The following is a 138,563-nucleotide window of genomic DNA, read 5'->3' on the forward strand; positions in this document are numbered from 1 at the left end:
GATAACTTTGCCTCGGGCCAGCGCGGGTTGAGACCTTTTCCGGCCATCCACCTCCCCACTTCCCTCTCCTTCTGCACTGCCTGGGGTGAAGATGTGTCCGTCTCGCTGTGCTGCTCCCTGGCAGCTGCTGAGCTGCTAGAAAATGGATGCACCTGGATTGGTGGAGGTATCTGCTGGCTTACACAAAGAGAAGACCTCCTAGTCATCAATTTGAGACCAAATGCCAACCCGTTGGGGTACTGGAAGACTTGGAGTAACCTCCAGGGGAAAGAGAGAGTCCCTCTCCTGCCCGCTCTGGATGCAGTCCCTCCGGGTGGGTCGGAGGGTGGTCTGTTTTTCATGTCACTGGAATTTGTTTAGGAAAGTTGTACCACAGCAGAAGATTGTGTATATATTTAACTGGCATTCGTAATGCAAATGAGGGCACTTAGGCTGTTGGAGAGTATCTGTGATGGGAGTTTAATTTTTGATTCTGAAAAGGGATGATGTCCTACTTCAGTGGGTAGTCATTAATACTGTGCTGAAGTGGGTGCTGGAGTGCAGCAAATGCCGTTGCGACTGTTTAAATGTCAGCTAACCCTGGAGAAGATGCAAATGAAGTCTGTTCCTTAATAACTTTGAGAACGGCGTCGCCATCCAGTCTTTAGCAGAGAGAGCTGCTGCCTTTGGCTTTCCCAGCCGGGGCCTCCCTGGGACTTGGTGCTACTGGTATGTGGTAGGCAGAGCCCTGCCGTGTCCCCTAGGCACAGGTTCTCACTCAACGAGGGAACATCTCAGGTGGGTGAATGTGAACCTAGGCTGAGGCAAGGTTCAGGTTCAGGAGCTGCAGTCGGGGCACTTGGACCAGTGCTGTTGGTGCACCAGGGGATGGAGTGAGGCACCAGGCTGGTGGCCTGGGCAGCTGGGGACAGCTGAAGGAGGCATTCAAGGAGAACGTGTGGTCCTTCTTCCCTGGACATGAGAAGTGTTGGAGCACGAGCTTCTTCCCTCTTTTATCCAAAGGGAATACATGATCAAAGCGGGTGGCTGTGCTGTATCGCAGCCGCCAGCTGCTTCCAGGCGCCAGAGATCTGCTTCGAGAAAAAAGGAGACGGGTGGTGCGGAGCAGAGCAGCCTTGCAGCAAAGGACAGAGGTAGGACACCCACAGCTCTATTGCTGTCCTGACAAAACTGCTCTCCACATACTACAGGCCTAGGGCACCACCAAAGATGCCATGGGAGTATTTTGTGTCCTTGGCTGGGCTGTGGCATGCTGTCCTTCCCCATCCTGATGGGGAAGCACATGGTATCGATGCACTGTGATGGTGCAAAAAAAAAAAAACCAAACCACTTTTTTCCCCTCTCTGCAGCCCTGTTTCCTTTCAATGACATTTGGCTGCTGATTTCCCTCTTCAGTGTCCCCTAAAACCTTCAGCTGCTGACTTTTCATTACATATTTCTAATGGCTCAGTGCATATGAGCCAGTGCTGGCGTCCTCCCAGCCCCTGGTACCTCGGAGCCCTCCCTCCTGCCGAAGGGGAGATGAGGCAGCGGTGGTCGGACACCCCCACGGCACCTGAAGTGCTGGTGGCTCAAGTGGTAGAAACTAACTGGGAAAGTGCCTCTCCTGGAGCAGGAATGGTGACGTCTGCAAGGTTCTGGCCAGAAATGCGGCTCACCCGCCTTTCCATAAAATGCATCTCCATGCACATCAGCTGCTGGTTCCCTTGGTGCAGACGGGTTCTGCGTCACCTCTGCCTTGCGCGGTGCCACTCGAAGGAAGGGGAAGCTCCTTGAAATTTGGTGTAGGAATATGCCCTGACCCACTGCTGGAGAATTTCGCTGAATTTTCCAACACGCTGCCACATTCACCCAGCACCTCGCCTGACCACTGCTCCCACCCCCATGGCAGGACAGCGCCCACCTGCCCCAAGGAGATGCTGCTGCGGGCAGTGCTCTGCGCGCTCCCTGGCCCTTTATCCTCGTCCCCTGCTAGCAGCGAGGCTCTGGCTTGTCTGGAGTGCTGCTGCCCCTTTCATCTGCTCCCTGTAACCTACCTCCTGCATGCTCCTCATCCCGTTTCCCAGAGAGGAGACAAACACGAGAGAAGCAAAGCTGCGGTCGAGGTGCCCTGGGCTGCCCCACGCTGCCCTTTTGCGCCCTAATGAACCAGCTGGGTGCAGATAATTAGCGCAAGGGCTATAAATAACCCTTCGGTCCTGCCCCCTTCTTTTTGCATGCTGCTTGCAGCCTTTGCTGGCTGCAAGAAATGCTGATGCTCCAAGAAAACTGCTAGGGAGTTTTCTCCTGGGGCTGCAGGTTTTTTTTTTTGTCGCACCTTGCAGTGGTGCAGCACCCCCTGCGCGGGTCCCCGAGGTAAAGGACGGGGCGCGGAGCTGCGGCTGCCTGGGGCAGCAGGGCCGTTCGCAGCATTTCTGTGGGAATTCCTGTTAGAGGAGGGGGAAAGGAGCCCGTGTCTGCTTCTGAGACCTGGGGATGGGGGCTGGACGTTGGGCTCTTGGGTCCCTGGGGAGGGAAGGGAGCACTGAGGGTCTGGTGCAGTGAGGAGGAAGAGGAGGAGGAGGAGGAGGGGTTCAGTCCCAGCTCCTGCAGCCGGGAGGTCGAGCACTGAGGCTCTGCATGGGTTGGTGCTGATGAAGATGCAGCCGGGGGCGAGCCCAGGAGGGGTCTGGAGGATGGCAGGGTTTGAGTCCTGCAGCCCCACAAACGCAGCCAAGGCTGTGGCTGCCCCCCAGGAGCACTGGGAGACCCGAAACGCAGCGCAGCGTCACTGGGAGCTCCGTGACTGCCAGCCCAATGCTCCCCAGCCCTCGCACCCGGGGCGAGCCCCACGTGCTGCTATGGTACCCCCATGGCATCAGCCTCGGTGGGACTACACCAAGGGGCCAGATCCGTCCCCTGCTCCCCCTGGAGCAGCGCAGGGCTCCCCGGGCCAGGGCTGCATTGCAGGGGGAGGCTGCGCCTGCTCCCGCTGCTGCCTCCCCTCGCTGCAAGGGGGGTGTCCCCCAGCTCCAGGGGCTGCCCGTGCTCCAACGTGGTTTCCTTCCAGAGGGGCAAAGCTGCAAAAACAGCCTCCAGTGGGGACAGACCTCCCAGCTGGACAGACGGATGCCGGCCGGGGCTGGTGCTGGCTCCGGGTGCGTGGCCGAGCCAGCAGCGTTTGCTCCTGGGCTGCTGGCTGCTTGCCGGGGCAGGGGCTATTTCCATGTCACTGGGGGCAGCTATTTTTGAAAAAAAAAAAAAAATTAAAAACAACCAAAAACAAAACCAAATCTTTCCAGCTTTTCTAAAAATAACCACTGCCCTTTCCCCCCCCCCCCCCCCGCCGCCTTCCCAGCTCGGGCTGCCTTAGAGACAGCAATCCGCCTCGAGCCACCCGGTTATTAATACCAGTAAACAACCCGTTATCTCCGGTGGCTTGTAGGAGCGGGAACATGTGGGGGCGGCAGCACCAGGCTGCTGGGAACCCTCATCCTGCATCCTCGTGTACCCGTGTCCCCGCGTCCCTGCCCCACCGGCGGGGACCGGGTGCAGCCGCGGTGGCAGATCAGGGTCGGAGCTGGGGTATTCCTGGTGGAAAAAGTCACGCAGGTTTAAGGGGAGAGCAGGATTTTTGGAGGCTTCCTGCGCAGGGAGAAGTCCGTCAGGCACCGGGCGCTGGCTGCGTATTTCTCAGCAAAGGGTAAAAAGAGAAATATCTTTTATTACAGATAAAAGCCTCTTATGTTTCTAGAGAGCAGAACGCGGCCCCGCTCGGGACAGGCACGCAGGCGGCTGCACCGTGCTCGGTGCTGCTGTGGAGGCTTCGTCCTCCTCCTCCTCTTCCTTGTCCTCCTCTTCCTCGTCCTCCTCTTCTTTCTCCTCCTCCTCCTCCTGCCCCTCAGGGGTCAGTAGCAGTGCGCGATGGTCTCCATGTTGAGGAAGCGGACGTGCATCTTGGTCTCGATGTCGATCCCCTGCCACATCTGCAAGGGGCCGGGGGTGAGCGGGGCCGAGCTCGGGCTCCTGGCGGGGAGCTGAGCGAGGCCACCAACCTTCAGGAAGTCTTCGAAGGTGATGCCCTCGTACACCTGGTCCGGGCCCTGTGTGCAGCGAGAGAGAACGCGTTATGGATGTGCCCATGGCACCAGATTCCCTGTGGGTTGGTCCCTGGGGGCCATGGGACATGTCCCCATGGGTGCACAGCCCCATGACCAGCCCCAAAGCAGCTCCCAGCCAGCAGAGCATCGCTGGGGCTGCAGGGAGCTGCCGCTTTTGTAAGCACCGAAGCAGTGAGCATGGTGCTCTTTGGGGTGCCTCACCCCGAGGTGCTCTCACATGGGGAAAAAAACCAAAACAAACAAAAACCCCCAAAAGCTGCTGGCTGCAATAAAACCTCCTCAAGCTAAAGCCCTTTGGAGAGAGAGGGGGTGATGCTCGGGGCAGGACGGCCCCTTCCAGCCCCATTTTTTTGACACCCTCGTGGTAGACCAAGGAGCCTTCTCCCACCATTTGTCCCACGCAGATGCTGGCTGCCTCCATCATGGCCCCGTCGGCGATGGAGCGCGCCGACTCCTTCTCCAGGTGGGGGTTCCCGGACAGCAGCTCCTCCACCACCTGCGGGGCAGCGGGTGAGGAGGGCGCCGCCACCGGTGGGGTCCCGGCCGTGTGTCCCCCCCACCCTCCACGTTACATTTCGGTACTCCTGCAGCGTGATCTTCCCGTCGTGGTCCGAGTCGTACATGTGGAAGAGGACTGGCAGGGACAGGACGGGGGCGGCAGGGTCAGGCCCCCGCCGTCCCACTGCCCCACTGCCGCCCCGCGCTCGCGGCCGAGCCTCACATTTGAGTTTCTCCTTCCGGAAGCGATCCAGCTGCTCCTCGTCCATGTTCATCTCGATGGGTCTGAAGTAGGACATGATGGTCAGGAAGTCCTCGAAGTTTATCTCATCCGCCAGCCCCGACGACTCCTGCCGCAGGTTCCTGCCGAGAGCGGAGCCGCTGGGGGCGGGCAAAGCCGCAAGCCCCTTGCCCCATCCCTCCCCAAATCTTTCGGGTCCCGGAGGCCCTGGTGCTGCTCAGCCACCATATCGTGTTGCTCAGAGCTGGCACCAGCTTTTCCCCAAGACTCAGCTTCAATTTCCATAATTTCCAGCCTGGCTCCATCTCAGCCCTCAGGGACAGGGGCTTTGCAGCCTGCCCTCAGCGTCCCTCATGCAGGAGCTGGCCCCAGCCCTTCCCGCGGGGCTGGGGATGCTCTTACCGCTTGTCAAAAAAGGCATGGACGATTTTGGCCCTGATGGGGTTGAACTCCAGGTCGGGGATGCTGTCGAAGTTCTCCTTGCTGCAAAGAACAAGGCAGAGACAGCAGAGGAGGGGGGGAGCGCTGCAGCAGCCCCTGACAGGCTGGGGCAGAAGTCCCAGCCCCGTCCTTCCAAAGCAATCACAAAGAAAAGGATTTTGCATGAATTTGCCCTAGTCCAGAATGAAAGCAATTTGAAACTGGGGGGAATGCAATTGCCAAATCCACCGCGGCTGCTACTGAGCAACCTCACCCTCCCCTCCCCAAACTGATTTTAGGGCTGGGGTAAACAGGATGGTTGGCAGGGGCAATATTGCTCCCAGACCACTGCTTCACCACATCTTTTTTGTTCTTGTTTGCAATGCTGCAGCCTTCCTGGGACGGCTGGGAAGGATGGCATGGCCGGGCATCCCCCCATGGCAGCCAAAAAGCGAGGCTGGCCCCACGGCGGGGAGGGGGACGCCGTACCGGATTGTCAGCTGGTCCCGGCTCAGCTGCCTGAATCGCCGGTGCAGGTGCTCGATCTGCTCCGAGGTGACTGCCGATGGAGAAAACAGAGGTGAACGGGGCTGAGCTCCCCGGAGGACACCTGGGGACACCCAGCTCATGTCCTGCCAGGGGGCACGGCCCCACTGCCACCAGGAGACCACTGAGCACCAAAACCTGCTGCAAAGCCTGGGGACGACACCAAAGCCCCCCACAGCCCCAGCAAAAGCCAAAGAGCCTCCTGCTCCTGCTCCTGCTCCTGTTCCTGCCCCTGCCCCTGCTCCTCCTCCTGCTCCTGTCCCAGCAAACCGTCCCCGAGTACGTGCAGCCTGGGGCCGGTGCTGTTTCTTTGCCGCATGCTGGGAGGCTGATGGGACACAGAAAACAACACAAAAAGAAGAAAACCCCCAAACCAACAGCAGCCACCTGTGTATCACTGGGGAGGAGGAAAGGCTGGGCGGGGGGGAGCTGCGCTGGCACCCGAAAAGCAAAGGCAAGCATCAAACCACCGCATCCCCCAGGGCTGTCCCGCAGCCGCCCGCCTCGCTCCGCCGCGGGGTTATTTTATTTTGTTCTCCCAGCTGCTCCCTACGGGCTGGAACCAAGCCCCGCAACCCCCCGAGGCGGCACCAGGCTGGCGCTCGGCTGCAAATATTGACAGTGACAATTCCCAGGAGCCCAGGAGCCAGGGACGCGGCGCTCGGGGCTGTTTGCGGAGCCGGCACCGCCGTCGGCCTCCCCTGGCTGCGTGGAGAAAGAGAAAAAAGCATCCTGAAACACAGAGGAAAGCATCCTGAAACACAGCTGGGGGGCTGCGAGCGGTTAACTCCGGCAGCTGAAAGACAACAGGTCAATACCAAGCCCACGCTCGCTGGCTCTCTCTCTCCCGCTCTCTCTTTTATTTTGTTTAAATACCGTCCCTCGCTCCTGTTTTTTTTTTGCCGTTGTTTCGCAGCCTTGAAATAGAAGCCGTATTGATCCTGCCGAGCGTTTACAGAGCCCTATTAATGCTCTGGAAACCCACCTGCGCCTCGCGGCGGCTCCCTGCCTGCCCGCGCTGGCAGCTCTGCCTTTCCCCTCCATGGGATGTGGCTGGGGGGCCCTGAGCCCCCCACCCCAATCCCAGCTCCGCGTTGATGCGTGGGCAGCCCCATTCACCCACATGAGGTTATTTTTGTTTTTTTTTCCCTAAATCCCTCTCGTGCCTTGCTGCTGTCCACGCACATGGAAACTTTCTCTGGATTCCACTTTCCAATTTTGGCCGCGGCGCCGCGACCTTTCCCACCGCCCCGTGCCAGCACCGCCGGCGCCGTGGGAGCAGCCGGGCCACGGAGCCGCCAGCGTCGGGGCCGTGGGTGCAACCCCAAAGCTTTCATGTCCCAGAAAACGTCACCGGGACAAAAACTGGGACCGCTGGGTGGATGTTCGTGGGTCCATCCCTGTGTCTCCCCCTGCCCCAAGGCAAAGGGAGGGATTTTTCCTCCCTTTTTCCCCCAACACAGACTCCTGCGAAGGGCGAAAGCGCTGCACCTGCCCAAAGGGCAGAGCCTGTCCTGCGGGAGGACGGCCTCAAGGGCAGCAGCGGCTGCTGGCATCGCTGCGAAGCATCCTCAGCGCTCTGACACAGCGGGCCTGTGTCCAAGCCGGGGGGGAAATATATATATTAGTATTAAAAGGAAGGTTTGCTGCTTCCCAGCCTGCGGCTGTTTGTGTTGCTCAAGCTAAAGGGGACGCTCCGGGGACGCTCTGCCCTGCCCCTGCCGCCTCTCGCCACGGTCGGGAGCGGGCACGGTCCTGGAAGGGGCTCCCAGCGCCACGGGGGCACCTCCGGCCTCTGGGCCTCGAGGCACGGGGGGCACAGCCCCGTCTCTGAGTCCCCCCGGCAGCCGGACCAGTGGGTGCAAGCCCCCCATCCCCTGCCCTCTTGTTTGAACGGGACTTCTTTGGGTGCTGCCTTCTCTAAGCCCCGCTCTAGGACCGACCCGTGATGCAGGTGCCGCCCTCAGGCAGCCTGGCAGCACCCCCAGGCCGGGGCGTTCCCCAAAAACCCACCCCACAGACACCAACCCTCTGCCTGCAGGCAGGGCTGGGCTCCCCCCGGGGTCCCTGGTGGGTGCTGTGGTGCCCAGCCCTTGCTGATGGAGGAGGAAGAGGAGGAGAGGGGAGGAAGGAGCAGGAAGGGCGATGCGCCGGACCCCCGCACCCCAGCACAGCAGAGCCCCCTTGCCCCGGTCCCAGCCCGCTCTCAGCATCCTGGGGCGATGACATTCCCGGGGGGGCACACAACCGTCCCACCCTGTGCACCCACCCTGCTCGGGGCCCTCTGCACCCCCAGGTGTCCCCCCCGTGGGCCCTTCTCCCCCCCGGCCTTCTCGCCCCGCACCAGCCCCGAGAGCAACGGGACGGAGCCGGCAGCGACGGGGCCAAACGGTGGCGTGGGGACAAATCCTCGTAGTGGTGGCACGGGGCGGGGGGGGGGGGCTCAGTGCCCGGGCTGGGGGCAGCATGGGATGGGGGGGCTGTGCAGGTGCACCCCCAGGGGACACACCTGTGTCACCCCCAGTGACATGCCTCCCCCTCCTGGGTGCCATGGTCCGTCTCCCCCCCCCCCCCCCCCCCGTGTGCCATGTCCTCCCCCAGTGCCACGATGTCCCCCCTCCAGGTGACACGTCCCCATCCCCCGAGGTGCCACACAGCCCCCCCAGGTGCCATGCCCCCCCTCCCATGTGCCATGCTCCCCCCGCCAAGTTCATTCCCCCCCCCTTCCAGGTGCCATGTCCCCGTCCCCAGAGGTGCCATTCAGCCCCCCCCATGTTACATACCCCCTCCGGTGCCATGCCCTCCCCAGGTGCCATATCCCCCCCCCGTCCCATAACCCCCCCCGCAGGTGCCATGCCCCCCCCGTGCCATGATGCCCCCCCCATGTTCCATGTCCCCCCCCCATGTCCCTTACCTCCCCCCCCAGGTGCCATGTCCCCCCCAGGTGCTGTACCCCCTCCATGCCCCATGTCCCCCCCCATGCGACACGTCCCCCCCCATGTCCCACGTCCCCCCTATGCCCCCCCAGGTGCCGTATCCCATGCCCCACGCCCCCCCCCCCCGGTGCCATGCCACCCCCCGTGTCCCATACCCCCTCCATGCCCCCCTCCCATCTCCCTTGTCCCCCCCCCCGGTGCCCCGCTCCAGCAGCGGGCGGCACTCACAGCCGGTCCTGTCGGCCAGCGCCCGCATCTCCGCGGGCACCGAGTGCGCGGAGCCCATCCCGGGCCGTGCCGGGCCGAGCCGGGCCGGGAGGCGGCGCGCCGGGGGCCGCAGCACCGGGGCTCCGCCGCCGCTAAGGGCGGGCGCACGGGGAGGGAGGCGGCGGCGGCTGCGGGGCTCCCCCGGGTCCCTGAGCTCCCCGCCGCCTCGCCATCGTTAGGTTTCAGAGTTAACGGGCCCCTGCCGGGGGTGGCCGAAGGAAGGGGGGGGGTAAAAGGGGGTCCCCCCCGGCCGTGCCCAGTCGGGGCGGTGCAGCTGGGGGGAGAAAAAGGTGGGAGGGGGAGGTAAGGGTGGTATGGGGCCCCCGCCCCAAAATAAAGGGCTGAAATCCTTCCCCAGAGCTGAAGGCGGAGGCCATGAGCCCAGCCAGGGGGGTGGCAGCAGGGAGCAGGGGGGGCTTCTGGCACCCTCAGCCTCTGCCAGGCCCCACGGCTGCACCCCGACAGCCTCCCATGGGTGCAGGGGGAGAGAAAAACTCCGGAGAAGCGAGGCAGGGTGGTTAGGAGGGGGGCGGCGCAGCAAAGCAGCACACTCCAGCAGCAGGTACCAAGTGGGGATGGTTCGTTTTATTTTATCTGAAGCCACGCACAAAGAGGAAAGGAACCGCATCGCTTCCAGGCTCCGGCTGTCCCTCTCCTGCCCCACGCTGCCAGAGGGACATGCAGCTCTCCGGCCTCCCTCCGGGGCAGCAGCACAAGGAGGGACCTCTCCAGGAGGCTGCAGCCCCCAGCCCTTGCCTCTTGCCCGAGGGGCTCTGCCCCGTGACACAGGGAAGCCACAAGACCCCTGCCCTGCTCTAACCCAGCCCACGGCCACTGCCCCTCTCTCCATGCAGTTATTTTTCCTTTTCCCACGAGGCAGCTCCTGCCACTACCTGCCTCCCCCCTGCTGCCCCCTCTTCCCCCTCCACCCTCTATTATTTTTTCCTTCACCCTCCAGAAAGCCATTTTCAGGTGACAGCACCTGCCCTGCCCCAGCTTGTGGCACAGAAAGGAGAGGGAGAAGAGGGGCATCAGCTGCAGCCCCTGCCCCAGGGGAGCCAGGGGATGCTGGTGCCACCCCACACCCACCAGGCCGGGCTTTCTGTGAGCTCGGGCAGTAATTCCACCTCCTCCTGGAAGCAAAACATCCCTTTTTCCAAGTGAGCTCTGCACAGACACAACAGAGGACAGGTGGCGAGGCATGACACACATCTCTAGCACACGTACATCGCTCGTGGGGACCCAGACCCTACTCACAGACAGGAGGAACTTTTGGGATCCTCTCCCGTCTTCCTGGGGAAACGGCTGCTGCGAGGCCAGGAGGGGAGAGGGGGGACAGGGGAGCCACCGGCTGCACAGGCAAACACACACGGTGGGATCCCGGCCGCTACGGATGCCTCCCAGAGCTGCATATACTCACGGGGCAATTCCCCCTCCCTAAAAACTAGTTACGGACTGAACCCACAGCACGCAACACCGCCATCCCCCAGGCTGCAGGAGGAACACAACGAGAGGGTGGCACACCTAGCCCCCGGGAGCAAAAGGGGGGCCTTCACGTGCTCCTGCCTTGGGTTTTGTTCCAGCTCCCAAACCTGACCCCGTGCGGTGCAGGCCCCCAGGTCTCCACCAGCTGTGGCACACACCGGTCACTTGCAGCACGTCCGTGCCCAGCCGCACAGGAACGCCCCCATCATACCCTGCGCAGAAACAACCCGCTGGAAGCCTCTGGCTGCGGAATGTGTGCAGGAGCTGCAGCCAGGAGCGCTTCCCAGTGCACATCCAGGCTCACTCTGGAGTACAAACAGAGACTGGCCCCAGAGGACTGGGTAAAATGGGCTCTGCCGGCCGCTCTGGGACCCCCGCCTAAAAGCACACAGCACATTTTCATGTGGATTACAAGCACGACCAGCACCAGTTTTCAGAGAAGCTTTGGGCAGCTCCGTGTTGGTGACCGCCGCTTTTTTATGGCACGGTTCTACTTGGCATTCAGACAGAATTCACACCGAGAGTCCTAGGAGCCCGGTGCGTGGTAACTGGGTGTGCCTGCGAGGGGCAAGGTGCCCCCGGACTGGCAGAGGGACGCGCAGAGCCCCAGGAGATGCACCGACACGGACGCTGTCCCAGGGCACCCTCAGAGCCGAGGTTGGGAACAGGGAGGCCCCAGCCCTGCTCCTGTTCTCAGCCACCAGCATTGACCTCATGACCCAAGAGTCCCAATTCCTTACCTTGCATCCCTGTCAGGATGCTTTGGGATCTGTTTTCAACCCTCAGAAAGGGTTGGAGGGTCAAAGTCTACCTACTCCAACTCTCAAAACCAAGAGGGATGGATTTTAAGATATTGCCTGACGACTTCCTGCCCTGCTTTCACTTGGATCCATTCGGCTTCGGGGGAAATTCCTCCCCCCAACTCCAAATTCATTTCAGTACACACTTACTGAAAGATGCAGTGGTACCTGGAGCGCAGCACCCTCACCGCTCCTCAGCACTAGCCATGCTTTTCTTAAAGCACCGAGATTCCTGCAGACCACCACCACCGCTGCTCCGCTGGGAAAAGTGCTGGGCTGTCAGTATTTATTTCTCGTATTTAACCGGTGCTCTGTACCTCAGTAGGATGGCATGCAGGTCAAGCATCCTCTCAGGAGGAGGGGTGTGGGATTGCATGTGGTGATACTTGAAGTGCGATAATAGACTAAGAGCCTCCGCCTAACAGGGCACAGCACCTAACTCTCTGACAGAACGACGGTGTTGTAACTGCTCAGTGACAGGGCATGCTGCTGCAGCCAGCCCGCAGGCTTTGCTTCAGAAACCAGGGCTCTGCGGGCTCTGTATACGCACACACACTTGGTCATTCCGCACCCCGTAATACCTGAATGCAGAGGAAAACCACCTCTGCAGTGACTCTGTTTGGGCCTTTAAGCCGTGTGGAAATCCACGTGCGCTGAGCTGCTAAGCCTCTTCCCTTCTGGGCACTGCAGTGCGTGTCCCTGCTCCACCCCCCGCCAAAATCCGGTCTCCTTTGGCAAAAAGGAAAAAGGCCTTGAGCTGCAGGAATTAACATCTCTCTTCCACACACCGCTGGGCTGTCTCCAGGGCTGGCCCGTTTCCAGTCACGATCCCAGTGTATTGCATAAATACCTACAGCCCGGAGGCAGCGGTGGCCAGCAGCTCCCCACGGGTCGTGCAGTCGTTCCGGCAGCGACCTCCGAGCTCCCCCGAAGCAGTGCCGAGCGGCTCAGGGTCGTCCTGGGAGCACTCAGTGCTGTGCCGCGGGTCACAAGAACACACACAGTGAACAGAGCAAAGAACAAGGTGAGAACATGGGCTGGGTGGGCTTGGCAGGCGCAGGGAAGGGCTAGCAGCTCGTCTTCTGCATTAGGAGAGTCTGTGTCAGCTGCGAGGTGGCCGGCTGGACCTCTGTGTTACCGTGGTGCTTGCCACCCTGGAAGCCCTGCTGCTTCTGTTTTCGCTGCAGGGGCTCTTTCCCGGTCAGTAAGGATGCTCAGAATCGGAACGGGAGCTCTGTGAACAATCAGACTACAGAGGTGAAGCACAATCTGACCAAAGATTCAGACCGGAGGAGACACAGTCAAACGTAAGAGGCTTTAAAAACTATCACCTGCATGAGATATACATAAAAACCCAACAACAAAACCGACCGAACAAAAACCCCACAACATCGCAAGGACAAGCAACTTCTCTGCAAGTTGGAGTTTCTTCCAATATTCCACACCAGGGGTCTCACTGCGTCAACCTCCTAGGCAAGACGATCACAGAACGAGCAGTAGGGGCAAATCTTTCCGTAGGACAACGCGCTTCCTAGCACGACTGTCCCTGCAAGATCCTTATGCCTGGCCTCAGCTACTGACGTGTCCCTGTGGGCCAGAATGGGCAGGCAGGCAACGGAAAGATGCTATAGCACCGGTTATGAAGTTTAATGCAGTTTTCAATGCATTAAAGCCAAAGGATTGTCACCAAACTTGCCTTCCAGGCAAGTTTTGCAAAAGAGGGCAAAGCTACACTCCGGCTGCTTCTGTCCTCACAACGCCTTTCGCACTCACTCCTTGCCTGAACTGTAGATCTTCCGAGCTGTGGCGCGCGTCAGCTCCAAATCCTCTGGGTAGCGAATTTCTAGCTCGGTATTTGCTAGGTAGTGAACGCCGGTAAACTCTGAAAAATAGCGGCCGATGTCAGGGTGAGGAATCTCCCGAGGCTCAGAGTTGTATTCCAGGTTCTCTGTTAGGAGAGGAAACAATCAGTTATTCCCCCACGAAATGGCCTGTGAGAGGGCCATAAATCCTGCGCCTCTCTCAAGTCCTGTTGATGTCTCTGAGCTCTGCAAACGCCACCTCCTGATGCTTTCAACAACAAAAAAAACCCTAACCCAGGTAAAAAAGCAGAGAATATCCCAGTACGATCGCTTATAGAACCTATTCTCCTAGCTGATGCTGACCCCATTTACCAGTGCCATCAAAAACATTTTCGGCCTGAGACCCCCTGGCCTGACGCTAGGCTGGAGCAGCAGGATGCCGACCTGCTCTGACGCTGCGGATCGCAGGTCTTGTTTGTAAATGCAAGGGGAAGCTGCAGCACTGAGCCCTGCTCCCTCAAGTCCCGCGGGAGATCAGTTTCCAGGAGAGATCCCAACGCTCCAAGGTGAGGGTGACTGCACAAGGATGCCCTCTGCAGGTCTACCAGAGCCACCCAGTGTCCTCTAGCTCCCCTGGAAAGCCTCCCGGTGACCCCCAGTTTCCTGTAGGATGCCCTAGAGGCCTCACAGGGCAAAACCCTGAACAGAATAATATACCTAACCCTAATTAGGACCCTAAAAAACACGTACAGCGCCAGTTTCTCCCATCAAAAAGTGCTCCCAACAGAAGCCTTTGGGTACACCTCAACTCCCTTGGGGAGCCTTTACGCAACCCCACACACAACGGGACTCTCCTTCTCTCTTTCCAAACAACCCCAAATGTAACCCTAACTGGAACACTAAGCCTAACCCTAACTAGGAGCCTAAAAAACATGTACGGCGCCAGTTTCTCCCATCAAAAAGCCTCGATTGCCCTGCAGCATTAAGGCACCCGCCTGCGTTTCAACATGTTAAGTCACCAGCCTGCTTTCCAAGCATGTCTCACGCAGCAAAATTCACTTTTCTAAATCCCAGGCTCCTGAATTTAGAAGTCCCCAGACAGAGCACGTTAATTCTTTCCCAGAGCACCCCATTTCCTCCTTTGTACTAAACGCTAACCTGATGAAGCACAACAGGTAAACAAAGCACTAGCGTTAAAATGCAACGGTGACCCAAGCCGAGGGCCTGTTTGCTCCCTGATTATTTGCTTAAATCAGGCTGACGGGGAGGCAGCCCAGCAATAAATCACCTGTGCAGGTGCCCTGCAGCAGTCCCCAGATGATGTCATTTTTTTCCAGCACAGTGCCAGATACACAGGTAGGGAAAAAAAAAAAACAACAAACAACTGCCTATGTCCCAAAGTACCTTATCTGCAAGGCAAGGGGGGCAACACGTCGGGGTGCTGAGAACATTGTTCAGGAATAATCCATCTGCCTCTGAAACACATTCAGTTCACCTCAGAGAGCACATACGAGCCGTATTCATCCACGCAGGCTCTGCGAAGCAAGCTGGACTTTGGTAAGAGCTACCATATGTCCCTGCGTGCAGCCAAGAGAGCTTACTGCACCTCAGCGGGCTGGTGCGGTCCCGTGGGCTGCGAGGCCCCTTCTCGTCCCATACAGCCAGGGAGAACGATTTGCACTGCGATACGCCCTGCAGAAACGCGGCCGAGCAGTGAGCTGCGTACAAACGGACAAACACGGTGACGGAACAGAAGCTGGCAGGGGGGAGGAGAACGGGAGAAGCGGATTCGGCCCGAGGTGGGGAGCCTGAGAAACGTGCTGACGAGCAGTTTTGGAACAGCAGGTACCTGGCCCGTGCTGCCAGCAAGCAAACAAAGGGAGGACAAGCGCAGACAGGTAGACACCAAGCCTGCTGTACGAGGCAGGTGTTTTGGAATTAGCGAGAGCTCAACCTGCAGATTTACAGGAAGGACTCAAACTGAGCACACCTATAATAAGCTTGGTGTTATTTCTGGTTAAATCTACACGCAGAGATTTATCTAAGACTCAGTTAAAAAAATATTATCATTCCCTTCTTAATGTCAGGTTGATAGGTTATGAAATACTCCCTTCCCAAGCGATCTCGGTTGTATTTTAGAGGGGATACTCAACAGACAGGCAGCAAGACTTCAGCAAGCAAAGACAACCCCCCAGTTTTCTCAAGCAGTATCAAAACTCTTGGATACCACTGACGACAGTTTCAAACTACAGCCTGGCTAAAACACAAAGTGCTCAGGAATCAGCTGTAATCAGAGCTGATTATACTTGTTTATAAACAATTAGAGAAAAAGAAATGAGATGACTCAACCCCAGAAGCACTGTGGAAAATTACCAAGTTAGTTTTCACTGAGGTGCATATTTTAAAATCAATCCATGGCACAAAATAATTTTTGTTTTTTAAAGCTATTTAAGAGGTAAAGTACTGTCTAATATGAACCACAAAGTAGTGCTGCAATGTCCTGTGTCCCTACTCCATCCTTTTTTTCTGTTCTACTGAATATAATGTGACTGTCAGGAAGGTGAGAAACACCTGCACTCAAGGTGTTTCAGCCTACAGAGGTAGGAGTGTCCCCTCCTGTAAAACCACCTCTTGCTCATAGGTATGGGATCAGAACACGCTCGGGAGCACACCCTAGCAAGAGCTGAACCGCATTTTGTCCATAGTTTCCTGCTCAGCAGCTTCTGCATCTTCTCTTAACAAAATATGATGGGGCTGTGCAGCTGCCCTGCCAGCTGGATGGGATGTCTCTGTGTCACAGGGAGAAGAACACGAGGCAAAGAAACACCCAGCTTACAATGTACAGAGTTACAAACTTTTTGTTTTCTAACCCGAGTTCAATACTTCTACCTGTATCCTAACGTCATATTCTGACCATGAGATAAGAATTTTGCTCATGGCACGGTGTATAAAGAACACACGGATTTCTGCACCTCTTGGCGTTTGCGAAGAGGCGTTTGTTTTAGTCCCATTCTTACCAGAGATGGCACCAAAAGCCACGCTATCCGTGTTCTCTGGGCTCTTAGCACACAAAGTCTCTCAGTGAAAGGTGTTCAGAACCATGCCCTAACTAACAAAGTTTGTGCGTTCTCTCACTAGACCGTACTTCGAGGTCCTGCCCGAAGCATGACCATGATTTCACAAAGCAAGAGTTTCTGACAGAACTTTAAACTTCAGAAAAAGTTGAATTAGCTCTTTCAAAAGCAGTAATCATGGTTTATACCATAAAACCAATCACGTCCAACACACACTTGTTTCTAGGGCAAGAGGAGATTGTAACAAAGGGGTCCTTAATGTTCATTCCTAGCAGGACTGATTTCACAGAGAGCAAACAAAGTATGTCCCCGAATTCAAGATAATTCTCCTTCCTACCCCAACTTTAACTTACACTTTATGCCTCATACTTAAGAGCTGATCACTTAAGCATCGCCTTCTCCTACTGCACTTTTAAACAGAGAGCAAAGAGAGGAGACTCCTGCTCACCTTGAGCAGCGTATCTGCAAGAGCCATCTTCCACTAGCACGTTGTAGAAAGGCTGGTGGGGGCCATGCGGAAGGCTGTGGACGTTCATATTTCGGATCCATTCATGCCCCATCATGCAGGCGGGATCCCAGCCATAAATGACGCAGTTGTAGCCATATCTAATTAAAAAGAATAGACTATGAAAACTCCAGAGCCAGCTCTTTTCGTCAAAGCTAATATAGCGCAAACAGAACAGAAGCCTCCTGTGAGAAGGCACAAGGAGGAGAGGAGAAGAGAAGAACATCATTACAAAAAACTTGTGAGTGTACGTGTTTGTGTTCTGAGGTGGGTGGGAAATGACTAGGAGTGAACGGGTAAACAGACAGGAACAAGCAGCTGAGGACAAAGGAAAGCCAAATTTGAACAAGAAATGAGAGCGGGGAAGAGACTGGGACGTCAGAAACTGGGAGAACAGGAAACAAGAAACAGGGAGGGGAATCAACCACTCTACCGTGCTGTGCAATTACTTCTGTTCCCATCACACAGACACTGTAATCCCAATGCTAACTCTCAGAAACAAAGCCAGCATTATTTTCAGAGTACTTATGAGATTAATTGTGAGGTATCATAACTGACACGGCTGACACTCTTTTAAAATATGCTTCATATGTCTCGTTGAGTTGTTTGGAGGAATGGCCGAAGCCACACAGTGCCAGCACGTCGTTCTGGCAGGGCTGTGCAGACAGGCACACAAAGCCTCTGCGCAATGCAGGAAGAGGCAGTAATAGCAGTGCAGGGTAAGATTCATAAGCTGTCTTTGGAATCTCATCTCTTCTGAAACCAGTTCTGTTCCACAGTCCCTCATTAACCGATTACAAATGTTTCTTCGAGAGCTCTGGACTGTGGAAATTTTATCTGTGATACATGATGACTCACAGGAGGCACCTCACAAACCTCTCTGCAAACAAACAGCAGCAAAAACGCTTGCTCTCTCAAAGGAGAGACAGAGCTGCTCCCATTTTTCTAAGAGGTATGCAGCATAGATGCATGTGCCTGACATTTTCTGTTCCAGGTACCTCCTTGGCAGATAAAACCCCGTCTCATTACTGCCAGAACAAACACTTCTGCACTCGTCATTACAGCACAGCCTCCTGCTAGCGCAGGGAAGGTTTTGAAGAGCTCACCTCTTGTGTTTCATAATCAGCCCAATGGAAAAGCAGACCTCTTTGTGTTTCTCGTCCGAGCGGTGCTTCACCTCGGGTCCCACCTCCTCCTTCCGGCGCTCAATATGCTCTAGGGTATGCTGAACTAAGTACCCGACGGCCCCGTGCTGGGATGGATCCAAGGCCTGAATATGCTGCAAGATGTCCAGAACCTTCAGCAAGCAAAACAAGATGACAGATTCAGAACAAGCCTCTGCAGCAGTCAAACACAAACAGATAGACCCAGCTAATATGGCAATTTAGCTATTAATCTAAGTGCCCAGGCCTAAAGGTCTGCCACACAAAGTTTCCACACAGAACTGAGAACCTTTGCTCTAACTACACAGTTTCAAGGAGTTAACACTTGCTTATCGCGTAGAAATTGCAAACATTGCTCTCCTCTATTTGTAAAGCTCCCTACTTCCAAGGAAGGGCACTGCTGAACAAAGTAACTCCCTAAAACTAAGTCATACCAGCTAATGGCATCACATGTTTCAGCTACAGGGCATCAAAGACGCTGCTTCAAGGTTTCTGAGATGTTAGAAGAATTCCGAAGCAAGTCTGCTGAACCCCTGCTGTGAAGTGATTTCAGATGACTTCTGCTGTACTCGAGAACAAACATTTTAGCTTTAAAAAGTTCCTCAGCACAGAAGGAAATGCAAATAACCTGTACGATGCTGTACCATGAAACAGTGAACAGGAGACAGAGAACCTGCTTGACTCAGTATAACTAAAGGGCACTGACTTCAAAAGTGTTCCCAAAGCAGCAGACTCTGTAGATCCAAAGTACCAGCCTACCAACACCCTCTGGCACGCCATCGGAGCATCAGGACAGAACAGCTGCCACCAGCTTTGTTACAGGCAGGCAATGCAAGTTTTTACCCTCTTGCACCTTGTTCTTAACAAAAAATGTTGTCTAAACAGATTTGGAAAAGGCAGACACAACCATCCCAACATCAAACACCTCAAGTGCTGCCGCACTTCCAAAATCTGACACCGCTCAGCAGCTGGCAAGAGATCAAGGATTGTCTCCTTGATCACATGCTGGAAGTTTTGGTGAACCTGAATTTAGGGCGGGGCAGAAGAGGAGACCTCAGGCTACTCAGGATGAACATCAGTCAAGCACTGAAAAAAATAAACTCAAAAAAAAAAAACAGAAGAAATACAGCTCAGGCTTCTCAGCACTTTAAATTTCTGGCAGGCATCTTACTGCCTTAAGAAGGGTGTGAAAACTGAAAAATCCTACAGAAAGGGGAAGGCCTAGCACAGTGACCATAGCTGCCAGAGATTCTTGGCAACTTCATTTACTGTTATTTGCAAACATTTAGGACAACATTCTGGACAGCTTTGCTTGAGTTTTAAGATTTTGTGCCACTTTCCGTAAGTTTGGCAGACCTCTATGAAATCTGGTATGTTCTGTTCTGTCAGGCATACAGGATTCCCTGGCTAACTATAATCCTGTACAATAGCCTGGAAGGACTGGATGCATGTGAGGATGCCAAAGGAGAAGTCTGGAGCTGTACATTTTCATTGTGTCTGACAAAGTGGCGCAGAGAACTACATGCAAGAGTCAGCCACGGGGGGCATTATCTGTCCCGAGGGGCAGCAAAATGCAAGTACGTAAAGCCCACATGCTTCGTGAACACAAAGCTGAGTGCCAGAAAGGGGAAATCTTTCAGTATTTCATTTAGCTCTCCTCTATTTATGTACACTCATCATTTCAGCTCAGTGGGTCCCCCCTCACGAATTTCTTACTTTGGGCTGCTTTTTCTGTGACAACCCTAAAACTTGCTGCCCTAAGAAAGGAACAGGGAACTTAGCACCATTTGTTCTTCAAAAGGAAGGCACCTTCTCCAGCAGTCACAGGTTCCAGTTAATTTAGTGGGAAGAACTTTGCCTTCTGCTCAGCTGTCCAGCCAATCCTTCTGCCTCCTCACCCAAACCTAACGTTTGGATATGGCACAGGCAGTGCCCAAGGGAGTGAATTCCACTAAAGCACAGGCAGTTTTGACAAAGGAACCTCTCTGTGCTGTAGTGACGTGCTAAAGAAATACTTTGTTTGTTTATTGAGTTACATGCTTTCTCCCTGTGTCTTCCCCAGTTTCGGTAAAGGACACAGATGACTTGGACAACTTGCAGGTCTCTGTACTGTCCTTCCCACGCTCACAGGATTCTTCAAGGCTGAAGGTGATGTTCACAGCCCTGTCCTTGGGATTCTTTTTTAAGTTCTTTTTCACAAGAGCCACTGATTGTGTACCTAAAGTTTCAGAGAACAGCTTTGTTGTTTGCAAAAGATAATTTCCTACAAGTTTCCTGATAAGGTAATCGCTCCTTTCCTGTGACTCCAGCAAGACTTCTATCACCACCACCACAATCAAGGCATACCAAGTCCTTACCTCTTACACCTTACAGCTAGCTACAAGTCCACCGTATTGGTTTTAAGACAAATTGTCAGACTGGGGCTGTAAATCATAAATTATGACTCAGACTTGAGGCTGCTCACGAGTTTCCCCTAGAGCAAGCAAGAGTCATCCTCTTTCCTTGCTGCACGTAGTAGAAATTGATTCTCCGAAATGTGATAACTCGTTCAATTGCGTTTATTACAGAAACAACTTGTGGCAGACTGTAATGCAAGTTGATGTAGTCCAAAAATCAATAGACTAGTGTTAATAATGCTTAGCCTATCAGAAAACATATGACCGAGTGGCGAGGTACCTTTTCTGGCCAGATTCCCAGGTGGAAGTATAACCTAGCCTGGAGCATTAGATGCTGCACATTGTCCGGATACATGGCCAGGTACAGATCCAAGGAGTCTCTCAAGAGTTGGTAAGACTGATCAGTGCTTTCTCTGCCAGCAAAAAAGAAACTCAATTGTAAGGCTAGCTCTTCAATTCCTATCCCTAATACTCTGGTGTACAGGGATAGCCACCAAAAGCGATGCTGCAGGTACAGGCACGCTCACTCAATGTAAGTGGCAGTCAGCCCTGGAGTCACTCATCGCATCCAACAGCCTGCTGGAAAGGAAAAACGCTACACAATTGAAAACCGGCCTCTACCCTCCCACTTCACCGGTATTCTACTTGGTCAAATGACCGTACTCAGAGAATTCACTCTCAGAGTCACTTCCTTTTGAAATTTACTTTTGTTCCCCTTGCTTAATTAAACCTAAAGCGATCCTTTTACTCTCTGATTTCTGTCTGTTGCTACTTGGGAAAGTGATTAGCAGGGCATTTGAAAACAAAAGCAGATTGTCAACAATCCAACAGCACCGTTTACCCATTTAAGCCTATGGCTTATGCCTACCTGGTAATAACACAGGTCTCTCCTCTCAAGGGAACAGTTCCTATCTGCTTTTCGCATAGTAAAAAAAACAAAACAAAACAGCTCTCAAGTGAAAATGATCTATTCTTGCTTCCATGCAATACTGCTGCATGTGATCAAAAAACTAGACACTGCAATGTGACATATAGAGTTTTCAAGACTGCCTGGTGTGACACCTCTAAAGCACTCGCTCAAGTACTGCGAAGAGGCAGTATTGGACAGGCAGACAGCACACCGTGGGCCCTTTTTTTCCCCCACAGCCCTTACAGGCCATATAACTTCAGTTACAACTCACCGCTTGCCCAGGTTTAAGAGGTTTCCCACCATGCGCTGCAAGACCTCCTTCGAAGTCACCACCCCATAGAACTCCTCCGTCACATGGTGGCCTATAAGGTACTCGCACTCCTTCACGGTCAGCTGCTTCCCCTTCCCAAAGGCGTCAATGTAAGTGTAGTCAAAAATATCTGTGCTTCTAATAAGACATCAAGGAAACTAAGCTGTGATGATGGGCCTTGTGGTGAAGCAGGATTACCTTTTTCTGTTCTCCTAGCACTTTCAAGCTTGTTTCTAAAAACGTGTCATTCATACCTCAGCTCCCTCCCTCGTATAAAGAGATCACCTGCTACCTTCTCTCATTTTCACTCCATCGTGCCAGTTCTTTCCTTCACATATTTTCAGGTTTGCTGTATTTATTGCTAGATTACATGATGATGCTGCACTGTGAAGTGTAACAGAGCCCACACATATGGCATCTGAAGCCTACTGCCAGAAGGGGTATATATAGACAAAAAAATGGCTCTGAATTGGACTGCTGATGTCATTCACAAAACATACATTTCTGTAAATTGATCACGATCTGGTCAAAGATGTGTCCTGCACTGACTCAGAGAATTGAATGAGTGCACAGTACAACCGCAATGGCCTCTAGAAGCTGTTCTGTGTGAAAGGTTATGTGAAATCAGCACCTTTTTTCCTTTTTTTTTTTTTTCCTAATCTTATTAAACAGGAGAACAATCACCTCATACTTACTATTATTTCACACTCAGGAAATCTGTTACCTTTCACTAACAGAAGAACTGAGTCCTGGGAAAATTTCTTTAGAGGGCCGATCTTTTCCTTATAATTATGGATGGAAAATAATTGAACATTCTGGTGTAGGTCTGGAGCTGTAAATTCTTTGTGGCTTTTATAAAAAAAAAAAAAGATAAAATTTCAAAATGCAGCAGATCACTTACCCTTCTTTTCCTTGACACCATCGCAGCAGAAAATGACTAGGGAAGTTGACTGGCTCAAGTTTGACTCCCAGCTGCCTGGCAATTGTTAAATACAGCACAGACAAACTGATGGGAATTCCTGTCCTGCGGATCAAAACCTGAGGGATAAAAAAAGTGAGGGATATTAAGAAAAAAAACAACAGAAAAACTCCAAGGTTTTAATTCACAGATGAAAACACACCAACTTAACCGAATATGCACTAAAAGATGACAGGAAATTTACAGGAAATTACTCTTCAGAGACAGATTTTTTTTTGACTACATTTTGTCATAAGAAACACCACAAATAGCGTTTCAAGCCTTGCAGCCTCTGAGGTTTTGCCCAACGCGCACGTACCTGGTGAATGTATGAATTCAGGGAATTATAGTAATCCAGCTCATTTCCTTTGTATTTTAACTGCTCATACAGGACACAGTTCATAGCATCAAGTACCTGCCGCTGAAGCTCCACTTCTGGAATCAGGACCTCTCCTGAAAACACACAAAGAGCAATAAAGACAGAGAAGACAAACATACTTAACCTTCGTGCACTGAACCTCATAGCAAAATTCCTTTATGTACAAAGAACATAAAAGACATCTAGATTCAAATAGTCAAGAGATTGGCTGGAACACACAGCCCTAGCACTCCGCTCACAGTGTGGCCCGGCTCAGCGGATTGCCACGCACCTCAGCTGTGCATCAGTGCTGCCTCGCTTCCTCCTGCAGCTGCAGGAGCTGACCCTGACCACCCTGTGCCAGCACAGCGCTGTGGCTGGACAGTCTCACTGGCCAGGCATGGGAAGTGTGTTTTCACTGCTCGAGTCCCAGTTTGACCACTCCAGATATACAGACACAGACAGACCAGTCATTCCCTCTTTGAAAAGCAGCAAAGATGAGACTAATGCTTATAAAACACAAGAAGCAAGATGCTTCCTGACCTTTGGAGATGTTAAAGCATATACCTTTTCTATTGCTGCTGACTTCCCAAGACTTGCTGAGGAAAGGAGCTGTCCCACGGCTCTGCTATACGTATCAGGACTGCTTAAGACTTCAGGGACAAATGAAAAAAAACAAAACCACCACCACAAACCAATCCTTTTTGCCTAGACAGCATCAGATGGACAACCTTGGGCTATTGAGCTTCTGCGGCTGAACAAACAGCTGCTGCTGCCTGAATGATGGTTTAAGCAAATGTCAGAACATGCTTCAATGGGATGAAGGACAATAATGCTTTAAGCTGCAATAATTCAACAGCTGTTTCACCTTATCTGCCTCTATTGAGACCAGCAGAAATGGTGTGCAGTAAAGTGTATGCTTCTATACAGTACCTGCCTTGGAAGCCAAGCTGGGGTGCCTTGGATTTTTTGTCCGAAGGACTTTGCGCACTTTATCTGTGATATCATCCACCTGTGCCTGGACACCTTTTAAGCAGATGTCTGAGAGTGGGTTACAATATTGGTCAATTAAAACAGCACCTGGAAAAAACAAGCTACATAAGAAACAGGACTTCAGTTGTTTTTTTGTTTTGTTTTGGTTTGGTTTTTTGCTTATTTTTGTCTACTCTAAATTCTAAATCTATGGCATAGAGCAAGCAATTGCAGCAAAACACAATAGCTTTCTTCTCAAAATTCTCATTTGTATATTGGATTTACCACAAAATGCAGAGAACAAGCTGACAATGATAAATGCCACTTAGACTCTGTATTCCCCATCCCACCTTCCTGAAAGGGAAAGCAATAGATTTGTACATTGAGCAAGTATGCTGCTGGACAAGTCTTACTTAACCAGCCAACTCCTGTCGCACTGCATCTCCTGGCATCCTCCCAGCTCATGTTTCTTGTTCAAAGCCTCAAACAACCTCAACTTCACTTCTGCGTCAGTTCTGATTTCTTCCTGCCACATCCTCAATCGCCATCATTCTTGCTCAACGCTCCCTCTTCTGCTACATTCATCCTTCCATGCCTGCTCTCCATCTTCCTGTCAGAAACACACTATAACAGATTTTCATTTTTCTTCCACCCAATCCTCTCCTGTCAAACTTTCGCAGGAAAAAAAATAGCCCTTTCTCAGAACATCCTCCTTGTCATCCTGTCAACCGTGCTCTTTCCAAAGCCTCCATATTGCCCATCCTTTGGAATCAACTACATTCACCTGCAATCAATTCACCTGCACTGATTCACCCTGCCTGCAGCATGCTCCTTGCTCTTGTCCAAGGAGAAAGGAGACAGGTTTTCCCCCTTTCTGGGGAAAGGAGATGGCAGGGAGCTGACTTGAAATCAGATCACTTGGTCTGATAAGCCCTGTTCAGCCCCTAGGCCACAGTTAAAATGCTTCTGCAATGTCAGCTGGTTAGGATGCTGAGCTACTGCTGATCTCTTCACTGCACTGTTCAAATCCAAGTATTTTAACTTCTTTCCATTGCTTCTCTGTTTACCTGTCCATGCACAACTATCTGAGCATACAGCACAGAAGGAAGCCAGTGGAATGCTGATTTTTTGATGTAATGCTATGCAATTACCGTAATTTTTTAAGGATTGCGGGTACAGCAAAAATCCAAATTTAATTCTGAGTCGCTGTCCAAGGGCTAGTTGATATGTAAGCAAGGAAGCTTCTCTCCAAGTAAAGCAACAATGATTGAAAGCTGTCATTAAGTGCTCTGCATCAGACTTCTGCCAAGGACTTACCCTCTAAAAACGACTGCTGATCAGTGGGGCGTTGAAGATACTCCTTCAAATTTTTTAATATATTCTGTTGCCGTAGAAAGTAGAGAATTTTCTTTGCATAGTACTTCCAGGTGAGGCCTTTCCTGCACAATTAAATACAAAAAATTGTATTGCCCTAAACAAGCACTTCAGGGGTGAACATCGCATTTAACTTTTCCAGTGAAGCCATCTATATTTTAGACGCTGCTTTTCTGAACGAGGCCGATGACACCACAGTCACCAAAGAGGTAAATATTAAGAGCAAATTCATTATCACAAGAAACACAACTTGCGACGCTTACAAAATATTGGTCCTATCATCTCCAGTTTTTATCCTGTCACTAAGATAGCATTTTGTGAAAATACTGTATCACAGGAAACAACACAGATCCTGCTTAAAGTAGCTCGGGAATATCTGAATGAAATACTATATTTTATTCATAAAACATCCTCTGACTCTGTGTCCCTCCAGAATATTAAAATATCCTCTCACCAATAGAAAAAAATAATGATGAGAGATGTGAACGTATGTCCAATAATATTCAGAAAAAAAAAAAACTGCCAGAGAAAAATGTCTTTTTTACTCAAAAAAGGCTGGAAGGGACCAACAGTTGGCCTATAGATCAAATAATCCAAAACCTTACAGTTTTCATAGTAAAATCCCTTCACTTTCTATATTAAGAAGTGAAGGCAGAGTGCCCAAAGAGAAGCAGAGAGCTGGCTTGAAGAGGTCACTAGAAATATGACAGCCCAATGTAGAGGCATTCAAATCACAAGCATCTGAGCAAGCCCTGGCCTTCAGCAACGGGTTACCCATTGCTTCAGCACACACTTCTACACCAAATAGTTAGGAATGGCACCCCCCAAAAACAAAAACCAAAAAATAAAAACAAACACACGCAAACACAAGAGAGGATTCTGCTGATATCCTGGCTCTGTCCTTTCCACATTTTTAAAACAAGTCCAGCTCCTTTCTTCATAAAAAAAAAAACAACCTTTTTCCTGCTTGTCTTTCCTCTCCTCCAGATTGCAGGTCAAATCAGTCTTCTCCATCCTACCGAACAGGAGAACAATCAAACCTCATAACACTTCATCCTCTTCCAATAAATTGGGATGCTCAATAGGGACAACTGCTTTATTGGGATATCTTCCAGGGAAATGATTTAGCCTAATGCTCCTGAATAGCTAAGACTACAGCTTAATCAGGGTGTAATTAGCATCAATTCTGCTTTATTGGGAGGCATTTGGCCAGTGGGAAGGCTCAAAAGCTTTTTAACCAGTTGTCAAATGAGAGATGTTTAGTCCCGGTTCAAATAGAAAAGGTAATAAAATGGATGTGAAAAAGCAAAAATGAGATGATTGTCATTCCAGTTATGTTTTTCCAAGCTCTACTAACAGTCCCTTTAATCAAGGCTATTAGACCCCATTAAGACAAATGTATTGCTGCTTTGTATCACAGCAAAAACAGCATTGTTTATATGGTACCAACAGAAAAACGTTCACGCAAGCCAGTGAACTATTCGTCTTGCTCAGTGTTAACCATGGTAATGAGAACACCCAGGCAGACGTGAACCAAAAGTTTTATTAACCCACTTAGCATTTCACCTGCAAATTTTGCAGTGGTTCAATTAAACTCAGTTGTTTACTTGGGGACAAAAAACGTACCTATCTACTACAGCTAAGAAAGGCAACAGAAGAGATTAAAAAAAAAAAGGCTGTGGTTTTGTGGTTTCATGGTGTGGGGAGGGATTTATGGTGGCAATCCACACTCAAGCACTGCTGTTCCCTCCTGTGTTGTAGGCCCATCCTGCAAATCAGTTCAGCAACCTGATCCAGGTTCAAATAGAAACAAAAAAAAAGAACATGAAAAATCCTTAAGTCAAAACTACTGCAGAGAGGAAAGTACGCATACTGTGAGAACTGTCGTGAACTTGAAAGGAAACAAGCAAGCAACAAACAGCAACACAAAGCCAGAGGACCTCCTCCTTGTGGAACGGTTTACACAGGTTCTTCTGGGAGTATTAAACGTGTTCTGCAATTACACACACAGCAATACTTCCAGCCTCAGTAAGGCTGGGGATGTTGGTTTTTGGGATGACAGAAGGACAGAAGCTGACATCAGGCACCCACCGCAGTACCACTTGCCTCTAGCCAGTGAAAGGAGAAAATCCCTTCCACTTCTGATCCCTCTCACTCTTTCTTACCTTCCTTCCATGTTAAGGATACACATCAGCTCATCCTCAAAAAAGTGACTTGGGCATCCAAGAGTCTCAATGTCACTGAATCCATCACAGGGAACCTGTCAAAACAGACACTGAATTAGGCACAGCACAAGAGATTCTTTCCTAAAGAATGTGATTTCATAGAAAGTCTCAAAACCCTACAGTAATCTGAGATAACTACTACAGCATTTGGGGCTCCCTGCAGAGGTGTATGGACCAGTCCAAGCATATCGGATCATATGCAGGCTGGGCCCAAGCTGAAAGCAGCTTTAAGGTGGATTTAGCTTTTGCCTGTGGCTGACTAAACCTCTTCATACCCTCCCTAGTGTAGCAGATTGCTCCTGAAGGAAGGAATGAAGGAGCAGGACCTTTCATCTCAGCCTCAATCCTCATCTGTTTAAGCAATATTGACAAGGGCTAACCTGGAGCTATCAGATTGTTGATCTAAAAATTATCTGAAACAATCACTTGTGTGTCTATATTCAGAACAGTCATTTTCTTGCAAAGTTTGGAATTCTTTTTAAACTCTGGTTGAACTGTAAAAAAATCTCTTTGCTTTCAAGCTTTTCACTATAGGAGATGAACAAACAGTAAGGAAAAAAAATGCGATTCCTATTATACTGTATCTTAGTCGGCACTCCACTGGATCTAGCAGAATTGGGTTGAAAGTCTCCTCCCTGCAATTCTAAGCAGGGAATCAAGCTGCAGTTTCTAGCCCCACAGGAGGCAGTCCTAATTTTTAGGAATTTGGGTATTGCTGAGTAACGGCCTCTCAATAGTCCTTGCATACATGATTGAAATGGTACAAAGCCAGGAGCCTCTGCACTTGTTTAATGCCCTGACACACATTCCTCCACAGTAAAATGTCTAGCTGCTGCAACCACAGTGGAACAGGTCAAAAAGAAGAGCTAAGACGTATGCATCTCCTAATACTCTACTGGTCTCATGGCCTTTCTCTCTGGGGATAAAAACCTGGTTGCCAACATTTGCATAAAATCAGACAGAAGACTTCAACATGCGTCTCCCATGCCTTAGGGGATTTCTCCACTGAACCACAATGTATTTGCAAAGGAGCTAGAGAGGAGCGGCCATTTACTGGCTCTAGCATGAACTTTCTAATTCAGCTTTAGTTACGGGCAGCTTTTAAGTCTATTTCACAAAATTTCAGGTTGACCCAAACCTTACAGGTAGCCAAAACCCACAGCCACCAACTGAGCAAACAGACAATGAAACCGATGTTCCCTGCTCAAGTAAGTTTTTCAAAGATACTAAATTTTCACTTTTTACACAAGACACAAAAGTGTGGTGTCATGGTTAGAGTTTGAATAATATACTTTCCAATTCAGTGAACCTATTGCACCTCAGTCCTGCTTTCAAATTACTCCTGACAACTCTCAGAGGAGCATATCCTTGCACAAGGCCTGCAGGGAGATAAATTGATAGGCTGCGGTATGTGCAGAGAAACTACCGGTCCTTCAGAAGTTGCTGAGCTCCCAGAGCCAGGTCTGAACATGCAGCGATGAGCAAAGAGCTCATAAAGACGCAATGAGACTCTCAGCAACAGCCATATGTGGTCTGCAGAATGTGCCCTGGACTCTGTGCAGTTTGTACCTTTGGATTTTGGACCATCTCTCTCATTTTGGCTGGCAGTCTAGCATTCTCACATAAAGTGAGGCAATAGGAATTTTCTGACTGCACAGCTGAAAAATAGGTAGGGAGAGACAGGAAACTACTAGAAAGTACTAACGAAATAACTAGGCTATTGAACATATACAGGGATGACTTACGTGTTCTGAAAAGAACCTTTTGGAGAACGAAGCTACAATTCTCTGGGCTTCTAGTCCAGCATTGTGCCGTGCTTTGTATTCTTCAAGCCAGCTAACACCGTCTGTGTGGCTGTAGTATTTCAGCAGCGATGGCCACCTACACAACAAGACAGAAGCGAACAGGTTCATCAGTATTTCAACATCACTGAGGATCTCCAGAACTGTAAAAAGTTGTAACCACATGGCTTGAGGAGCCGAGCCACTGACAAGAGACAATACAACCTCAGATGTAATCGTACAAATTAACCCAGTGATTGACTCGGGCATCCAAGCATAAATCCAACTGATTTCAACTCAGTATGACTGGTTATTTTAACAGTAAGCTCTCCTGTGGCCTGTCAACAGCAAATGTTAACAGGAAACCTTCAAAAGGTTCATACTCCAGGTATTTCAATATCTATACGTGCTGAACACTTCTGAGATTTCCTCTAGAGCTTTCCAAGATAAACACAGGTATCACATCAGTAAAACAGAGTTTTATAATAAAAAAGTTTGCCATTCTGAAGATGTACCATGTTCAAGCTAACTTGTCAACTAACAATCAGAATTCATTGTCTTTTGTTCTTCCTCCTACCCTTGTGGGTCTAATTAAAAGGACGCACAAACCGGAGCTTCCTCTACTACCCTTGCTGGTGGCAGCATCTGCTGGAGGGAAACAGAGTTCTGAAGTCAAATCGTGACAGCTAGATGACTTTGCAGTTCATTTTTAATATAAGAAATATTAAAAAACAAACCCCAAACCAAACCCCTTTATTGTAAAAGAAAGCTGGATCTGCTTTACCAAGTCTAAAAGCTAACATACAATTTATAGTTTAATAAGAAGCATTTCAAGGTATGTGAACAGAAAGCCTAACTTAAAGGCAATGTTTTGGGGACTATTACCCCCGACAGCACCCTTTCTAATGAAGTCGGCACGTGCTGCTCTAACACAGCCCTACGCAATAAAATACATGCCAGTGCAGCTATACCCATGACTCTTCTGAAGGCACAAAGACCACTTGGGTATGAATGTGACGCAGAACGAGTACAGGTGGAAATATTTTGGACAGCATGGGACAGAAAGACAAGAGAAAGGCCTCTTGTAATTTGCAGGGGGGCTTTTTTTTTTTTTTTTTTCCACATTTTGAAATTCTATTGGTTAGCATCGTTTTTTACAGTATTATCTTTCTTCAACTACATGAATTGCCTTAGGTTCTTTTCAAGTTATTTATATAAATATATACAAATAGTAATTTATGTGTGTATATATATATATATTTATAGAGAAAATAATATATATATACACATAATAATTCTTATATCCCTAGCTGCATATTTACCTCCAAATATTTACATCACTACTTCCGTATAATAATTTTTAGCATCAGACCAAAAGGCACTGTTCTGTCCATCCATGCCCTGAAGATATTTTACTACCTGTTAAAAATAAAACTACACTGCCATTGCAGTTACACAATAAAGTCAAAGACTAACCAAATAGCTTCACATCACACAGTAACCTTTCTCCTGATGGATCCCCGGCCGTTCATCTATCGCTGAAATGCAGCCACGTCGTAATAACAGTTACAATCATTTATTTTAGTAGGAGAAACAATAATTTCTTGGGTTGAAATTACACTGATGATTTTCAGAAAATAAAACGTAATTACGCAAGATGGAATCCCGCCAAGACGACGAGGTCAACATGCACGCTCCTGCCAAAAGCTCTATTATCAAAGACAGAGGAGGACTGCAGCGTGTGCTAATCACCCACCACACTCAATTTCAGCTGTCGGATCTAAGGCATTTGTAAAAGTTCAGGTTCGCTTCAGAAATTAGAACCGCTGAACTGGTGAAAATACTTGGCCAGCCATCCCAAGCTCTAGCTTGCTGAACAGGGGAGGCTGTAATTGTCAGGCAGCCTTTTTTCAAGGGAGGAGAGGGAATAACCCCCTCGTTTAACTCTGCTGAATTCTCGAAGCCAAGTGGCTACTACAGAAAGGCATACTGCTGCTCTTCCCGTGCCAAAACACAGACAAAACCAGGCAGCAGACGAGCATGCCCTGCTCTAGACAGGCTGGTGGCCCCAGTGAACGTGTGGTGTTCCTACAGCCACGGAAGTATGCAATGCGGCCAATTCAACAGCTCCAGGGGTTTCGGCAGGGCTGTGCCCCTGCAAGGCACACCGTGACCACCGCAGGGCTCAATGAAACCCCAAGCAGCAAACGTCAACCCAAAGCCTCGTCCTGGGACAGGACAAGCCTCCGCAGCTGCTGGGGTGGCTGCAAGCAAGGAGAGCACACCTCAGTGGGACCGGGAGGCCAGCAGACATCCACAGTGCATGTACCCCGTCCCCCTCCCTTCTTCCTCCTCCTCCACCTCTTTTATCTTCTCTTCTTCTTCCTCCTCCTATTCCTCCTATCCCTCCTCCTTTTTCTTTTTCCTCCTATTCCTCCTTTCTCCTCTTCTTCCTCCTCTTCCACCTCCACTTCTTCCTCCTCCTCCTCCACCTCTTTTATCTTCTCTTCTTCTTCTTCCTCCTCCTCCTCCTATCCCTCCTCCTTTTTCTTCTTCCTCCTATTCCTCCTTTCTCCTCTTCTTCCTCCTCTTCTACTTCTTCCTATCCCTCCTCATCCTCCTCTTGTCGTATTCCTCCTCCTCTTCTCCTCCTCTTCCTCTTTTTCCTCTTCGTCCTCTTCCATCTCTTCCTCCTATTCCTCTTCCACCTATTCCCATTCCTCTACCTCCTTCTCCTGTTATTCCTCCTCCCCTTTCTCCTCTTTTTCCTCTTCTTCTGCCTGCTCCTCTTCTTCCTCCTCCTATTCCTCTTCTACCTCCTGCTCTTCCTCCTCCTCCTCCTCCTCCTCCTCCTCCTGTTCTACTTCCTCCCATTCCTCCTGTTCTACTTCCTCCCATTCCTCCTCCTCTCCTTCCTCCTCCCCCTTCCCCTCCTCTTCCTCCTCCTCTTCTTCCTCTTCCTCCTCCTCTTCCTCCTGCCCCCCCCCCCCCGCCCCCCGGCGCTGCCCACCTGAGGCGGAAGCACTCCCGCCACACCTTGCCGCGGGGCTGGCAGGCGTCCCGCAGGCGGCGGCAGGTGCAGGCCACCCGCCCGATGTCGGCGGCGCCCAGCACCCCGCAGCACAGGATCAGCTCCAGCAGCTCCCCGGGCAGCTCCGCCAGGCCCGGCCGCCCGCCGCCGCCGCCTCCCGCCGCCGCCGCCGCCATCTTGGGTGTTTACCTGAGCGGGTCCCCCCCCGCCCCCCGCGGGCAGGGCTTAGGGAGCGTCGCTTCCTTCCCCGGCCGGCGAGGCGGGCGCTAGGGAGCGTCTGCAAAGTCCGCGCTGGCGAGGGGCGCTGGCTGGCAGCCCTCCGAGCGGTGCGCCGTGGGGGCCGCCCGTCCCTACCCGGGGCTCAGCGGGGGTCCAGGGCTCGCAGGAGTGCTTTGGGCTGTCTGCATCGTACTAACGGGGCCGGCCGGGCAGGGGGGAGGATTGCTGGGGGTGGCGCTGCCGCCGCCGCCATGGCTGTGGGAATGGCGGTGGGAATGCCGCTGCTGTGGCTGTGGTAATATCTGAGGTAGCGCCGCCATGGCTGCGGTAATACCCGAGGGAATGCCGCTGCCGTGGCTCTGGTAATGCCTGAGGTAACACCACCTCCATGGCTCTGGTAATGCCTGAGGGAATGCCACCACCATGTCTCTGGTAAAACACTGCTACCAGCATGGCTCTGATAATACCCGAGGGAATGCTGCCAGCACATACATCGTGGTACTCGAGGTAACCCCATCTCCGTGGCTGCAGTAACGCCTGAGGGAATGCCACTGCCATGGCTTTGGTAATACCTGAGCTAACACCGCCTCCATGGCTCTGGTAATGCCTGAGGGAATGCCACTGCCATGGCTCTGGTTATACCTGAGGTAACACTGCCACCAGCATGGCCCAGATAATACCTGAGGAATTGCTGCCAGCACATGCATGGTGGTACCTGAGGTAACACCATCTCCATGGCTGCAGTAATACCTGAGGGAATGCCACCGCCATGGCTGTTGTAATCATAGAATCATTAAGGTTGGAAAAGACCCCCGAGATCATCTGGTCCAACCATCCCCCTACCACCAATATCACCCACTAAACCATGTCCCTAAAATACCGAGGGAATGCTGCCACCAGGTATGAGGTAATACCTGAGGTAGAGCCGCCTCCCATGGCTGCGGTAATACCTGAGGTGACACTGCCACTGCCATGTCCGAGGTAACTCTGCTGCTGCCGTGGTTGTGGTAACACCGCCACAGGGACGGACTGAGGTCTGCTGCTGTGGCTGGTATAACGACCTGGCGATGTCTAACACATCGTATCTGCCATCACATCTGAGGTAACACCACCGCCACGTCTGAGGCAGCACCGCGGCGGTCTCTGAAGTAACTGGTGATGTCCAAGGTAACGCTGCTGCTGCACCTGAGGTGTTGCTGCAGCACTGCCTGGGGTAAAACTGCTGAACACTCCTATCTGCCCTGCAGACAGCATGCAAACAGCCCTCCTTGCTCGGCTATGCTGTTTCCCAAGAGGACATGGTATAAGTGATGTGAAACATGTAATGCTGTGAAGTCGAACAACCTTACAAGAAAGTGTTTGTGTCTTGCAGATAAGTAGATATCGCCGATTGACGCTACCGTCCTATTTATAGTGCTCTGACATTATGCAGGTGGCGGAAAGGAGCAAGGCCAAGTTATCAGAAGAGGCCTTTGAGCATTAAAAACCCACAGATAAGAGAAGAACGAGGTCTGCTGTATTTTAGGTCACTTTTTTATTTTGACTGTAATGCAAACAGGCATAAGTATTCCATAAAATCAGAAGATCGGAACTATACAGAAAGAGGTGCATGCTTTAGAACAATGTGGATATCTTGCAAACAGAGCCAGAGTCAGTCCGAGAGAGGGGGCTGGAGTACATTGTATGAATGGCAGAGATTTTAGCAGCATTGAGAGCTCAGAGGTAGGGGAAAACCATGTTTCTGACCGCTTAAAGCACTGGTATGATCAAACACAACACCGGCTCATCCCTGCTCGCACTGTCCCCACCCCTTCACTCCTCAGAAGAAACCTACCTTAGAATCACATGAGAAGCACATTTACAAAATAAACACCCCCCTCCACAAATACCTGTCTTATGGGATGCGAAGTGAGAGTAAAGTCAGTGTGCCAGTCTTAAATCATGGCATCATTTTACAAACCAAATGAAGGCACGGTGACATGAGGAGGTGCTCAGGGGAGGGAAGAAGGAGCAGGAGTACCAGAGAGTAAAGAGAAATTGGAGTCCCATCTAACAGAGCAGAATTTACCCACATCTGAAGAGTTTAGAAAACCTCTGCAATGGAAATCTTGGGAGTTGCCTGTCCCAAAGCTCCTACCTTCACAGAGTGGTCTCCTTTCTCAGCTTGGAACCACTGCTCTTCATGAAAAAGGCCACCAGAAAACAAAAACAAAACCAAACCAAAACAAAAAACCACTAAAAACAAACAGACAAAACAAAACAAACAAACGAACCACAAACCAACCTTTGATGCTTAGGCTTTTCAAAGGTGCCTAAGGAAATCAAGGGAATAAATCCCTGTTCCTATTACAAAAATTAATTGGCACTGAATATCAAATTCCCCGGGTGGCTGGCAGAACTCATGTTTCTAACTACATGCAATCTAAAAAGCAATGAGTCCTGGCTGAAAGTCATCTCACTCTGTTCATCTACCGCCTGGGGAATTGTGTACAATCTAGAAGAACTTGGGATGTTGCTACAGACTAAGGAACCTATTCTCAAGCTCTTTTTAGTGTATAGATCCCAGGGTTTCTGAAGGCATCTCAAGGCAGCAGAGCACATTTAACCTTGGGAATTCTGGACATACACCTGTTTTGTAGAATTCTAGCAAAGCAGACATCTTGCATTGAATTTCATTGGCTTCAAAGCCATCACTTCAATGCTGGACATGGGGAGATTCTGAAACATCTTCTATTTCCGGACATCGTGTTGAGTACTGTAAAGTATATCTTCTTAAGACATGATTCCATACCATGATCACAGAAGAGAGAAATAAAAAACAGGGTTGTCAGCAAGTAGCACTAATGCCACTTGTTGGAGCTGAATATGTATTAAGGCAGTTTTGTTGCCTGTGGAAAATTACAAAATCTCCATTAGCAATTATTGTGGGGACAAAATACTCAATTTCGTCCAAAAAAAATTGATTTACATTCTTTTGCTTTCCCCACTCAAAGCCAACGTGCAAAAACAAAGCAACAAAAAGAAGCCCCAAAATCAGCTGGTCTTTTAGGTTGACTTTTTAAGTATCTCATCTTTTTATTTTTGGCGTACTAAGAATGCCCCCAGAAGAAAAATACTCTGTCCAGCATTATGCACTAGCAGATTTCTGAACCAGCCCTATGGAGAGCCGTGTCCAAATACTGCAGTCAGGCCATGCAGAAGAATACCTGCGGCTCAGCTCCGTGCTACACTCCTCAGCCTCAGAAATACTTCCGCAAGCCTTGGCTCCTGCAGGTCCCAGAGAAACCCCCGGCACCTTTCCCACTTCCCTGCCCTGGTAATGAAGAGTGGCTGCAAAGCCTTGGCCTGCCAGCTCCTGTTAAATGAGAGATGCTGAGGGCAAGGCTCACACATCCGATTTTCTTGCTTTTGAAGTGTTTCCTCCCTCCTTCCATCCTGAAATCTGGCCAGGTAGGTACATGAATGAGTAGGCAGGAAAACAGCAGCCCTCGCAGTGAGGTGCTCTCACTGGTAAACAAGCCGCGGCTGCTCAGCTATGAACTCTCAGTCTGGTTTTGTTGTTGGTGGTGGTTTTTCCCCCTATCGTTCCGATGGCTCAAAGTTCCATCACAGCCTTCACTGGCAACATCTGTAGGGGTGGAAGCCAAGACTTTCCAGTCTGCTTTATTCCTGACACAGCAGGAAAAAGGTAAGACTGCATTACAGTGCTTAAATATTTCATGAGTTGCCCTTGTAGCCATGCCAAAATCAAGCCAATTTCAACCTCTCGTAAGATCTATTTTACTTCTGGAACCAAGTGCTTTAAAGCAGCAATCTCATTAGCTTTCTCCAGCTCCCCTGAATTCCTATTAAATACACATGGCCATATGGAAGAAGCTAGAGCTCAGATCTCCCCGTCAAGGGTAGATTTCAAATGGAGTACTAGAGTCATGCATTGCAGGCAAGTGCAAGTGCAGATCGACACACGCGAAAATACTGCTGTCATGAAATTGCTGCTGCTGCTGCTGCTGCTGTGAAAGCCTTATCCTGCAAGCTGCTGGACATCCCCAGCGCCACAGAAAGCCGGTGGTTGTGGAGGGCATTTTGTACCTGGGAGGACTCAGACGCTGGGCTAACTTTGTCCAAGTTTGGGAATACAGTTTTCAAGAGCATTCAGCTCTGGCCAAATTCTGCTCCTCCCATTATAGCAGGGGAAATTGTTCTAACAAAAGACAGAGCAACAGCAAAGTTGAATGGTCCTGAAAGTGTGTCTCCATCTGTTCTGTAAAGGGACTGCGCTCCCCTCTGGAACTATCAAAGCAATTGCAAAGTTATCAGAGCAATTCTGAAGCCAAGAACTGGTCCCCGGTGAAGGCAGGAACAAAATTTAGTTTTGAGCATAAAATTTTCCTTCCAAAAATGCTAGGAACTCTCTGCAGCTTCCCGGTAGGTATAAATCAGAGGACTGTAATGGCTTCAGTGATAGCGTGCTGGGAGGCAGCAGCTTTGGCTCGGGCTTGGTGCAGGTCCCCACGGCTGCAGCACAAACACAGCCCCCCAAACAGCTTAATAAAAAGGCGGCTTCCAGCCCGTGGCAGGTTCGCAGAGCGGCGTGTCTGCAGAAGGTGGTGTCCAGTCTGCACCCACACCTAACCCCGCAACGCCTCCGAACCTCTGCAAAGCCTCAGCAGCAGCAGGTTAATTGCAGAGCACAGCTGAGCAGGGCTGTAAGCTTGCTCTCAGTTATCCCAGGGGAAATTTGCATGCTGAGAACATCACTTGTGAAATGAATTCATCTGTTCCTCTCAGCGACCAGTCTCTGTGTGCTCAGAGCAGATCTGGAGAGAGCAGGAACCAGAGGGCACCCCCAGGGTCTCTTCCCAGCACAAGGCACTGCAAGTCCATCGCCACCCCCAGGTCCTGCCCTGGCCCAGCAGCTCCCTGCACCTCTCGGGCACAAAGGCAGGGCTGAGACGGAGGAGACATCTCCAGAGGGATGTGGTGGAGGGAGCCCGGGGCAGGCGAGAGGCATCGCATGCCAACAAAGGAACCAGCAGAGCGCTCACAGCTGGACTGGACACAGGTTCATGCGGCTCCTGCCTCATCTCATCTCTTCTGCATAGGTGCAGTCATGTTTGCTCAGGACACAGCTGTGAATTTCCCAGTCCTGCACGGACACATTGGCTCAGGCTGCTCGGAGCATGGGCCATGTCCCGTGCCCACCACTGGGGACTTGCAGGCACAGGACGGGGCAGGGAGCGTGGCTGCCCAAACTCAAACCCCGTTTCTCTGGCCAGCGTGGCTGCAGCTGGCTCGGTTCCTCCAGCGCAATGAGCTCAGGTCTACCCAGCAATGATCGTGGAGGTGTTGTCTTTGCAAGTCTGTTCCTGGTGGGAGAAGTCTCATTATTTTCCCGCTGTCTCTCATAGATAGCAATAGAAAGAAGAACAGCAAACTCCCAAGCAGTCCTTCTGGGGAGATGAAACCTTTGAAGTCATCAACAACACAGGCAGCAGGTACCCTTGCACTGAATGAACAACTTATTTTCCCCTGCTAGTGGACACAGCAGGTTGGGAAAACAAAGAACTGTTTCCCACGAGTTTTCAAGTTCGTACACAGCTTTCTGTGGACATTGGAAAAAACTTACAAATTAAAATCTTTGAGAGAAAAAAAAACCTCACTTCGTAGCATCTTGAAAATCCACTCTCCTGTTTGGACAAGAGCCTCTTTGTGTTTAATCCTTGGGGAGCGAAAAGGAGCTGAGCTGCTGCAGGAGGGGCAGTGGTGGTGGACGTCGTCCAGGAGAGGGACTGGGGCACTGGGGCAGGACTGGTGTCCTTCAGGTCCTGGATTCCCTTGCTGCAGGAGCCGCATGGGGCCATGCAGGAGCCTGGGCAGGCAGCAAGCACCCATGGGTGATGGATTCACAAGCTGAGTGTGCAAGGGGCTCAATCCCTCCAGGCGTGACGCCCCCAGGCAGCTCTGGGCACCAGTCCACGGCAGAGCCCACCCCGCTCTCTGCCGTTTATGCATGCCCGAGATATTGTGGCTGCAGCCGCGCGTCAGACATGTCACACCGAGACGAGCAGAGTCTAGACAACGGGTGGACGAGCCACATTTGCGGAATGATAAAGCAGATCCGCAAGTTTATTTCCCCCTTCGCCCTGGGAGAAAATTAAGCTCGAGGGGAGTGCGAAGCCCCTGCGGGTTAGGGGGAGGAAGGGGGAGTTAAGACGTCTGAGACTGACTCAACAAAAACCAATCAAAACTCCCAGTAGCGTGGCTTGCGAGGAGCGAATGGTCCTACTGAGACAGAGGGAGCAGGGCGGCAGCTCGGAGCCCTGGGGACGTACAACCTCATGGCCCTTCGTGGCAGTGACGGTGGTCCTTCTGCAGGGCATTTCCCTCCCAAAGGGCTCTAAGGGACTCACCTACCCCACGCTGGCTGAGCTCCAGCCAGCTGTGGCCGTCTGCCCCATCGGACGTCCCACCGAAGGCAAGGCGCACAGCTGTGTGCTGCCCTGGGTTTCCACAGGCATCTCGGGTGGAAGCGGGGAGGTGGAGACGGCAGGCTTTGGGGCGCGGGAAGAGCATGCCAATTCATCTCAGGCACAGACTGCAGCAGCAAAAGGACTTCGACGTGAGATGTTACAGTAATACAGGCAGAAGGCAGGACAGGAAAAACCTAATTGCCAGCAACGCAGGATGAGCTAGAAAGAGGACGAAGACAAGGACGTTTCTTTGGGCACTCACTCTTTTTCAGGCTGCGTTGCTACTTCTACTAACAAAAGGAGCAGAGCACGACGTCTAGAGCCAGAATCATTTTTCCCAAAAGGCGGGGATGAGACATGAATTTGGTCTTCAGTTCTGTTTTTGCAGCTACAGGGCTGGGGGTTAGGGCCAGGCTTGCTGTACGTACACAAGTCCAGGGCCAGGAATTTAGTTCCCAGCAGCAGGACCTCTGCCCAAATTCACACACCCCAGCACCAAAGGGACCCAGCTCTGCCCCACTGCCTGCCCTGGGGCTGGGGCACAACCCCCAGAGGAGGTCTGGGGGGTGCCCTTTGTCCCATCCTGTCCAGCTTTCGTGTCCCCATCAGGAAGAGTCCCCAGGGGGTGACACAGACCCAGCCTTGCACCTTGCTACAGACCCAGCCCTGCCAGCTCTACGAGCTCGGCTCTGGCCACACCGTGGCAGCATTCATTCGCGTTTCGTGCCCTGCTAAGTGCTCTGCTGGGAGCAGCAAAACCGAGACCTTGATCTTGAATTCTCCAGCGCTTGGTGGCCTTTACCTCTGGGATCTTGGGCTGCAGGGAGTTGAGCACCCAGGGAGTTGAGCCTGATGAAGACGGTGACAGCACGAGGAGAAAGGGCTGAGCGTGTGACATCTGCGCTGCCAGGGGAGCCAGCGCACCTTGCACCGCAGGCTGGGGGAGCAGCAAACCTCCTGCAGCTGCTTTTTGTTCCGGATTCGTATCGGGGCAGCTAATCCTAGCCCTCTGACTGCAAAGCTCACCGCTACAGCTCCCGGACAAACCCTCTGCTGTCGCCGGTGCAGGTGCTTTGCTGCATGCCAGCGCACAGTGCAGCAGAGGGAGGACGGCAGGGGGACATCAGCTCCAAGCTCCAGCCCCGTGTCCCTGCTTCCAACAGGGGCTGCAGCCGTGCCCTGCCACCAGGACTGCCCTCGCCCTGCAGTGAAGGAGGCCAGACCTTCCTGAGGGGGAGGAAGGGAGGAGAGGGAGGAAGGACGCACAAGGTCGCGTGCGCTTTACCTTGCAGACAGCTTTCCTCTGCTAAGGGGGCTGATATCTCCCCGCGACGGTGTTAACAGATTGCTCATGGGGCCAGGCTTTTGCAGCCAGGCTGAGGTGTGAGCGTGGCGGGACCCAGAGTCACGCAGCAGCTTTGCAGCTGCTCTCACCTCCCTTCTCACACGAGACATCCCGGCAGAGACAGCTCGTGCTGCTGGGACAGAGCCTGCGAGAGGGGACCGGCTTTGCCACCGAGGTGCCACGTGTTTCTTTTGGAAGGCAGGTTGCTCCCAGCTGGCACTTTCTGCTCCCGAAGCCACGGGTGGGGTTGGGGTCTGCTGTCCCAGAACTGCTCGTGAGACTGCACTAAGGTGGAACCGATGCTCTCCAGGCTTTCAAGACCCCTCAGTCGGGCGATGGGAGCCTCTGTAGCCCTCCGAGCGCTGCCTTCCCGAGAGGTTTCATCACCGGGAGGTGCCTCCTGCACCCGGGGTTGGAGCTGCTTCTCTCCCAGCCTGGTGGCTTTCCAGTCTCACCTGGGAGAGGGTTCAAGCGTTCACAGCGTGCAAAGCTCTAGGATGCAGCCAGTCCCTGAACCTCTCCCCCCAGCGTCACGGCAGCAGGTCACGCATCTCCTGCAAAGCCTCTCAGAGGACAGCCTGGCCAAGCAGCAGTCATTGCCGTGAGTCTCTCCCCAGCACAGACATCACAGCCTGTGTGTTCGGTGCTTGCTCCTCTGCGGGAGGGCTTTCATGCCAGCAGAAGTGGGGATTGAGCAAAAGGAGAGACTGATTGGGAGCAGAGGAGGAGGCAAACATAGCACAGGGTGCATTTAGGAGGGACCATGACACATGAATCGGAGACGTCCCACCCTTTGGATCAACACAGACACGTTTGCACCCAGGCTGCTCGGGGATGAACGAAGTCCACAGGCACAAGGACATGGCACATTGACTGCCCCCAGCCTTGGGCGTGTGCCCAGGCATGGACAAGTCAAAAAAAAAAAAAAAAAGGCAAAGAAAGTGCAAGGATTCAGCCAAGGCCCAAGCTGGGGAAAGTGGGGCTGAGGGAATGACCCCAGCTCCGGTCAAGCAACAAGGCCCAGCCATCGCCCATCCCCAGCCACCTCTGCTTGCCCCCAAAACACAAAACGCAGATGGTCACAAAGGTGGTGGTTTCATGCAGCTGCAAAATGCCCTCAGGAGAGGATGGGGAAAGGGGAAGTTCTGTTAAGAGCCACTGCGGATTATAAAGCCATCATACTTCAGTGGGAGAATCCAGGGAAGGGGGTGAAAAGAAACCGCCACAGGACAAGAGAGAGAGCAAGAGAAAGAGGAAGAAAAGGCAATAAAAATCATCATCATCATCATCATCATCAGGACACAACAACAGGACGAGAGACAGAGCGCTTTCCATGGGCAGTTCCCCGCGGAAAAGGAGCCACCGTGTCCATGAAATACAAAACCCAGAGCCCTCCGGCGGGAGGGGGCAGCAGGTGCTGGGACTGCTTGGGTATCCCTTGGGGCGAAGGGTCCGGTTAGGAGCAGAAAACCCTGCAAGGGAAAGGGCAGAAAGGCCAGCCTCAGAGGGAGCGGTGAGCAGCGTCCAGCACCCCTGCTAATTAACACGGCTCTAACGAGGGGGGTGGAGGATGGGGGGAGCTGATGCAGAGCAAAGCCAGGCCGGAGCTTTGTCCTCTGCCGCGAGGAGGGCAGGGTGGGATCTTCGGGTGTGTTTTTGGGAAGCAGACTTGTGCTCTCCCGTGTACCCCCTGCAGAGCACCAGGCAATACAGCAGGGGAAAGGCAGGGGTGACCCCCGGACAGGTTACTGTTAATAGGAACACACAGGGCTGCGGTGAGCTGGCAGGTGGGTGCCCATTATCCCGACCTGGAAATGGGAAAATGAGGCTCTTCCTCCACAGTGCAACCCCCTGAGCGTGTGCTGTGTTGGAGGAAAATTCCTACTAAACCCCACAGAGGTTGGGAAATCGGCTGTGGGTCAGCCAGCACCACGGGACACAGCCAGGAGCGCGGGGACAGGGTTGCACCGCGTGCCACCAAGGGCCAGGACAAAGAGAGATCCATGCCCATCCCTCATCCTAAATAACCAAGGGAAAAATCCCCCCAGGACAGAACAGAGTACATGGCAGGACATGACGGAGCAGAAAAACCCCATTCAATATTTTTACTTCTTTTGCTTGTTTTCACAGCAGTGGACAGACAAAAGAGCCTTCGGATCATTCTCCCCTGGATGGACAGTAGCCCAGAGACCCCCCTGCTGTGGTTCCCTGCTGCCTGCATCCCCCAAGCCAACCAGGAGCCCGGCAGCCAGAAGGAGCTGGGGGCAGCCACCCCTCACCTCGGGTCCCCCAAAACCCTCCAGCCTGTCACTTGTGGGCAGGGCGGCGAAGGGTTTGGGTTCGCATCTGCATTTGGATGGGATTGTCAGGTCTGAGCACGTCACTGTGACGGGTGCAATAGCCCGGGAAGGCCAGGGGGACTTGTCCTGGTGAGGTGACAGCTATTTCAGTGAGCCTGCCGTGCAGCAGCCTCCGCTCCCCGTGCAAAAATTAAATGCCTTTTCCAGCCGCTGCTATAAGAAGGGCCAAGATGTGCAGAAGTTAAAGCTCCCTTCCCCATCCCGCAGCCCACGCACTGGGGGGACACGAGCAGGGGTTAAAATAAACATGTCAACTCACTCATCTGTATCTTTTTTGCTCTCCTCAATGAATGCAATAGACTCGGATCTAAGGCGGTTAGTCACTTCGTACGTGCGCAGGGTGACTCCAAAAATATCCTCGTGGTACCGGCTGTCATCCTGGAAGCGAGGATGGGAGAAGGATGGGGGGAAAAGCGGAGGGTTTGCAGACTGTGGTGCTCCTGTGGCACCTGCAGTGCCGTGGGCAGGTACCAAACACACACCGAGAGATGAGCTGATGGGACAGGGGGGCAGAGACAAGCTGGGAGGTGAAACAACCTTCCCAAGGTCACGCTGGGGCAGTGGTGGGGCTGCTCGGGGCGTTGGACCTCCTCGGCTGGGTAACTCTTGGGCCACGTGGCCTTCAGGGACAAATAGCTCGAGGCCAGCCCATGTGTGAGGGCTTTGGCTTGCAAAGGAGCCAAAAAAGTAGTCGTGGGCTCCCTGGGTGTGTGGTTCAGAAGGGGTAGTCCCATAGGAACTGGGCTGAGGTGTCCTCCTGGGCAGAAGGTCCCGAGCTGATCTCACTTCTGCTTCAGCTGCCTGGGGCAGCACCCAGACAGGCAACAGAGATTTTGGGAGGGGCACCCACAACCCCCCCCGCTATCTCACTGCAGTGACAGAATGGCAGTGGGGACTTGGCGAGGCAAACGAGCCCTGCCTGGGCTACCAAGGGTGCCCCCAAAAGTCCTCACCCCAGGTCTTCGCACAACCCCAGAGCTTCTGCAATGCAGGACAACTTCCACCACATCCCCAAAGCTTGGGCAGCCCTCGCCCAGGTGCGATCAGCGTGGGTGGGAGCCGCAGCCCCCCCCGGCACCCATCTCCTCGGTGCTGCCCCTCGTGCAGGAGGAGGCACCAGGTGCAGCACCCGCAGCAGGAGCGGGCACGGCCGCCACTCACCCGCAGCTTGCTGATGAAGGCGCCCGCCTCCTCCACCGACAGCTGGCCCTGCTGCCTCACGATGCGCTGAACGGTCTTGAGGACGTCCCCGGCCATGGTGACGTCCCCGCAGACGTAGATGTGGCCTCCCTGCTCCTTCAGTGCTTTGTACACGGTTTGGGCCAGCTGCTCCTGCAACACGTCCTGCACGTATTTCTGGGGGGAGGAGGAGGAGGAGGAGGAGGGAGGTGAGGTTAATTACAGCTTCGCAGCACCATCCACCTGCATGCTGTGGACAGCTTTGGGGGCACCAGCTGCCTCCAGTGACACCACCACCTCCTGGGGGGGGAAACACATTGCTGCACCACCCACAGTGATGGGAAAGACTTGGGGCCAGCAGCAAAGCTTCATTTGGCTCCTGTTTGTGCTGCTTCTGGACCACCCTGCCTGGTGACATCCTCCCAGCCCACCTGCTGCCCTCGGCACGGGGCTGAATCCCCCCAGGATCCCCCCCAGCATCCCCAGCCGGGCTCGGAGCAGCGCCCACCTTTGGTTTGTCCGGCTCCCGGGAGTAGGCTGTGTACAGCTCTCTGAAGACACCTTGGGTTTTGGCAAAAAGCGTCTCCTCTTTGTAAATGTGGTCGATCCTGGACTGTCGGCACCCAAACACCAGGACCATAGGACAAGGCTTCAGGCCTGGGGGAGAGATGGGGGGAGCTGTCAGCCCAGGACCCACCGTGCCCCCCTCCCGTCCCTGCTGGCAGCCTGTGCCAGGAGCCTATCCTGGCCAAACGGGCAGGGGGAACACCAGCAAGGAGGAGGTGCTGAGCCAGCATTTGGGTCTGGGGTCACCTGGGAGGGGCATGAGATTTTGGAGAAAAAAATAAATAAATTTACATTTTTCACTGCTCATGTAGGGAAAAAATATTTTACATAAATTTACGTAAGTTACAATTTTACATAAAATATCCTTTAAAAAAAAAAAAAAGCAACCCCAGCACTATAGTTATACCACAAAATCTTATAATTTTACAGGGAGATTTTCATGGAGTTTGGGCTGAAGATCAGCCCCTTCGAGGAGGTCTTTGCTCCCGCTGGGGCAGCCGAGAAGGAGGCTGAGCCCCCCCCCCCCCCCCCCCCCGGCACCATCCCAGGGCCCCCGGGTGCTGCTGGAGCTGAGACCCAGGAGGAGCAGCCCGGACCCACCTTTGTGCTGGATTTCAAAAAGCCGCTGCTGCCAGAAGCTCCGGAACGGGGCGATGCCGGTGCCGGGGCCGATGAGGATGCAGGGCACCTGGGGGTCCTGGGGCAGGTGGAAGCCGGGCGCGCTGCAGGTGGGGAAGACACCGGTTAAAGCCAGGCACAATGCTCCCTCCCTCGCCTCTGCCCACAGCAAGCTGAGACACCGCCCAGGGAAGCAGGGTAGAAAAAGAGGTGAAATCCCCCCAAAACAACATTTTAGCACAGAAGAGAGGACCCGAGAGGGATTCGTGTGTTCACAAAGCCAGCCTTGTTTTCTCTTCACCCTTGGTGCTGTGCAAAGAAGGACCGAGGGGAAAGGGCTCATCCTGCAAGGGGCTCTCCCCATCCTCACGGCTCACCCCTCATGGGCCACTCACCCCCTCACGAAGCAGGGCACTACTTCGTCGGTCTGTATGCGGTTGAGCCAAGAGGAGCAGACTCCGTGGTGGATCGGGCCTTCTCCATCTAGGAGGGAAGGCGAAGGTGTGTGCTTGCCATGCCAGCCAGCTCCTCCAGTTGCTCTCCTTCCTGAAACCCTGCCTGCTATATCCCCACCCGCACCCCTCACCGAGACCCGCGGTCTGCCAGCATCTCTGCCTCCATCCCTGTGATCCTGGCAGGAGTTTGGCACTTGGGTCCCTCCGTGGGGCTACCCAACCGCCCACAGCACCAGCCCTGGGGGTGCTGGGTCTCTGTGATACTTGGGAAGCCCAAGTGCTCTTCCCCTGCTCCCCAACCCAAGCCGGTCTCCAAAGCCCCCTGCATCAGCACGGTACCTCTCGTTCTGTACGAGACCACCGCCACGGTGAGGTGCACCTCGCCTGGGTACATCTCCGGGGAGGAGCTGATGGAGTAGTAGCGGGGCTGGAGCAGGGGGAGCTGCGTGAGCAGCAGCGTGGAGGGCATCTGCACCGAGGGGAACTCCTCCAGCACCTCCACAATGGTGGGGTTCTTGGACCACTTCCACTCCTCGTACTCCTGCAAGCCCTGCAGGGGGGGGAAAAAGGGGGGAGAGAGATGCAGCATCAGCCTCTTCCGAGCCGGGTGCCTCTACCAATATCCCACGGGGTCTGCGGCAAAGCTGGGGTGGCTGGCCGCGGAGGAAGGCAGGAGAAGCCCTGCTGTAACCAGTACAGACCCAGCCAAACCACAGTATGTGCAGCACGCGATGAAAATGTCCTGTTTGTCCCCAGGGTCCTGAGGAACTTGGGGCTCAGTCACAGCGTTCAGTGATAAAACGTCTGGCTTCAGCACCTGTTTCTGCTACAATTCCCTATCTGGCTTCAGGCCACTTGGTTTCAAACCCTTCACTTGTGCTGGGGAGTTGAGGTTATACCCAGAAAGTTATTTTATCTGGAGTCAAAGGACTGGGCTACTAAACAGAGTGAATGGTCTTGGGAGAAGGAGCCACGTGGAAGCGATGCTGAAGGGGAGGGTCTGCACCCGGGGGCATGCCACGAATTATTTCTGGGCTCACAAGGAGCCACTGGAGGGAATCCTGTTCTCACCTCTGGAAGGAGAATCGATGGCAATGGCCTTTCTGGTCTGCCACGTGTAAAGGAGGAGGAAAAAAAACGCCCCTACAAGTCCCTGCTAATGGCATTTAAGGCTTTACCTTGCTGAGGACCTGCAGACGTTTCTTCTCCTTGTCACTGGTGGCCAACAAAGCAAACTGCTGCAGCAGCAGGGGGGTGGGAGGTGTGGTGATGTCCAGATAGTACTTAAAGGCCTGGAAGATGGTGCACGGTGGGACACGGTTCTCATCCGTCCAGTTACTGATGACACCTGCCGGGAGGGAATCCAGCACAGCCAGGGGATCAGCTGAGTGTAAGTGCCAAAGGGGACACATCCTTGCTTCCACCCCCCCGCTGAGCTCTGAGACAGCGATGAAGAGCCAGAAGGAGATCTAAATAAGAGATCTTTATGCTACAAGTGAGATGCTGTGTGATGAGCACGTATATGGAGACTGATACTCCACCACCCTCAGCTTCGGTCACTGAGTTTAGGTGGTTTTCTACCTCCTCTCAAACCATGCATTAGGGCATTGGACTCATCCCCAAAATATAACGCTGGAATGGACCATCAAGATCCCTTAACTCCTCTCCAATCCCAGACCTTGCTCACTCCATAAGAACATAAATATCTTTAGTTTGTCTGAAGAGCAAGGAAGAGCTCAGCCTCCCAGTGCAGGTGAGCCACGGCTCTGGGCAGCAGGAGGTGAAAGGAGGTGCTCCCAGTCCAGACAACTGCACCAGTGGGATGGGGAACAATTTCTCCTGGAGGCCACTGACCCCCTTGGGAGCTACGAGGACCACTTGTAGGGTGGCCCTGCTTACCCAGAGCTGTGTTCCTCTCCTCCAGGATCTCCACCTTCACCAGCTGGTTGGCCGGGGGAGCATCTTCAAGCCTGTCGATCAGGGCATTGACCAAGCCTTCGTGGTTCCCTGGAAAGACGCCCAGGTGGTCCCCAGGCAGGTACTGCAGCTCCTGGTGCCCGTTGGTGTGCAGGCGCAGGAAAATGGTCGAGCGACTGCAGGGAGACAAAGCAGGACATGTTTTGGGGACATCCTTCAGGGAGCTGCGGAGCTCTGCTCTCGAGAGATGCTGGTGGCAAATCCAAACCCTGGTGTCCTGCTGAGCTTGTCCCCAAAGTCACAGCAGGGAGCTGGAAAGGACATGGCAGCGCCCACCTCCCCCTGCCACTGACTTACCCTCAGGGGCTTTCTAAAAGGGAGCAACAATTTAGCTTCTTGCTTCCACAACTTCATCCTTCCTGGGAATTAGCCCAATAAGTACAGCAAACCTTCCTCCCACCCTTCTGGAGGCTACACCACGGCCGAGGTCTCATGGGACAGGAAGGCAGGAAAACCCTTCGCCAGGCTCACAAGACTCTTGACATCGGCCGTGGTTTGCACAAACGTGGTATGCATGGGACATTCGGGGTCACAGACACGTGCAGCACCACGTGTACAGGTGCTTGGGTGCCCCGTGTGCGTGCTTGGCTCTGCATGCCCCAGGATGTCCACGTCTCCTACCTGGACTTGGGGCTCTGCAGGTTCTGGCGTGTGATCAGCCGGGCTGCGTAGACACGTTTTTTGTGGATGCTGTACAGTCCTGCAGAGGAGAAGCGCCCGTGAAGCAATGCAGCAGAGCGTGGCCAAGGCAAGCCTGTTGGATTGGGAGCCACAGGGGGGGAACCAAGCACGGGACCCTTCCTCTAAGGACTGAGGAGGGCTCAGAAACCACCCACAGGAGGTGCGGGGACGTGCCCTTGTGCCGCGGGGCCAAGGCAGTGCGGCAGACCGTCCGCTGCGGGAGCGGTGCCGAGGGGCCAGGTGTCGGGGGGCTGGACCTGCTGTTGCACCGCGACGCTCGGCGGAGCGGCATTTGGACAGGGCGAGCTTGGAAAGCTCCCAGGTTTCCAGCTCTCCGCTTCAAAAAAAAAAAAAAAAAGGGGTCAGGAGGAAGGGAGAGCAGCTCGGATCCCAATATCTCTGCTGCAGATACAGGCAGGGACCTGACAGAAGGGCCTGAGACCCACCCAAATTCCCCCTCGGGCATGTGGTGGGGGGCAAAGGCAAGATTGAAATGCTGGGGATTTGATACAGAAGGATGGGGAATAAGCACGGAGGTCTGGCCCCTTTCCCCCCACTGTGTCTTCTTCTCCTCCACCTGCCCCTGAGCCCTCCGGGGCGGCCCCGTCTCTGCACCTTGTGTGAGCTCCGGCGCCTCAGCCACGTAGGTCAGCCGAAATTTGCTCCTCTTCCAGCTCCGGTCGTTGCTGATGAGGGAGTTGTTGGCCTTCTCGATGTTCACGTCGTCCCCCACGCAGAAGACATCGCACGCTGCCTGCAGCACGCACCGAGCTCTCAGGCAGCTCCCCGGCTTCTGCCATGTCCCACCCAGCCCCAAAGCCCCCCTTGTCCCCTAGAAAGCCCCAGTGGCCCTGGACTGTCCCAGGGACATATCTTGGGGTGCCCTCCCCATCTAGGTTTGGGGAACCTCCTTATTGAAAGCCAAGCTGTGACCGCTGGCTTTGCGGGCTCTGGCCCCGCGCCCTCGTCCCCCTGGAGCCCGAGGGGTGCGGATCATCACCTTGAAGACCTTCTTGGCCCAGGTCCTGAAGGACTCCTCCTGGCCGCAGAGCTCATCCCCTTCTCCCATGCGGAGGATGCGCTCCCCGCCCAGCTCCTCCAGGAGGGTGTCCACCGCCCGGGCAAAGGCGCAGAAGTGGGGGTAAGCGCGTGAGCCCAGCCCAAAGACGGAGAACCTGCGGAGGGAGAGGCGATACGGCTGCGGCTGCAGGGCCGGAAGGGCCATCAGGGTCTCCCTGGGTTGCCTCCCTCCCCGTCCCGTTTACCTGACATTAGCCAGGGGCCCCGTGCTTTCGAAGTTGTCCCTGGAGTCAGGGCCGTCGCTCGAGGATTTCCGTGCGTCCGAGTAGGAGGAGACGCTGTTGAAACGGACCTTGTAGCTCCTGCAAACACAGCATCAGGTATTACAGTGGGGACCCATCAGGCTGAGTGCTCAGAGGGGACCAGAGGTCAGAGGAGACCAAACCAGAGCAGGCTCAAGCTCAGGGCTCAATATTTCATGGGCAGATAGCATGACCAGGAGCTGGAGCAGAGAAATGCTGCATCCCCCCAGCTGGACCTGGCCTGGTGCGTGTGGTCCTGTGGTCACCTCCCGGCGGGTTGACCCAACTGTTGGTCCCCACGTTGTCACCAGCTGCGCGGAGCCGACAGGGGTTTGGGCTTTACCTGTCCTTCCCTGGCTGTGCACAAGGTCGGGCACGCGTCTGAACAGATATTGTGAAGTTTCTTTTTTTTCAATTTGTAGGAAGTGAAAAAAGGGAGTGAGAGAAGAGGGGACGAGGAGGGGGAAGGGGAGCGGAGAAAAAAAAAAATCTGACAACAGCAGAAGTATTTCTGAATTGAACCATCTTCAGAAATTGCTCTACACAAGGGTTTCTAAATATACTGCCCGAGCAGCGAAGCAGTAGTGTGTGGATGAGTCACAGCAGCCCTCTGGCACCCGACACCACACGGAGGAGACAGCCCCTGAAGGAAACAACGCCGGGGTCGTAGAGCCCAGCGCTCCAGCCCTGCCCCACAGCCTCCTCCTGCCTGCCCAGACCTCTTCTGCCCTGCTCCCTGGGTCTCCTCTCTGCTCCCCTGCCTCTCTGCAGCTGGATGGAGCCACTTCTTTCTCCCCTGAGCCGTGCCCTCCCCTGGGGTTGCGTGGGGAAGGCAGGACAGCACGGCCTGCGTGGTCAGACGGGCATGAAGCCCAAATTCCCCACTTGGGTGCTGGGACTGAGCTGCTCCTTCCAGCCCCTTCCTACAGACACCAGGCTGCCGCTGCCTCTTGTCCCCAGACAGTCTCCTCCAGGCTGCCTTTTCTCATTGCAAACGTTTTTTTTTTTTTTTCTTTTTTTTTTCGTGCTTAATGTCAGCATCTCTTGCTGCCATCCAGAGCCACGACCTCTTGGCCTGTCCCGGGGGGGCCATTGGGAGTAATTTATTCCCTCCTTCTCTGCAGTCACCTTCTTCCGTATGTGAAATCTGCTACCACGCTGCATTTCTCTCTTCTCCAGAGAAAATAGCTCTCACCCTTTAATCTGTCCTCATAGGTCACCGTTTGCAGTGCTCCCACCACTTCTGCTGTCAGGTAACCAAGCCACGGGCTGCTCTGTCTCTCAGAAACTCCTGCCAGTCCCTTAAATTACATTTAGAGGTGACTGGGACGGCTGAGACCAAGCTCAGGAGCTTTTGTCCTCCCCAGATCCGCCTGGCTTGCTGCGGGTGGCACCTCCACACCCAACCCGGCGTTGCACCAACCCAGCCCCAAAGGGTGAAGAACCACAGACAAAATGCATCTTCTCCATCCGGACACCTCCAGGGCATCCCGTTTTGTCAGCCGCCCCCACTAAGGGGTGAGGCTATTAGAAAAATAGTGGGGTTTTGGCTCCCGAGCCCTGTGGGGTCACTCAGTGAGGATGTCACTCCAGGGCTGCAGCATTGCTAGTGGAGGGGTGGCACAAATTGGTGGGCAGGGGTGGAAGCATCACTGTGCCCTACGGTGCTCAGCGCTGCTCTCCAGCCCCACCAGCACTGCTCTGCGGTGCTCAAGCAGAAAGTCAGGGCTTTGGTGCCCATTTAAATCCCACTTTATCACCAACTGGGGCTAATTCTACCTTAATTAAGAAGCAACGTTCTGCCAGTCGTGAACGTCGCTGTGGTAACTCAGGAGAGGCTCCACCGCAGAGCAGTGTCCCGGTTAAGCAAAATATATTGTGGCTTAGTGGCTGAAGTAAGGGGAGGCTGCAGGAGACTGACACCTTGCCAGCCGCCCTCACTTCCCAGCCTCTGGGACAGGCACTGAGATGCTAGAGGCTCATCTTCCACCAGCGAAGGATTTCCTAAAACCCCAATTACAAGCCTGAGTCCACAGGTATGCCTGACTCGGTGCTCTTGTCCTCCCTGGGACCTTCACCTGCTCCGTCCCCTGTTCTCCAGGCAGGTCCCATCCCTTGGACCTTTGCAAACTTGCAGCTGGGATTTCTCACCCCCTTCCAAGAGGAGGCAGACAGAGAAGCAGGCTGTCCTGGCTGCGGGGCTGGCAGCTGGCAGGGGTTCGGAGTGGGAAGGGAGGGGTTTTGGGGTGCTCTTACTTCCTCTCCTCCAGGTTGGAGTTGGGGTTCTTCATCTCCATAAGCGCACAGCCAAATTTCTACAAAAGAGAAGAAGAAACAAACAAAAAAAAGGCCGTCAGCTTTGCTAGTCCCCCTGCAGGAAGTGAAGCAGCGACCCGGGCTGGGGCTCTGTCCATGGTCTGCCTGCAGTGCTGCTGCACGGGGAGGCTTTAACACGGCATTAGTTGCGTGTCTCCCCAGGGATTGCATAGATATCCCCACTCCAGATCAGTCTGGAGGCAGAGACAGGTGGAACACCAGCTATCACGCAGCACCCAGACCTTTTTGGGGCCATCTGAAGTCAGGACAATGTTTCTCCACCCAGCCCCAGCCCCATCTCCTCTGCCGTGCCCCTGCTGCAGCCCCCAGCCCCCGTGCTCTGTCCTACCTCCCCGTTCTCAGGTGGGTCTCCGTTGCCAAAGGTGCTGGTGACCACCAGGACCATGGTTTCATGCTCCAGGTGCACAATGTCGTACTCATCCATGGACATCACCTGGGAGCAACAGAGGTGTTAACAAGAGGCCCTGGGCGGGGAGATCCCCCACCAGGGACTTCCTCAGGCCACCTGGACACACACATCATCTTTCAGGGGCCAGGGGCTAGCAGATACCTTGGCATCGAAAGCGTGCTTGAAGATTTCACACAGGGTTTTTGCGTAGACCTGTGACTTCCCTGTTTCTGTGGCGTACAGGATGGTGGCTTTGACCCTCTTGGCCATGGCCTGTCCCATCAGCTTGGCTGAGAACTTCACAGCTCTACGGAGCAAGAATAAATCCTGGTAAGAGAGCCTGCTTCCTTGTTGGCACCTCTAGCCCAGGCTATTCACACCATTTTATTTAGTATTAAGTGAACAGCCTGCCCTAAAAAACGCAGCAACACTTTCGTTGCTGTTAGGTGCCAAACAGAGGCTACGGGAGAGCCTTGAAGGCTGGACGGGGGGCTTGAGCAGATTTGGAGTGTCAGGAGGGGGATGCAAAATGAGCTGGGTGGGGTTGTTCTGCAGGGACAGGGCAGCAGCAGAAGAATCAGGGGCAGCAGTGAATGAAGCAGCGAGCAGATAACCTCGAAAGGAAAAGCTGGAGAGCAGCCAGTGCCCAAGCTAGGGGAGGAGCAGTGGCTTCTCCGTCTCTTCGTGGCTTTAAACTGCCTTTCTGCAGGAGGTGTCCAGCCGAGCAGGAGCCCCCAGACCCTGCACATCACACACAAAGCCCCGAGAGGCTGAGAAGGTCAGGCGAGGCTGTCTGCAGTCCCTTTGATTTGCACCCTGCCGATGCTATGAACTTCACCCAGAGGAGCAGCCCTCCTGAGGCTGGGAGGCCGTACATCTATCTGAGCCTTTGTAGGGCTGCGTCTGTGGCTGGAGTCGTGACTGCTCCGCATTTCCCCACTGGCACCACTCCAACAGCAGGGCAGAGGGGCTTTGAGAGGCCACCGGCACCGCTGATCCTGCCCGAGGAGATGCAGCACCTGAAATATTGCCTCCTCGCTACACTGGCACTGCTGGCTGGGTCGGCAGCAGAGTGATGGTGGGCAAAGGAGGGTGTCATGGGCCAGTTTTGGGGTGCGTGGCGGGGCACCAAGGCCAGCGTGGCAAATGGGTTGTTGTAGGGCCACTCGTCATCACAGAATTTGGATGGCAGGGATAGTTTTCCCAATATCTTGCAGAATATCTTAGTTTTTTTCTAAACAGACCATCAAGTTGGTCTGTGGGGCCACCACAAAGGCAGGTTTGGATTTGGCTGGGTGCGCTGTAACAGGGAAGGGGCTGTTTTGGGGGGGCTGCTCCCCCTCCACGCTGCTATTCCCTCACTCCTCGGTGTAGTTCTGCACACTAAAGCCACTTCGCTTTCCCACCACAGCAGTGTCCCCAGGGCTTACCCCGGCCGCCGGGGCATGGTGGGGAGGGACTGCAGATTTGAGTGCTGCAATGTGGCCAGCCTGCCCTGTCTGAACAGGCATTAAAATCTCACTGCAGCCGGTGTCAAGTGCCATGCTCAGGGCTGCTGGGCTCGGGCCGCCACTTGTTCAGCTGATTAGCTCAGATCCAGGACTGGTGGTGAATTGCAAAAATATTTCTTTCCCCCCACATCAGGAACAATAGAGATTTTTTTTTTAAATTACCTGCCATGCTCACATTTTTATAAAATCATTTATCAGCTGCACACACACAAATAAAGCTTTGCTTCTCCTAACTCAATGGCTCAATTAATCTTCCTGCGCTCTCCTCCAGCCCCGGGCTGCAGCGCAGACCCAGGCACCGGTGTCAGCCTCAGGAGTATATTCATCAGCTGCTGATCATGGTTATGGATGCGCCACGGAAAAAAAAAAAAAACTTACAGAAGGTGACAGCTGAAGAGTGGGAACAAGCTGATAGTAGAGACACGGGAAACTGAAGCGTGGGGAGATGCTGTGAGCAGCACAAGGCCACCTGGCAGCCTGGCCATAGATACCGGGGCAGACCCAGCCCTCTCCAGCCTTGGTCCAGGCTCTGCTTCCTCGGAGCCCACTGCTACAACCCAAAACCCCTACTCCAACTCAGACCCCCTGCTGATGACCCCTGGGGGTGGCATTTGGGCCAGGATCAGCCAAAGCATCCAAACAACCCTTCATTTCTGCATCCCTGCTGACTCACTGCTTTGGCAGGGCAGGGGGACTCGTGTGGCCCATTGCCAGGGGTCAACCGGCCGTGAAGAGCAAATCTCAGCTTGGCCCCGGTCCCTCTGCTACCTGCAGGAAGATTCCTCAGTCCTACCACCCCCTCCTTGCAGTGAGACATCCAGAGGCTTAGATGTGCACTGGAGACAAGTAGCTAAAGAGTCAGTGGGAGAAACGGGGACACGAGTTCCATCCCACTCCTGCCTGCCTGGCCCTGAACCAGGAGGAGCGATCTCTGCCCCAGGAGGCTGTGAAAGCAGAGACAGGTAATAAAACCCCAAGACAAGAGAAAGCCATTCCTGAGCACTTAAGTATGTGAGTGAGTGAACCAGCCTGGGAGGGGAGACGACATGCAACACCCGGTATTCTCATGGCCACACAAATCTGAAGGTCTAACGGGATGTTCCAAGGGCTGCTGGTTTCTCCAGACATCCCTCTTGGCAGCTAAAGCCTTCAGCAGCCTGGGACCCAGGCTCACGACCCATCGGTTTGCACGCACCCAAACCCAGGAGCAGCCCAACGCATTGTAGGGCTTTTCGGAGCCCACCAGTACTTACTTTGCTAACTTCTTAAAGCCAATGGCCCTCTTCTTGGTGGGCGTCCCGTTGACCCCTTTCCAGACGTGGGTGTTCCAGGGGTCCGGCTAGGAGGGAGAAGAGCAGCAGCAGCTGATGGGCAGCGCTCAGGGCTTGGAGAAATGCTGTAACCCCAGCTGAATCCCTCCGGTTGTGAATGGGAGGAATGGCTGGCATCTTCCCAGCCCTTGGTCTCTTGTACAGGTCCCTGGGGACCCATGGGTTTCTCAGGGCACTTGGGCAGAAATTTGTGGTATATAATAAAACCTTTGTGGCTTCCAACAGCATCTGGTCGAACGCCCTCTCACCTCTGAGACGAGCATTAACAGGCCACGAGGAAAAAGAAGGGGAGAGGCGATGCGAGCACATCCTTCCCTCCCAGCCCACAGGTTTCTCTTTCTAAGAGGCCCTCTGGGAAGGGGAGGCAGCTGAAGCAAGAAACAAGAGCACAGAAGCTAATTCAGTGCCCTCGCAGGCGGCTGGCTGTAATCAGGGCCAGGAATCATCGGGGTTCCTGCTGGATTGGTTATAGAAATGAACAGACTGCTCCCGTTTTGTGATTGTTCCTTAAGGGCTCTTGACTAAAGGTCACATTGTGTGAAAACCACCGGAGCAGGGGCGGTTGGCTAATGAGGGTGTGTTTGCTCAGGGCCCTTTTCCCCGTGGTCTGAAGTGTTAAATACTCCAGCACCAGCATCTCAGCCTGCTGGGCAGGAACTCCCCATCAAAATCGTTGGATCCCCAGGACTGGCAAGAGCCAGCCAGGCAAATCTGTAAGCTGGGGAGAGGAGGGACGTGGTGGCTAGCAGGGCATTTCCCCATCTACAAAGCAAAGAGCAGAATTAGGCCCTTCCTGAGGGATGAGCTTTGCTTAGTCCTGTTTGACCCAAGGGTTGGGGCCCATATTTCCAAGGAGGGGCAAAAAGTCTTTGCCCTGGGAAAAAAGTGGAATATTGAGGGGGTCCTTATGCCGTGCTAGAGGAGACCCATCAATCAGACTCATTCACAGACTTAACTGCCTCGAGGGGCAGCTTGTTGAAGGCGTTGGGTGGAGGGATGGGCGCAGACGGTACCTGGTACTCGAAGGAGGGGGTGAGGCGGTAGTTGAGCATCTCCTGATGGAAAACTGGGGTGATGCTGCCCGACATTGGTGGGACGATCCACACCCAGTCGGCAGGGCAGCCCCCGCGGCACCGGTACTCGTTCTCCATGTGCTTGATGAAGGACTCGGTGGCCGAGTGGTGATCCACGATGGTCACCTTGTCGCTCTGTCGGAGGGAGAAGCAAGCCAACAGCTGCAGGTTAACACTCTCCAGGAGGTGAAAGCCAAACTGGCGGGGAGGACTCGGGCCAGGGAGCAGAGCTTGAGATGAAAATGCTCATCAAGTGCTCCACGCAATGGACATAAATGTTACCAGTGACCACTGGCCACAAGTCCAGGGCTGAAGGATGCCCGGTTTTGCTTCCCAATGATCACCTCCTTCCAAGGGCTCCCTCCCACGGCCCTACAGGACGGTCCCTTTGGAGGTGACACAGGGTGTCTCTAACCCTGGCCTTCCCAAGTAGCACAGTCATCAAGCAGTGACTGCAGGGCTGATAGGCTGCCCTTGTCCTTCCTGGGGGGGGGCATGCGAGGGGATGGGTGTTCCTCCTGTTATTTGGCACGGGCTGAGCAAGGGCCAAGAGGGCACGGATGAGATGGATCATTCCCCTGGTCAGTCCCCTGGGGAGATATTTCAGCGCCTGTAGGACTGAGGTATTAGTGTTGATCCCATTCCGGGAAGGACTCCCACTCCCCGAAGCTGGATTTCCAAGGACTCCTTTTGCTACTCAGCCTTTAAGTGCAAGTGTGGGGAGAACCTAGGCCGATTTGTGCCTCACAGGTGGGACAGAAGGGCTGGATCCTGCCCCCCAGGCACTCCCGCTGGCCCAGCAGAGCTCAGACACTGGTAGTGCCGTCTTTCCAACATCCAGGGCAGAGACATCATTAAATCTCCCTGCAGGCTCCTGGAACAGCTCAGAAGGAGGAAGGCACAGCACAATTTCAGCTGAGTGCAGCAGCAGCTGCCGTCGTCCTTGTGCAGAAGTCTCCGCCACTGTCCCACCCGGTCCCTGTGACCCAGACCCTGCAGCTCACCTACCTGGAAGCTGTACAGCACGGCGATGTTGATCTCCACCAGGGCTTGGTCCTTCCACAGCGAGGAGGTTTTCCTCATATCCAGATTCATTTTCTTGGCCACTTGCTGCAACAAAACGAGGTATGGGTAAAGACTTTTGTTGGCCAAGAACCAAGAATTGAAGATCTCTGCTTGGGGAGAGGGACCCAAAGGAGGGACCCAGGCTGGCACAAGGCACATGTAGGGCAGGGCAGCTGACATTTTGCCTTCCTCTGCAAATATGGGGCCCTGCCTTTTCCTCTCCATGGTGGGAGGACAGCCAGTCTGGCCTCCTCCCTGCGCCTCCTCCCCTGGGCACAGGAAGGTGACTCAGGGCTGCTGAAAAGGGCCACTGAAAGGAGACTGGTGGGTCCCTGGGATGGCAGGAGATGGTGGTGATCCCGGCAGGAACGGAGCCCATGGCAGACCCCTGCTGCTCCCACACTGTTCTTTCTCAGCCTGTTTTTTCTACCTGGAGTCCTTCCCCCCTCACTATTACAGACTTAATAGCAACACAAAGACACACGCTCTCACCCCTCTGGTTTGCAGGCGAGCTCTCAAACATCTGGGGCAGGATGAAGCCCCTCCAGAATGCAGCGTGCTCCTTGGGAGGGTGAAGGAACCACCCCAATGGATGTGAGCCCTCGACCTCCTGCACCCGCAGCTCCCCTCGTAGTGCTGCTTTCCCAACGCTTTGAGAAGTCTCAGGGGTGCTAAATAGGCACCACGCTGGCTTGTTAGCTACCTGCTGGCCCCTTAGCACCCAAAAAACCCTTGCCAGCCCACCACACCCTTGGCTGTGTGGCTCCAGGACAACGTAGCTGCTATCTGTAAGGGAGACCTGGGCGTCCCACACTCCCCCCATCGCTGTCCTCAAGTCCTGCCCTGCTCCCCAGCACCTTCACTCACTGCCCGCCTCGAGGATGGGGATTTACCTCCAGAATGTTGTAGCGAGAGTTGTCACAGTAGTCCCGGACCCCGATCTCTGTGCCCATGTACCAGCCGCTGAAGGGGCAGGCAGAGAACTCCAAGCCACCGATCTCGAGGAGCATGTTGGACACAGCTGGCAAACCGTACCACTTCAGGCCCAGCTCCTTAAACCATTCGAACCTGCCAGGATACAACTGGGTCAGCCAATCTGCCAGCCCCCCCCAGACCACCTACAGGGCAGGTAACTTTGCTGCTGGCCACCAGGACAAAGGACATGCAAGAAGATTTCCTGAAGACATTATCTCATTTGGGATCTGCTTATGGGGAGAGGGTGCTGCATAGGAATGTTACAGAGAAAAGTCCTGGGAGATTTCAAGCAAAGGGAAACCAGCCCAGGGACAAGAACACAAGTTGATTTCCATCCCAGGGGAAGGAAGATCTGGAAGTGGGAGGGTAAAGCACCCAAGCCATGATAGGGAAGTCTAGGCAGAGATGGTTTAAGGTGAACCCAGAGGAGCTGAGCCCCACCGATCCCCTCTGACTTACTTGGGATGCCGGATGGGCACTTCCAGCACGAGCTCAGGGGGGATTTCAAAGAGCTCGGGATCGTTGCCGTTGGCTTGGAGGAGCAGGGGCAGGATGTCAAAGCGCCCATGCGGTGCCTTCCACCCTTGCTGGATGCAGATCTACAGCCAAAACAACAGCGGTGTTAGAGGTCCCTGAGGGCCACCTGCCCTTTGGGTGCTGAGACGGGACTTGTGGTGCTGAGCAGTGTCTCCTAACAACATCCCTGCTCAGCTCTTTGGTCCAGGAGCTCATCTCCGTCCAAACGAGCTATGGACGTGGGCTTGCCTGTCATGGCCAACCCATGCATGGGAAGTTTTATTCCCAGGAAAACACCTAGGAGTGGGACAAATCCAGTGGGCAGGATGCACACCCCCCCTGAGCCAGCACCCCGGGGTGCTCAGAGCCACCCAGCCCCACGGCCGGTACCTCTGTCAGCTCCACGTTGGCGGGGTCTCCAAGGACGGAGCCATCGGGCTGCTTGTAGCCGGCGTAGCGGATGAGCTGGGCGTTCCAGATACGGAAGTCGTGCTTGCTGTCCGTCCGCTGCGGGAAGATGGTGATGGCAGATCTGCAAGGACGGGGCAGCACTGTGAGCACCCGGGCTGTGACAGCACGGGGAGGGACAAGGAAGTGTTGTGGGGGAAATGTGCAGCCCCTGCCTGCTGCCACCCTGAGCCCCTGACCGTCTGCTTGTGGCCTGGACAAGCCCCTGACATTTATTGTCTTTTCTTCACTGGGAGAAGTCTTGGCCAGGTGCATGCCGGCTCTTTTTTGGAAAGAGCTGGGGAGTTTGCAGCAGTTCAGCTCCAGGCAGAAGCTGGCAACGTAGGGTTTCAGAGAGAGAAAGGGAGCTGCCTGTGCTCTGTTTTTTAAGTAGGATGCAGGAAGGGTGAAATAATTGGAATATCTGCTCTTTGGGGTCCCACAGAGAGCAAGAACAGATATACTTGGACCAGCAGGACACCTTCCCCTGACATCAGATCCCTCTCATTCTCCCCAGGACAGGGGCTGCTACAGTGACCCTGCTGGAGGAGACAACGCCAGCAGGACCCAGAGTTGGGCTAACACATCCATGGCGCTTCGGGCAGAAACCCTGGGGGCTCCCCAGTGGCTCACCTGAGGTTCCCTTTGTTGGTGGCGTATTTGATGTGGTTGCAGATGTAATTGAACATCCCGTGGGCTGTGGTGCAGTCTCGGGCATCAAACACCTGGAACAGTGAAAGGGATGGTGGTGATACTACAGGATTTGTGCTCCAGCTCCTAGGGCAGAGCCTGGCAGCAGGAACACAGCGCAGGGAAAGCCCTCGAGGTCACCTTGATCTGTTAGGGACCTAGAGCTCCATAATTATGTGTTCCCTGCCTTTACAACATCTGGACATCTAATCCAGCTGCTCCTACTGCTTTGGAGAGGGGATTGGTCTCCTGCCCAGGCAAAAACTTCCCCAGCCAAGTGCTAACAACTGGATGCTGTTTCTGGCTCCTCCACCAGCAGTTTTGGTTCCTGTTCTTTCTTGCAGACTCAAGGCTGAAATGGGAGAGGTGTGAGCCAGGTCTGAGGGACACTGAGAGGGTGTGGAAACCAGGAAAGAGGCTCAGCGGGAGGCTTGAAGCCAGCTTCTTGCAGAAATGGCTCCCCCAAGGCTCAGATGTGCCAAAAGAAGAGCTGAAGGCTGAGCTGGGAGTGAAGGAGGCCCAGCCTCCTGGCCCTGCATGGTGCCCATGCCCACTGTGAAGCATCCCAAAGAACTGCTCAGCAGCACCTGAGTTGTGTTCTGGGTTACAAAGGGACACATCATCCCCATACCATGGGATTCCACTACAGATGCCTAATTCAGATCCTATCCACAGGCTTCCAGCTAGTCAAAAGTGCACCAGATCAAATTATCTCCTGCCATAGCATCTCCGTACCAAAGCTGAGCGTGTACTGCTGCTGTTCTCCAGGCAGAACTGCAGCTTTGGAAGCAGTATGTGAGATAGTGGAGCAGCGTCTGGTTTGGGAAGATGTTCCCTAGGGCAGCAGCTTTCAGCTGGCCCCATTTCAGACACAGACACCTCAGTACACCTTTCCCTACAGATGTTTTTCCGTCCCCTGCTGCCTTCCCAAAGCTGTTGAGGCGAGCGTGGCTGCCGTGTGCACCCCTATGCCATGCTCCCTCGGGTGTTTGAAAAGCAAGGCTTGCCTTTCCAAAACCCCAGCGCATCCTTTGGCAGCTCTGCTGCTCACCTGCAGCTTGGACCACTGAATCCTGCCCACGCAGCGGGCTGCGTTTCGCCAGGCGTGCTTTGCTCCGTAGATCAACTCCGTGTCCCGCAGCTGGTAGGTGTCGGTGGCTTCAATCTCCTTGGTCACTTCCTCCAGCCTTTCCATATGGGCCTTGGAGCCGGACCTGTGTGGGTGGGGAGCAGGGTAGATGGCATTCACCAACTCGGGTGGAGGACAGGAAACCCTGAAGAAGCAGCCTGACTTTCTGTGACCTTCTCTGGCTGTTCTTACCTCTTTATGGAGGAGTAGTACTGGTCAATGAAGTCCTTAGCCAAGAGGAGCACCTCCTCTTTCGTCCTGGTATCTTCTGACTTGCGGACATGCTGGCTAGGGGTCATTACTGAGCCCATGCAGATCTGCTCAGTGCACGCGGTGGCCTGGTGGGACAGAAGGAGACAAGCATGGCTTGGCTGTGTGAGCAGGGCTGGGGAAAGTCAGCGATTAGCTGCTCAGGAGTTGGTGACATCTTTGACAAACAGGGATATTTCCAGCCCTGTTCATTTTCACACCTCTCAGTACTGTCGTGCAAGACAGCTCGAGTGTGTGCAGTCACCTCCTGCCCCACCTGATGCAGATGATTGAGACTCATTAAATTCTCATCCCAGCTCGACATAAAGCCCTATGCCTTTCCTTGCTCCTCCCAGGGGGACTCCCCTCTCACCCAGCTTATTGCACCAGAGGTTTGAAATTCAGACACCGCAGGAGACAAGAAGGCTGGCCTGAACTCATCCAGAAGCATTTCTAGCCAAAAACATCTTGGAAACACCGTGATCGGCTCAGTTACACTCAGACAGCTTTCAGGCAGTCCTACCAACCCCACTCACCATTGCTGTCTTGAGATGCAGAGTGTCGTGAAGCACGGCGCCCGTCTCCCAGTTCTTGATTTTGACGAACCGTGGGCACTTGGAAGGGCTCCCATTCACTGTGCTCTTGGTCGGGGACTGCCGCCCCGACGGTGGCGGCTGGACAACAGAGAAGGTTAGTATTTGTCAATGAAATACACACAAGGTTAATATTTGTCAACAAAATACAGGAAAAGGGTCACAACAAGCAGCAGCATCTTCCATTAGTAAGTCCCAGTGCTTAAATCTTAATGATAACACAGTGAAAGAAGGTGCATGATCCAAATATTTGGCAGCATTTAGGATCCAGCAATGGTGCAACCGACTCTCAGTGTAGTTGAGAAGTCATCTCTGTTTACCAGACAGCCAAACGTGTAGGAGAGGAGTTAAAAAACAGACAGCAGTGACTTAGGAGAATGCCATGTTCAAGTTTCCCAGTGGAAGACTTATCTCTCCAAAATGTATTAGATGTATCTTTTTCAGGAGCATCACCTGCTCAGGTTTTACACATGCCAAGCTCAGCCTCACCAATATTAGCCCTCTGAGAAAGGGCTAAGAGCTGAGCGTTCCTCTGAGCAAGCCAAAGGCATGTCTCCTTTGCTATCTATGCTGGAAGAACGTCAGAATAAGGACGGATACATTACACAAGTGGGAGATCTGCTGAATTATGCATACTCAGATCACTTTGGGCTCAGCTCTCAGTCTCCAGCCCACCCCAATATCTTGCGTCAGGCTGGGCTCATCCAGCACGTCTTGAATTATAAGCCAGCATACGGAAGAGTCTCGGCCAGCTTGTGCTGAGCAGAGCTGGCTGCACCTTCTGTCTGCAAGCTCTTCTATTTGCACATGTTTTCAGAAATGTTTTCAGATATCATCATATCCAATATGTGTGCTGCAACCCTCGTTCCTCCACGCACTGGAAAGCTTCACAAGGAGTCGGTATCTGATGGCGTGCCACAGGGCATGAGATCCACGTTGGCGCTGGAAAACAGAGACACTTCTGGAATTACACCTCGTGTTAGGGTGTGCTTCATCTGCTGCCACGGCAGAGGTGCTGCTGGAGGTCTCGGGGGAATCCTCATCCCACACCAGAGCATCTTGTCAGAACCCACTTGGATTTGACGCTGCTTAAAGGTTTGCATCTCTGCAGCGTAGATCTGGACTTGGATGGAGTTTTGGTGTAGCCTGCCTATGGGAACCTTGTAGTTTGTGTCCTTTTGTAAGTTTTTTTTTTTTTTCTCTAAAAAAATGTAAAAATGGCACTGCCTTCAGAGTTTCACACTCCTTTGTGGTGGTCCTGCTTTGGGTCCTTGTCACAGTCGCAGCTCGCGGAGCAGCAGCACACCAGTGTAAATCCGGCATTACAGCCTTCCTCTCTGAAGGACCAGGTGGAGAACAGGCAGCACACGGTGGAAGAGCCTCTTGTTTCAGAAAAAGCTGCTTTGCTGATGGGAAACCCAGGAGGGAAAGCCACAGGGGCCAGAAGGATGACAAAAAGAGACGAAATACAAGACGAAGCACTACCACCAAACTTGCTCTTCCCCAACAACAAGCCGATCCTGAACCACCAGGGCAAAAGATTTCCATCCTCCCTCCCCAGGGGATGGATGCACCCAAATCCCTTGCCAGCGTGATGCCTGGGCTGACACCGACTCCTCTGTAGGACCTTCTTTAGTCCTCACAGTTTCCAAAAGCTTACCTCCTCACCTTGCCTCCACCAGACAGAAACCAGAAGTACCAACTAAGGCAGCAAGTGCTGGTTGCATCCAGAAAGAGCGTGTTATGGACCCAGATGTAGGAACGACCCCATCTGTGGTGAAGCAAGCACACGGTGCAAGCTGGTGGAGGATGGATACTTAGCAGATGGGCTACCTTCAAGATCCCTGAAAGCTGCTCCCTTTCCTCTTTGGCTTTTCCCTGCAGGCACTGATGGAGTTTGCATCCTTGCTGCAACAAGGCCACAGTGCTGGGGCAGGATGAAGCCCCAGGTGCCAGGGGCAGCCGAGGTGACACCACCTACGAGAAGCAGAAGCACCAAAACCCCACCACAGCTGCACGGAGAGCAACACCCAGAAAAAACTGGGAAGGAGCTGCATGTGCGTATGTAAGCCTTCCTCGCACAGCATTGCTGGAACCAAATATTACCCCCGCTTCTCTCAGGGAGGCAGTGAGAGCTGCTTTCATGTTTTAATTAGGCAGCTGTGATATTAGTGACTCAAGAGTGGGACAAATGGAGGAGAGACTAACGGAGCAGTCGGGGCATGTGCGTAAGATGCAGGCATCTACAAGGCACTTATCGGTGGTGTGCAGCTTGAGAGATGTCTGCAGCTCCTACAGAGGGAGGGAAGAAAGGCACCCAGCCCTGCCTGGGGGCAAGGTGCCTGGGCTGCAGGTCCTCAGCCCTCCTCCTGCATCCCTGGGTGGCAAACACCGTCCTGCCGACATGCATCGGCCGTGGGGGACCCGCTTTGGACCACTTTGCTGGGTCGTGGGTCTATTAGCGTGCTGACATTTCCTTGCAGACTGCGTTAACTCCAAACTGTACATTTTTTTGTTTTTATAAGGCCGTAAATTATCCTTACAGGCACGGATCTGCTGCAAGTCCCTTGCCCTGCCGCACATGTACGCGCCCGCCCGCATCGCCAACAAATCAATCCGTGCGGACTGAAATACGGCCGCAGGACGCAGGCTGGTGAAGTCACAGCATCTCCCCATCAGCCAGGCCTAGGGCTCCTGGGAAACCAGCAGAGCACACTGTGTGATTTTGAAAAAAAATATTAAAAAAAAAAAACAAAACCAAACCCAGAGGAGCGATCGATGCCCAACCAGTCTTTCAGCACCTTATTACAAGCCTCGGTGAGCACTCCCCACCTGGCCAAGCGACTCCACCAAATCCTGCTTTAGAGAACAACGTGTATAAAGAGCTGGTGTTTGGCTTGGCTCGCCGCCGTGCTAACAGTATTTATTGCGGCTTCTGAGGAGTTCAGCGAAATGCCCGCTGCCCTTTCTTTCCTCCCGGCCACAGGCATCGCCGGGGAACGGCTGTGGGGAGCCAGGGAACCAGCCCTGCCTCCAGGGCTGGTGTGGGGATAAGAGGGATCAAAAGAAAGCCTGCACATCTAGCAGGGGGGGAAAAAAATTAAAGAGTTTAATAACAGCTTAAGACTGGGGATTTTGGCAGCCCTAGCATGGAGAGAAATTAAGCTCTGAACACAGAAGGTTATAAAGTGCTTATAGTAACAGACACGTACATGCACGGAGCTTAGAGAGGAGGCAGACAGTCTGCATCTATCCAGGAAGGGACAAGAGCAGCAACCTGTCCCTGCTGGGGTGGGATCCTGAGAGCTGCTGCAGAGCTCTAACCACGGAGCAGGACGTGGGGCTGCCTGCGATGGCTCGCTGCTGGCTGCACCCATTTACATGCGCAGACGTGGGTTGGTGACAGGTAAGGCTCTCTGTGCTGCTGGCAGGGCTGACTGTGCAGGGAGGATGGAGATTGTCCCTGGCCACATCCGAGCACCCAGCCGGGTGGGTAACAGCCGTGCAGCAAGCCTGGCACAGTCAGGATCACCTCGGCTGTGTCACCTTATGTGACCTCGCGCCCTGCTCCTGGCTTTGCATCTTTCCAGTGCCTCTGCGATGGGAAAAGTGGAAGAGCCACAGCCCTGGAGGTGCTGCTGGGGATCGAGGCCAGGCTCAGCACCCATGTGCCCGATGAACCTGCCGCTGCAGTGGTCAGCACGTGGCAGGCAACGAAGAGCACTGTGTGGGGTGGCAGCTCGTTGGGGCTGGGAAGAGGCGTCAGCCAGAGGGAGCTGCTGAGGATGCTCCCGAGCCGAGGAAATATTGATTTTCTCGGAAATCTTCATGTGACCACGAAATCACTTTTCTCCCCTCCCCTGAAGAGTACAATGCGATCCTGACAAGTCAGGTGGGGAGAGGACAGGCAAGGAGAACACACGGTCCCTGGATCGGTCCCCTGTGTCCTGACCCACTGCTGGTTAATCCCATCGGGGCGACGCACTTGGCTGCCCAGGCTGGGCCGTGGTCACGGGTATCGTGTTTTCCCCAGGGGGATCCTGCCTTCTGTCTCTGGCTTGGCTGCAAACAGGGAGTTAATCCATTTTTGGCAAGGAAGCCTGAGAATTTATGTCTGTGGAGCGTGAGGAGATGAAAAGGCGCAGTACAGCATGTTATCTGAAGTGCTATGTTGAATTACCATTGCATAAATCAAAACGACCTTAACGAGACGGCTCAGCTTTTTGCCACCAAAAGGGCCGATGGTCCCAAGGGAGGTTTTGGAGATGTGGTCCCTGGCTATGCTCCCATTCCACCTTGGCTCCTTGGATGAGGAACATCCTTCTCCAGTAATACGTGCCCTGCCTGAGCCCTGGGGAATTCAGCTTCTGGACCACATGTGCTCTGTGCACCATTGACTCCAGGTCTTGGGACCGTGGGTCCCCAGGACAACCCAGCAGTCCTTGCAGCCTCTCTGCAGTGTGAGAGCCCCCCAGGAGAGGTCCGCACCCTGCAACCCATCCCCACCCAACGCAGCACAAGCGACGGGCGCTTACCTGCTCTGCTTCGGAGTAGGGGTTGTTGAGGACCACGGGCACGTTGCTCTTCCCCCACAGGTCACCCAAGACACGGTCGTTCTCCATCCGAGCCGGCAAGGCTTTCTGCAGCTTGTTTTCCCCTTCCCTGAAACTGAAGGGTTAAGAAGCACTGGGGTGAGCGGGCTGGGGACGGGCAGTGGTGCCAGTCGCCGTCGCTCCAGTCACTCCGTGTTCTGCTGGAGCCGCTTCCCGCAGGAGCGAAAACTCAGGCGTCCCACCAGGGGAGGGGAGGGAACACTCTGCCTTGGCCAAGGCGATGAATCACTCCTGCGAGGGCAACCCAAGCACGACGGGTGTTTTTTCGCGCGGGTGAGCGTGGTGCTGGCACAGCAACAGGGGCCCCGTGCCCTGCGTTCGGCCAGGGGACATTGGTGTGCCCGGCTCCCAGCCTGGCACCCCAAGGCGAGACCACGCCAGCCCTGGTGCTTGCTCTAGGGGGGTGATGTGCCAGGCACCCTGTCCCCCAAAATCAAGCCGGCTCCATCCAGAGCCCTGTGAAAGCAAGCAGAGAGGAGGGTGAAGGAGAGCCGTGCACATTTCTAGCTGCAAAGCCTCACGGCAAAACCAGCTGGGTTTGCAGAGAGCAGGTTGGTGCTGATGAGTGGAAGGAGAGGGAAAAAAAAAAAAAAAAAACAAACAAGGAAAAGTAGGCGCTCCCAGGAGGCAGAGGCAATGCTCTCTCCTCTTCCTGACCTTTACAGATGCTGCAAATGCCGCTGTGTGCAAGCGGTTTTACCCGGGCGAATCTGTTCAAGCAAACAGACGGCTCGCCTACACGGAGTACATCTGTAAGGCTGGGGGACGAGGGTGTCCCTGGTGCTGGCTGCCCCTGCCTGCACAACAAGACGGATGAAACACACGGTGCACCGCGTCTGCCGCGCACGTTGTGTCTGGGGAACGTCCGCAGGATGTTAGCGAGGCTGCTAAATGCCATCCAAACAGGTGATGGAAAACCACTGCCATAAAAACCCGCACGAAGGAGAAAAACAAATGGGGTTTAGAGACTTGACACCCAGCGCATGCAGGCTGCAGCATCCAGGCTGAAGTGAAGGCACCGAAAACCCTGATGAGGCTCCGGACCCGGTCCGGCATGGCAGCACCGCTGCTTTGCCCTTGCTCAACAGCCCGTCATCGAGCTAATGTGCTCTGGCAATGGCGTTGCTCCGGCTGTCAGTTCTTAAAACTCTTCCAGATGCCCAATAGAGTTACTAACGAGCCTTCTCATTAACAACGGCAGGCTCTGGGCACTGACCAAAGCAGGACGCTCATGCTCGGGACATAATTCACGCCAGCACGGTGCTCCTGACACCATCTCGAGGAGACACATACGTACAAAGAAATTCAGCTTCATGACCTCCCTCACCCTCAGCTTATATCTTTAGGTAAAGCTTAAGCAAAATACTTCATTTAAGGGCTCTCTCTCTGTGCTCTAACTTTCCAGCATTTTTTTTCTGCATTCACAGAGCAATGCTCAGCTGCCACAGTATTACACCCAGGTCCTGGACATCTTCCCAACATTCGCTGCCTTAGGGTGGCCAACGTGGTGCAAGATAAGGGGTACAAGTGCCACAGGGCAGCTTGTACCCGGAGTTGTACCCCCTGCTGCTTGGAGAAGAAAACAGTTCTGCCCCGTGGCTGGTATGTGAAAGGCTGCCCATCAGATAAGGCATGAGGAACCACTGCACCACACAGCCACAGCAGGTGCCGGGTCCTTACTGCACGGCAGAGCACCCGGCGGCCACACCGGGGCGCGAGGTGTGGGGATGTAGACCGCATCAGCCCCATGCTTGCTTGCTGAGGGAGAAGATGAAGAGCTTTGCTAGCTGTCCTCCAACCCACGTGTAGGATGCTCTAGCTGCTGTGCTTTGATGCCATCCATGGGGTGTGTGCGCACCACGGATTTGGGCATTGCATCAGGACCTTGTGTCACTGCTTTCCCCTGCTGGCTGCCAACTGAAACCAGGTCCTCAGGAGACAAAGCTTCTGAGACCCCAGCTCATGTCCCTGCCCTGCCAGTCTTTGCCCCGGGGAGCCACAGCAGCCCCAGAAGATACAGCCCTGCTTTGCTCCACACAGCCTTGGCACCAGCTTTGCCTTGGCTGCTCTTGGTGTTGCTGGGGACCCCCACGAACCACACACCCTGCCCTCTGTCAGCCCACCAGGGGCTCCGGACACATCCAGCCTACCTCCATCCCAGCAGCAAGGCAGCAACATGAAAATGCAGCTCTTCCCCCCAAGGCAATCCCAAGACAAATCTGGCTCATCCCCCCCAAGACAAGCCCAGCTACTGAACCTCCTGGAGAATACTCATTTCCACAGCTGCACATTCCTGCCCTCTTGCCTTAAGCCCCATCATACCAAGGAGCATGGAGCTGGCCAACACGGAGCCTCCACGCACAAGGAATGATGGGCATGCACAACCCATCTTGCAGCTAATGAGCCTCAACGTCCTGCTCCACAACTGGCCCAAAACCCGAGACACAAGCCCTACATCTGTATGGTGATGGAAGGAATCCCTCGGAGCCTGGTGCTGAGCAGAGGAAACCAGCCCCACGAGGGGCCACAGTGCCCCTCCGGCAGCACACACTTTGCTTCTGTGCAAAGAGGCTTGGGCAGGCAGATCCCAGCGTGCCAGATATCCAGCAGGCACCTCCAAAATGACACCGAGCACACGCCTGCAGGCGCCTGGCACGACCTGCTGCTTGCAGAAAGGTGTCTGCAAGGCCGTCTCAGTGGGTGCCTGCCGGCACGAGGGAACCTCAGGGAGGAATCCATCAATCGGCAGCGGCCGCCGGAGGACGCGGCTGGGAGGCTGCAGGCGTAATCTCATTGTCTGCACACCGGCGAAGCCGTGAATGCTGGTACCTGTGCCAACGGCACGGAAAAAGACCAGATGCTCGAATTAAGTCATCGCCGTCGTCGGCAGCTTCTTGCATTGGAAGTAGGACGGGTTTGCTGGAGCTGGCCCCGAAAGCAAGAGGCACCATCCCCAGGCACGGTGAGGTCCAGGAGGGCACCAGGGGTGAATGCCCAGGACCTGGCATGTTTGCAAGTGGGACAACACCAGGTTGCATGGTGCTATTTAGGCTCAACAGCAATATTGTGCACAAGGCAGTGAGGTGCTGCCCCTGGATAAAGAAAATGCAAAAGCGCAGCTGCAGCAAAGCCACCGGCTGAAGCTGGAGGTGCATTGCCTGCCTCTGCCCCATGCAAGGAAGGCTCTGTCCCTCGCAGCACGGCTGCTGTGTGCCCCAGCTGAGCTAGAGCAGACCTCCTTCGGATGCACACAAGTATCCGGCCCTTTCAGAGACAGAGGAGAGAAAAGCCCATTCAGAGCTGCCACAGCCTCGCCCCGTCCTAGCCCAGATGAGGGGGGAGAAAAAATAAAATAAAAATAAAATCAATCGCTTCATTATACAAATATTTCCTGCCCGTTTCTTGCAATTGCCTTGTGTGAGAGCTCAGGCAGGAACGGGGTCTTTTGGGCCCGTTGTTTTCCTCTCTTGGCCCGGCTTCACGGCCGGCAGCAGAGCCGTGGGGCGAGCCGCCCACGCACACACAGGATGGTCCTGGCGGGGCAGCCAAAATCCTACAGCCTCCAGAAAACACGCCCAAAAGCACTTAGCAATGGGTGAGCCAAAAGGGGCTGCCCCTCCTGCTGCTTCCTTCGGAGAAACCCTCCCAACTCGCCCTCAAACCTGACCTGCACGCATGGACCCAGAGCAGGTTTTTCGGAAGGGACCCCGCCTGTTTGTTCTGAAAGCAAGATTTGCTGCTTAAAAAAAAAAAAAAAAAAAAGGCAGAGGAATCCTGTCCTCCCCCACCCGTGCAGCTTGCTGTCTCACCTCGGAAAGAGCATCTGGCTGTTTGGGAAAATGAGAGGCACCACTGTTTTCTTTTGACTAATTTGATGATGTTGCAGTGCTCACAGTGATGAAGCAGAAAGGAAGTTGCTGAGAACAGCCCTTTGAGAAACGTCTCCAAAAGCTTTTCCGAAAAGGAAGGGGGGAAAAAAAATAATAAATAAATATATGAGCAAAAAGAAATTTGTCACTCCACTCCTTTGAATTTGCTTGGCAGAAGGATCTCTCTGATTTCCCAGGCAGAGACGAGAGGCACAAGCGGCTGCTGCTGTCCCCAGGGGGCAGTTTGGATGGAGCAAGGAAGAAGCGGATGTCCACTGCTGCCGGGGGCAGACGGCTCCTCCAAGCCCTCATCCCAGCTCCTGAAAACCCTAGGCTGTGCTTGGGACCCTCGTGGGAAGCTCACCCATCAGCTGCGGGAGGGAAATACCTTGCTTTCTTTGTTTCCTTCCTCCTGTGTTGTCCTTGGGGATTGCAAGGATGAACCAAAACCAGACGGAATCACTTCGAAAGGTGGTTTGTGCCCCCCACAGCCGGTGACCGCAGGAGCAGCAAGGCAAGAAGTCCCTTCCTAAATGAGAAAGATGACTTCTGACTGCATCGAAGAGAAGGGACAAAGCCAAACTGATGAGGATGTGGCGTGGCAGGAGCATGGGGCTCACCCTCGTGAGGCCAGGGGCATCGCTGCGCTGTGCCCTCTGCAGGAACTGGGGATGGACGAGACAAGCAGCCCTGGAGCGAGGCCGTGCTATGAAACAGGAGGTTGCTAAACGTGGTGGAAGGGGCGCTGGCAGATAAAGACCTGGGAACAGATCCCGGTGCCCCGGCTGATCCTAGCATCATTCGAGATGCTGCCAGTGTCAGATCCGACCCGCAGCTGCTGTCCTTGCCCCTTCCCAGCCATGCCCAAAGGGCACCAAAATGATTTCAGCACCCAAAGGGCTTCAGCCTGAGCCCAGCCCAGGTCTGCCAGGGTCGCTCAGCTGGACTTGCCAGCAGGGACCAGGCTCAGGGACGGGGTGTTCCCAGTGCTCCCACAGCATTGGGGTGTAGCTCTCTAATCCCCCAAAGCACAAGTTGCCACCCTCTTGTTGCCACCCACACATCCGGGTGCTGTCTCCACCATCACACCTCGGAGCTATGTCCCCAGAGCAGTGCTGGGTCTCAGAAGGACAAGGACAGAAACGTGACACCCTGCAAGAAGGATGTTGAGCACCCTCTCTTAGAAGACTTCTCAGAAGGGTCTCCAACAGGGTATTTTGGTGTGGAATTCGCTGTTTTCAGGCACTAAACACCAATCTGGCTGAGCCCGATGAAGTCAGGGTGGTGAGGAGGAAGAATCCGTGGAGGGAGAAGGGGAGGAAGAAGAGGGTTACTCACTGCCAAAGCTTCCTGCCTCGACGTTTTGAAAAATAACACGATAGATCCAGGGAACCTTTTCATTTCAGAGGTTTTAAAGTTTTGTGTCCAAGTACAGAATAATGAAGACATCAGAAATGCAAATGAAATGTTTTGAGCAACACAAAGAGATTTTGGCGGCGGCGAGGGAGGTGGGAGGAAGAGAATTTTCTCTTCGAGAACTGCAAAATTATGGGGTTTGTTCCAATGCAGGATGGAGCCTGAAACCCTGAAACCCTTCATAAACAGAATTCCTGCTCTCAGCACACTTCTCCCTCTCAGGGCTGCTGATGCTGCTTTTTGGCCCCCGAAGTGCCATGCTTCCATCATGCCGTTCATGTTACGGAACAGACCTGGGAAGAAAAACAAATACTGGCAACTTGGTGGGGGAAGAGGGAGAGAAAGATGGGACACGACAATCTCCCTAGAGCTCAGAGGGAAAAACAGACCTAGGTTAGCTGGCAGGGAGTGAATCAAACTCTATTTTTATTTTCTAGCCCACGGTGAGCCTCATGGCAGAAATGCCAGTTCTCATAATACCTTGCTCCCCACTTCCATGCTCTGTTTTATGATCAACCTCTTGGCAGATGGTTTGAGCCATGGAGCAGACATTCAGCTGTGGTCATGGCCCGTCCCACAGGCATGCACCGTGTCCACGGGGCACCTCGCAGCCAGAAGTCAGCAGGGAGAAAAAGCCAGGCCATGCAGGGGCAACCTCTCCAGGGAGCACAGCCCCTGGGTGCAGGGGATGGGGATGAAATGATTTTTTTCCCCCCAATGCAAACTTCACAGTTTCCAGTTTTTCTTGCAGGAAGCAACGCGGGCACCAGGTGCAATCTGAATCCCTTTCAGCAAAGCCCACCTTGACCGAGAAGTGTTTGGCTGCTTGCGAATAACCTCAGCCTTGCGCCATCCTTCCATGCCCTGGGAAAGCTGTCAAAGCTCTGCAAGCCCGACTGGCTTTGACAAATGCTGCTGGCAGTGAAGGTCAGCACCAGGCAAAGATGGAGACAGAGCGGGGTTGGACCCGAGACCAGCACCTTCCACTGGATCATGGTCAAGTGATCCAGACTGGAGGTGTAAGGCTCAGCCCTGAGCGAGGATTTGCACCCTCCTGATATTTAGGTAGAGCTCTGTTCCTGTTTTGATTGACCTCAGCTCTGCTTGGTCCCTCCAGCCTGGAGAAGACCCAGCCTAGGGCACCAGAGCTGCATCAATCCGTCAAGGCTTGCTTATTTTTTTGGGCATTTCTTTGGCATCGAGCACCGCAGTCTCTGCAGTGATCCGCTCCCCGTCGCTCCCTGACCTTTCTGCACTTCTCCAGACCAAGAAAACTCTCACTCTAGAAGACCTTCACCATGCCCCAGCTCTGCCTGAGACCGAATGGAGGAAATGAATCATCTGCAGCACGTCGCAGGATCGGGGGAGAGGCGGCCGAGCAGCGCCCTTTCCCCTGCAGAGCAGTCTCCGACACATCCTCCTGCAGCGCATCCCCTTCCCCGCTCCCCCCGAGCACCCCGGTCCTCTCCCTCACAGAGCTCTACCCCAAGAGCCGAGCTGCAGCTTTTCATCAGAGAGAAGATTGAAGGCTAATTTTGCTCGAAAAGTAGATTTTCAATTCCAAGCCACTTTTATAAATACGTATCTAAGATATTGAAAAATAAAGTGAGTTGAGCTTTGGTGAAGTACCCACTTTGCCGATTTTTTCTGTTGTTGGTTTGAGATCCTTCAGTTTAAGTGAATTTAAACTGTTTCTGTGTAATCTCTTGAAGAAGCAGAAGAGATCCCTCCAAGGAACAAAGCCTTTTCCATCTCTCCCCAAGCTGGAACATAATTTCCTTGGCGAGCCTGCAGCTGCTGGGCTGGGACGAGGGACAGGAGGGTGAGGCTGAGCCCTGTAGCAGTGCTTGGGACCGTGCCCCCCGGGGCTTCCGAGCTTCTTGCAATGCACAACAAGCACTCCAGTGAGTGTATTTATGGGGTGAGAGGGAAAGCACCGGCCAGAAATGCTCACCGAGAATATTTCTTCCCACTTTTTACATAGCAGAGACTGCAGGTCTCTGGTGCTGGATGCAGCGTGCGGGGCCCCGAAATGTGCATGGCGGGGGGATGCTGCCCTGTCCCACTGCCCATCCCAAACCTCCGCTAGTGTGGGGCAGAGCAGATGTGTCCTGCCGCATTGTGGCAGCCCCAACACGCTTTGAGCAGCTGAGTCCCCCGCATTGAAAACGCACGATGTGGGTGAGCAGAAGCGACAAGAAGAAAACAACCACAAATAAAGAAGGAGATGAAAAGCCTACATTGGGTTGTGGTGGGAGCAACCTCCTTCTTCTGATTAAAAAAAAAAAAAAAAAAAAAAAAGAATCCCTTTTCAAAATCTGTTTTGTAAACAGCTTTTTTCCCCTCCCTAAGGAAGCAAGGAAACTTGAAACTAGAAATCCTACTGCCACCAAACCTAGGTCGCCAGCTCCAGCAAACCCTCCTGCCCAAGCCTCCTGGCAGTTCCATCCCGTCAATAAACGAGTGCAGGCACAGCCTGCTGCGGCACTTGGCACGGCCCTAACGTGTGCGGGGACTCGGGGAAAGCGACAGGAAAAAGCAAAGTATCGTTGCTAATACGTGGCCAGGAGGCAAGAGAGCCGTTATGGAAAAATCACTACCAAAAACCCGAAGCACGAAGCACCACAGGGAGAAGCGCCGCGTCCCCCTGTAAACACCCCTGGGGAAATGCCGAGGAAGAGGGGAAGGATGTCACTGCGTGCACGGCCCTGTGCAGGGCAGGCGGCAAAGATGCAGCCCCCAGCTCCATCCCCCTGACTTCTCCATCCTCAAGAAGCCACAGGGTGAGCGCCCTTACGTCCCCACCCTTGTCATGCACATATGCATACTGAAATTATTAACTCGATCGAGAAGCAGGGGGAGAACATGCAGCTCTTCTGCTGTGTTTCGGCAAGTGGTGGTGGTTTCTGAGCGCTTAGAGGGAAACCTGTTCCCCTTCCCTCTGCCCCGAGCACGGCAGCACCCAGGGCTGGTCCTGCTGCCTGCATGGGGCTGCCCCTGGCTTCAGCAGGAACCGGGATGGAGCTCTCCTTATCCCTCCCGAAGCCAGAGCCCCGTTAACAAACGACACAGAAAGTCCTGAGAGCCATTTCTCTCCTCCTGCCGCTCTGACCTTCCCTCTCCCTGCCGTTAATCAATAGCAGATTTCAACCGGAGGGCTCCGGAGCAGAGCAGCCAGGACAGCCTGTACCACGAGTTTTATTTGCCAAGGGGAAACCGAGGCACAGGGTCTTGTTTAACACCTGCAACCTCTGAAATCAAGAAAACTGAATAGAAAAAATTCCCAGCCCACGGTCCCCACATCGCACATCAGATCAGCTTTTCCATTCCTGATGTCTCCCCGATTCCCCATGCTTACACATCTCTCCACCACCTGCTCCCAATTTTTCATTCCTCTTTTCTTCCCCTCATCAACCTCACCCTACTCTTCTCATACCCCTTCCTCTCCCGCCTCCATCCTGCCGTGTTACACAGCAATTTCTGGAAAGGTGCTCCCTGGCCCCGCAACATGCCACAGTGAGTGACAAAAACTGGCACATTTCAACAAAAGTTAAAAAAATAAAATAAAATTATATATATATATATATATGTAGGGACCTACCAGTCTACCTGGACTTCTATATCTCTTGTCTCTACCTTGCAGGGTGCATCTCCATCGCCGTCCTTACTGCTGCTCTTCAGGAGATCCAGGACGGGCTCGATCTCTTTGAGCAGCTCGTTGTCTTCCACGCCGCCGTTGAGGCACAGGTGGCTGCAGGCACTGTCCTTCCCCTTGCCACCGTCCTGCCCCTTGGGGCCGGGAACGACGCCGTTAACGTGGACCATCGGCTCCTCTCGCCCCGTCTCCCGGGCCCACACGGAGCCCATGGCGCGGGCGGCTGCTGGCAGCGGCTGCTCCTTGCCCTGGAGGTTTGGGTTGGACAGGTCGACTCCCTTCGGCGCCGGGCACAGGGGTCTGGTGACACGGATGGTTTTCGGAGTCCCGTCGCCGGCAAAAGTGGTCTCCAGGTGAGTGGTGAAGCCCTCGGGGCCCCGCAGGATGAGGACCACGTAGGTCTCGGAGGCGATGCTTCTCAGTATCTCCAGCGCGGCCTCATAGCTCATGTCCACCAGGGGCCTGCCATTGACGGCTAAAATGATGTCCCCAGCCTGGATGAGGCCGCTCTGCTCGGCGGCCCCTCCCCGGATCAGGTCGGAGACGATGACGGGCGGCTTGCTGACGCGCTCCTTCACCAGGAAGCCCAGGCCCCCCACCTTGCGCTTGAAGAGCCTCACCGAGATGACGTTGGGCTGTATCTGCTGCACGCTGAACGCGCTCTCTTCCATGGCAGCCCACGTCACCAGCCTGCAGGCCAGGACCTCGACACTCGCTGAGTGCTGAGATTTGGGGAGCTGGGGGATGCTTATCAGGCTCTTCCGTGCCTCGTTTCACTGCAAAACGCCTCTGGGCTTCAGCTCCAGGCCGGCTTTCTGCAGCATCCTTGTCCTGGCCTCACCAGGAGAAAGAAGCAAGGCGAGGGGCAGGGTGGGCAGCTCCGGGCATCGCTCACCGAGCGGGGGCCACAGGGGACGACATGCTGGCTCCAAGTCACCCTCTGGTCCCGGAGGCTTGTAGGCAGCCAGCTTGCCACATGAGCATCCCCACGGGTTATTCAGGCTGCAAGCGGGCCACGAGCTGCTTTATCTAGAGGAGGAAAAGACAACAAAGGAGAGAGAAAGAAGTGACGTGGGGTGGGCACAAAGTGCCACGGGCGCCCACGTGCATCAGCCCATCCCCGCAGATGTCACCCCCCAGATGCCTTCGGAGCCAGGCTGCAGCCTCGCGTGGCTCCGGGCTCCCTTTCCTCCGCTCCCCCTGCGAAAATAAAAAAAATCCACACCATCTGTTCAGCAGGGGATGCAAAAGGCACAGAGCAGGGGAGTGCTGGGAAGGGGCCGCGGGACAGCCCTGCTCCGACCTCTCCCTGCTTCGGTTTGAGCACAAACGCCCGAGCGAGTTGCACGAGCCAGAGCAACATGGTGCTCAGCGTGGTGCTCAGCAGGGCATCCTGCTGCTCGTCTGCCTGTGCTTTGCACAGTCCCCAACCTGATGCTCGAGATGGATGAGGGTGAGCTGGATGCTCCCTGCCTAGGACGAGCCCTATTCCACGGGCACCTTCCCACTGAGCCCCATTCACTGTATCGGGAGGAGGAGCAGCAGCCGGGAGCAGACACGGCAGTAGGAGAGGACGGTCAGCTCCTCTTACCGGCGTTGCTCCGAGTTATTTACACTGACAGTGCTTTTAAGCCTGGCTGAAGGGCTCGCAGCCTCGGCTCCTCCTCTCCCGTGTCCCAGCCGCAGCACGGGGGTGCAGAGGCTCAGCTGGGCTCCCCCTGTGCCCACCCCTGCCAGTTCCGCACAGCTCCCAAACCAACCAGTGGAAAGTCATCCGGAGGCGAAGCAGGGAGTTCAGCCAGCCCTCGGGGGACCCCAAGCATCTGGGCATGACTTTCTACGGCACTCGGGCGGCTTGGGGAGCCGCGGGTCGTTGCCTCCTGATGAGGCTGTGTGCTTGCGCCGGGTAACGTCAGCTCCCAAACCCTCTCTGCATTCCCTGCACACTTCTGAGGTGCCCTGGAGAATGCTTTGCTGTGGGGCTATGCATTTAGCAGCAAGCTGAAATGCAGATGCCTTCTTTTTAAATCTGAATTTTGGGGAGAAAATGGAGGGCGCTAGGCATGTCAAATCAGTCTGCTGCCTCCAGAGTATCACATTCAGGGGGTTTGCACCTTCGAGCATCCCACACCAAGCACCCCCTGCCCCGTGGGACCCCAGGACGCAGCTGCAGACTCGGCAGGGCTGAGCTCCACAAAGCCATGGGCTGAGCTCCAGCACCCGGCTGGGAAAAAACAGGGATCTGAGCGGCAGGGCAGTGCCACCAGCCCCGGCACTAACTCACTCGGGCATTTTAATCCGCGTGTGACGAAGGCTGCTGACCCCAGAGTGGCTCTTTACAGGCGAGTAGAGAACAAAGCAGAGACCCATAACCCCATGTGAAGGATTTAACCCCTATTGCCCTTCTGATATTGCCCAGCCCCTCCATCCCATTTCCATCAGCACCACCGGGGGTGCCCAATGAACCAGTCGAGTGTCTCTCAAGGGGCTGCTTCTCCCCACGCAGGCTCTTGTTCTCCATCCTCCCACTGCCACCAGCACGCAGCAGGGTCCCTGCATCCTCCAGCCCCATCCCTGCACCCCCCAGTCCCACATCCCCTGTGCAGAGGAGGTCACCACGACCCCACCACCACGCAGGACTCGTTCTCTATGTGATGCAAGAACAAACAAGGCTTTGGGAACCGCGTGAGTACCATGCGATGTGGGACCACCAGGTTCCCTGTCAGTGGAAAACCCTGTTATTTGCTCTGCATTAGTCACCGGCTCCACGATGCTCATGAACCCAATGCAGCCGGCTGCATCCGTGTTTGCAACGAGCCCGGCACCAGACCCATGGTGCCAAACCCTCTGCAAGCAGACCAGTTGCAGCTTAGCCCCCTGGCCCCAGCACGCGCTGTGGACAGTCCCCAGGGCATCCAGCAGCCCCGAGGACCTGCCCTCGGTGTCCCCTGCACTCCTGGGAGCCAGAGTAAGGGGAAAAGTCACCGTGCTGCAAGTCAGCTTGTCAGCACACATGTGGTGACAGTGTTTTCCTGGACACCCATTAGAGGTTGTGTCTCATCCGAGTGTTTTTGCTGCCAGCTGCAAACCAGCATCACCAGCAATCCCAGCCAGCAACAGCTGTCTCCAGCCTGCAAAACCCCAGGGAGCGATGGCACTGCTGGGTGCACACCTCTGCCCACCCAGAAACCCACCGACAGCATTCCTTGATAGTAGGAAGAGAAGGAAAAAAAGGAGATGAAAGGAGAGACCTCTCACCAAGCTCGGGGTGAGCACCAGCGTGCCCCATACAGACAAGAGGATGCCTCGCTCCCCGGCCTTGCACGCTCCCACCCACGTGTGATCAGAGGCTGACATCTCCCACCAGCTATGGGCTCTGCATCAGCAAGTCCCCAGAAAGCCAGGGAAGGGCATCACTTGCCTGCTCAAGGTTTTTATTCCCCTTTAAACTCACTCCTTCTTTCTCCTGTTGCTTTTACCCGGAGTAAGGAAGGTGAGAGGGCGGAGAGGCAGGAGGGCAGGCGAGGAGGGTCAGGACAACCTGTCTTTACGCATTTCCCAGCTACAACACCTTGCACCATCAAAGCTGCGGGGAGACGCTGTCTGCTGGCGGTGCGGGTGCCTGGGCGCAGTTCTCTGTACAAGCATCATTAGCAGTCTGATTTATGAACCCAAGGGCAGCAGCACGTTTGCCAGGTCGTAGATTTAAAGCTACCAGCGGTGTCACGTCCTACTCCTTAGAACTGGTGCAGCGAGCAGTGTGTCACTGCTGGTGAGCACCACTTGCATGGAAATGCTTATTTCAGCCTGGAAAGGGAACCGAGAAGGGGATGATGCCATGGTAAAAGCCAGGCTTGCTCCCTGCCAAGCCAGTCCCATGTATTAAGCACCCATGGCTGGTGCAGTCTAGCTTTCTGCCTCAGTTTCCCTCCCTTTCCAAAGCGTAAAACAGAGGGAAACCAACCTAAATTACCAAAGAGCAGCAAACCCTGCAGAGCTGCAAGCTTCCAGCACCTCCGACCAGCATCACCAAAGCACTCTCTCCTGTCTCAACATGCACCCATGCTGATGAGACCTGTTTCACAAGTGCTACCCAGCGCAGGACATGGCACAGCATGTGTGCCCCCACGGTGGCACTGATGGGGCTTGGCAGCTTCAAGGGCATTCACTTAAGGACCAACAATCCTCATGCAAATAGAGAAAAATGTTCTGAGCCACCAGACAAGGTTCCAAGCAAGAAACCACATTACACGTACATTAATTGGGTGATTCGATTTCAAAAGACGGGCAGAGGAGAAATCCGTCCTCTGCCCTTAGCACGATCTCTCCCCCATCGCAGGCGGAGGGAGCCCCAAGGTGCGGGCACCGGCATGCCCCTGCCCTCACAATTCGATTCCGAGCCTTGTCTCTCGTAGATCTTCGCCGCGGTAATGGCTTACATTTCTACGTGCCAGCTTTAAATGGACACCATTGTCTTATTTAATTAGTTTTCGTGGGATTTATGCCGCTCCACGAAGAACCCCAGGGCTGATGGATTTATGCCCATTTAATTTTTACAACCCGTGGAGCGTCAGTGACTCTGATGAGGAGCAATGGGACGCAACATATGCACAGTTACTGTAAACCGGCATGTTTGTGCATCTGAAAATGGAGCATTAAAGTGATTCACTGGCAGGCAGCTCGCTCATGCCAGCACTTCTGCGCTCGACTCCCGTTCGGCTGAGACCAGCGCCGCAATGTATCTGTGTGCGCGGCCTCTCCATCCCCAGCACACAGACAGTTTCCCCCAGCTATCTCCATTTATCCACCTCCTACCAACCTCACCGACATCCTCCTGGGAAGGAGCGAGCCCTTCCTCCTGCCCAGCTCCACTTATCCTTCCCATCCCCATGCATGAGGCTGGGAAGTGGCCATTTCGCCTGGGCCACTGTGTTTCCTTCACCTCCCTGACAAAGTCGATTTACACCCAGGCATGAACTGAATAAAAGAGAACTTTTAACACCTGCACGACAACCTCGTGGTAGTGCGCAGCTCCAGGTGATGCTGCGGAGCTTTGTTATAGGGAAAGCAAAATGTTACGTTTGCTCATCACCATTTAGCCGGGCTGAAGCTCACAGCCTTCAGGTGTTGCAGTCCGAAATCCTCCTGACCCACCCATTTATGTGGCAGCTGGCACAAGGTTTTGTGCCCATAAGAATTTCTGTGCTCATCCCAACCATCCCTCGATGGGGGAATTCAGCATCTGAGCAAAGCCCGGTCCTGCCGGCACATCATCTTCATCGTGGTCACCTCGGTGCCAAAACTTCGCTGGGATTCAACACTGCCCCCGCACCCCTGCCCCACCTGGAGCTGACCACAGCCTGCAAGGCAAGCGGTTTTAATGTTGCCAAGACAACTGTGTTGACAAAATTCCCTTTTTTTAGATGACGGAAACAGGGTTTTGTTTTAATTTAGAGTTCAAGGCTGAGCATATTTCAGTAACACGACTGCCGCTTCTATTTTACTGTTTTGTGCAATATTTTCTTGGCGCCTGCGGTGTGCGCTGAAACAAGAGTTTAGATAAAACCGTCAGTCCTGCCACTAACCCCGTCTCAAACTGATGTTCCTATTAGGGCTCGGCCCATCTGTAAAACATAAATTTCACTGCAATCAATTTGCTGAGAGGACTGGAGTTACACCAGCGATTCCGCTTTGACAAATGAGAGCCGCGTTAACACAACGATGCTTCGCCCTAAATGACAAAATAGGTAGATGGGAAATAAATGAGAAAACACCATGTGATGGATGGCCTTGAAACCCAATCCCAGCACGAGAGAGGAGTCGCGGCTCCATTTAGAAAAAAAAGAAAAAGGGAATTTAAGATCGCAGCAGGTTGGCTCGAGCTGTAATAGCTCCGGAGCCGCCAGCCGGCATCAATAACGCCCGCGGCAGAGCGCGCGCCTCGGAGGCATTGCAGGAGTTCAGCTCCAGGCTCGGTGCAGCTCTGCTCCTGTCCCCTCCTCCACTGCTCCCCCAAATCCCTCCAGCACCACGTTACGTTTCCCTGCTGTACCGAGGGAAGCAGCCCGATCAGGGCGATAAATGGCAATAAGCCTTATCACCGCCGACTTCCACCACCAGTGACTCACGTCACTATTTAAGACTCTCAGAAAATATTAGGCTCCTCGGTCCTGCCGGCTCTTTCCAGCAGCCAGAGGCACAGGAGAACCCGGGGTGCGTCCCCCCGATGCCTTTTGGCCCCTTCGAGGAGCCAAGGCTGATCCCTTGCTCCTGCTCTGTGCCAGCATCCCCCGTGCCCGCACCAAGGCAGTGCGTTCCTGCATTCCCGGCCGCTTCCCTGCGGGTTTTGCCTTCGCACTTGTTGCCATAGCACCACCAGCAGTGACAAAGTTCTCCTGGGACCCGTTCCTTGTCCCATGGAGGGCTCTGGCTCTAATTCAGGCAGGAACAGGGTGGGGGGATGTAGAGTTTTTGGCTTCCTGATTTTTGCTGCAGGTGCTGCCGGCGGGAGCGAGGCTGTTTGGTAGAGGCAGCAACAGCCCCACGCTGCTTGCTCTGCCGGGGCTCCTGGATAGAGCCCCGCTTGGGGCAGGTCACGAGTGCACAAGGAGAGGGTGGAAATGGCCCCAATGCTCCTCAGTTCCTGATGCTTCTCTCATGGGGCAGCCCTTTGCTGGCGATGCTGCTTTTGGTTGAAGCACCCCAGCAGGACCAGAGCCCCCGGCTGAGACCTGCCACTGCTGCTTTGATGGTTTTGGCGAGTCCTGCTCTGCAAACATGACTCTCACGGCAAGAGCGGGCTGCGTGCTTCCAGCAGGTCTGAAATCATAAGCCCGAGAGCCTGCAAAATGGGATTAAGACAAGCCTGCCCTGAAAGGGTACCGCAGGATCTCGTAAGGCATTTCTGAATTGTCATGTAAAAGAGGAGCTATAGAAGGAGTTGCATTAGCATAAATACCTCCAGTTTTATCTACACGCATGCAGCGCTTGCAGGCTTCCACGCTCTGCATATTGAACTGACACACGGATAACATATGGGCTTCACAGACCCATATCTACATGGCATGCTCTTGCTTCCCACGGCCAGATCCTGAGCACTTGGGTGCCGTGGGATCGGGAGTTATCGCCACTCGCCCTACAGCTGCTGTGCTGGGCGCTGGGTGCCCGCAGCCTAACGCCGAGCTCGTTTGGAGCAAACGGAGGGATGCAAACCTGCTTCCATCCAGCTGCAGCCAGACTGTGGCTTACAGAGCCTTGGCTCCTCAGGACACAATGCGTTTATTTTTGGATGCCCACAAGAGATCGGATCACGTCTATAGGTTTCATGTAATACACAGATACAATCGGAGCAGCGGGAGTAGAGCGCAGGCTTTTCAGTTTCATTTGTAGTCTTTCCAAACCGGTCCCTTGCTGTCGGGGTTATTTCTTTAGTAAAAACTGATGGTATCAACAAGTATCAGACAATATTCTCGTTACTCGGGAAAGGTAAATGCTAATCTATGCGAGCTGAGCTCATGTGACTTATCGGTTACTAAATATAGTTGTTTTCAGGCGCCGATTTCGGCAATCTGGCAGATTTCCTAAGCCTTTGTACAGATCCACTACGGAAACACAAAACACACGAGCAAAGCGGTGGGGGGAAAACCCCCTGGCAGGGGCCAAATGGTCCCTGAGGGGCCGTTTTCGAGGTCCCCGCCCCGGCAGCAGGCAGGGTGGTGAGGATTGAGCCCCGACCCCGTGCATAAGATGGCCTCTCCAGTCCTGGCTGGCGGAGGGAATGCACACAGCTCAAGGGGCGCGGGGACTCGTCGCTCTCCTCCGCTCGCGGGGAAGTGTAGCGCTTCCCCTGGTGCAGACGCCTCGTTGGAGAAACGTCCTCCCCACACCTTGCCTGCGCACGAAGAGGCTCTGTGCCGGGAGTTTGTTTGCAAACACAGGCACGTTTCAGAGCCAGAGTACCCGACTGAGTTTGGGGCGTCTTTAGGAAAAGATTCTGGGTGATACGAGCTAGAAGGAAATAGGGGAAGAAATTGCTGATGGAAAAAAAAAACTCTTTAAGGTAAGATTTCCCCATCTGAGACCTTTAACCAAAAAGGCACAGCCAACAAGAGGTGCAGGCAGAAATCTGGCAGGGTGCTGTTTTGTTGCCCCCCACCCCCCCCCAAAGCCTCCCCGTTGCTCTCCATCTGCATAGGTCCCATTCTACCACCTTCCTGAGCCGCCAGCCTTTGGGGCTGCAGAAAAAGACGCAGCAAAGGGAAGCACACGAGCATTTACAGCAGCCAAGACCCCGGCCCCCGCAAACACCCCCCGCGATCTCCCCCCCGTCCCCCGCGGCAGACAGCCCCTGCGCCCACCAGAAGGAAGGAGACGCTTCCCCTCCAGCTCGGTGAGAGGCGGAGCGGCTCCTCGGGGACTCGGCAGATAATTGTCAAGTTGCCTGCCAGAATTTCCTCCTGACAGCCAGAACTTGAAAGCGTTGGAAGAAAATGTCTGCACCTGGGCTGCGGAGTCAGCGCGCCCGGGGGGGGGTGCAGAGCAGAGGCAGAGGAAGCGATGCCCGTTTGCACCCACCCCAGCACCAGGGGATCCAGATGTGCATGCACGGGGGTCTCTTGCCCTCTTTTTCCCCTCGACAAAATCTTCCCACCACCCCAACCGTTACGTGCAACCCGTGCCAAGAGCCAGACCCCAAGCAGGGCTCGTCTCTGTCGCTCCCTGCGCCAGGGACTCATGTCCCAGGGGACCCTCGAGTCCTTGGTGGGCAGAGCCAGGGGGCAAGGTGCAGGCTGACCCCCCCCTCAAGGACGGGAGCCAGCCTTGAACACCGTGTCCCGGGGCTTCACTGGGTGCTGGGGCCCCTTTGGGTGCCCCTTCCCCACCGGGACCGACCAGGATCTGGCCCCCTGCCCACCCCAGTGCCCTGGGGACCAAGGGGACACAGTGGGGCGGTGGGAACAGCACTGCTCAGGTTGGTGTCGGGTTTTTTGGGGGGGGTTCTCCTGCAGTGTCCCCCCCCACTCAGTACCTGGGGGGCCCAGCGAGTGCTCGTTCAGCACCCGGGACAGCTCCGGCACCGCTCGCGGCTGGGGGGGGGGGGACAAGACGCAGCCCCCTGCCTGACCCCCCCGGGACCCGCATCCCCCCCCGCAACACCAACACCCCCCGGGAACCTGCCCCCCCACCGCTCCCCCTTCATCTCAGGATACCGGACAAATCGCACCCGTCCCATGCCCGCCCTTATCTCCCTTCTCGCCCCCCCCCGCCCCCCAAAATTGTCCCCAGCCAAATTGCCCCCTCCCCCCCCGCCCTACCCACCACCCCGCCTTCCCTCCCCCGGGGAAGGGAACCCCCCCTACAAACAGCCCCCCCCCTCCCCAGCAAACCGCCAGCCCGTGCCAGCGGCCCCCCCGGCCCCATACAAACTTGCTGCAAAGAGTCGCGGGGGAGGGAGCCGGCTCAGCGCCCCCCCACAGCCCCGGGGGGGGGGGGCACACGGAAGGGAGCCCCCGGGGGGGGGGGAGGGGGGGCACACATCGCTCTGCCCCCCTGGGGAGAAAAAAGCGGCTTTGGCCGGGCACATCCCACGCGTGTCCCCCCCCCCCCCCGCGGTAGCTCATAGCCCCGGGGGGGCTTGGGGGGGGCACCCCCTGCCTCCCCCCCCCCCCTCAAAAAAAAAAAAAGGTACAGCGGAGCGGCCCCGGTGCCCCGCCGGAAAGTTTCCCGGAGAAGCGGAGCGGGGCCGGGGGCTGCCCGGCCGTCCCCCCCCCGCACCTACCTGGCGGCGGAGAGGAGCCGGCCCCGGCCCCGGCCCTGCCCGGAGCATCCCGGAGCGGCGCTGGGCTCGGCTGGGCTGCGGGGGGGGGGGGGGGGGGGGGGGAGCCAGCCCTCGCTGCGCCCCTTTATCCCGGCAGCACCGAAACGAATCCGCTTTGACGTCCAACCAGGGTTTTTATGGGTGTGGAGCGAGCCGGTGCAGCCCTCATTAGGAGACACTCTGCTCTCCAAATCATACATCTTTTATATAACCTCATTTCCAGCCTGGCTTGTCTCCCCCCGCTCCCTCCCCTCGGTGAAGAGCCCCCCCCCCCCCCCTTCTTGCCTCCCCCGCTAATTAAAAAGCCGAGAGACCCCCCCCCGGCCCCCACTTGTTGCCAGAAAGCTGCGCTCGCATCCCGCGGGCCCTCCGCAGCCTGCCCGGGGCAGTGGGGGCTCAGCCCTCCCCGGCCCCCCACCCAGCCCTGAGCCCCCAGCAGCCCCCTCCGTGCCTCTGGAGAGCCACAGCCTCCCGCCCCCCACCCCGATCCTGCACCCTACTGATCAAAGGAGCTGCAGAAAAGCCCCCTCTTTCCCTGAAAGCAAGTGTCCCCCCCCCAATACCAGCTTGTCCCTGCACCTCTGTGCCCAGGGCAGGTGGCACCAGCCCCACTGGGGTCCCCCCCATTGTCCCCAGCCTGGAGCCTGGGCACACTGCAGCTGAGGGCTGGGGCAGCCCCTGAGCCTCTGCTGTCGTGGGGGAGCACGGGGGGGGCTCCCCCTCGCCCCGGCTCCCCTCCTGACTCTGTACCTGCCCCTGCTAAGGCCCAGTGCAGACCCAGGCTTGACATCAGTCTTCAGGCTTTGCAATTGTGCTCATTCCCATGGCAACAACAAACACCGAATTATAGATATATAATATTATATAAACCCCACCGGGCTCGCGGGCAGGAGCAGGAGGCTCACCTGCTCGCAGCCTCCCCCCCCCCAGAGCCCAGAGGCTGCTCCCCCGGGAGCACGGCTGCGCAGCTCCAGCCTGGCCCCAGCTCGCTGCCACGGCTGCCCCAGGAGCCAGCCACCAGCCCCGCCGCCTCTCGGGGGGCTCCCAGGTGAACCGCAGCACATCGCAGGGGGCAGCCCGATTGTAAAAATTCCCCCAGGGGAGAAGGGAGCAGCAGCCCCTTTCCTCCCCCGGGGGACTCCTTGCGGAGGTGGAGAAGTGGAGAGGGCAGCAGGATGGGGGCTGTGCCCCCTGCTCCTCGCACTACACATCTATCAAGCTGTAACGCACTGTCTGGGGCTAATGAAAACATAATTATGCCTGTTTAGATGCAGGAGGACTAATTTAATAGCAAGCTACCAAACGATGCCTGCTCTGCTCCATCGGGCAGGGAAGCCTGCCCCGCAGAGGGATGAGCGGCATGGGTAGGGTGCACACAGATGAAGAAAGGCTTCACGACCTGGTCCCAGGCTGAAAATTGTCACCTTCAGCTCAGGCTGAGAGAAGCCCAAGGGATTCTCCTTTTCAGGCTCATATTATTGAGCCTGGTGCTAGAGATGCTCAGGGAAACTGGACGGGGCCGTGCCGCGCAGCTGCCCGCGGACACACTCTGGAGCTGCTCCGTGGCAGGACCCCAGAACCTCTCCACCAGCCCCAAACCCTGAGGCTCACGGCTGCTTTTAGGGCTGGAGGAAGGAGCTGAGGAGCTGTGCTCATCCATGGGCCACCGCCTCGCCAGGGCATGGCGGCACGTGCTTCTCCTACGTAAAACTTAACGGAACAATGCTCACTTCTGTATCAGCTGGGGCTTTGCAGGAGCCCGTGAAGCCAGGGGCACGGCACAGTGTCAGAAGCTGCTGTCCTGTGCGTGTCCCACCACCCCCCTGAGACCAAGAGGAGCCCCAGGCAGCCTTTTCTTCTAATTAGGAGGTTCACAAGCAGCCCACGACCCAGGGCTTGACCTGGGGGTGTAGAAGGTTTCTCGCCACCTTCTCCATCCCCTCTCCACCGAGGGAGCCCGTTCCTGGCTCCTGGCTTGCCAACAAATATTTGCACCTCCCTTCCTCCGGCAAAGAGCACTCGTACACAGGATTTCTCCTTAGGGAGCATGTTCCTGTAATTCTGCCTCATCCTGCCTGTGGAGCCCAGAGTCACGGAGAAGACATCCATGCTCGGGAGAAGTGCCCCCACACCTCGTCCGTGGAAGTCGCATCTCTTTTTACAGCCAGGACCAAACACTGGCGGTGCCACCGAGTGAGTTTCCCCCAGAAGCAGCTCGGGAGGGGGGCGCAGCCCCTGCCCTGCCCCTTGCCCAGCTCCCCCTCTGTCTGAAATCAGCTCAGTGCCGTTTGCCTCCAGCCATATGCTCCCGGTGCTTATAGAAGCCAAATATAAACCAAGCAGCTCGTGCTCCCCCAAGTTTCCTTTCCCCCCCCTGCTCTGGGCTCGCCTCCCCTCCGCTCGCCCTCACCCACCTCTACCGGGAGCCGTGGGCTTGGGGGGGGTGCCAAAAATCCTGCTCCTGGTGCTCGGAGGTGCTGGGGAGCCGGCAGGGATCACGCACACACACGCAGCAGCCCCGGCAGCCGCCGCGCTGGAGTTATTCGGCTGCTATTTCTATGCCACCCGAAACGCGTTCGAGGGATTACGGCGGCGGGAATAAAGAACGGGCTAAACATATTTATACCGAAGCTTAAGGAGCCGATGTAACGGCACGCACACACACACACACACACACACCAGCTGAGAGGGGGGTCTGGCACCGAGGCTGCAGCGATTTGGGACAAATCCCAGGATTGTCTGTCTGTGTGTGCTCCAGTTTAGAGCGAGTGCGGATGCTGGCGCTTGCCTATGGGTGGCAGTGAGCCTTCACGGTTGCTGCCCTCCCCGAGCAGAGCGGCTCCGGAGGGCCTGGGGAGTCCCCCAGCTGGGCAAGCTGCAGGACACGTTTTGGGGAAAAAGCTGGGGAAACCCACCCGAGAGCCAAACCCACGCCTTCAGCCTCCCTGCACCGTGGGCTGTGTCATTAAACGTGCTGCTGGAAAGTCTTCCCGAGCGCATCTCGCCGCCTCCGACGGTATAAAGTGGGTTATAAAGGGTGATCTCTCTCTCACACGTACGCGTGGGCACGCACACACACACAAAATCTAATAAAAAGATATTAGTCGAAGAGTATTTGGCTTCTGGCATTAAACTCAAGCTTCATACAGACACCAAAGAAATGAAATTATGGGAGCTCACAAACAAGAAATTCCAGGGGGATGAATTAATGTTTCATCACTATTACAGGGCACAGAAGTACCTGTCTGTCTTCCCTTGCGTTTCTTTCTCTTGTACTTCAAAATGTGAGGCTCCTGCCTTTCAGAGCCACAGCATCACGTCTCCCACAGCACCATCCCCACCTCCCCACCTTCCCATCAAAACCGGGATTGTTTTCGTCGTCGCTTTAAGGACGCGCTGGAGGTCTGACAAACGCACCAAAGCTCAAGGACGCCTTGTAAATCCAGGGTCTAATTTGAACAGATGAAAAACCTGCTTTGAGCCCTCGCTTCGCATGCTGGAACCGGCTCGAGTTACTTCTGGGTTATTCAGATGCAAACACTGTTTTTAAACACAAGTGTCTGAGGCATCCGCGAGCAGCTGGAAGTTTGGGGGCAGATGCTCAGCAGCGGCAGAGCTACACGACTCCACCGAAATCAGCAGAATTGAGATCATTAAAGCTAGAGAAAAGCAGCCAGCCCTCAGTGTTTTATACCCCCCCGAGTCCCTGTCTCAAGCCCCTTCCCTTCTAGGAGGATCAGCCCCCAGACGCTGCCTTTTCCCCTTCGGATCAGCTATCGGGGCGACCCCAAACTGGAAAATCACTTTGTGTCAACCCTTAACAGTATATTTAGAGTGTTATTTCTATTAAGCCACACGTGGCAGAGGGCTGTAGGTTAAAGGCTCTTTCTAAAAGCCCCAAATCCCTAATCTCAAGCTAAAAGTTATCACCGGGGACCTCGGGGTGGGTAGTGACAAACACAGGAAAGGGCCCTGCGTCAGCCAGCGCCCTGGGTAAATAGGCGAGGGGCGGGGAGCGGAGGGGCTGAAGCAGGCTGACAAGCCTGATAAGCCAAATCTGCAAAGCATTCACAGCAGAAAGAACACAAAGCGAAACCCAAAAGTGGAGAAACAGCTGCTGTTGAGTCCTTAATTTCCAAAAAAGACCCCGCTAGCAGAAAAAGAGCAGCAAGGAAAAATGGCAGAAATATTCAGCTACCCACCAGCAAAGCCCCTGGTGGGATGTGGAGATGGGTGGAGAGGGAGCCTGCAGCATCCCTGCTCCCCCACGGCTCCACCGGAATAAAGCAGAGAATTTCGGGCCTCCCACGAGGAAGGATGCGGCCCCTCCATCCCACTCACCCCTAAAAGCAGGGCGGCCCCACTGCAAAGACCAAGGGAAAGGTGGCAATGTGGAAGGTCGGTCCCAGCCCTCAAAATACAGCTCCAGCAAATGCATGTCGGGGCGTACACCTGGACATGCACGTCGGTCACGCACCTCTGAATCAGCGTCCTCCAGCCCCAGCCAAGCAGCGCCCAAGGATCTGCCCCAGCCCAAACGCATGAGTCAGAAACTCCCCAAAAAGGGAGAAAAACAACAACTGGGGACACAGAGCCGGGCCTTTTTCCTTTTTTTTTTTTTCCTTTCTCCCCACAAACAAAAGAAAGACGGCGCTCAGCCTTCCCACCAACTGGTGAGAAGTTTGCAGAGGCAATGCCAGGAATTCAGATTTATTTCTGGAATGACTTTAATGGGATATTGAAAGGCTGCTGTAATTTAGAGGTATTAAGTAGCTTCTCCCAGTTAAACCAAGACAAAGTTAAACACTGCTTGCTGGAGAGGAGCTGGCAGCAGTAAAAAACAGCACGATTGCAACACTTCACCTCCACTGTAGACAATTTGTTCCCCTTGCCACCAAATCACTCCTCAAGAGCAAGAAAAGGAGGAAACAGAGCCTCCTGAACCCTACCGAGGCCAGATCCTGCCAGCCCTCCCACGACCCGCGTCGCTTCGAGCCAGCGAGCCCAATGCAGGATTTAGCGTGCCAGGCCCCTAGCTCATGGCTTTTGGGAGTTTTTAAAGCAATTTACAGCTTTTTGGCTAACCCAGCCTAGTGATTCACCTACCTGCAAGCCATCCAGGTCCTGCTGCAGAAGGCTCCCTGAGGCCGGATCCTGGCTCAGCTCAGCACCTCTGCTTGCAGGCTCCCCAGGCCAACCCCACTAATTAGAGGGAAGCAGCTCTGTGGTGTCACCTGCTTCGTTAGCCCAGGTGTCACCAGCTCCAACGAGGTGCGGGACCCTCCCTGGGGCTAAGATGTTCCCTGATTTTCCCTCTGCCCATGGATTTCAGCCCAAATGTCAGCCCCTGCCGTGCCCCCCTCTCTGGGGCTGTGCAGCAGGGATAAGGTCATGGTCCCATCGTGGTCATGCTGCCAGCAGAAGCCCTTTGGCAGCAGAAACTGGGTTGTGGCTGTGACTCCTCTAGATATATGTCCCCTGCCACATGTCCCACCTCAGCTTTGCACCAGGGCAGCTCAACCTGCTGCACCCTCCCCAGCCCAACCCACATTTTCTGCCCTGCAGAGACCACTATGGGATAACTGGGGGCCCAGAGGTTCTCAGAAGACACCAGGAGAGCAGGCATCCTACAAACATTCAGATGTTTGTTTTATTTTTATCAGCATCACCTTCCCCTCCTCGTGTGAGTTTTCTTGCAGCAAGAGCACAGCCGATGGGCTGGGAACGGGCTCCGGGTTCGGAGCCAGAGGCACCCACCCACACAGCCTGAGGGGGAGCTTTGAGGCCAAAACCACTGCAAACAGGAAAAACAGCCTAAGGACCAGAGAGGCCACCTTGGTCCAAGAAGCACTACCCTATAGAAAGCCAGAAAACTGGCCCCCGTCTTCCCAGCCCCTCTTTTACAGACGGGGAAACTGAGGCACGCGAAGAGACAGGGGTCAGCTGAAAAACCTGTATCACTCCCGATTTAAAAAGTGGAGAAAAAGCATCAAAGGTCCTTTCTTTTCCCTCACCTGCCTGCTGGGTGTGGGACAGGGCTCGGGGCTTTCCCCACGAGGCTGGAGGAACACCATGCCTCCCAAGCAGGGGGCGGCTGGAAAGCGCTCGCCCCGAGACACCGGCCGCAGCCGGAGCAGCCCAGCCCAGCACTTGGCAGAGCAAAAGCTTCTGTTTGCCATTTAGCAATAAATCAGCATCAGACACTCCAAAAGAAAGACCAGAAAGAAGGGGAAAAAAAACCAAAGTAAGGTCACGATAGAGAAAGAAGTGTTGCAAAACGCCCCGTGGCAGCAGGGGGATCGCTGCCTGCTCTGCACGGGCAGCTCCCAGCCCCAAAACGCTCCCCAGCAGAGCCCACCCCGGGGCACTGAAGCAACAAGCCATCCCTGCCCCATGCAGGGTCCTCTCCCAGCAGGGAAAATGAGGGCAATTTGGGAAGTTTGGGGACACCTCCAGTTTGGCAGCTTCCCAGGCGGGGTGTCCAAAGGCGGCACGGGGCAGGTGGCCCCGGCGCATCCCTCCCCAGACCTGGGCACTGCAAACATCCCCCAGAGACCCCACAGGGAAGAGCTTCCCCCCTTGTAGCTGTAAGGCAGAACAAAACCCACTTTGGATGCTTTTTTGCGCAATTCAGCTTTCTCACAAAGAAATCACTGTTTTTTCCTGGGGAATGTTTTCTCCTCGCTAGCTCCGCAGCCTGCTTCCCCTTCCCTCTCCAGCTTTCTGCCGGCTCATAAAGAAGCCTCTCTCGCCGTTTCTGAATTTTGGAGAGATATCACAACCTTGAATGTGTTTTTCTTGCTCCTGGGGTCCTATCAACCCCCTGCGGAGGAGCACGGGGCAACCTATGGCCCTTGCTGCTGCACTCACGGGGCGCAGAAGTGAGCTGCAATAAACAGCCACATCTGAGAGCTCTTCGCTTCCTTGATACGATCGAGATTGACAGGGCTTTGGACAGGCTTCCCCCTCCCCATGTTTTTTTTTCTCTCTCTCTTTTTTTTTTATTTTTTTTTCAGCCTTTTATTCCCAGTGGCCAAGAACATTTAGTCTGGCCGGGAAAAGGAAATCACATTAGAGAATTACGGCTCATTTAGCAGGTCCCACTGGAAGCCCTGCAATAACCACTGCCTTCCTAACAGGATTAGCCAGCGTCTGAACCTCCCGATCGCGCTGCAGTCGTCTCCACTCCCAGCATCTCGAGGACCCCAGAAAACACCAAGCGACCGCAGAAACCCCAAACAGAGGTGGACCTGAAGAAGGAAAGAGGGAAGAGAGGATGGAGGGGGCCGAGTCCTGCCTGCCTGCAGCCACAGACCCCACTTTGCCTCGATGACTTGGCCTCTCCCAGCCTTAGCGCTCTACACTTAGCGGTGTGAGTCGGATCCCGTGGAGGATCCAGGGGTATCAGCCTCAGAAACACACCAGAGCACATTCTGCTACAGTCTTAAGTATTATTGGGCTGGACCCAAACATTTCACTTCACACCAGCAGCAGTTTCTGACGCATGAAGGTTACCACCTGAGACGTTCACGTACGGTGGTTGAGGGTCCCCTGGCATCAGTCTTGGAGGCTACAGGAACACAGGTTTTGGGTTGGCATCACACTTAGCATGTTTACTGGGATCGGCTCTCTGTCTTTAAGAGGGTAGGAGGGTTAGGAAAAAATGATTCAGAGGAGAAGATCAAGAAAAAAGCCAAATTACAAAGTGCCACCAGAACAGCCAAGATCAGGTTTTGCCTTCGGTGGTGCTGAAACTCCATCGCTTCTCCCATCCCTTCCCCACTCAGTACGAGGAAGAGGCAGTGAGAGGGCAATAAATCAGTCACAGCACCATGTATGAAAGCACACCTCTGTGATTTCACGGGGGCTGAACATCTGCCTGTCGCCGCAAAGCAGCTCCCAGCGCTTCGTCACCGCGCCGGCTGGCATACGGGAGAAAAGCGAGCGCAGTCCCAGCAGCTCAGGGCACAAAACACGGCAGGAGCACTGCGAAATGCAGCCCACAGCAACTGGCAAAGACACCACAAATCATCCCAGTGGCATCCCTCCACGGGGCTCCACCACGTCCTGCTGCACCTCGCAAGGAAGGGTGCAAAGTCTGGGAAGGATTTGCTCGGAAGAGCTTTTGGGGATGCAACAAAGCCTTGCCTTCCACCAGCATCTTGCTTTGCTTCAGCCAAAGCAATTCACTGAGACCGTGCTCTCACCAGTTCCTTACTCCATCACACTATGTGCAGCTTGTGGCATCGCAGAGCTCCTGCTGAGCACCACACGCAGCTACCCACGGGTATCCAGGACCCCAGGACCCCAGCTTGGTCCCGCCGTGGTCCCTCCCCAGCCAGGGGTGGGAGGCTGGGAGGTGTTGGAGCCCCCCCAGTCCCACCACAAGGAGCCCAGAGCATTATCTCCCCACTTGGGTGCTCCAAGGGAGCTGGGGTGGCTGAGAAACCTCATTACTGCTGCAGATAAAAAGGCCAGGCTGGGCTGTTCTTATTTTAACAGAGCACCGCATTGCCGTCCCCGCAGCTCCCACGCTGTTCCAGCTCCTCCACGAGATGCCTCCATCATTAGCAAGACTTTTGTCTGCAGGTGGAGGGACCTTCGCAGGGCTGCTAACGAAGCTGCGTGGGCAGGGTTAATTGCCAGGGGTCGGAGCCAGGAGCCCAGCAAAGGATGCTCCAGGGAAGGCTTGGGGAACTCGGGGGCTTTGCATTAACTCCAAGGACAAGGCGAAGGGTGACGAAGAGGGAGGGATGGTGCGGGGCCCAGAGCAGGGAGCTTTGCTCATGCACACAGGGTGTAATTCAGTCTGCAGGGTCTCAGCCAAGCCAAAAATCGAGCAAGAGGCCGAAAGGGCAGAAGTGCTAGTGTGGCTAATGAGCATGCATGGGCTGTGAGCATCACTGCTGGCGAGAGTACCGGAGGGGGGTTGCGAAGACCAGTGTTGGCCTCCCACCAACCTCAAGTCACTGGGAGCAGGAGGATGCTCGCGGGGGGATGAGAGCTGATCTCCCTCCTCTCGGTGCCCCCAGCCTGGCCATCTGTCTGTCTGTCTGTCCCACAGAGGATGGGCAGCAACTGCCTATGCTGTGCCATCGTGCCATGGCAAGGATGCTCTCGCTTGCCCAGTGCAGAAGTTGCTGTTATCCCCATCACTTCATGCTTTGGGAGGTTTTTTTCCCCCCATGGGGCTGCAGACGGAGCCGGAGCAGTGCTTTGCTCTCCTCTGGGTCTTCTGCAGGGACCCCTGAGCACCGTCACCCTTCCCAGCATTGCTCCCATTAGTGCCGTATGGGACGGAAATGCTGCTTGGCAAGCTGGGAATGCACAAATCTGACCTTCTAGCACAACCATGTACAGCATCCAAGAGCATCAGCCATGGCAGAGGAGGCGACACGGAGCTTGTCCCAGGACATCTGGCTGGCAGCGAGTCCTGGAGATGCAATTAGAGGAACCCAGCAGGAAGGAATAAATATTCCTTTGCATTTATCCCTATGCCATAACAGCTGCTTCTGCCACAGAAGTGACCTTTCCAGCTTTATTTTTTTTTCACAATACAATTTGGAGATGGGTTAAAGGCCAAGAAACCATCCATAAGGGAAGTGCTACGAACCACCAGGGCTTTGTTTGACTGCAGGAGGCAGAGGAACGACGTGCCCTCGTGTGCCTCCTGCCTGTGCCATGTTTCTGAGGAAGCCCTAGGGTTTGGTTTTTATCAAAGAGGGACCAGCTACCTGGAACAAGCCTTCTTGGCCGCTGGATCCATCAGCCACCATTTTAGGAAGCTATTGCCAGCCTTGGTCTGTGACTACGGGCAACACATATCGCTGCCGAGTGCCTCGGTTTCTGTGTCTTTTAGGTGTAGTGGTCCACAATGGGTTGACCAAGGCACTACCCAAGACGGGAGCCACCAGTGGCCCCTTCTCCTTTCACACATCGACAGTTTGGGTTCCTTTTCCCCGAGCTGAAGGCAGCGCTGGCTCCTCACAAGTCCCATTTGCAGAACAGCCACGGAGAAGGGACAAGCCTTCAGTCCTGGACCTGCTTCATGGGCACAAGGCGGAGACTGCTTTTCCCATGTCCTCTTGTGCATGTTCTTGTGTTTTAGAGAAGCCAGCGGGTCCACGTGATGCCTGAGACCAGGACAAGAAGGAGCTCCAAAGCATCCCTGCTTTCTCCTACCCCTTAGGTCCAGCCCATACATCTCCCATCACCCGAAGCAGACACACAGCTGCCCCCCACCCTCCTTCCCATCCTCTCTCGCCTCCTGTTTGTTTGTTTGTTTTGCCATCCAAGCGTTCACCAGGAGCAGCAGGGTCTGGCAGCCCGAACTTCCCTGGGGAAGAAGTTCTGGCATCCAGCATCCAAGTGGAAAGTTGCTCTGAGCCTGTCTCATCTCACTTTTGACATATCACCGCTGTCCATTTCCCTTCCCAAGGAAATCTGATTTGTTCCAAAGTTTATAGTTTCAGTGACCTAATCCCAGCATAGTTGTTCCTGTTTCCCTTTAATTTACTGCCTCAGCTTGTATTAATTGATGTATTGCAGAGGGCATGAGCCAAGCTAATTGTTTTAGAAAAAGAAAAAAAGAAGAAAGAAAGGGAGATGTGAGGTCCCTTGGCGGATTATTGAGGTATTTGAGTGGGGAAGCAGCAGCCACCAGCAAACAGCAATAGCTCCAACCAGAAGCAGCTCCAGGAGAGGTGGGGGCTCTCCAGCTGGCGTCATGCAGACAGAAATACCTGCCCCGGAGTGACCCGTGGGAGCCAGGAGAGGTGGGGGCTGTGATGTTTGCCCTTCTCTGCTGGGCTGCCTTAGCCCCCAGTGCTGCTTCTGTCTGATCTAGGGGATGAGGGCAGTTTCCAGAGGACAGGATAAATGCAGATGATGATGGGTGACACCCAGAGCAAGGAGGATCTAGGGAAGCACAAGCTGCTTGCCTTGCCTGCGAAGGTGATGGAGCAAATCCTCCTGGCAGCTGTTTCCACCCACGATGGACAAGAGCGGCTGGGAACTGCCAGCAGGGATTTATCAGGTGTAACTCACGGCCAGCAGACCTGATCGCCTTCAGGGTGAGAGAACTGGCTCCATGGACAGGGGAAGAGCTGTGCCAGTTGCATAACTTCCCTTGGGCAAGGCTTTTGATTGTCTCCCATAATATTCTTGTGGTCAAACTGGTGAAATAAAGATTGGATAAGTAAATTAATGGAGGACAGAGTGCAGTCTCAGCACGTTTTCAGCTGACATCAGAAGGCAGGGCTGGAGAAATCCAGCTCCCCCACGGAGCTCAGGCAGCCAAAAGGCAAAGCCCCTGTCCGGCCGCTGGGAGAGGAGACCCCGGTAACTGGGCAGGCTCGGCCCAAAAGGCTGGAGAGCAGCGTTGGAGAAAAGAACCTGGAGGCCCTGGTGGACCAGAGGATGAACCATGGTTTAGCTTGGCCAAAGTCTACGGCTTCCTGGGCTGTACGAGCAAAAGCAAAGGCAAAAGGGACAATTCCCCTCTATTTAACACTTGCAAGAGCAAATAGTGTCCAGACACGGCCACACAGGAGCTCATCCAGAGAGACCACCGAGCTCCCAAGCTGTGGAGCTGGGCTCCTCCTGCCCAAAGACAAGCAGGGAAAGAGAAGCCCCCACGGGGATGCGAGGACGAGCTGGAACATGGGAAATTTGGGCTTGCTGTCGGCAAAAAGAGTCTGCCTGCACAGCTTAGTTTCATTTTCGGAGACCTCACACTCGGCTTTGCTGGCTGGTTTTGGGCAGAAGGGGAGGAGAGGCATCACCTCCAGCTGACCAGACCACACAGCATCTCTGGGACCCGACGTGTGAGCAGCAAAGCTCCGTTCCCACATGTCCCCGGTCTGGGCTCTGAAACCCAGCACCACCCTGTTAAAGTTTTCCAGAAAACAAACTTGCTCCTTGTTGTTTTCCAAACTGAAAGCCTTCCCCCCTGCCCTTCACATAAATCAGCACGGGCTCTTTCAGCACGGCTCTCACTGAGAGGTTGATTTATTCGGGAGCAACACAGGGAGTTTCCAGATTAACACTAATTGCTCTCCCAAATTACTTAATAGTTTAAATTGCAGCCCTCTCTTTGGAAATCATCTCAGACAGTTCAATAAAAAAAAAAACTATCATCGGAGAGACAACTGCAAATTGATAAAGTCTTTGAGACCGGGCTAATATCATTGCTGTCTGGCAAATTTATTCATCTGAAACAAGACGAGAAGGATAAACACTCTCGCTCGGCAAGGAGGACACCGCCTGCTACCGAGCTGCTCAATTTTCTCTTCCAGAGACACTCTTATTGCTCCAAGAGGGCCACAACACGGCTGAAACAACTCAGCCGGCTGCAGCGCCTGTGAACGAGCAGCACCAGAGAAGAAAAAAATAAAGAGAAATGTAATAATGATAATAGGGTGAGCGCTCGTGCTTGTGGCAGCAGGAGCTCGACCTTTGCGGGTGCTCCTGGCCGGGGCCACGGGAGTTGGCGGCCGCAGAGCTCCCGCGGGGCTGAAATTGTCACCCAGGAGGGGAGGGGAAAACTTGTTTCATTTTGGCTGCTTCCCAATTTCCCAGCCCCTCCGGGGGCAGGAGGTGCAATGTCGCTCACAGGGGAGGCCAAGGAAGGGAGGGGAGGGAAAGCAGCAAAGCCGGGGGCCCAGCCTTCTCCTGCTGCGGGCAGGGGGGGCACCAGGGCAGACCCAACACACCCAGCCCGGAGGCTTGAAACAGCCCTAAAATTAACCCAAAGGGGCAAAGATCCATGGGCATGGGTGCAGAGGGAGTCCTGGGGTTGTGGGGCGATGCTAACCTGGGCAGACACCTCCAGGATCATTGGGCACTGCAATACTCCGTGGTGTGCCTGTGCTGATGGTGCAGACCATGAAAGCTCGTGCCTGGCACCTTGGTGGTGGCCAGGCTTGGCCGTGCCACTGGGGATGGTCCTACTCACCCTGCTGCCACCCGACCAAGCCCTATTTGCCTGCAGTATGCACCCGGCGAACAGCATCACACCAAAATCCGCAGCAAGCTGCCCTGCAGTGGGTCAGAGAGGGGACCTGACTGTGCAAAGAAACCTGCCCCGGAAAACCCCAGGCAGAAACCCCCCCCCAGCTCCGTTCCCGGCTCGGCAGCGAGGGGGTTACGGGCGGCTGCTGCCCAGCGCCGTGCTGGGAGCAGCGGGGGCTTGAGAGCCAGCCCGGCCGATGGCTGCCATCTGCTCCTGGCACCTCGGGCCACCGCCGAAGCCCAGAAGCATGGCAAAAAACAAAACCCCAGCCAGCAGGCTCGGGGCGGGACGAGGTCTGCTCCAGCCAAGCCAGCAAAAAGCCCTTTGGGGTCTTTAAAGGTCTGTGAAATGCCACCTACATCGGTCCCCATCGTCCCCCACCCAGGGCTGGTGGGGGTCCCCCCTTGCTTCTGTGCTCAAAGCTGCCCTGGTGGCATCGTTTCTCTGCACCACGGTGGCAGAAACACCGATCCCGAGGGATCTCCCCGGGGATGCACGGAAGCTCGCGGGGCTGCCGTGCTAACGGGCACCGGCCCCGGGGGGCTGCAGCTTTGTTGCCCCCCCTCAGCAATGCACGGATCCATCCCCATTCCTCGCCTGCTCCGGGAAGGCGTCCAAGGGAGCCGGCTCCAAGAGGCAGCCAATTAAAGCAAGAAACGGGAAAAACGCAAGCGCCGGCGGGTGCCTGCCGGGTGCCCTCCAAGCCACCGGCCAGCGAGCGCCAGGGGAGAGCGGCCAAATTCCCTGCCCCACGGCCTGACCCCCCCCCCCGGGGCTCAGGGAGGCAAAACCCCGCAGAAAAAAAAAAAAAGTCTCATTCATCATTCAGCCTCTGTTTGTTTTCTGCGCTCCGCTAAGCTCAAACAAGCAAAACAGATTAGCTGGTCTCATTTGTTTCCTACTTAATTACACCTCTTCGGTGCTGATGTAATATTTCAAGATTTGGGTTGCTAAGGATGAAAATCCACCTTCCCCCTCCCACACCCACCTTGGCTTTTCATTCCCATGATGAAAAAGCCCAGATGGGTTTGTGTTTCTTTTTTTCCTTTTTTTTTTTCCCCAAAAAGTCTAATTATTGAGGAATTCAAGAACTCTGAATTCAGAAGCTGCCAAAGAGCGCTCAGGTTGTCAGAAACAGATGGACTTCGGCTCCAGCTTTTCATCACGTTATCCAACACCACCCCCAAATAAAATGGAGGGGAGGGGTAAGAGCCCTGCATCTGCAGCCGCACACGGCCCCGGATAACTTCAGCTGTCCCCCCCCCCCCCAAGAATTGCTTCGCCATCAATAGGACTTCCCAGGAAGCCGGCGCAGCTGCGTGCAGGCGCAGTTGCAGGATGAGCTCGGGGAAGGAGCAGCCGCCTCCCCACGGGCTGGAAATGCCTCCTGCCGAGCTTCGCTCTCTGCACGAGGCCCCCGCCGCCGTGCCTTTGTGCTGCTCGGCTTCTCCAACCCCAGCTCGTGCTCACGAGTCAGCACAGAGCCAGCTTGGGATGGGTACTGAAAGCTGAAGGTCCAAAAAAAAGAGCAGCAGCCACCCCGGAGGGAGCAGAGGGACCCACAGCCCAGAGAGCGGGGTGTGCTGCGATGTCCTGAGCCGGCCAAAGCGATGCTGATGGCAGCCCCCTGTGCCAACAGCAAGCTTTCATGCAAGTGTGGAAAAAGCCACGCACCCAGAGGGTCGGAGATGAGAAGCAACCACATCACGATTCCTGGGCTAAGGGATCACAGGGGACAGGGGGCTTGGGACATCCAACCGCGGCCACCCCATAGCCCTGGCATCGCCACCTCTGCGTGTCCCCTGGAAACCTCCCAGCTCAGTCACAGCTCGGATATCTGTCCCCGTCCCCCCCTTCCCAGCCACGCAGGGACAACGGGGACACCCCACGGATGGGCTCGCGACACCGACACAGCCACCCCACCCTTACTTGTGTGCCGGCATCGCGCCCCCGCACGCGGGGCTCCATCGCGGGGAGGACGAGCGAACAAAAGCCACGCACTGGCTCCACGGCTCCGGCTGCATCCTGGGGCCGTCCGGATGGGGACAGAAAGCTCCCGGCGGCTCCGCGAACCGCGCTTGCTTGCAGGAGAGCCGCGGGAGGGCTGGCTGAGCCGTGCCGAGCCGGCTGCGCAGCCACAGCCAGCTTTCCCACGGTGGCATTCGCCCTCGCCGGGGCCCGGCCACGTCCCCTCCCCGTGCCCGGCTCCACGCAGCCCTCCCAGGGACCCCGATCTGCCCGACAGCCCCTCGGGGTCCCCGGGGGTGGGAGCAGGGGGCATCACCCCTGGTTTTGGGTAAAGCAAGCACCCGCGGGGTGTCGCAGCCCTGAGGGGTCCCAGTGGTGGAGGCGCTGGTTATTCAGTAACTTTAACCTCCGCAGGTGCAGGCTGCTCCGCTCCTTCCCAAATCCCACAAGCTGCATTTTTCCAGCTCATTTCCAAGGCATTAGGCAGCTTCAGGTCTCGCCCAGGTGCATTTCAGAGGAGGAAGGGTGAAGGTGAGAGAGCGCTGGGTTTGGGTTCACAACACCCGACTAAAGAGGAAAAAGAGGACGAAGCCCAGCAGGCGGTGCCGGGCCCATGGCACCAGCTGGGTGCTGTGTGGGGCGCTGGGACCTTCCCCACTGCAAAACCCTTTCCCCAAAGCCAAACAAGCCCCACTCCCAGCAAAAAGCCTGTTTCCACGCCACAGTGAGCAAGGCTCTCGTTTTGCCCAAGGAATTTTACCTACAAGGAAGCAGCTTTTGGTTTTAATCTTTCCCTGAAGAGCAAGCAAGGAGCCCTCTTGTCCTCGGTGGTGGGGTTTCATCTGAAGGCCACCCCCAGCTCCATGAGGAGATAACGGCCCTTTGCAGGCACCTCAGAGGGCTTTGCACTGATTTTTCTCCTTGCCGTGGCTTCAGCCCCCGCAAAGCCTGAGAATTAGGATGTGGCCCAGGGCTCCACATTAATTACAGTGGGGCTTCGAGATCAGATCATCACCAGGATCCCTGCTGTCTCCTGTCACCTCCCATCGAGGCATGCACCCGCTTTCCCCACGCAAAAACTTCCCACCTGCACCTTTAGGAGCCTGAGCACGATCCTGAGGCCGGGAGCCGAGCCCCACGGGGCACGCACAGCCCCAGGTCTTCCTCCTCCTGCACCACCAAAGCCCTTCCCGAGCCCCCAGCCCTGCTCACCGGTGTCCCCTGGGTGCTGCAGCAGCAATGCCCAGAGGGAGCACAGCCCCACGGGTGACGGGGTGGGTGCTCCCCAGGAGGCCACAGCTGCTGCATTGTATTTAAAGTGTCCCAAAAAGCACCCATAATGGAGCAATCCGTTTTCCTCCAGGCACTGGAGGCAAGATCGCTCCGGGGCAAGCCCAGGGGAAGGAGCAGGTGGAAATCACCCAGCCAAAAAGCAAAGGTTTCCCCGTGACCGAATCCTACCCTCCACAGCCCCAGCAAACCTCCCGGATAGCATCAGGGGGCCTGATCCTGCACCCTGCCCAGCACGTAGCCCCGAGCAGGGAGCTGGATGGGCTGCAGGTGGGCCTGATCCTGGCACCTTCCCCCCCATTGCTCCTGGCCTGGTGCAGATGCAGGGGCTGGGCAGGGCTCGCTGCACGTGGGCTGCAAAACCAGACGCGAAGCCAAGGCAGAGTATTGGGTACGGCGCCCAAGAGAAACCGCGCTGCTGGAAATGCAAAACTCAAACAGCCCCCTGTGGGGTTTGGTTTTGTGGGTCTGGGCTGGGAGCAAGGTTTGGGCACCGCAGAGGATTCAGTGGCTGAATCCAAGCAGCAGCAGCCCCACCGTGCGAGGAAGGGGTGAGCATGGACACAAACATGCCCACAAGGGTGCTGGAAAAAAGGTTGCAGCCAAAAATAAGAGAAAATGAGAGAGGAAATGAGAGTGCAGGGGGCAGAGGCAGCAAGCAGACGCAGCACTTGGCACAGCAGTGCCTGGACTCTGCTTGGGATGTTTGGGGACAGCTTGGGGCAGCCCTTTCCCAACCCCACTCACAAAGGCAGTGTGAGTTTTCTCTCTCCTAGCCCCTAGGCAGTGCCCAGGTCCTACAGCCACCCCGTTCTGGGAAATAAATCGCTTTGGCCATAGAGAGGCTGGGTTCACCCCTGCAGGATGCTTCCCCTGCAAGTGTGGGGGGAAAAGCCCAGTGGGATCTGCCTTGTTCCCACTGCTGCCCCCCGGGGGGAAACCTGTGTCCCCTCCCGGCTTCAGGATGCTCTGCTTCTGCCGGACCCATGGAGAAAATGGTTTCTGGTGTCCCCCCTGCAGCACCACAGGGATGGGGACACGGAGCCAGCAGGTACCGCAGAGCATCCCTGCCCAACATCCCCAGGCTCACAGTTTGCCATACAAACACAGAAAGCCACCCTGTCCCCCCGCCCAAAAAAAAAAAAAAAAACAAGGAATAAACAGCTGCTAGGCACGGGAAAGCCTTTAGCTGGTTTTTCTACCTGTGCTGCCCAGGGCATGGTGTGGCACTTCACCCCTCAAAGGGAGCTGCAGCTGCGATGGTTAGTGCACAAAGCTGGGAACTGCAAATCGCTGCTCCTTCCCGGGGCAGGAGGGGTCCCCAGGGTGCCGGAGTCAGGCAGAGCCTTGCAGGGTCCCTGGGCACGGGGCAAGGCAGCGGGGCTCAGATTTCGGGAGTCGAGCACCCAAGGGCAGGGTAAAAATAGAGGTGAGGAAAGGGAATCTGCTGAGCAATGGGAGCAGCGAGACGTGCGGGGAGGGCGGGCAGGCACCACGGGGGGGGACCGAGGCACCCCCTTCCCCTCCAGGTGGGTAGGGGAGGATGGAAACCCAAGGGCAGCTCCCTTGTGTGCCCTGGCTGGCGTTAATCTCTGCAAGCAGCAAAGCAGGAGCAGCCCTGCCCCAGCTGGGAGCAGCAATCCTGTTAGAGGGTGGGCGGCCGTGGCGCAAGCAGCCAATTAGTCGGAGCATCGTCAGCCGCCTGCCTGGGGCTCCCCACGTTGCTCTCCAGAGAATTGGTGATGGAAAGGGTTTGGGTTGTCCCAGCCCCTGGGCAGGATGGCCCCTGACAAGATACCTGACCCTAACGAAGGGCTCACGGATCCCCAGCCCGTGCCAGGACCCCCCCAGGTCCCTTGGTGCCCAGCAGGGACCGGCCCAGGGCACCCCAGCAGCGAGAGCTCGTTGCGGGCTCCTGAGAAAGCACAGGGAGGAAACATAAATCAGGGCAGGCGAACAATGCCCCATTGTGCCGGGCAGGATCCAGCACGGCCATGGGCACCGATCCGATCCGGGCACCCCCAGCCCCGGCTCCCCGCGGCCGCATACTGGTGCTGGGGTGGGTGAAGGCGCTGCCCGGGGGCCACCCACCGCTTCTCACCCTCCGGGCTCACGATCTGGATCCCAGCCAGGCTTTTTTCTCCTTTTTCTGCTGATCCAGAGCAGAAAGGGGGGAAAACGAGCCCATTCTGCCGTGCTGAGATGGGGAGAAGCGGTGCCCGGAGCCACCCCTCCGGTGACAGCGCGGTCCCCTCTGTGGTGGCATCCTGGTCTAGCAGCTGCATGGGTTTGGCACGTGTATAGATTTTTTTTTTAAGTTCATGCCAATAAATGGCTTCAGCATACATTTAATTTTGGAGGAAGGTGTGCACGTATAAACCCCCTGCGTCCAGAGGAAGGGGGGGCACCCGAGCAGCCGCGGGGACATGGGGACGCCGTGCCACCGCCACGTCCCCAGCCCTGTCCCCAGCTGGCAGCAGGCGCGTTTCAGCTCCTCTTTGACGCCGCGCGCCTGTCCTCCGCTGTGAAATATTAATGGCTCATGATTCATCGGCAGGGAGACGGAGATGACGGACACGTGCGTGCGTTCGTGTGGCTCTGCAACACATCCACACGCAGATCCGGGTCCAGGGGAGCCTCAAATCCCCAGACTCCATCACTGGGGCTGCTCCGGGGGACGCAGCGCAGATTTATCCCGATACTGGTGCTGGCACCTCGTTAGGCATGAGAGCTCAGCACCCCCTGCCATGGGCTTGGCAGGGGGATCGACCAGTGTCTCTGCCCCCGTGGTGGTGCCCAGTCCCCCACCACTGCCAACCAGTTACAATCCAGGCCAGTGGGACCCCCCCTGGGTTTAAACTGGGGAACCCACAGGGCTATTGCATACGTACGGTGATGCTGTGGTGAAACCAGCGTCCCCATCAGCCTTGGGGGGGACAAAGTCTCGATCATACGGGGCATCAAGTGGTGACTCTTTGCCCCAACATCTCTCCCATCCCTCCCAGTCTCACTTTCCCCATCCATCCTACAAAAATCCCCCCCGGCCGGCCCCGCTGCCCCCCGGGATGCGCCTGCCCTAATTGCTTACCGCCTCCTGCAGGCTTTGAAAGATGAAAAGCCCTCGACAGGGTAACGTGTTGCGGGTTCATGGTTTATTAATGGCGAGCCATCATTATTTTACCTTTCAAGCACCCGGGCGATGCGGGAAGGGGCCGGGGAGGGAAGGGGAGGGGGAAGCGTCGCGAACCCGCCGCGATTTTCTTCCCCGTCACCTACCATAAGGCCCCCGCCGCTGCTTTCCGACGGGCGTTTTGGCAGATGGATGGTGGCCCCCCGGTAAAACAGCGTGGGAGAAGCGAGCAAACAGAGCAGCAGATGCGCGGCGCCCCCGGCGCTCCATCACTGGCCTCAGCCATCCCGGGGGGGGCCCGGCTGGGGATGAGCACCCCCGGCAGCACCCGGCACAGCCCGGCTGAGATTTATTCTCCCGTTTGCTCTACCCTTTACCCGTCTCCCTGTGCTCCCCTCCCAGGTATTCACCGTGAATGATCGTCCCTAATTATAAGTCCCAGGTCAGCAGGATGTTGGTGAGGATGAGGAGGGTCTGGGGGGGGGGGGGGGGGGTTAGATGCGATGTGTGTCCCCCCGTACCGAGCACCAAAGGTGGGCACACGGGGCGCGCTCATTTTCCAAGTGTTTTTTTTATTGGCATAAATAATTCATACACTGTCACCTCACCAAACACTGCACGACAAACCACGGGAACGAAGGGCTAACCAGTTCTGCAGGTCACGGAGATTCGCACTCAGTCAGACAGCGGAAATTATAAATACTTTCTTAAAGTGTAGAAAACGTTATAAATGTTACTGTACAAATTTACATCAGGGAGATCCATCGTGCCTTTCTCAGCTTTTTTTTTTGTGTGTTTTTTTTTTCTTTTTTTTTTCACCAGAAACAATTGTTCTTTTCCAGTGACAAGAGTCTTGCAACGACAACAACAAAATATATATATATATATTTATGTATATATTTATAAAAAGAAAACAGAAAGAGGAAAAACGGGAAATTAAAACCAGCTCATTCTGCAACGGTCAGAACTAACACGGAGAAAACAAAGCAGCCATCGAGTTCGGTTTGAAACTGTACAGGATTCAGAGCTTGTTATATATGTATATATCTATATACATACATATAGAGATATGTATATATATTTATATATACCTTATGTACAAGGAAATGTAACAGCGTACTTTACAGGGAACGGAAATCAAGAAGGCTGACAAAGCTTCCCGAGAAATCACTTATCTGCAAACCAAGAGAAGTTAAATTAAATTAAAATAAATTAAAGGGCATAAAATAAAATAAAGGGCAAAGCGTGCCCCCCGCCCCGACGGCTCCCACCCTGCGCCGCCCCGCAGCCAGGCACAGCTTGGGTGGCTGGTGGTCCCCGGGGGACAGGAGGTGCCAGGAGGGGGGGGGACACGTGTGTCCCACTGTCCCCAGATGTCAAGACCGAGCCGTTTGCACCGAGCCTGCAGCAGCATCTGCCAAACCCGAAGGCTGAGCAGCTCCAAGCACAGGCACCCAGCCCAGCTCTAATTCAGCCACCCAAGAAGGGCGCTGTGGGGGTCCCCTGGGTTTGGGGACGGTTCCCTATGCATCAAGCTGTTGCTTAAAACACTACTGAAACCATCTTGGCTCCCACCCGGAGCATCCCCAAATAAATCCCTGCCTCCCCTCTGGCTCGCGCCGCTCGATGGAGCGGGTGGAGGAAGCTCCTCGCGCCGTCGGATGTCCTATTAGGGAGCATTGTGGAGAGCGGCTCCCACATCCCCTCCGTGCTGAAGGGCTGGATATTTTTAAACTAGGGGAAAAAAAAAAAAAAACCCACGCACAAAGCTGGAGTCAAAAAATAAAAAAACAATGAAAAATAAATAAATAAGATTTGCGTTTTTTTTTTTTTAAATAATTAAGACTTTCAGAAATAAGAAGGCATGATGCAAATAACACGGCTGCACAAACAGCCGCTGCTGCGCTGAATGGAAGGGAGGGAGCTGCTCTTCTGGGCTCGCTTATGGTAAATAGAGGGCAGCTATTTTTCTGTTGGTGCCACTGTGCAACGGCTCCCTCTGCTCATGGCCTGGGGGAGATGCTCCCAGGAAGAAAAACAGGGCAGAAAGAGCAGAGCTGGGTTGGGTGAGACCTGTTGGCTGTAGCATCCCTCAGCTCCCTTCAGACGCCCGAAGCATAGCAGGTCTTCAGAAAGTCTTTCAAGTACCTCCACCACAAATCTGCACAGTGCCTACCAGGCCAGAGGACTTTGCCACCCCTGATGCTGAGCATCAGCCACGGCATCACCTCCGTGAGCTTTCCAACACGGAGACAAAGTGCCCGTGCTGTGGATTCCCCCTCATGCCCATCCCGGGGCGCACAGAGCTGTGGGTGCTCAGCCTGCTGGCACGAGCAACGGGGACAGGATCGGTGGGGACAGGACGTGGGGACCAGTCCCCATCCCCAGCGACCCACAGCCCCCGGGGCTGCCGCGAGCAAAGGCATTGGTGAGAACTCAGAGAGGCTCTGAGCTTTAGTGCAACACTTATGGCACACGCACAGAGGATGGGGAGTGCAAGAGGAGGCTTTAGGAGGGGAGGACAGGCAGTGGAGGACACCGTCGTGGTGGCCCAGGTGAGATGAAGCTGGTTTGTGTGAGTGACGGAAGAGGAGGGACGTGGAGGAGGCAGAGGGCGAGCAGATGTGGAGCATCCTCCATCACCAGGACGGGGAGATGCTCACCACCTGCGCCAAGCCCTGCCGCATCGTGCAGAGGGTCCACAAAAGGACAGTGCTGCCCAGCGCAGGGGGAATTGGCACGGCCTGGCGTGCACCCTACGCTCACCTAGGCTCACCCCCTCATGGCCAAACACAGACTTGGTCCCATAGCCTCCTCCTCGCTTTGTGCAAAGCAGCAGGGACGTGACAGCACGGCACAGGACGTGCCCCAAAAGCACCAGCCTGAGCCCCGCCCAGAACAACCTTTTCCCAGGACCTTCTTAAGGAAGGAGCCTCCGGGACCTCCATGTTCCCACGGCTCTTCCCACCTCCAGTGCTTAGCAGAGGCTTCTGATCCTCATTGATTTCAGCCAAAGCAGCAGAAAACAACAGCAAGAGCCGGTCGGAGGAGCTGCAAACACCACAGGGCCGGTTAGTTTGCAGAGCTGTGTAACAGCTCCGAATTAAAACCAACTCACACCACGACTGAATTATTCAGGGCAGCTCCTGTCAAGCAATTACGCTCGGTTAGAGCCCGAGAATGCAATTTGCTCTCCGCTGTCACTTGACAGCTCATCTAATGGGCTCAGGGACCCAGCCGAGCTGGCAGGGAGAGGGAAACACCGGCACGAGACGGGGCACCGGCCCCGAGATGCTGCCCCAAGAGCAGCGAGCTCAGGGCTTTGGCTGATGGATGGTGGATGTCCGGGATGCTGGGACAGCTATGGGGCCATGAAGGGGATGCCGGCTCTGTACAACCAGAGCCTGCTCCCTCTGCTCTATAGACAAGCCCAAAAAAATAACCCACAAGCTTGTCCAGCCCTCGAGCATCCGAATAACAGCCCTTGGCACGGCACAGCTATTTCTGGAGAGAGCCCGAAGCAAAGGGGAGAGGCGAGGCAGAGAGGTCGGCTGATTAGCTCCGCGCTGGGGCCAAGGGCTAATTTAGCGGGGCCGTGGAGCTGTGCCCTGCTGAGAGGGAGAGCCGGGGGGAGCCTAAGTGGGCACGGCCGGGAGCGGAGAAGCCACTTGTGAAAGGTCACCGCTGCCCGCCACGGGGTGCCGAGGAGCGGGATGCTGCGGATGCATTTCCCGGCGGGGGGCAGCTAATAGCAGCGGCACGGAACTTGTGAATCAGCAGCGTTTCCCCCCGTATCACCCCCCCCCCAGATATTTTTTTTTCATGAAAAAGAAAATTAAATAAAATCCCTAAGAACCAAAAAGCAAGCCAGCCCCAAAGGAGCGACATGAGCACTGACCATGCTGATTGGGATCAGAGAAGCCCTGGTGTTAAATTGAAGCCGCCCAGCCCTGCTCGGCGGGGTGCTGGCCCCGCAGCCTCTGTGCATGCGGCCACTGTCACCCCCCTGCCGCGGCGGTGTCCCCACGGGTCCCAGTCCACTGGCCCCTCTCCATCGGGGAGGAAGGCTGCGCGGAGCAGGCAGCGCTCCCGTCCCGCAGCGCCCACTGCTCTTTCTGCCACGGCGCCTGGAGGATAAGTGGTGAGGACGAGGAGAAGCGCAGGGGGAGGAAGGCACCGTCCCTCAGCTCCTTCGGTCACAGCCTGGGAAGGAGGCAAAATGGCAGAGTCAGTGTGGTTTTCCAGAAACCTCCCCAAACACCCTCTGCACCCGTCCTGCCGATATGTTACCGGTTAGGTTCCCGAGGTGGGAAAGGGCTTGCAGCAGCTGCAGGACCCCCCAGGGGCTTTCTGTCCCTTGTCCCCACGACCTTTGTGCAGAGATGCTCCTGCACCGGAGAGGTCCCAGGACCTGGCTGCGGTCCCCAGCACCAGGCACTAAGGCGGGAGCCAGCTCAGAGCGAGCTGCCAGCAGCTCATGGGGCCGGTAACGAAGGGGAAGCTGCCGGGCAGCCAGAGCGTGGCTCGGTGGTTGCAAAACCTGCTCAGAGCCAACAGAGCAACTGCACAGCCTGCTGCTTTGGGGTTCGTCAACCTTCAGCTTTCCTTGCCCGGCCGCCGGAGCCGTCCTGGTGCCTGCTCGGAGCATGGGCTGGCAATTAACTTCCATCCTGATTAATGGCTTAAAGTCCGGGTGATGTAGGGGCCGTCTGACTGCTGGCTTCGTGCTGCTCCCAGGAGCACCGAGTACATGGGAACACGCAGGTGGCACAGGGGACACTCAAGCCCCCAGCTTTGGGGCACAGGTAAGGAAGGGAGGTTTGGTTTTCAGGGGCAGGAGGAAAAATCTGTGCCTCAGAGCCCTCGGTGGGGCACAAGCAGGACCTGCAGCAGCCAGAATTGCCCTCGCTGCTCTCCCTTAGCTCGCCCTAGGGGACCCCCCCCTGTCCCCTAGGTCCCCAGGGGGTGCGGGCAGGGACTTACTCCGCCGACTTCCAGAAGTGCCCCGGGTGGGAAAGGCGGCGGTTGCGCTTTGGCAGTTTCTCCAGCATGTCCATGAGCTTGGTGAAGGTGGGTCGCTCCTCCTGCTCGTAGGCCCAGCAGAAGAGCAGGATGTCCTGCAGCCACACAGGGCGAGCGCGTGAGCACCCGGAGCCGCTCCTCGCCCACCACCACCCGTGCACCCCATATCCACCCCACACCCCATGCAAGGAGCCCCATCTCCATGTCCTTGTGAAGGGCTGACATGCAAGCGGGCGCAGTGGCAGCGGGACCAAGCCTCGCCAGAGGAACCCCTTGATGTTTTTTGCTTGCGAATCCCAGGTGGCACAAAGCATTTCCCAAAGCACGTCCCCCCTCCATGCACACATGCAGGGATCTGCTTGCCCCACAGCACGTACCGAGATCTCCTTGCCCATCCCGATCTGGCTGAGGTTGGGCTTCATCCCCCGCCCCACCTGCCATATGATTGCCTCCGCCGGCTGCGTCTTGAAGGGCCACTCCCGCGCGTGCAGCTCGTACCAGATGGTGCTGGTGGGAGACAGGGGGCTTAGGGGCTGCCAGGGGCTGGGAGCCACCCCGAGGGGGCACGGCTCAATGTCACACACCCGCAGCCACCTCTCCCTGCCCGAAACCCATCCACAGCCAGCGCAGAGCGCGCTCCCTGTCCGTCCTTATGGCCAGAGATGCTCAGGGCTCGTTACAAAGACATCACTGCTCCCCTCCATCCCTGCACGCAGGAGCACGAGCAGGGGAAAGGCGAATGTCCCGACCCAGGGGAATCGTCCCCAGACCCGAAACAGCTTCACCACACGGGATTCCTGAGCTGTTTCCCCCTCCCTTCGAGGCAGCATCAATCTCATGCGGTGATGCTGCAGGCAGGCAGCCCTGTCCGTGGCTATTGTTTTGCTCCACATTTATAAAATTCGCTGCGAAGGGACTCGAGGGGGATAAAATATCTGCGTGTGCTGTGCTCGACAGCAGTGATTGCCGCACAAGGCAGGCAGCAGGGACAAGATGCTCGGTGGGCACAGGGAGAACCCACCGCGGGATTTTGGCGGTGCCTGGGTGCATTAAATGCTGCAAAATTCAAGTTTCTATCTGGGAGCTTGAGGGCTGACTTTTCGCCTTCCCCAGAGTCTCTAAAAGCTCTTTCCCTGTTACTGTCCCCAAATCACGGGAGGGAAATTATCTCCAAGGGGAGCTGTGACAGTGACAGCCCACGGGGACCGTCCGGCATCCTGCCCAGCTCGCAGGAGGGCACAGAAAGAGTGAAATTATGAGACAATCTTTAAAGGAAACTGCTGGCTCCTTTACTGAATTGCTCATTCTCAAATAAAAAAGAAAGTCAAAGTAACCAGCTTTCACTTAGCCTGACCAGATCCCTTAATTACTTCTTTTTTCTCTTTTTTTTTTTCTTTTCTTTGTGCTCAAGTTCTACCTTGGGGGGAGGAGAGCTCCAAACCCTTTCAGCTTTAATTACGGCGGTTTTGATGGAAATATTGCCTCAGATAAGAGCTTCACGTAAAGTAACCGCTGTGGCCCACAGTCTTTAAGGTGTGCACGAGAAAATTAAACCTCCGGATAAAACCTCCAGCCCTACGCCTACCTCAGGAAAGGTTTTATTGGGGCGTGATGGGGCTCCTGCCATAAAGGCTGCTTTCTTCTAGATAAATAGCCGGAGCGATGAGCCGGTCGGCTGAACGCTCCCACTGAAGGAGACTCATCAATTCTCCTCTGCTCAGCCTCTTGGCATCTCCTCCCCCTGCGCGTTCAGCCCCCGCGGCAGCCACCGCCGCTCAGACCAACATCGGCAGGCATCCAGCCGGGAGGATCAGGGGGGTTTGGTGGCTTTGGGACCTGTGGTCCCTTCCTACGGCATCCCCATCCCACTGCATCATCCCCACTGCGTCCCCATCCCGCTGCATCATCCCACCACAACCCCATCCCACTGTGTCCCCATCCCACTGCAACCCCATCCCATCACATCCCCTTACCATGGCTTCCTCATCCCACTTCGTCCCCATCCCACCCCATTCCAGGAGCTTCCTCGTCAGTACCCATACTGGGAAGAGGCGATTTCCCCGAGTCACCCTTGTCTACACGTAGAACAGGAGGACTTGGTGATCTAGGGGGTTGAACCCAAGCTCTCTGGAAGCAGGGTGATGCCCCGAGCCCAGCGATGGTCTCAGGCCGTGCCGCAGGGACTCACCCCAGCGCAAAAACGTCCGAGTGCTTGGAGAAGGGCAGCTTGTCTTCCTCGGTGTCGGGTGAGAGCTGGCGGATGATCTCGGGGGCGAGGTGGCACAACCAGCCGTTCTGGATCCGCAGCTTGTTCCCCCTCCTGCCAAAACACGGAGACAAGACCGTGGGTACCGCGGGGCAGGCATCACCACCAGCAGCCCCCAGCCTCTGCTCTTTATCCCTGTTTACACCTGGTTTTCCCCAAGGCATCCTCGCAAGGCTGGGCTTTAACCCCACTGGGATAAACGCCAGCAGGCATGGTGGCTTCGTGCCTGTCCCTGCCAGGTGGCAGGGCACAACTTGGGCTGGCACCTTGCTCTTTCATGGCCCTCGCTGTGACCATTGTGCCAAAATGCCTCGGAAGAGCAGGGTAAAGCATTATCTTGGGTAAATCCCATCAGCATGAACACTTATGCTGGTCCTGCTTTGATCCGAGCAGGGGCTAGGGACCTCCGAGGGTCTCTTCCAAGCCAAATCACCCTATAACAGTCCAGAAATCAGTGTTTTCAGGTGTTTGACCCCAAAGAGCCCCTCCAGGCCATCGTTTCCCTACCTCCTCAAGATCCCCCCCAGCCAGTACAAATACCTTGGGTACAAATACATTTGGCCAACAGCTGAGGATGATGCTGGTGGCTTCCTCCCTTCGTCCTCCCACAGCACCTAGGATGCACCGGTGGCACAACTCGCGCCTCTCTCTGCTCGCTCCTGCTCCTTCTGGAGCTGCTTCACCAAATCAGTGCTTCTCCCCTGACAGCAGCAAGGAGGTGGCCACGGTGGGGACATGTTCCTGACCTCGGTGGAGGGACACAGGAGGTCTGGAAAGGAGACGGTGTCGCCTTGGCACTACAGCAGGCAGGGAGCACAGAGCAGCCGGTGGGTGGTAAGATGTTAAGCAGCTTCATTGCGTGTCGATGAAGAATTTGGCAGCATCATTCTTCAGGAGGTAACAGAAGTGCCCCACGAGAAGGAAGAGCTCGCTGTCTCCCATGGAGGAAGTTTTCCCAGTTTGTGCCTTGACACCTTCCTGAGGACGCACACAGAGCGCACGACCGCTGATGGAGCCCTGGGACTCGATGGCTCCTCTCCTTGGTGCCCCACCACGTGGGCAGTGCAATCCCAAATTTGGTTAAATTATGACAATTTGAGGTTTTGTAACAAAAGCTTGCCTGCCTTCATATCTGACCTGGCCACTTTGACTGCCAGAGGAGCACCACCAGCTGAGTGCCGAACACCACCGCTGAACGAGAGAGCGAGAGCGAGAGCAGAAGAGCTCTTCAGACTACTCCAAGCCACCCCGTGCCTCTCCTAATTGCAGAGCAGCCCTACTGAGCCCTGTGATGTTTAAATACAGGAAAAAATAAAGACAAGATCACCAGGATAAGATAGTTTCAATAGCCTTCTCACATCTAGCAGGGCGAGCGCATTGCTGTGCTGGGTGCTTGCATGAACTCGAGGCAGCCTTGTGCTGGGTGGATGAGGAGGATTTGGAAACCCCAGCATTTTTTAGCCTTTAGGAAAACAGGCCAGGCTGTAGTCCTCAGTCACATAAAGTAACATCCCCGTCCTTCACCTGACCTGCAAGCATTTGCTCACACGCATGTGGGGAGCCTCCAGGGAACCCAGGTTGGGCTCGATCGCTGTTCCTCATCTGTGAGAGAGCGTAGCCAGCCGTAAGGAGCCACCCTGAACAGGGAAACCAGACCTGCCAGCACTTTCTGCTTCAGAACCTGTGGTGAATGATGAGTGCAGATCCCAGACTTCCCCCAGCTCTCCACCGGCAGAAGACGCGTGTGGGGCCAACAGTCCAGGGCAGCCACCCCCAAAGCTCCTTCGGCAGAAATTTCCCCGTGGTTTCCATTTTCCTAGCAAAACACCGCTCGTTTCTGTTAGACCTTGCATTTCTGCCCTGCTCCGTGTGCCATCCGTCCTCTCCTGAACAGTCTTCATGGCTTCATCCCCCAATGTCACCTTGGGCAGAGATGGCCGTGCATCGCCCACAGCACCGGGTCCCCATTTCCCTGGTGCCTCACCTCGCTTTTTATCTCCAGAGCATCGCTGACGATAACCGTGGAAATATCGTAGGCTCTGACCAACCGTGGGACATCCATGTCTGGCAACACATTCATTCCCAAAAAATCTTTGCCCCCTGGCAAAATCTGCCCATTTTTACCCAAAGCCTTTTGCTGCTGCTGCAGTGAACTGCAGCCTCGTACAGGCAGGAGTAAAGTCCCCCCAGCCACAACCTCTCCAGCAGCACCATGTGCAGTGGGTGAGGCCAAAAGTAGCCCCAGAGGGCCAGCTGGGCACCGCACAACCAGCAAAGGTTTTTGTTCAGCGTTACCCAAACCAGAAAATAAAACCTCTATTCTTTTTCCCCTCGTTTCCTTTCCCCACCCAGCTTTGCTTTTCTTCCTTTGAACGACTGCTGAAACTCTCCATGCTGCCATGCATACAGCTTGCAAACCTCCCCCTCCAAAAAAAAATAAAAAAATCATTTAATAGGGAACATTTACCAAACGTGCTTGACTTCAAACCTAAAGAGATAACGAAACATTGCAACGCTGTAAATGTCCCAAGCTTGGCTCTCTGCTTGCTGTGCTCTGCTGCATGCCCTGGCTCGGTGCAGACACCGCGGCCAGATGTCCACAGCATCCAAAAGGTCACCGGCATGGCATCATTCAGCAGCCAAGGAGCATGGGATGGAGCAGATGCCGGTGGATTATAGCAATATAACTGGGGAAAGGACAAGGAATGAGGCAGCTTTCCTGGCCCTGGTGAAGTAGAGCCCGAGGACACCCAAAGGCCCCCTTGTCCTGGTGCCCACCAAGGCTGCAGACCCAGGCAGCCATGTGCAAAGGAGCTTTTGGGGTCCCTCCCCGTATCCCCAGCTCAAAGGGGAGCTCCAGGACTGGGGACAAACCCAGGATTGCCATCGCGCCGTGTCCTACCTGCCTGCTTGGAGAACTCCCGAGATGCTGAAGAGGCCGAAGTCCGTGATCACCACCTTCCCATTGTCGTAGAAAACGTTTTTGGACTTGAGGTCCTTGTGAAGGATCCCCTTGGCGTGCAGGTACCCCATCCCCTAGGGCAGAAGGGAGAGAAAAAAAAGAGCTGAACAAGAAGCACAAACAAAGAGGATAACGCCAGGAAAGGGGCAACCCCAAGACTGCTCCCTGATTAATTGATTACGCAGAGAAAGAAACAGCAAAGCAAACCAGCGTCCCTGAAATCCTCCACTGGGAAATTGATGGTGATGTTTTTGCCTTCCTTTTCTTTTGGGGTTGGGAGCAGAGGGGGAACAAGGCAGCACTCTCCATCCCACTATCGCATCCCCTGCCGGAGCCATTAGGGCTTCCCACATGCGCACCGGCACGGTTAGACTTGGAACAAGAGCCTCGCAGGAGTCCTGCCTTAATTCCCTTCCCCTAGGAAAAACTACTTGGCGGTTAATTAAAATTATTGCTAATGAGGCAAAAAAAAGGCCGCGGGTGGGAAATCCAAACTCGGCTGCACCGGGCTTGTTGTGCATCATCTGATGGAGCAGCCTGCGGGCGGACACGTAGCTCAACGGGACGGCGCTGGGGACATTTATGCTGGCTGCAAGGCTCGTGGTGCTGTCCCACTTTTCATCCTCCTAAGCAGACTGGGGAAACTTGGTCCAGATGGAAGGACCCAAGGATAAATGCTGAAGGGGCCACTGAACTGTTGCTTGAGAGCAATTATCAGTCCTCCACCAGTGACACGGGAGGGTTGAAGTGGGTTTCTGAGGCACCATCCGAGCTCTGATCTTTTCATGTATGGCCATGGACCACGTGGGAACCTGCCCTGGATAACCAGGGGGACTGCAGATGCCCGAGGTGCCACAGCCGGAGCTGGGTTTGTTAGGGGTCTGCAAGTCCCAGCACATGGAGCAATGATAAGGTTCAAAAATCTGCTGTAAGACACCGCCAGTGCCTTCGTGCCTCACGTTCTTCATGCGGTAGCTATACTGGGCTGCATCTACTGTGCAATTATTTCCTGGCATTTTGGGGCTGTCAATCACCCTGCAATCACCTCATGAATGCTGCCCATCCTGAGGCCAACCACCATGCCGAAATCCGGGTGCGCACCCAGACCCTGCGCCCTGGGAGGAGGGTGCAGCCTCCGTGACCTCCTGCTGAGGGTCTTGGGAAGAGGCTGGGTTTGGGGGCTGAGTTTCAGAGCTGGGCTGCAGTGGTTAGAATGGGAAAGGATGCTTCCTGAAGGGGCTGTGGGTGCCAAGGTCCAGGCTGGGCCACCCTCCAGCCGCGCCACCGAGCCTCCGGCAAGCTGTGTGCGGTAACCCACTGCAATGGCTCTGCTCCACGACACATTCAGAGACCAGAGAGCACGGGCAAAACTTTGCTGTAGGCGTTCCTGGAGGAGCAATCAGCCCCTCCGATGAAGCCAGTGACTCCGCGGGGGATACCACAGATCCCACAGCAAATTCCATCCGAGATAAGGCACGGCACGGCAGCGCCGTCATTTGCTCCGATGCCCCGCGTGAGCGAAAAGCCAGCTCCCTCTGCCGGCTTCGCTCCTTAAACAAATTAACTTTCGGCTCTGGAGGATCGCAGCAGAACAAGAGCCCTTGCACCCGGTAATCCAATAAGCTTAAAGGATCTCTTGTCTCATGCGGAGAATCGAAGGATAAAGTCACTCCAGCGCTGGGCTAGGCAGTGGAGCCAAAGCTCCCCACGTCGCCCAACCCACACCTCCTTGGGGCGCTGCTCCCCAGCCCTGCCAAAGCCCACCCCACGCAATTAGACCTCTGCTAATTGCAGCTCCACCACCTCCTCAGGGCAGAGCCAGCATCCCCTGCCCTGTGCAGGTTGCAGGGGGCACCCAACCGAGCCCTGCGAGAGAGGAGAGGGTGCAGGAGAGCAGGTTTGCTGGTGGGGATGAAGCTGGGTCTACAGCACTTTTGCTGATTTGCTTCGGCTGATCTCACGGGTGAATTTTTCACAGTGATGCTTCCTTCTCATGGGTCCAGCCCTGCTGAGATCTCCTGTGCTGGTGTTTCCTTGCAATGTCACGAAGGGCTTCGGGTCCCCAACCCACGCCGAACACATGGGCAGCCGCAGGAGACAGCAGCCTCCCAGCCCGCTCCTTGAAACCCCAACCAGTGGGAGGAAACATCTGGTACAGAGAGAGGGGCCGACCCGAGCCATCAGCTCCCGCTGTGAGCATTTGGGAGGCAAGAACATATTTGATGCCTGAGATGTTTGCTCAGCAGGAAAAATCCTTTTTTTAAAAATAGAAAATACAGATCAGGAATAGAAAAAATGGAAAGCGGACACCCCAAGTTCAGGCCAGAGCTTTGCAAGAAGTTGCCACCACCAAGGTTGGGGCACGTGTGGGGTGGACGGTGTAACCCAAGGGGCTGGGAGCACCCATGGGACGGGCGCAGAGCCCCATGGGGTGGGCCAGGAGCACCCATGACCAGCTGGGTGCCCCAGCACAGCACAGCAAAGACACGGGGTTCACCTCTCGTTGCTTCTCTCCATCACCACGACGCGGGGCTCAGCCATGTCTGCCCAGAGCCCCTTGCACCTCCCTGGCCTCTGCTCCCCGTCCCTCCCAGCCCCATGAACCCACGGCAACTTTACCCCAACTATCTTTTCCTTTGTGTCAGGAGGAGAGGAATGTCCATCTGCGGAAGAGCTGGACCTAAAACTCCTTCACCTCCAAGGGGGAAGAGTAGTTGGCACCAGGCTGGGCCAGCCGCGGTGCCCTTGGATCCCCCGGGAGCTGTAGGGAGCCCTTCCAGCAGTGCCCACGGATCCCCTGGGAGCTGTAGGGATCTCTGCCAGCCCTGTGTTTTGGACCCAGAAGGTGCTGTGGGTGCTGGGCCAGCTCGGCTGGGTGCTGACAGGCAAACAGGGGGGTCCTGCCCCAGCCCTGTGGTGCCACCATCTCCACCCAGCACGCCGTACCTTCACGATCTCTTGCGCTATCTGCCTCGTCTTGTTGACGTCCAGGACGATTTTGGCGTCTCTCACCACCGAGTAGAGAGTCCGTCCTTTACACAGGCTGGAAGAACAGCAGAAGGGAGAAGATAACAGCACCGCTGATAAATCCCCTGCCCAGGAACATCCCCCCCAGCGACAAAGGCAGGGGTGGCAGACAGCCACCGGAGGTGGCACACCTCAGGATGCACTGGCGGCTCAGCAGCGATACTGGGGGCACTGGGAAGGAGGGAGCCACCTCTGCCACCCCCAGTGCCATCCCTGGGGCTTGTCCCCATCTTGTCCCCATGTCCCAGCCGGCGGCAACCCAGCTGGCCCTCTCGCTGCAAGCATCTTATTTATTTATTTATTTATTTTTGGTGCAAAACTGTCCGCGTCTCCTCCCCGCCTCTTCCCCTGTGGGATACAATGCTCACAGATGTAACATGAGTCAAAAGAGGAAAGACAGGGAGAAAAAAAATAAAAAACACACAAAAAAAAACCCCAATGCACTGTACAATGTCCTCCAATTTTCCTTCTCGTACCAATTACAGTAAAATCTATTTACAGAGCCTTAATTACCAAAGGCAGCTGTAGGGGGAGGGGGGGCATATAAACCAATTAAAAATATATTGACATTTGAATATCATAATGGAGTACGTGGGTGGATGCTGCCTCGACTCCCGCCCATAAAAAAGGGGCTTTTTTTTGCTTTTCTACATCCACCCACGCTCATTACAGGCAACTTTGGAAGGATGGGACTGGATACCTGTGCCTGAGAAACAAAGCGCCAGGCAGGCGCGCGTCTCGTTAAAGAGGCTTCAGGAAGCGCAGACGTTAATTGATCTTGTTCTCGTTAACGAACAAGAAGTTGCAGGATTTAACTCCTGTCCGCTCTCCCCTCCTCCTGCCCGCTACCATCCCCCGTGATGCAAAGCAAAGGCAGGTGTGGATGTCCCCAAATTTCCACCCAACTGCAGGGGCTCGCCTCCAGAAAGTGGGGGAACGCTGAGCTCCCGGCAGCACTTTTGGGGATTAAATTGGTTGGGTTGGGATAAATCCTTGCTTGCTCCTCTCAGACAGGCTCACAGCCCCTCCTGCCCCAACGCCCAAATCTCCACATGGCTAATGAGCACCACTCCCAAACTGTACTAACAAGCACCATTCTCAGGTTGGGCAGCGAAGCAGGAACAGGAGCAACCCAAAATTTGACATCTTTTGGGAAGACAACGGCACCCTACGAAGCACGTTCCTGCAGATCACGTTGGAAATAGCCTTGCCACGTGCACATGAGCCGGGCAGACACCGCAGGGCTCGGGGCATCCTCACACCCACCCCTGCAGCTGCCTGCTCGCCCCTGCCCAGCCGCCAGCACCTGCAGGAGCCACGCTTGTGACCGCACGAGCTGCAGCATCCGCAGTCATGAACGTCAGCTTTCTCTAACTAAACCAGCTGCTTTATCTGCCGGAATAGTTTGACTGCAGTCAGGGACAAATATGAGTTTTTCTGAAGATTAGGATGCCGGTGCTCTCAATATTGCTGGGGAATGAGTGATAAAGGCAATCCGTGCCCTTGGCTTTCTGCAGCTGGAATTAAAGGGGGCAGAATAATAAGGGACACGAATTCTGTCTCTACCATGAAGTTTTCTGCATTGATTTGCTAAATAGACTTGTAGAGCTTAAGCCCCACGAGGCAACAGGTTAACAGCTTCAGCCCCAGCTCGCAGTCCCCGGCTGCACACACACATGCACATGTTATCACAACTCTTTCCAACCCCCAGCAAACGCTGATTTCCCTCCGGAGCAAACTGTTAGCAAAAGTTGCTTATGGGCTGGATTAGTTATGAATCAACACTACAAATTCAACTTAAGAGCTTAGCTTTGATTTCAGCCCCGAAGTGAGTTAACATCAGCTGTTTTCCTGGAATAAAAAGGGCTGGTTAGGAGGAAAAAAAAAAAAAAAAAAAAAAAACACCGATTGCTGCCTCTCCAAAGTGCAGCAATAAACCCTTTCCGATGAGATTCCCATCTCTGCTGCCTTCCCAGCCGGGGGGGGCTCCACGAAGGGAGGCAGCGGCCGCAGGAGCCCCAGTTCTTGGGGACACGCGGCCACTGCTGCTCCGTCCCCAGGGACGCAGCCCCGTGACTCGCTCCCTGGTGATGAATAGCTCCTCGGAGTGAATTCTCCCAGCCGACACCGCACCGGGTGTTTGCTAGCGATTTCTTGCTGGATAAGGAGCTGCCAACGCAGCCACAAAACCGTGTTTGCACCTATTATGCAGCACCTGAGTCTATTTAGCAAGCACCTGCGGAACCTTTTCATGGCAGCCCCCGGCAATTTGGGTCCCTCTCTTTCCTCGCCCGCTGTGAATAGTCCCCATCCGGGCGGGAGGAGCGGGCACGGAGCGCACAAAGGGCACAAAGCGAGGTGCCGGGGGCGCACGCACGCACGCACGCATCTCTGCCTCGAGCGGTCGCTGCTGGGAGGTGGCACCCACCCCGCTTCGGATCACGCGGCGTGACACCTGAAATGAAGGTGAAATAAACCTCTCTGCACCCAGGCGAGGTGGTGACACGAGACCAAACCCAACCAAGGCCAGCAGGGAGATGTTCAAATCCCTCCAAAGCCGGGGTCCCCTGGTCCTCACATCGACCCCATATGTTCCCTCGCAGCCTCCCCGTCCCCAGGACAGCCCCAGCCCCATCCCACTGCAGATGCTTGCTATTCAAGATGAGTTTTTGAAGTGTTCAGCCAAGCAAGCCAAATCCCAAATTGCTTTATAAACACTCTGCATTTCACCAGCGTGGGCTAGAGACATCAGCAACGGGAGCAAAGCCAAAGTGACTTGCAGAGGAACAATTCGGGAGGAATGAGTTAGGAAGAGCAGGAGCACTGCCTCTTGATATTTCTGCCATTTGATGGGGGAAGCAGCCTCATCCTCATTGCAGTACTGATGGCCATCACCTCGATAGGGTTTAAGACCTCAGCCTGGCTCCTGCTCACTCGCGCTGGAACAAATTCCGCGCCCGATGGCACCTCCGCGGCCGTGCTCAGCTCATGACGCTGTCACTTCAGCAGGTTTTTTGCGCTTTTCTTCGCCCTGCCCAACCATCCATACAAATGTGACGGTGGGCCATTAAATAGGATCTAAATAGGATCGTTCTGAACACCCCAAAGTGATAAATGCCAGACTTCGGGCAGCTCATTGCTTGCTGCTGAATTGATGTATGGGGAACCGGCTCAGATGCCATGGTGATAGCCGGCATCATCCGCCCAGGGGAGAGACAGGAGGAGAGAGTGGGAATTACTAATAAGGGCTTTAATATAAAGCTACCCCTGCCAGCAGGTCACATCTGAGCTCGGGCAAAGCCGGAGCAAAGGAAGGGCTCTGCAGAGGCTGCTTGGATGCTTCCAGATCCACCATCAGTTTACTGCTTATTAGCATTTTGCCAAAAAGGAGCGATTTGGGGGCAATATTAAGAAAGACGCCGTCACAGCAAGCAGAGCCACATTGCTGGGACTCGCTACTTGGCAAGTAGGACCAGCACAGGGACAGCTGGCACGTGGCGGGTGCCGTGCAGGAACCCAGAGCTGCGTGCTCCGCAGCTGGGATGCCAGCAGCACCCGGTGTGATCGGGGACTGAGAAATCCCAGCCCTGCCAGGGCTGGTTTCAGCGGGACGCTCCGCTGCTGGAATCTCTGCATGAAGCCAAGCAGCTCTTCCCTTAGCCACCTAACGCCCCGAGACGTTCCCGTGGGGGAACATCCTCCCAGCCCCGGGACTTTAGCTTTAACTTCATTTTCCACCTCATCGCTACACCCCCTGGTAGGCAGGGAGCCGCCTTCCCTCCTCACTCCCAGCACTTGTGACAAGCGCCACATAGGGTTTCCTTCCTCCCGGGCACTGGGAGAACACAATTCTTCCTTGCTGGGCCACAAATACAAAAACGATGAGTGCATCAGCCTAAGGCACCGCCGAGCAGCAGCAGCATCGAGCCCGGACCTTCCTGGAGCTTCCCTGGGGGGGGTAAAACACTTCCCAGGACAAACTCCACCTCCCACCCGACGCCAGGCTCTCCCTGACTTTATCAAGCAGGAAACACTTGTTTCCATACAAAAATCTCCCAGCTCCCAAAGCTCCAGCAGCGAGGGAGGGCGCTCAGCACCCTCCAGGAGCGAGCTGTTCAGCCCCAGCACCCAGCTCGGGGCAAAGGAGGCCCAAAGACATGTTGCTGTGCCCAGCCCTCGCTTGCTGCCCCACGGAAACATCCTCGGACAGGCACAAGGCAGGCAGCTGGATTTTCCTCCCTGATGGCACAGAGCCAGCAGGGCTGGGGAAGGAGGAGGAGGAGGAGGAGGGCAATCAGCCCCCGCAAACAGAGGCTACAGCCCCAGCACGGCTTTGGAAGAGAGTAGTTATTTGGAAAAAGCCAACTCTATGCGTATTTATTTCAAGGAGATAGTGCCGGAGGAGGCGAGCTCTTCTACAGCTGCTTTGAAAACAGCCACGAGACAGGTGAATGCAAAGCAGCCACGCTCCCGAGAGGCTTTTCTAAAGCCCCAGTGGCAAACAAGTCACCCCAGAATACTTGATACGTGGTGCCTTTGGAAAGGGTGCGCTTGTAATCGGCTCAGGGAGGGCTGGCTGGGTGCACGGGGACATGCAAGGATGCTTTCACCCCTCCTTGTAGCCTAATGTATTCCCTGCTCCCTGACCCCCCTGCTACTCTGAACTTCAGGACGCCAAAGAAATAGAGAAACCCCTGCTTTTGAAGAAGCAGCAAGCCTTGTGATCGAGACGGCAGCTTCCCTCGAACCCGACTCTGCTTTGGAATAGCCATTGTAATAATTGTTAACAAAAAAAAACAAAAACAAAAAAACTTGTGCTCGCTCCCTTAATGTGCTGCCGACAAGGAACTGGCCACGGGGATGGATCAGAGGCTGCCAGCCGGGACATGGACTCGAGACTCAGCCTAAAGCTCTCGCTCGGGCACAAAGCACGCCCCAAAGGACCGTGCCGGTGCCTTTCCCAATCCCCTAACCCTCCTCACCCCAAATATTTCGGTCTCCTCTCCTCCCGTCCCGCTCCTCCTGCCGCCACGAGCACCGCTGTCTCCAGGTGGAAGATATATGCCCGCTTAATATATATATTAATACACGTATTGACTTTCCTGTTGTCAGTCGTTATCAAGATTTATCCAGCCTGATGGCCTCCTATTGATTGAAAAGAAGTGTATTCCCACGGGTCAATCAATTCTGATCCAGCCTGTGGCAAGAAGTCAATACCTATTTATTATGTGATCTATGGGCTTCATTACTTTAAATGCTATGGAAGGAGAAGCGCAGCAGAAGCTGGAGGAGAAAAACAAACGAAAAGGTAGGAAAGGAGGCTGCTCCTTTGGCCCTAAAGCAGGTGCTGGAGGACTCCAGTGCATGACGAGGTTCATGGGAGGCAAAACCCCACTGATTCTGCTCCCCGACAAAGCACCTGAGGGAGAGAACCCCCCGTCCTTTGAATCCCATAAATATTCATCCCCCAGCTCCCTAAGCATTAAGGTCTACAAGCCCCAAATCCTGCGCAGCTGAGCTGGGACGCTGTAAATGTCAGGAGGAGAGAAGCTCCCCTAACTGCAGAAACAGGGGGCCAGAGCTCCCAGGCGCTGCAGTGCCATCCCTTTACCCCAGCGGCCTGCTGTTCGGGTCATTTAAACCTCAAAGCCCTGGGTGTTCTCCTCCTTTCAGACGTTTTCCAATTTGATCGTGGATGGAGCAAGAGGCGCGCGTCCCTGTAGCTTCCCCAAACCCAGGTGCTCTCTGGGATGGGAGGTGATGCAGGGAATGCAGGGAGGACCAATAGCACCCGCCCCGCATTTAAAAACACCGTGATAAAACAGCTAAAAATGGGACCCTTGAGTTAGATATCACCAAAAGGGCACTTTTCATCCTCGATGTCTGGCTTACGAGCAGCCTCGCTGGGCGGTGCGGACGTCTTGCTATGCCAAGCCGGCTGCCAGCCCTCCGCCGAGCAGCTGCTTTGCACAGAGATGCCTTCAAATCTCACGTCTCAAATGCCTTATTGCCCAGAGCAGAGGTGGGAATGCTTTCCCTTGTTTTATGCTCTTCCCCAGCACTCAGCTCCCCCCTCCATGGGCTGGCCGTGGGGAGCCGCTGGGAGCAGCTCCCTCCCCACCATAAGAACCCAATGTTCCCCTGCTGAAAGGCACCTTCGGCAAATTAATCCTCCTTACGTAGACCTGGCCTTGTCAAGCTTAATTCTTTATGTTCTTCAGCGTTCTCCTTGGTCTTCCCAGCAGGTTACACCGGGGACATCAATCAGAGTGCTCCCGGCAGCTCCTCTGCCCAGGCAGGGGGCTCACAGCAACGGACCTGGCTCCTGGTTGCACCCCGGTAAACTTGGGGTCCCTCCAGCATTGCACCACGAGGAGCAAGAGCCCAAAACTCGGCCAGGAGCATCCCCGGCTGCTGGGTGCACAGCCCCTGCTAAGCTTTCCCATCCATTTTTCCTGCTTGCAAGCAACTTTCCCATCCCACAAGAGCCCTCCGCAAAAAGCCCCAAGCTGCTGAGCCCCTCTCCCAGACCCCGGAGTGCCAGAAAGGATCAATAAGCACCAAAATTTGGGTCTTTTTTTTTTTTTTCCCCAAGAAGGCGCACGCAGACTCCCAGAAACCTGCAGTTTCTGCACCCTGGGGGCGGCTCGAGCCTTTTTGACAGCACTGTAAAACTGTGATACTCTGTCCTGGCGGGGTCCTCCTAGGTGGCCAAGGTGTCACCTCCCTCCTGGTGGCTGCGGATGGGGACAGCAGCAGTCTGAGCTCACCCGGACCCGGTTTCATCTCATTCATCGCCAGCAAAAGCCACTTCTGGCTCCCCTGCGTGCCGCACAAACTGCGATTTCTCACTCTCTCCTCTCAACCCGGCTGAGGACTTGGGAGCCGCTCCCCACGCTGTCCATTAAGCACTACTCGCGGCACCACGGCTCCCACCCGCTCTCGCTCGAGACTAATTAAGATGAATGCTAACTGTCCCCACCGCTCATTACCCAAGAGAAAATCCATTAGCGACTCCGGCGGAGCCGCCACCATGCAAACCACCGCTGCATTCCTACGAGCAGCTGAATTTCTCCCCCTTTTCCCGACTTGTGGGCTCATGCCGGGAGGAGACACCTCAGGATGCTCGGGCTGGAGCAATGGTTATTGCACAAGAAGGCAGCCCTGCCTCAGTTTCCCCTCGGCTGTGATGATGTTTCCACATCAGGAAGCTGCACGCGGGCTGCAGGGTTTGGAGGGGGAGATCGCTGCCTGCTGATGAGCGGCCTGGAATAACACGATTGAGCAGGAAGGAAGACGTGGGGATGTGAAAAAGCAAAAATAAACCCTCCTATAAATAACCCCTCCGGGCTGCACGGCGCGGTGAAGCCCCTTGCAGGCAGAGGCAGCTGCTTGGAGCGTGCCGCAGGAAGCTGGGGGGGCTGTAATAGCTGCCAGGGGTTTCGCTTCCCTCGGTGGGGAAAATTCTCCGTGTCCTTGCGCAGGCACCTCTGGGCACCCCCAAGGAGCAGGGCCCCTCCTGGGAGAGCCAGCAGCTCCCGTCTGTGCATCCTCAGCATCCCAGCACCTTGGAGCATCCCCAGACACCAGCTCCTGCCTGTACCATGGCAGAAGGGGCTCCAAGATGTGGCAGGGACCCCAGGCACCAGGGAACATCCCTGCACCCTGCCCGGGGCAGCACCACGAGAACCCCAGCGGTGCTGCTGAGGATGTGGCAGCAGAATAAAGCCCCACGGGGAGCCCCAAAGGGAATAAAATGTGCCTGGGAATGACCTCAGGGCTAAGGGCCTTGCAGTCATGCATTTTCCCAAAAATCCAGAGACTGCTCTCTGCGCTTCCATCCACCACCCTCCTCCTCCTCAGCTCTCCAGCACCCTCATAGCCAGCCCAGCACCAGCACCGGCCACGAGCAGATCGTGCAGGAGGCAGGAGGAAGCTGAACAGCTCCCGGCTGAAACCGAAAAACTACAGCAATGCTGCTCCAGCCTTCGAAGAACAGGGATAAAAGTGGGTTCATGGCTGTAGGCGAAGAGCACGCAATGCTCAGCGATGCTGTGAGCGCGGGTTGTTTTTCCAGCAATCCCGTAACGCCGTATTTTGACCTTAAAAAGGACTGAGTGCAGCTGGGGAGGAAAAGAAAGCGGAGCGGCGTGCTTGGCAGCCCCATTAATGCATCAAGCGGCTGCGGCGCACGTATTTATTTTGTCAAAGCTGTCAAAAGCAGCACCTGAGCGGTTTTATATAAAGAGGCGTTAGAATAGGAAATACTTCAGAGCTAAATAAAATAAAATAAAATAAATTGCTCCGCTCCTGGTGTTGAATAGAACTGGAGAGGCGAGCAGACCCGCGCCGCAAAGGGCTCGTGGCTCTGCGTCCCAAAACGCTGCCGGGAGAGGGATGGAAATTCAGCTTCACCTCGAGGAAACTTGGCTGCACTCATCATCTGGAGGTGGGGGAGCAGCTGAATATTCAGGGATAGATGGATTTTACATGATGGCAGGTCAAGGCTCGGTGATCAGGAGAGACACGGGGGGATTCAACGCGTCTCTGCAGCAAGGTGCCTCCGCTTCTGTGCCCGAAGGCCACGTCTCCCTCCCCTGGCCCTGTCCCACGCACAATTCTGGGGGTACCACAGGGACAAATACATCAGGAAAGGAAGGAAACGCTCCAGGAGACCATGACTCATCTTGCAGGGGCTCGGGAGCAAGGAGCCCCCATGGACAAGCCCTTGGAGCACCAGCCCTCCTTGAGCGCACCCAGATTCCCACACCTCCGCTGCCCTTCTGGCTGTACCGAGGACAATGTGACGCAGCAGTTGCGCCCTGCTATGCCTGCAGATAGATTTCTGAGCCATTTCCACACCACCAGGCCACTCATGGGGCCTGCTGCCCCACTGCTTCACACCCTCCAGACCCCACCACTCACCCAGCCACCAGCCAGGGGACCACACAAAAACCCCTCCGGGACAGAAGCTGCCAAGACAGCACCATGCTGCTGGTTAAAACAAACCTCCCAGCTCCGTGTTTCCAGGAGATGAAACTGCCTGGCCCCACGCAGGAGGGTTTTGCTGTCCCACAGCATGCGTCACAGGAGATGGAGGACATCCCTCCACTAGGACAAGGAGGACTAGCCTCCTGGCACCTTATCAAGAGGTATTGTTGGCCTTCAGGAGGGCTTTTTGGAAAGAAAACAACACGCATGAGATGCTGGGCCCTACCTGGTGATGATGGCGAGGTGCGGGGGGCTCATGCAGGCCCCCATGAAGAGCACCACGTTCTCGTGCCGCGTCTGTCGGTAGGCCATCACCTCCCGCTTGAAGGCCTTCAGCTGGTCCTCGTTGTCCCGCTCGATGTCGATGAGGCGGATGGCCACCTCCCCGTGCCAGCGGCCATGGAAGACCTGCCCGAAGCGGCCCTTGCCGATGAGCTCGCCGATCTCCAGCTGCTCGAAGGGGATGTCCCACTCCTGGAGGAAGATGCTGGTCTGGCTGACCTTGCGGGGGAAGTTGCGGGCGGAGAGGAGCGAGAGGTTCATCTCCTCGAAGTCGTCCTCCGACTCCTGCGCCTCCTCGGCGCCTTCCTCGTTCTGCAGGAGGGGACAGGGAGGTGACTGTGAGCGGGGACCGGCACCCACCTGCCACCCTTGGGTGCTCAACGGGGCTGCACCACACAACACAACGCAAATTGGGGAACTGCTGCCAAGGGGATCCTCGCCCTGTGCCAAATTTTCAGTGCGTCTCATCAAATTTCACTGTATATAAACCTGGGGGCAGACACGAAGCCCATGAGGGACCCACACAGAGCCAGCTGGGTTGGGAAGGTACTTCAAAATCACCGAGTCCAGCCATCAGCCTGCCCAGCCCCATCACCAAACCACGTCCCTCGGTGCCTGGGCAGGATTAGGCCTGGCTGTTAACTCGTTTATCTGCAGCTTTGCTGCAGAGATGCTAATCTCACCGGGTGCCTTGAAACACGCCTTGAAATGTCTGTAACATGGGTGCCCACAGAGCCCCAGACTGACCCAGACAGTTCTGTGCAATCATTTCTGAAGATGCACAGACAATAAAGGCATCAAAAGCCCAAATCCCCAAACTCTGGCTTAACCAACTTCAGTTTTGGGACTTTCCCTTTCACCCCACAAACAAAACCCAAGCAGCTCACCTCTGACGTGGGCTCCACTTCAATTTGAAGTAATGGATTTCCTTCCAGGCTGTTAAAAAAAAAAAAAAAAAAAACAACCGCGGTGTGAAAACAACGCTAGGTACGTCACTCTCACCCAAGGGATCAGTGAGGATAAGTGCTGGCTAATTAGCTTTGCTGCTAATTGGGGAGAGGCGGCCCTTCCCCACAAGTCGCAGCCATCCGAGGGGCTGATGGAGCACAGGAGGGCGATGGATGGGATCCATTGCTGAAGTCCCGGGGGGGGTTGGTGACAAGAAGCCCCCCAGGACCTCGCAGCTTTGACCATGTTGAAGCAGGGCTGGGGCAGGTATTTGTGGCACATTGAGGTGGTTTCTCAGATTTGACTTCTTTCTGACATCAGGACCTGGGGGGTGAAGGCCGACCCCATCCCAGAGGCAGGGCTGCATCAGCAGGAAGAAAGCGATGTAAAAAAATTCCCCGTCTCTGCCTCCTTGCAACCACTTTTCGTTCCCACATGCTCCTAGCACATAAACCCCTCACTGACACCATCCTCCCAAAAGGGCTCTTCTATAGGGCCCGGCACTCACATGGGGTTGGAGGTCACGGGGTGCAGGACCACCTGTGGGGCTCGGGTCGGCGTCTCAGGTACCACGTCTGGGGAGGAGAGAGCGCAGTGAGAGCCGGTGGGGTGCCCCTGGGGAGGCCAGCCCTCCCTCCAGCCCCCAAAAACCTTGGATCAGACCCGGGTGCAATTTTGGGGATAATCTGGGGCCGTCCAGCCCTGTAGTATCTTCATAGCGCTTGCGGTCCTGCAGCAATGTATGGGTTTGGGGGAGCATATTTGGGTTTGGGGGACCCAGCTCAACCTCCCTGCACGAGCCCAGCCATGCACCCACCCCCATGGGGACCCTCCCCTCTCCGAGAGGTGCAGCTCAGCACCCTGCATCATAGGAGAGCCTTACCTGGGAAAATGAACTGCTGCTTGTACTTGTAGTAATGGGAGGCTGCAAAAGAGAGAGGGGGATAAATGCCAGCCAGGCAGGGCTGCGCCCAGTCCCCCTCCACGAAACGCCAGCCCCGAGCCTGGTCCCTGCCCCACATCCCAGGGAGGACCCAATCCATCGCACACACGCTCCCTTGTTGGCTCCCTAAGCCCATCTGATGTGTGCAGAGGTATTTTTCCTCCTGTGCTTCCAGCGTACCCTCCGTACACACTTTTACTGTAAACTCCACAGTGCTCGAGGGACGAGAGCCACCACGGTCGGGTTTGCTGTGTGTCAGCTCTTAAAACTTCACTCCTCCTTTTGCTGGCATCAGCAACCCCTTCACACCCGTAATTAACATCCGGGGAGTGCTGATGCTGCCTGTGGGATTCGGATGCCCAGTTTGCAAGCAAAAGCCCGCGGGTTTGAGCGGTGCGATCGGCCCGGCAGACACCAAGCGATGAATTTCCAGCTGCTTGCACCCATTTTTGCCTGCTCCAGCCCATCAGCTCTGCAGCAGGACCCAAGCACACCTGAGCCAAGATCAAAGGAGACCCGGAGATAATTCTGGGTGAAAAAAGGTCACCGTGCTGCAACCCCCAAGCTCAAATCCTAATCCCCGAGATGACCATCTTGGTGAGGCCACTCTGAACTTCCCGCATGGGAAGATGAAAGCGCGGTGAGCCCCGCTTTGTGTCCGACCAGATCCTCTTCACTGCAGGGCACAGGGCAGGGGGTGAGCCCCTCTGAGCTCTGTGGGGCTGATCCTGCCCCGCTCCATCCCCGCTGGCTCGATGCAAGCCCCAGCCCCCGGGTCAGGAGGTGCTGCTGCCAGCTGCAGGCTTCCTTCTGCAGTTTGCACTTCAAAGGACATGAAATAATGTCCTTGGGGGAGGTTTCTTCTCCAGAAATAAAGTGTGATGGGGGCACCAAATATTCTGGGGGACCCCAAGACCCCCGCGGGGACCAGGGCTCGCTCAGGGAGTGGTTCAGGGATGTTTGGGGCCACACTCCTTGGACATCGGGACGCTTCAGCCCTAGAGGGTGGGAGCAGAAGAGGCTCTGCAGGTGGCACACATCCCCCCCATCTTCCTCTGCTGTCTTCCTCGTCCCCCCCAGCACCCTGCCCAGCCCCTGGCGTGCTCCATCCGGAGGGACCCAACCTCCTGGCTGCCCACCCAAAAGGGGTCATGAACCAAATGGGGTCACCAGCACCAGGCTGGCCACAAGTGTCTCAGAGTCTTGGAGCTGGGTCACAGCCGGGAGTCCCCCTTGTCACCCCTTTTTGGGACTGCTGGAGTGGGTGAGAGGGGAAAGTGGTGGCCATGGACAGCTGAGCCCCTGCATTTTGGGGCATTTAATGCACCTCCTGCATCCTGCAGCCACCAGGGACCAGCACCCTGTGACCATGTGTCCTTTTCCACCTTCCTTCTCGGTGGGACGAGCCATGTCAGATCCCCCCAGCACCAACAACTCCCCACGTGCACCCCGACCTGGCCCTGCAAACAGGAGGTGCATCGCCCCAAAGCACGGGGACGTCACCCCCAGGCACCCCAGCAGAGGGACAAGACCTTGTTTCCCACTGAGGCCACACACTGGGCACATGTTAAGGGGTGCCTGGAAAGGTTTTGGCAGCCTCGAGCCTCGGAGGTTGCTCACAGAGGTCCTGCTTCAGAGCTGCTCAGGACCAGCCTGGAAAAAGCCCTGTGCTCTGACCCTGCTTTGAGCAGCAGCTTGGACAAGAGACCCCCGAGGTCCCTCCCGAATTATCCAAAACTCATTTCTGCTGCTTCTTCCCCTTTCCCAGCCTGGAGCAGACCCTTACCCTGAGGACACCTGCAGCAGACCCCCACACATGTGCTGGGGGGGCAGATGTGGAGGTGGGGAGCACGGCACATACCTGGCAGGTTGAACTGCTTCTGCTGGCGCGGGCACTGCGGCGATGGGTGCAGCGGGGACGGCGGCGTGGCACTGGGCGGCAGTGGCGGGGCCGGCGAGGACGGCGTGGAGGAGGTGGTGGAGGACGGGTTGCTGCTGGAGTCCGGCTGGTAGGGCACCGGGATGTGGTCCTGCACGACACGGAGGGGGGAGAAGGAGAGGGGAGATGGTGAGAGCGGTGCCGCTGCACAGTGCTGCAGCGCAGAGGGCGCCAGGTGACAAGTGGCAGTGACTCAAGTCGCCCTATTCCCATATTTTCAGGAGTCCTGGGGAACAACCAGAGCCCCAGCATGGCCAGGGGGTGATTTCAGGCAGGATTGGAAGGACCAGCCAAGGCTCCTGCGGTCCAGGCAGCACCCGAACATCCCAAGACATCTCCCCATGCCAGCTGACCTTGCCCTCCAATAATTGTTCCTAATCAAGGCAAGGACAAACGTGATGGGACACACTGGGATGGGTTATTCAGGGCCACCTGGGACAAAACAGGGCTGAGGACCTGAAGGATTTGAGTGTCTAGAGAGGAAAACTGGGGACAGAGTTCCCCACGTTGCCCACACCCATGCTGTCCAGCTTGGAGACACGTTGCAGGGTCTGATTTCCCCGCTGGAGATGGGAGCTCCCCCTTGGCAAACCCCCCAGAAATCTGCACCAGCCTTCCAATTTTGTCCCATTTAATGAGGTTTTAAACGAGCTGGGCTTTCCAGGAAACCCACGTGCATTTTGTACAGTCCACCCTGACACACACGGCAGCCTTGGCTTGGCAAAATATTTTTTAAACCAACACCGAGCGCCACGAACAATGAGATTTTAATGCTGTGCACAGAGAACAGGATATCTCTAAAGAAAAGCTTTCAGAAACACCAACAAAAGAAGGGGCCCTGATGGATAAAGCACGTTTATAGAGGACACTTTAATGGGAACGGGAGCACTCAGGTCACAGCCTGGGACAAGCACGAGGATGATTTCCTAGCGGCTGCTGATCCAGCAGTCGTTATCAGTCCTCCTTAGAAAAGCCCCATTGCATCCTCAGAGCCGAGTACAGCTCGGCAATCTGCACATGCACATATTAGGACATACAGATATATGTATCAGCACGGGCATGAGTTTCATTTGTTGCTTTCAAAGCATGAGATAGGTCTACAAATACACAGTGTGCATCGTTACGCCCTGCTTAGGGGAAAGCTACGACAGGAGCGCGGTGGCAGAAGGAGACTGGTGCTGCTGCCCTTCCTGTCCCAGCCCGTACCAGCGGGCTGAATCACTTCCCCAGTGCCCTCTAATAAAATAAAAGAGCGTGGCAGCTACATGAAAAAAATCACTGGAAGGATCTGCGATAGAAAGAAAAATGCATCTGGGTTTCTTTTAGCTTCCCGCGGCAGCTCTGCAGCCTCCCCAGGTGCCACCGAAGCCATTTGCACCACGCCATAACCACAACAACAACAAGGCAGATAATTACTCTGAGGATCTCCTAAGAGCCTGGGGCGTAAAAACTCTAAATTTCCTCCAAAATAAACCCATGCTGGTTTATTGCGATTAGTGTAGCGCAGAGAAAGCAGCCAGGTGCACTGCCCGCTCTGCCTCGACCGGCGAGGCCAGGGACACGAGCAGACTCTGGGCTTGTCTGACTTGGAGCAGTTTTCCTGAAGTTTCAGGCAGCAGCACATGGCTTTTGAGCCATTTGAAAGAAATAAGCTTGGAGGATGCAGAATGCAGGGGGAAAGGTAGATGTGCCTAAAAACCCAAGGAGCCGCAGGAGAAGGAGATGCTCCACCCAGGGGAAACTCCACCGGTCTCCTCCTGCCCTAAGCACAGGGCACGTGAGCACGGGAATTTAATTAATTCTTTCCTTTAAGAATGACTTTCAAAGCTCCTGCATAGCAGAGGGGTTTGATGCTCCAGGGGAGGACACGGCCCGGGGCAAGTTGGGGATGGGGCTTCAGGGGTGATGGATGGACCCTGGGTGATGGACGGACCCAGGCAAGGGGCGGCCAAAGACCCAGCAAAAGCCACCAAACTTTTGATGATTCCCCTCTTGGGAGCACAGGAGGGGTTTGGGGCATCGAGGTAGGAGCAGAACCTCGGTGGCTGCCGGGCAGGGGTCTGGGCAGGGGTCGGGGACCACGCCACGCTGCTCACCTTGTTGAGCTTGTTGGTTTTGGGGAGCGTCTGGCTGACGTGCAGGTCCGAATACCTGGGGGGCTTCCGCAGGGGGTTGTTGATATCGCAGGGCACCGACTCTGTCCGGACTAACCTCGCTGCGGGGAGAGGGGACAGGGGGGACAGGGGTGGAGGGGCGGGGAAAGAGAGAAAGAGGGAGGCTGTAAAGGCGCACGTCGGAGAGCATCAGCAGCCGCCAGGAGCCCAGGGCTTCGGCCAGCACGAGCGTTTTCCCACCCAGTGCCACCATCCTCTTCCTTGCAGCAGGCCAAGGAGCCGGCTCAGAGCCTCCCACACGCAGCAGGGATGTTTTAGGAGCATTTGGGGGGGGGTTAATTCATTAATGCTGAACACCGGCTGCAGGGGCTGCCCCCAAGCCACATCACTCCTTGCTCCTGCCCTAAAACGTGCAGCAGGCAGTGCCGGCAATTTCTCGGCCCGCAGCCGTGACCCCAATTTCTGGGAGTCGCCCACCGCCGAGCCCTGGTGCCACCAGCGCAATGCGTTTCCCTGGTATGGAACTGCTGAGCAGGCTTTTGGTGATCGGGTGGTGTTTAGCGCACACGAGCAGCCTTATTAGCTCAAAATTAAACTCAGAGCTGGAATTGGCTTTGAAAGCATTTCCCCTAAGTGATCTCAGCCCTTCGTCCTCCGCCGTCGGAGCACTCGGCCAAAAACTGGAAGAAAAGAGGTGGGAAGCGGCGCCCATCTTCCAGCTGCGAGATCTCCCTTTCCAGGCTTGCAAAAGTGCCCAAATTTCCAAATTTCTCTGTATTTCCAATGGATTCTCAGGGCAGGCAGCTCCGGAAGCACCAGGAGAGCATCCGGAGGGGCACGGCCGGGACCCCCATGCACCGAGAGCCGCGGTGGGTCCGGGTGCCACGCGTGCGCCCTGAGTTAGCGAAAGGCTAAAACCTGTTGGCACTTACCCCGTGCGGTGGGGAATCTGAAAAGAAAAGGTGGCAGGGGGAGGGTGGGTGGAAGCGGTTTGCAATGCAAATCTGCCTCGCCCCGCACGGCTCGTCTCCCTACAAGCGGAAAAGACGGTCGGTAAAATTTTCACAGAGCGCCCAAAGCGGTTTCGGGAGCCTCGGGTCGAGGGCTCGGGCTCCCGAAAGTCGCCCGGGGGCTTCTGAAAGTTTTACCTGGAGGCAGCATCCCGGGAGGCAGAAGCGGAAGAAAGGCCCTTACCTCCGCGGTGGATGATCAGCAGGTGGCACGGAGGGGCCTCTTTGGTGCATTTGTTGTGGCACTTGAGCCTAAAGGGGGGGGACACGGAGAAAACCGTAAGGAACGGGGACGGACGCGGCCCCGGCGCATCGCCGTGTGCCCGGGGCCACGCAATTGTCCTCTGGGAAAAGCCTCCCTCCCTGCTCCTGCAACCCCAAATTGTAATTTCTGACTTTTAACCAAAATAACAGGAGCGTTTGTGGGACTTTTGGTGAATATTCTGCAATATTCTGGAGCATGGAGCCCACGGAGGGCTGCACCCCGCGGGCAGGGGACATAGGCATCAGCAGGCTCCCACCCCAAAATGTTCCTGTTTGTTCCCAATTAGGGATGGAAAGAGTCCGGAGCCTGTGGATGGGGAGAGCCAGGGGAAAAGGGAAAAAAAAATAAAACACTGGAAAGAATTCAAAAACCAAGGGCAAAGGAGGAAAAAACGGCGGCAGCTACAAGTCAATGAGCTGGGTAATGAAAATTCAGGAGTCTTGCATGTTGGCTTTTATTACAAAGCCATTCCTAGAGGGAAAGGTAGAGATTAATTCAGTAGTTGAGGCTTGGGGGTTTTTTTGCTCTGTTTGTTTGGTTTACCTGCATTTCCCCTCCCCCTCGTTTGGGTAGGGGAACATAGCACGGGGCCAAGCAGCTACGGCAAAGTCAGCAAACACAAATATTTTGTGTCCATCCCAAGTTTTTAAAATACTTGGGATTCATTTGCTCTTTTCTGAGCAAACACAGGAAGCAGGAGCAGGACAGATCCTGGCCGTTTTTCAGCCCTTGTACACACAGGGGGAAAGGGGAAGAGCTCCCAAGGGAACAGGGTGATGCGTGCAGGAGGTGGCTCAAGTGAAAAATAAGCTGAAGAATCACCACTTAAAAAAAAAGAAAAAAAAAAGTGTTTTTTAATGTTATCACTTCCAGAAAACCTCCACCACCACCCAGAACTGCACAATAGCTCCGCATTCCTTGCCCGGGTTTAAATCCCACTTTGCTAACTCATCAGCATTTAATCAACGGCCCCAGCGATCGTTATCGCTTGATAGCCCCAGCTAACTCAGTTACCAGCAGACAATCAGCAAATTCCCAGCACTGATCCCTAGCAGAGGCAATTGCGCCTCCAGAAGCAGTTTCACTAAGTGCTGATGCCTGCACAATACCGCGCAGGAGACGGGCGACCCTGGATTTTAAGTGGCATTACCATCCTCCTCGCTGTCTTTTCCCAGCCTTGCCCAAAAAATGGAAATGGACCCTCCGCCGCCGTCCCTCTCCTTTGCAAAGCATCTTAATTGGGCTCGTGGGTGGGCTGGCTGCTTGCCACCACGTGCCTGCCAGGAACTAGAAGCCCCTGCGACTTTCGCTGGGGAATAAAAGGAAGGATTTGGGCCAAAGCTGGGCGCGAAGCCCCAGTGCTGCCTGCAGGTGCACAGCTCCGCACGGCACCCTGCCAGGCGAGCAGCCCCGGTGGGCAGCAGCCTCCTCAAGGACCTGCTCCCCTCCCTTCATGCAGACCTGACCTGGCCTCAGCCCTGTTTTGGGGCTTTTTTCACCCAATCCCATGTCTCGTCAAGGCTTCCTACAAGGTGGCGGGGTGCTGGCTGCTCTCCCCGTGCCCGAGCCCCTGCCCGGCTCCACCACCAAAGCCCTCGTGATGCCCCAGGAGCTGCACGCGGAGCTCCGTACTTGCAGTTTTTGCACTTCAAGCCAAACAACATTCCTTTCCCGCAGACGGTGCAGGTCTGAGACATCCAGTACTTGGTGGAAAACCTGCAGGGAGAAAGGCAGAGGGTGGCTGGGGCCGGGCACAGTGGCACTGCCCTGTCCAAGCACCCTCCTCCAGCACCAGCACCTCCAGGAGTCTGCCAAGCCGTGATTTATCCCTCCTGTGCTGCACTCAGTGCTGCTACAGATGAGAGGCATCACTCTAAGGATGCCAAAACACCTCTCTAAGTCTCCCTCTGGTTCATGCAGGCTGCTCCAAAGGAGGTCCGAGCAAGCCACCGAGGAGGACTCCTTGCAGCTCCCCAGTTTTGCCCACCCAATGTTGAATCCAGGGCTCCAAAAATTCCCCCTTGCCCCAGGGCTCGGCTTCCCAGCCCGAACTGAACAGCAGCCCCGAGGCAATTTCCCGTGTTTCACCTTCCTGCCGCAGGTACAGAAGGGCAATAAACCAGAGATAGGAAATTTGCCGAAGGTTGGCAGGGTCGTGGGTAATACACGGCTTTTATTGATAGCGGCTGGAGCCTTATCTAACGCAAATCAGAGCTGAAATGGAATTTAAATGGGCTGCTAGGACAGCACAGCCAAGCATGGGAAACTGGGAATACGACACAGAGCCCCCGTCCCGGACAAGAGGAGGAAAAGGGGAGGCTCATCGCATCCCATGCGCTTTGCTGAGGCTGCTGCGTGTCCCCACGGGGCACAAGGAGAGGCCAAGGATGGCTCCGGCGTCCCCAGCACTTGCTCCCATCCCACACCAGGGCCAGCGTACCTGTGCTTTATGGAGTTTCCCAGGTCTCGTCGGGGGATCTGTGGGGACCAGCGAGGCACTGACAGCGTGTCTGCAGGGGACGAGACAAGGAAACCACCGGGGTTAACAGAGGAGAAAGCCAGAGGTGACATTTTCATGGGGGGAGCAGAGGACGCACCCGAAAACGAGGTTTTGCCAAACTTTTCGCTTGGAGACCCCCCATTTTTCCAAAGGAAGACACATCGAGATTTGGGTCTGGGGGGGATTGGGGTGCGCTGCCCCCACCACCTGGTTTGGGGCAGGAGGGGGGTGGGAGCCCCTGCACCCCCCTGTGCACACGTGGGTGTGCGAAAGCTGCCGGAGCCACTTAGCAGTTTCCAAACAAGAAAAGGGAAAACGAAGCATAAATGGCAGCGGCGCCGTTTATTAATAAGACATCACGTCTTGGGGTTGCATTTCTGGCTGAACAAAAAGCCGAGCGTCAGCCGCTTGCAAGCCAATTTAACTCTTATTCAAGCTGATGATTAAAAAGAGAAAGCAGCCTCCGTATGCTTCTGCTGGGGGAAAAGGAAGGAGAAAGGGCAATGGGACCTTGGCTGGGTGAGGAAAACGAGGTTTGGGGATTTGGAGGCTGGGTGTTCAACGAGGGGTTCACCGGGGGCCTGCACGAAGCGAGCCAGCCCCAGCTGCAGCGCCGGCCGTTTGCTTGGCGTGCCAGCAAATCCCTGGCTAAACACACTTCCAATATCCCCCCTACGAGCGGGGAGAGCCGCTGTTTGCTTTAATATCCCATTTTAATAATTGCGCTCTGGCTGAAGGTTACATTTCCATGCCTGCGCCCACCGCCGCTGCGGCTGGAGCCCGAGCATCCCCAAAAACAGCCCAGCACCGGCAGCATCCCCAGCACAGCTTTTCCAGCCCCGACAGACCCTAAAGCACGGTCAGCAATTAAGATGTTTGAGGACTACAAAGCCAATTAAGGTAATTGCTGCCCGTGTTTTATACCGGTGGCACTCGTGCTTCTCCCGCATCAGCGCTCCCCAACCCCAGCACCATCCATCCTGCTGCCCCTATACCCACAACCTACAGGGGATGGATAGATTTTGGGGACCACCCTCCAAGCCCAGGGCTGGTGTGGGAAGCAGTCAGACCGCTCCGCACCCAGTCCTGCAGCACCAAGCTCTATTCTCCCCTAAATGCCATTTTCTCATCTGTAAATCACATTAAACAAATAAAATCCACCCCCCCCCCCAACCGGTCCTTGATGAACCAAACAGGCAAGAACAGCTCCTCTCCCCAAATTAAATTACAACCTCCGCTTCAGCATCCACAATTTATTTCCACTAACTTTCAGCTGGCCTCAATTAAATCCTGCCATCCCGGGGAGGGGGAGAGGGGCGAGGCAGAAAGCTGGCCGAGGCTTTTAATTACTTTCTAAATGTGCTCGCTGCAAAATTTATTAAAGTGTATCGGGGATTTTAACCTCCGAACAAAAATGAGACCGACGTGATTCACAGTTAATTATTTCCATTACGGGGGACGACACACGCAAAGCAGAGGCCTCCAACAATAGGGCTGCTGTTTGCGGGGTCGGGACGCGCCGAGCAGCGCGCAGGAGGGCAGGGGGAGCACCCCAGTGCCGCCCCAAGGATTTGGGGGCTTTTCAAGTTAATTGGCAATTCTCCCTTTTAACTTGTGAGTTGAGTTGTGCAGCTAGGGGAACAGCTTTTTCTTTTTTCCCATGGGTGATATTAATCGAGGGTTATGCCCAAAGGGAAGGCAGGGATGCTTCCATGCAGGCAGCGGCATCCTCCCAGCATGGCACAAATAATCCCATCAAAACCCCAAAATCACCAGGATGAGGGGCAATTGCAAGACAAAGCCTCGTGGCCACGGGATGGGAGCAGCATGTCGCACCGCCACAAAGGGGATGAGCCGCTTTTGGGGTAGATTCCT

General features: G+C 55.1%; 4 protein-coding genes and 1 long non-coding RNA gene across 16 annotated transcripts in view; 1 reads left to right on the plus strand and 4 right to left on the minus strand.

Annotated features, from left to right (window-relative positions):
* Positions 1-3,668: 3,668 nt before the first annotated feature.
* TESC (tescalcin) lies at positions 3,669-9,128 on the minus strand. Of its 2 annotated transcripts, none has more exons than XM_080559606.1 (8): positions 8,970-9,128; positions 5,749-5,818; positions 5,242-5,322; positions 4,822-4,883; positions 4,673-4,734; positions 4,489-4,596; positions 4,035-4,082; positions 3,669-3,965 (listed from the first exon to the last, which is right to left on the minus strand). In XM_080559606.1, the coding sequence occupies exons 1-8, from the start codon at positions 9,025-9,027 to the stop codon at positions 3,888-3,890; spliced, it is 567 nt and encodes a 188-aa protein (XP_080415732.1). In that variant the 5' UTR covers positions 9,028-9,128; the 3' UTR covers positions 3,669-3,887. The 2 variants fall into 2 exon arrangements, with proteins under 2 accessions (XP_080415732.1, XP_080415731.1); XM_080559605.1 differs by having other exon boundaries at positions 4,822-4,961.
* A 445-nt stretch (positions 9,129-9,573) lies between these two features.
* On the minus strand, positions 9,574-32,361 carry FBXO21 (F-box protein 21). Its single transcript, XM_080559597.1, has 12 exons — positions 32,132-32,361; positions 29,086-29,221; positions 27,281-27,375; positions 25,059-25,180; positions 23,703-23,849; positions 22,731-22,864; positions 22,355-22,491; positions 21,415-21,591; positions 20,514-20,646; positions 17,781-17,971; positions 16,618-16,775; positions 9,574-13,241 (listed from the first exon to the last, which is right to left on the minus strand). Exons 1-12 carry the CDS (start codon positions 32,326-32,328, stop codon positions 13,063-13,065), a joined length of 1,806 nt encoding a protein of 601 aa, XP_080415723.1. The 5' UTR covers positions 32,329-32,361; the 3' UTR covers positions 9,574-13,062.
* A 152-nt stretch (positions 32,362-32,513) lies between these two features.
* Positions 32,514-34,590, plus strand: LOC308179443. Its single transcript, XR_013940373.1, has 2 exons — positions 32,514-32,745; positions 32,781-34,590. It is a non-coding gene; the product is annotated as an uncharacterized lncRNA (long non-coding RNA).
* On the minus strand, positions 33,891-102,399 carry NOS1 (nitric oxide synthase 1; the record flags this gene model as incomplete). Of its 8 annotated transcripts, none has more annotated exons than XM_080559584.1 (29): positions 90,126-90,211; positions 75,149-76,231; positions 66,185-66,317; positions 61,593-61,730; positions 61,000-61,145; positions 60,730-60,892; positions 59,622-59,713; positions 58,932-59,073; positions 58,485-58,624; positions 57,944-58,118; positions 56,994-57,095; positions 55,926-56,120; positions 54,835-54,920; positions 52,233-52,377; positions 52,011-52,115; positions 51,602-51,660; positions 49,289-49,405; positions 49,024-49,198; positions 48,639-48,777; positions 47,964-48,042; positions 47,265-47,458; positions 46,544-46,713; positions 45,705-45,915; positions 45,306-45,393; positions 44,893-45,014; positions 44,234-44,382; positions 43,708-43,902; positions 42,806-42,924; positions 33,891-41,367 (listed from the first exon to the last, which is right to left on the minus strand). In XM_080559584.1, exons 2-29 carry the CDS (start codon positions 75,871-75,873, stop codon positions 41,352-41,354), a joined length of 4,320 nt encoding a protein of 1,439 aa, XP_080415710.1. In that variant the 5' UTR covers positions 75,874-76,231; positions 90,126-90,211. The 8 variants fall into 8 exon arrangements, with proteins under 8 accessions (XP_080415710.1, XP_080415711.1, XP_080415709.1 ...); XM_080559585.1 differs by lacking the exon at positions 33,891-41,367 and adding an exon at positions 41,498-41,658; XM_080559583.1 differs by lacking the exon at positions 33,891-41,367 and adding an exon at positions 42,115-42,699.
* A 2,033-nt stretch (positions 102,400-104,432) lies between these two features.
* Positions 104,433-138,563, minus strand: part of KSR2 (kinase suppressor of ras 2) — a gene marked incomplete at its 3' end in the record, with an annotated part of 59,829 nt that continues 25,698 nt past the window's right edge. The window contains exons 6-21 of one of the 4 annotated variants that reach the window (XM_080559591.1): positions 136,629-136,698; positions 135,821-135,904; positions 134,108-134,175; positions 133,846-133,944; positions 132,896-133,014; positions 130,722-130,890; positions 128,801-128,842; positions 128,426-128,492; positions 127,857-127,905; positions 126,914-127,281; positions 117,616-117,712; positions 114,610-114,743; positions 111,630-111,761; positions 109,819-109,948; positions 109,403-109,536; positions 104,433-108,622 (exon numbers count right to left, since the gene is read on the minus strand). In XM_080559591.1, the coding sequence (XP_080415717.1) occupies positions 108,616-108,622; positions 109,403-109,536; positions 109,819-109,948; positions 111,630-111,761; positions 114,610-114,743; positions 117,616-117,712; positions 126,914-127,281; positions 127,857-127,905; positions 128,426-128,492; positions 128,801-128,842; positions 130,722-130,890; positions 132,896-133,014; positions 133,846-133,944; positions 134,108-134,175; positions 135,821-135,904; positions 136,629-136,698 (1,769 nt within the window). Of the gene's footprint in view, positions 108,623-109,398; positions 109,537-109,818; positions 109,949-111,629; positions 111,762-114,609; positions 114,744-117,615; positions 117,713-126,913; positions 127,282-127,856; positions 127,906-128,425; positions 128,493-128,800; positions 128,843-130,721; positions 130,891-132,895; positions 133,015-133,845; positions 133,945-134,107; positions 134,176-135,820; positions 135,905-136,628; positions 136,699-138,563 lie in introns of those variants that run through there. The other 3 variants (XM_080559593.1, XM_080559592.1, XM_080559594.1) reach the window with 3 other exon arrangements.

This window comes from Anser brachyrhynchus, assembly GCF_964034855.1.
Source record: "Anser brachyrhynchus genome assembly, chromosome: 17".
Classification (NCBI taxonomy): domain Eukaryota; kingdom Metazoa; phylum Chordata; class Aves; order Anseriformes; family Anatidae; genus Anser; species Anser brachyrhynchus.

Bases quoted from the DNA above. Each gene is read 5' to 3' on its own strand.
- FBXO21 (XM_080559597.1), bottom strand. From the start codon at position 32,328: ATGGCGGCGGCGGCGGCGGGAGGCGGCGGCGGCGGGCGGCCGGGCCTG. The intron at 27,376-29,085 runs GTAAGTCATCCC...CTGTTTTGACAG, and splicing joins AAAGGTTCTTTTCAGAACAC to GTTCCCTGTGATGGATTCAG. The intron at 16,776-17,780 runs GTGAGCTCTTCA...CTTTTTAATTAG, and splicing joins CTGATTATGAAACACAAGAG to ATATGGCTACAACTGCGTCA.
- TESC (XM_080559605.1), bottom strand. From the start codon at position 9,027: ATGGGCTCCGCGCACTCGGTGCCCGCGGAGATGCGGGCGCTGGCCGAC. The intron at 4,735-4,821 runs GTGAGGCTCGGC...TGTCCCTGCCAG, and splicing joins CCGGAAGGAGAAACTCAAAT to TCCTCTTCCACATGTACGAC. The intron at 3,966-4,034 runs GTTGGTGGCCTC...GGCCCCTTGCAG, and splicing joins CCTTCGAAGACTTCCTGAAG to ATGTGGCAGGGGATCGACAT.